Raw genomic sequence first — 144179 nt, forward strand, 5'->3', positions numbered from 1 at the left:
AGAAAAAAATAATCCGTCAGGCTTTCTCATCTCTATCCAATGATCCCTGTTGGAAAACATGGACAATGAATGAGGTCAAGATTGAGCTCACGTTTGAACTTGCGCAATGTACCAGAGGATGGATGATGCCAATGGAACCATGTCCCAGCAAGATTCAAGGCCTTCAGCACAGGAGAGGAGAAAAGGGAAGAAAATTGTGTTTTTCTATGCCAATTTTCTCCATCAAGGTTTCTCCTCTTCTCTTCTGCAGTTATTGACTCACTGCTGGGCTACAGTGCAGTGGGTGTGGAATCTGATCACCCTCTAGTACCTCACCCTCTAGTACCCCACGCTGTTCTTCAAAATGTGAGCATTAATAGTGAGTGTGTCAGTGACTATTAGTAGGATATTCAATAGTGAATGTATCATAGCAAAACCAGATTTTGTTCTAATTCAATGCCCACAACTGTGTACTTCTAGCAATAGATTCTTGGATAGCAATAAGGAATAAAAACCGTGGCCAATTTTTCCCTCCCAGGTGCGATCAGCTAGTGCAGCAGAGATCAGGAATCAATATTGGGCCGTTGCTGGTCTGTTTGGCTCAACTACCCAGTGTATAAACTCGCTGAGCTATCGACGAGCCTGTTTTGGATACGATTTGACACAAAATTACACTGTAAATTCTAGTAGGTTGTAGAGCCACTTCTAGTGACCAAGGTCTCCAAAACCGGAAACACATTAGCCGGTTTGAACTCAACAACCTTCGTATGTTTCCAGCACCAGAGCATGTCAGGATGATTTAATGAAATTAAATTTAATTAAATGAAATCACCACTGATTTCCATTTAATGCAGAAAAATGGATGGAATTGCAAAACACTGGTAAAAATCTTGGTATCCCATGCAATATAACACCATAAATCAATGGTCCTGGTTATAAATTCATCTCTACATATTAAAAATTGTACTGTTTTGGGGTAAAACAATAACTTTACTCAGGTGCTGAGAAGATTCTTTGCTCCCACAGTTTTCTCCTCTCAGTGCTCCTCTCTGAAGGAGGCGACGCATTCTGCGGTACGTTACCATAGCTGTCAGCAGCACTCCAGTACTTAACCCAAAAATGGTCATTCAGCGTGTGAGCCTAGTCAATGAACATCACTGAACTATGGGGGAATATCACAGCTAAACCCAATCCTGCCCTCAGCCATTGCCCATTGTATACAATGGGGTACTGGTTGGCACTCAGGAGTGGGAACACATTCCCTCGCCTTACAGGGGAGAGAGATACTGAGCAAACTGTAGTTGACTCACCAGTGTCCCAGCTGAGGAAAATGATTTTGATGCCTGAATGCAAGTTTTGCCAAGGTAATTGGTAAATGCATAGCTGTTTGATTTTTTGAAAACATTGTCCTTCGGATGTGGGTGATGCTGGCAAGGCCCTGAGACAGTAGCTGTGGTCCTTCTCCTTGAAGTCCTTGTGCTGATGGTGTTCCCATGATGGCGTTAGGTTGGATGAATGGCAGTATGTATCCAAGTCAGGATGATGAAACATCATATACTAATGTTATGAATGAAAGACAAACTTACAAAAAAAATACTACAATTGCTGGAAATTTGACACAACAGAAAATGCTGGTCCATCAACATCTGTAAAGATAAAAGACAGGTTAACATTTTGGGTATACATCTTTGACAGAACTGAAAACTGAAAGATAAGCAAGCCCCTTAGAAGACAATATGAACTTGCAATGTGGAATAAGACACTATGGAAAATAGCCAAATCTGCGAAAATCATGTACTTTCCAACGCTGAATCAGGAGTAGTTCTTCAAAATCTGGCCCCTGTTTCCAGTCTACTACCAGCAGCTTATGGGCACATCAAAAGCTGCCCCACATATGTCACTTGCCAAGCACCTGGACACACTCCATCTCTTCTGTAACAGGGTAACAGTCAGAACCCTGGTAGCATAACCCAAAACTACCAGGCCTGGTACAGTGTAACAGTGAGCGAGCACAATACACAATAACACCACACTGTCTCCACCTGGAGTCCCCAGAATCATCCACAACCCCAGCCACCCAGTAAAGCTCACTCGCTACCACCATGTATCACGATGTACATACGGTGTACACTATGAATGTAACTATGTCAACTTGTTGTAACCAAAGAACAATTGCAATAAAAAAAGACCATATATATTTATGTGAAATAAAACTTGAATGGGTTAAAAAAAATGCAGCAAGACCTTTATGTTCAACTGAGAACAGTAATGATGTTAAACTGATAACCCTTGTCACTGGCTCCCAACCAGAGAAAACTCTCTATTCACACTACCAAAAGCCTTCATAATCTTAAAAAAAGCTTTCATTAGATCCCCTCTTTGTGGAAGTGAAAATAGTCCCAGTATTTCAAATCTCAGTGCAGCATTTACTTTTTAATCCTTCCCCCCATCCCCATCAATATCTCAGTTGGCAACCTGCTGCCAAGGGGAGTCCGTGTTCCACATCTATGTAGAGTGTGAGAGGTTGCAGCCCCTCTTCCACTATTTGAAGGGGCTGCTCCTCGATTTCTGGCTGCACTTCAGCCCCACGCTCCTGATCGTTGGTCACCCGGTGCGGAGGGGAGTGGGCAGGTCGGGGGACCTCCTCGTAGGACTGCCAAAGTGGCCATTAACTGGTCCAGGCAGCGGGCGGTCGAGGGGGTTGTTCGGCCCGACTGCCTGCCTCTCTTCCGCAGCCGCGTTCGCGCCAGGGCGGCCCTGGAGACGGAGCACGCGGTGTCCGCCGGCACGCTCGAGGCCTTACGCGACCGGTGGGCACCGCAGGGACCGGAGTACATCATCACCATAAGGAACAGTACTTTAATTTAGAAAATGCTGGAAATACTCAGCAGGCCAGGCAGCATCTGTGGAGAGAGAAACAGAGTTAACGTTTCAGGTCGATGACCCTTCGTTCTGATGGAGGGTCATCGATCTGAAACGTTAATATAATAGCAAAATACTGCGGATGCTGGAAATCTGAAATAACAACAGAAAATGCTGGAAATACTCAGCAGGCCAGGCAGCATCCGTGGAGAGAGAAACAGAGTTAACGTTTCAGGTCTGGGACCCTTCATCAGATGATGAAGGGTCCCAGACCTGAAACGTTAACTCTGTTTCTCTCTCCACGAATGCTGCCTGGCCTGCTGAGTATTTCCAGCATTTTCTGTTGTTATTTTAGACCTGAAACGTTAACTCTGTTTCTCTCTCCACGGATGCTGCCTGACCTGCTGAGTATTTCCAGCATTTTCTGTTTTCATTTCAGATTTCCAGCATCCGCAGTATTTTGCTTTTGTACTTCGATCTAATTTGTTCCTCTTTTGATAGGACCAGTCAAAAATAAACAAATAGACTGTAACTAATAAAACTTTAAATAATCCTTCGCAAATCAAATTAAAATTTGGTTATCCAATCCAATTATGCGCTCCAGTCCCCGCGGCGCCATCCAATCCAATTATGCGCTCCAGTCCCCGCGGCGCCCACCGGTCACGGAAGTGCGATCTAATTTGTTAAGTTTCCTTTGAACCTTTTCTTTACATTACAGTCTTTATTGGTTGTGCCCCTTTAAAAGAGCGGGCACATGATCACACAATCATAAGAACCTGCTGCCAAGGGGAGTTTATTATTTTCAAAGACTCAGTTTAGTGCCACAAAGCTTGAGCCAGAAAAAAGAGGACAAAACTTTGGGAAAAAACCACGTGCTGCTGTTTGGCCTGCCCTTTAACCCGGAGGAAGTCGTCGGCTGTGTGGCGTGTTACCATAGAGAGACGCTCAGGTTGAAGGAAGTGAGTCAGTGGGGAGAAGAGCCATGGCTGCTGAGGAAGGGCATCCCCATTCACAGTGCGACTTCCACCGCTTCTACACCAAGCTGCTCACCATCGGGGTGGCCGACGACGAGAACTTCAAAACCGAGGTTAACCTGGTGTTCGATCAGCTCATCTCCGAAAATTATCTCAGCGATTCCAGCATCAGCCGTGAGGTAGGGGAAGCGGGCGTTGGGTGGGTGGGATCGAAAAGTCCTCCCCTTTGCTCTATCACAAGGCCACTTTGGAACAGTTGCTAAATATAGTCACACCGCACCGGCTGTCGGTCGCTTCCCTGCTGCAACTCGTTTAATCGGAGAAGCGACTGCTACATTAGAAACATAGCAGATAGGAGCAGGAGTCGGCCATTCGGCCCCTCGAGCCTGCTCCGCCATTCAATGAGATCATGGCTGATCATCCAAATTCATTACCCTGTCCCTGCCTTCTCCCCATATCCCTTGATCCCTTTAGACTTAAGAAATATATCCAACTCCTTCTTGAATATATTTAATGAATTGGCCTCAACTGCCTTCTGTGGTAGAGAATTCCACAGGTTCACCACTCTCTGGGTGAAGAAATTCCTCCTCATCTCAGTCCTAAATGTCTTACCCCTTATCCTTAGACTGTGACCCCTGGTTCTGGACTCCCCCGACCATCGGGAACATCCTTCCAGCATCTAGTCTGTCCAGTCCTGTTAGAATTTTATAAGTTTCAATGAGATCCCCTCTCATTCTTCTAAACTCCAGCGAGTATAAGCCCAATCGACCCAATCTCTCCTCGTATGTCATTCCTGCCATCCCAGGTATCAGTCTGGTGAATCTTTGCTGCACTCCCTCCATGGCAAGAACATCCTTCCTCAGATAAGGTGACCAAAACTGCACACAATACTCACGGTGTGGCCTCACCAAGGCCCTGTACAACTGCAGTAAGACATCCTTGCTCCTGTACTTGAATCCTCTTGCTATGAAGGCCAACATACCATTTGTCTTCTTAACCGCCTGCTGCACCTGCATGCTTACCTTCAGCGACTGGTGCACAAGGACACCCAGGTCTCGGTGCACTTCCCCTTCTCCCAATCTATTGCCGTTCAGATAATAATCTGCCTTCCTGTTTTTGCCACCAAAGTGGATAATCTCGCATTTATCCACATTGGGCAGATGCATGGCAGATGCAGTATAATCACCCAACCTGTCCAAATCATACTGGAGTTTCTCAGCATCCTCCTCACAGCACATTCACCCACCCAGCTTTGTGTCGTCTGCAAACTTAGAGATATTACATCTAGTTCCCTCGTCTAGATCATTAATATATATTGTGAATAGCTGGGGTCCTAGCACCGATCCCTGCGGTACCCCACTAGTCACTGTCTGCCACTTGGAAAAAGACCCATTTATTCCAACTCTTTGCTTCCTGTCTGCCAACCAGTTCTCTATCCAAGTCAGTACCTTACCCCCAATCCCATTGTTAAAATGTAGTTGTGTTAGGGATGGTAACAGTCATTTGCTAAAGCAAAATATATCTCTTATTGGCTGGTATATTTAAATGGGCACGGTCTTGTAATTCCTCCCCCCCAATCCTAACTCATCCTCTTGAAGGTGGGGTTTCTGACTGAGCTCATGTTCCAATAGCTGTGGCTGAATGGGTAGCACGCTGGCCTCTGAGTCAGAAGGTTGTGGGTTCAAAGTCCCACTCCAGACACTGGAGCACAAAAAACTACAAGGCTGACACTCCAGTGCAGTACTGAGGGAGTGCTGGACTGTCAGAGGTGCTGTCTTTCGGATGAGACGTTAAACCGAGGCCCCATCTGCGCTCTCAGGTGGACATAAACAATCCTATGGTACTATTTCGAAGAAGAGCAGGGGAGTTATCCCCGGTGTCCTGGCCAATATTTATCCCTCAATCAACATCTAAAACTGATTATCTGGCCATTATCACATTACTGTTTGTGGGAGCTTGCTGTGTGCAAATTGGCTGCCACGTTTCCTACACTACAACAGTGACTACTGTAAAGCGCTCTGGGACATCCAGTGGTCGTGAAAGGTGCTATATAAATGCAAGTCTTTTTTAGACAGCGAGTGTTGTCAGAATATTTAAATGTTGAGAGCATCAGCGCTACTTATCCTCATCCGCCGTCTGCAAACACACACATTTTCAAACAAGGACTACTATATGGCAATTAGGAGTGGGTTCCCTGCTAAATATTTTCATCCCCTCCTCCCTAGACCAGGTGTAGAGTCCGTACTATCAACCCAAACTTAGTATAAACTGGAGATTGAGCCTTGGATTTCCTAGGTTATGTGGTTTGGTACCTCACCACACAGAAGACTTACCGATTCAATAATTCATTGCCAATTATTTGTTTGTTCATTTTGGAAAACACATAATGCTACAATGAAGCTTCTGTGGATTTGTCAAAAAACGTCAACTGCTGGTGACTCAGTGGGTAAACGAAATGAAGAATGACAACTTCGGCAAGTTATTGGAGGGTAGCCAGCACCCAGGGAATTGTACCTTGGCACCTTAAGGGATACAGCTAGTGAATTGCGCATTCTCCATTTGAATTCTGGAGCTGGCCAGATGGATCAAAATGGTCTCTTCTAGTCCTGCGTGCCTATAGGCTGCTGCATTTGCCTACATAACAACAGTGACTCCTTCTTAGGCAGTCCCTCGGAACCGAGGATGACTTGCTTCCACATTAAAAATGAGTAAGCAGGTGACTGATGAGTCCAATGCGGCACCTAAAGTCTCTGTCACAGGTGGGGCAGACGGTGGTTGAAGGGGCGGGTGGGTGGGGTGCTTGGCTTGACGTGCGCTCCTTGTGCTGCCTGCGCTTGGCTTCCGGCGAAGAGACTCAAGGTGTTTGGCGCCTTCCCGGATGCTTCTCCTCCACTTTGTGCAGTCTTGGGCCAGGGATTCCCAGGTGTCAGTGGGGATGTTACACTTTTTCAAGGAGGCTTTGAGGGTGTCCTTGAAGTGTTTCTTCTGCCCACCTGGGGCTCTCTTGCCATGCCAGAGCGCCGAGTAGAGCGCTTGTTTTGAGAGTATCAGGTATGCGGACAATGTGACCCGTCCATCGGAGCTAATCGAGCGTGGTCAAAGCTTCGATGCTGGGGATGTTGGCCTGAGCAAGAACACCGACTACACTTAAATTCAACAACAACAATTATATAGCACCTTTAACATAGTAAAATGTTCCAGGGCGCTGTGATTCGTTGGGTGTGAAGTGGAGAACATGAGGGGCACTATGTCAATGCAAGTTAGTTCATTCTTTCTATGTCAGGAGAGATGGGGAGAGTCATTGTGACACACATGATGTGCAGCTGCCTTATTTTCCCCCCTCATTGACTTCCTTCAAAATTAGGGCCAAACTAATGAAGTCTTTTTAAAAAAAAAAAAAACAGGGGTTGTAGAATTATTTGTATAGAAATGGGCCTGAAGGTTCTAGGGATATATGTGAGTGAATAATTTACGGAGCACGAAGAGGCACGCACTCCAGGACAGTGATATTATCTGGAGCAAATTAAGACTTTTGTCTTCTTGACATTTTTGTTTTTGTTTAATCACTGCCCTCAGAAAATTTTAACAGGAGGTTATGACAGTGCAATTTGGAGGCAACAGTCTCGACAGGCCTGATGGGCTTGTCCTGTTCTACACTTCACATTCTTAATGGCAAAATAGACGGTGCCCATTTAAATATGTTTCTAGTTTTAACTTTCCAAGCAGATTCCGATCATAAGCATTCCAATGTTTTCATTGCTCTTTTAAAAGGAAGTTTCTTCGATCTAGCACAATGCAAAAACATTGCAGGAAATATCCAGTAGCTTCTAACACTTCAAGGCTATATTTACGCTATGATTGTACTGTGCCTTTGGTAGGATATGCGAAATGGGACTGTTGTACTTGTGTGCATTATGTGCGTCAGGCCACAGAAGAACTTGGAACAAAATGTGACTGGGAAAGAACAATTGATCTTTGCCTGACTGGATTGTCATATCTTTTAATGGCTGCAGTGCTCGCCACACTTGCATCACTCGATTGTGTATTTCTGTCTATCTCCCTCTTTTTAAAAAAAATTCTCTTTCCTTTCTGACTCGCTTGCACTCCTGAGTTCCAGTGTGTTATTTTGATGCTTTTTTGCTCCCAGCCCTCCATGACTCTCTGCTCTCCAGCTCTGCTGCAATCCATATTCTTTGCGTGGACACAAATCTAGGCTGACGCTCCAGTGCAGTGCTGAGGGAGTGCTGCACTGCCGGAGGCGCCGTCTTTCGAACGAGATGTTAAACCGAGGCCCTGTCTGCCCCCTCAGGTGGGCGTAAAAGATCCCATGGCACTATTTCGCAGAAGAGCAGGGGCGCTATCCCCAGTGTCCTGGCCAATATTTATCCCTCAATCAACATCACTTAGAAAAAAAATGATCTGGTCATTATCATATTGCTCTTTGTGGGAGCTTGCTGTGCGCAAATTGGCTGCTGCGTTTCCTACATTACAACAGTGACAACATTCCAAAAGTACTTCATTGAATGTTAAACGCTTTGGGACGTCCTGAGGTTGTTAAAGGCGCTATGTAAATGCAAGTTTGTTCTTTCCAATAGACCAGACAGTATTTGTTCATATACACAAGGCAGTGCATGCTCCTATAGAGGAGGAGCAATAATGACTGAAACCCTCGATACTCCCTTTTCAGAGGCGGCTTCACCCCTCAAAGCTCCTAACTGTAGTATGATTCTTCTGAGTGTTAGCCGTGGCTCAGTGGTAGCACCGTCGCCTCTGAATCAGAAGGTTGTGGGTTTGAGTCCCATTCTCCGGAGACTTGAGCACAAAAATCTAGGCTAACACTCCAGTGCAGTACTGAGGGAGTGCTGCACTGTTGGAGGTGCCGTCTTTTGGATGAGACATTAAACCGAGGCCCCTTCTACCCTCAGATGGAGGTAAAAGATCCCAGGGTACTATTTCGAAGAAGAGCAGGGGCACTATCGCTGGTGTCCTGACCAATATTTATCTCTCAATAAACATTACTTAAAAAAAACACATTATCTGGTCATTACCACATCTGTGGGAGCTTGCTGTGCGCAAATTGGCTGCTGCGTTTCCTACATTACAACAGTGACTGCATTCCAAAAGCTGTAAAACGCTTTGGGACATCCAGTGGTCGTGGAAGGCGCTATATAAATGCAAGTCTTTTTTTCATTAATACTCACTCCTCCAAGCGCTATTGCCACTATCCCCTGAGTTTGCTGAATAATTGAACTTTTTTTAAGTGACTGCCTCCCCCCCCCCCCCCACCCTGTGACCAAGATAAGCATTGAAAATCATCAACAACAAATTGCAAAAAAAAAACAGAAGCTCTAATCAGCATCACTCTATATTTTTAAAAAATTCTAAAATTCGTTGAATGCCACAGGCTTGCAGGAGACGCATGGAGGAACCTCAAAATGGTGGCAAGGAAGAAAATTGAATTGAATTCTCAAAGGTCTAAAGCAAACAGAAGAGGCACCTCTTTTTAAAAACAAAAACATTCATGTGGCCCGAGGAGATGACCGCTGAGCTGTTCAAAAGCCTCCATGAAGGAGCGAGAGAGTTCATCACTGGAGTTCCTGCTGCTTGGTAAGTGTAAAATGTAGCTTGTTTTCTGAATAATTTCTCTGTTGCAACAAAAATGATTGGAAAATACTGTGCATGCCTACCCAAATCAGTTTCCGAATACCATTCTGTTTTTTAAAAAAAATAACGAAATACTTTCGGGATGTGGTCTTCGCTGGCCTATCCCTGATTGCCTTGAGAAAGTTTGAGACAACTGGGTGGCTTTTTAGGCCACTTCAGAGGGCAGTTAAGAGTCAACCACATTGGCCAAGTCACATATAGGCCAGACCAGGTAAGGATGACAGGTTTCCTTCCCTAAAGGGCATTAGTGAACCAGTTGGGTTTTTATGACAATCCCACGGTTTTATGGTCACCTTTACTGACATCAGATTTTCATTTAGAGATTTTTCAAACTGAATTCAAATTCTTGAACTCGCTTTCTCTGAAATATTACTCCAAGCTTCATGATTACTAGCCCAGTAACATCATTACTACATCAACTTCTCCAAATATTGTAAATACAGGAAACTTTTTTTAATCCGGCACGGATGGGACCAACGTGGTGCCGGTTCATCAAAAATTCCGGATAACCGAAAGCTATAGTAAAAGATACGGAGCTGAGAGCTCCGTATAAAGCAACAAACCCTGTTGCTTAGCAACAGGTTCAGAACAATGGCCACAAGTTGCAAGCGTCTCTGTAGCTTAGCAACAGCTGCAGCCACACCCTTGCACAGCAACAGATGGAGGAAGGCAAGTAATAAAAGTTACCTGAACCTACTCCTGAATTTTGCCGGTTAACTGAGATTTCCGGTTATTTAGGTGCTGGTAAATCGAAAGTTTCCTGTACTGAATGCAGATGTAGGGAGTCCCTTTGTGAATATTCCACAACTTCATCTGACCTGCATATATTTTTCTCTGAATGGCATCTGCAGCAGCTTTCCTCCATGTGTGATCTCAAGGTCTACGTTGTATGTTTTTCTTCGCCCTGCGGATGAGTTGTCGCCATCCAGCTGCACTGCATTTCAGAGCCCGCAATCATCTCGAAGGAAAGTGATGAGACCCGGGAGTTCAAAATGGTCTCTGACACTTATCGTTGGGAAGGGTTAGCCATAGTGTGCTGCTGAGCAACAGGAAGACTCGCTGCCTGTCACTGGGTCCTTTGCAGGCCCTTCTGAACATGCACGAGGGTCTCCTGCAATCGGCTACTTGCAGATGTTGGCCCATCGCCCCCACTCGCCACCGTCTAGGGTCTTGCAGAGGAGTGTATTTATTTGCATAATCAGGCCACTGGGCAGTATCCATGCCGGTGTGCAATGCAGGAACACTTAGATACACACTGACATGGTCAGATTGGAATGGGCACAATTAACAGGGCTGGTTGGCGATCCAGTCAATTGGTGCTTCAGTCAACTGGCGCACCGCACTGTGGCGAAAAACTGACAACCCTGCCCCATGATCTCCTTCCCCAATCTTCCTCCAGCCTGGCCATGGGACGACCACCCATTTCATCTTGTGATTGAGGTGGCTCCGGCCCAGAATATCACCCAGTGCAACATTCCTTAAATGGACTGATTGTACCAGAGCTTGGCAGCCAGTTGTTAAACCTGTAAATAGAAATGTGTAACCAATACAGACCTATTCTAGATACTGTATGAAGTTATCACCGCTCGGAACTTTCATCACAGTTTTTTGTTTGTACAGATTGGCAAAGTATCACATTGTGTGGAGAAATTCAAATTAATTGTATTTACCATCAAGTCATTTCAGGTTGCTGCCTCAGATTGTAGTGAAGATAGCTACAGCCAAATATATATTTGCTTCAAAAGCTGTCGGTATTGAGTTTGCATGTAATATTTTCCTTTTTTTTAAGTAAAAGGTTGATGCCTGTGGAGCTGTCTATTACTTCCCCAATAGCATGACATTCACTTCATGTATACAATGGAAAGAAAGGTGGCTGTTCACCCTCCTGGGTGTACTCTTTTGAGCAACCCATAAACAAATAGATTGTAACTAAACTTAAAACATTAAATGAAACTTAACAAATTAAATTAAAATTTGGTTGGCCAGGGGTGATGATGCACTCCAGTCCCTGCGGTGCCCAGTGGTTGCGGAAGGCCTCGAGCGTGCCGGCGGACACCGCGTGCTCCATCTCCAGGGCCACCCGGGCGCGAAAGTGGCTGCGGAAGAGAGGCAGGCAGTCGGGCCGAACGACCCCCTCGACCGCCCGCTGCCTGGACCAGTTGATGGCCACTTTGGCCAGGCCCAGGAGCAGTCCTTCGAGGAGGTCCCCCGACCTGCCCGCTCCCCTTCGCCACCGGGTGACCAAAGATCAGGAGCGTGGGACTGAAGTGCAGCCAAAAAAATCGAGGAGCAGCCCCTTCAAATAGTGAAATAGGGGCTGCAACCTCTCGCATTCCATATATACACGGAACACGGACTCCTCCAGGCCACAAAAAAGGCAGGCGGCCCTCCTGAGTGTAAGTGGAAAGAGAACCCGAACTGAATGGCCATGGTCGAGACTGCAGATTGAAACGACTGGGAGAGAATTAGGAGGGCCATGGATTCGAGCTCAAAAGAGGGATGATAAACTACTTTACATTGCGAGTGGTGAATTTATCGAACAGAGTGTTTGGGGAGGGAGTGAAAACAAATAGTTGCAAGACAGAACTGGATGGATATTGGGAAGAGATTGAGGGAGATTGAATAATGTATTTTTTTCAAAGTTTGGGGATCAGTCAGATGCACTGTAATGGTCTCTGCCCCATTACATTCATAAATGAAGTAGTGTTTTAAGTGAAGCCAAGCTTGTGTTGTGAAAGCCTCTTGATTTTTAATTAAAAAAAATATTTGTTCTTGGGATGTGAGTGACACTTGGCCATTCCTAGTTGCCTTGAGAGCATTAAGATTCAACCGTGTAGTGTGGGACTGGAGTCGAGTGTAGGCTAAATCAGGTCGGGTGGCAGATTCCTTTCCCTGAAGGACATTTGTGAACCTGTCTGGTTTTTAACAACAACTATCTTTTTTTTACCAGGGTGGGGGGGCGAGGGGGAGGGGGGAGGTGGCAGAATATCCACAAATTTTCAGCTTTATTGAATTTAATTTCGCAACTTGCCATGGTAGGATTTGAACTCATAGCTTCTGGTTTGCTACTCCAGCACCATAAGGCCAGTGGACAATCTTACCGTAATTGCAGGAACTGTCCCCTTTTGTTCGGTTACGATTAATGTATTCATGCCAAGCATGCTTTGGCTTCCCCAGTTCCAACCGAAGACTTATTTTCCTCTGTCCATGCATCCATTGAGAATGGGTATGTTCATAACTGCACTAATATAAGAATCCAAAACACAGAAGGCTCGCTGCAAATGTACGCACCAACTTGGAGCAAATTCTAACTGCCCCCCCAGACCCACATGATATACACACTCCTCTTGGCTGACCGTTTTGTACTTGCTTTTCTCTGTCAGCCTTCTAGACCAAGTGTGAATTCTATCCTGGTCCAGTTGTGAGTTATAACTCCAATAGAGCATGGTAATATAACTATTTGGAATTGCCTATATGATGTTTTTATCGACCCAGATTTACTGCCAGGTCTAATCGCTGCTGGTTTTTATGAATGGGTGTAGCCCTTGCCCAAGTAACCACTACTTTCTGTATATGGCAATAAATCAGCCTTAAAGTTAGGTTACCACTGGGTAGAATATCATTACCCCGCAGTTATTGCGGTAAGAACTCTGTACTAATTCTTACTGTCCTCATAGATTACCAAGCATGACAGGAGGTCTTGTTTAAATTTCACTGAGTCAGTGCGGTGCCAGACCTTGTGTAGTTTATCATGTTGTCCCATACTTGCTGGCCTATAAGATTGATTCAGCTTACAGGTGCAAAAACGAGGTCTTGCTCCTCAGAGAATAGCATCTGGTATTTACGTAACATTAGTGCAGTACATTTGCAGCTTTGCAAACTTATCGTAAGGTTTTTGCAAAAGAAAGTGTTAAATATTCTTTCGAATAACCCCTGCATGTCAGTCTCCTCTAATTACAGCCAACTGAGGACTGATCTCCAAACTTGGGGTTATTTATTTTCCCGTCTCCCAATTTTCTCCCTCCCCCCTTTGCTTTCCTGAAGATGCTGACTCATGCCCTTGTGCATTCCATAGGTGACTCCCATTCTTCATATCTGACCCTCTAAATCGAGTGCCAGCTGGCTGTTCGACCATGAGCCAGCACACGCACATTGAGTGGCTATCGGGAGTGGGAATTCTGCATTTTATTCTTTTTCACCCCTCCAGTCTAGGGTGATGAGGGCAATTGTACTTCTTGGTGTCACTCCAGCTCCGATCAGTTAAATAGGCACAGACCAGGGCTCAATCATATGTCCTTCCTGTTCTGCAGGGCACAGCTCAACACTGGACAGTGAATTTACCAACTGAGCCATTGAGAGAGTTGGGCTGCTTTATGCAGGACTGTTAGAAAATGGGCCATTATATAATTTGGATTCTCGGGAGCAATAATGGTTCAGTGATCCATGACTCAATTATACAAAGATTCTTTGAAAAACGAATTTTAATCTCCTTTTCAAGAAATGTTCAAACCAGCCTGCACATCTAGAAAAGCCCCCTGTACCAGTTTTTGGTTCAGTTTTGTGCTTGTCAAGGTAAGGAAGGATACGTGGCTTTATAACAAAAGGCGTGCTGTCATTGCCAAAGCGAACGTAACAATTCTTCTACTTTTTGCATTCAGCGCCAGGCACTCGAGTATGGGTTAAGTGCAGAGTGAGGCATCCTCCACCTGTTGAGAGCAACTCGCTACGCTGTATAACATTGCAGCTTTTTGCAGCAGCCAGCCTCATCTTTTAACAATCGGCGATAATTAAAAGGAATAAGTCCAAGATACAATGGTTGATCTGGAACAACAGGCACCATAAGGTTAAGGCAACCTTCATATTAATCGTGCAGCCAAAGTAGCTTTACCACCTGGATATGTTTGGACTGATAGTCTGTTTTTTTGAGTGGGCTGTCTGTAAATGAATAAAGTGAATGTAGACACCAAAAGTTTGTTTTTAACATTTTTACCCTTCTGTGTCTTATGTTGTGGACAATTTAGTTTTTAAGGATTTCAGATAATTTTCAATATTGGCAAAACAAACGTCCCGTACTGAAGTCACAATTCCGCCCCCCACCCCTTCCCTCTCGTGCCCCCGGTGTCATCCCTGCACCTCCTGTCCTACCCCTTTAACTCCGGTCCTGCTTTTGATTTTAGGTGGTAATTTTAAGCCAGAGTTCTGATAAACAGATGGTGGCAAGCTGGGTAATTGCACAGAGGGAGACCTTCAGATCAGCATATGATTCAAGGCTTCTCATTATTTGCTCCAGTACACATCAGTACTGAGATTTTTACCATGCAGTCAGTGTGGTGCGATTTTTAGGCATCATATAAATGTCTGAGAAATTAAAAGAAAAAGAATTTTAGTTTGTTTCTGCCTGTCTTCCTTTTAAGGACTGCAACCGATACACAGTTGTATGATTTCACCATCCGTGACCTCCTAGCACGTTTTACATAACTGAGAGATAAAGACTACTATCGTGCGGGTAAAGCTATCTATCTCGGGTGTTGCTTGTATGTGTTTCTGTCTTTCGATGATTACTGGAATGGTCCAATTTTTTTCGGAGGGGGTGTTTAATTTTCACCGTGCCTGTTTTTGTTGGTATGTGGACGTTTTTTTTTCCCCCCTCCCCTTTTTTTTTTTTACATCCTGAGCTCCCCTCATGCCACACACCTTCCCCGTGGAGAGGGTGGGCTGGAGACCCACTTGCAGGCCTCGGCCAGAACCGCTATGTATCCAGCCAGGGACCTAGGCCAGGAGTACTGATCCCGATTGTCTTATTTACTTGTGTTCCCTTCTTGGTCTGTACTTCCCATAAACGTGTTGTTGACATCGAGAGCTACTGGGTGTAGATTCTCAACAGCAACTTGTATTTATATAGCGCCTTTAGCGTAGTAAAACACACAAACCTGAGCTTTATCACTCGGGTGTGCTGCATTGTTGCTTCAATTCACTGCCAGCTTGCCAATATTAATCTTTTGTATCCTAATATCTTGTTCTTTGGCTCAGCATTCACTTTTTGATTATGCTCTTGTGACAATTTTCTACATTTAAAGGCACAATATAAATAAAAAGAAAGACTTGCATTTCTATGGCACCTTTTATGACCACCGGATGTCCCAAAGCGCTTTTTGAAGTGTAGTCACTGTTGTAATGTGGGAAATGCGGCAGCTAATTTGCACACAGCAAGCTCCCACAAACAGCAATGTGATAATGACCAGATAATCTGTTTTAGTGATGTTGATTGAGGGATTGACCAGGACACCGGGGGTAACAGCCCTGCTCTTCTTCGAAATAGTGCCGTGGGATCTTTTACGTCCACCTGAGAGCAGATGGGGCCTCGGTTTAACATCTCATCCGAAAGACGGCACCTCCGACAGCGCAGCACTCCCTCAGCACTGTACTGGAGTGTCGACCTAGATTTTTGTGCTCAAGTCCCACTCCACAAAAAACCCACAGCCTTCTGACTCGGAGGCGAGGGTGCTACCAACTGAGCCTCGGCTGACACACAATGCAAGCAGTTGTTGTTATTGTTGAACATTGTTCCGCTGTAATGTGTTTACGATCTCCCATCACTGCAACCTTTGACAGGTCTCATCCGCTCGTTGTCTGTACCTGACCTGCAGTCTTGGTGCCACCAGTTCCATAGAGCCTGCTGAGATCTCACAAGGCATCCAATCACTGGTTGACTCATTGGAGAGTTGGGGTCCAGTTCCAGTGTTCTAGTAAGAGTGTGTGTGTATTTGCCCTGAGGAAGAGGGTGCACTGCAGGGAGCAGGCTTGCATCCAAGCATGCTTAGTTTTAGCTCTCACCTTTTCAAAAACCTGCATTATGGGCCTTCCTAAAGCCCAAACTAAAACGTGGATGCTTTCATTTCAGAGATTTTACGACATTATTAGGCTGGATGATTAGCTTGCATTTATATAATGCCTTTCATGTCAAAATATTTCAAAGCATTTGTGCAACAAATACATTTGGGCAAAGATGGAAGCCGTTTACACCAGCAACATCTTACGGACAGCAGTGAGATAAATGACCAGTTAATCTCTCTCTTTGGTGATGTTCACCAGGGCATGAATGATCTGTTTTTGGTGATAGTCATCAGCACTAACTCTGCTTCCCTCCAGTGTCGGATTAGGCCCTGACTCCAGACATGGGTTGCACTGGCATTTTATCTGCAGCATTAATGTGAAGCAAAAACCGTGACTAGGTACTTGCTCCACGGGGAATTGGTTGCAAACCTATACCCTACCACGCTGGCACAACACGTTGGTATGCTTGCATGCTGCCCGTCTCTTTTCCTTGTACCCAAGGAGCAGGTACTACATCACTAATAAATCAAGAATTATGAAAAATCAATTATAGGCTTACTGTAAGGTATAGGTTTTAAAACTGGGCTTTGGGATCCCCATGAGAGTTTCACGGGGTTACCAGGTCTGGTATTGGATATATCGCGAGCGGGCAGCACTGCATCTTGAGTATTCTGTACTTGCTAACTCACGAGCTATTTCTGTTAGTGTATGCTGATTTATATAATAAAACACTGCACTGAAAGCATCGTTTCCCTTTGGGTAGCTGACTTTTGAGAATGTGTCAAGACTCTCTGTGTAGGGGCTCTCACACAGTAAATCAGGTTTAAAGTGAAATCAGAATAACGTGCGCCGGGAGTCCCTTTTCTCCCTCGTTTCGACAAATAAAGAGTTCGATACGTACTGTGTGCGCTTATCGGTGTGGCAAAAAATGTCTGACCTGGTTGCATATCCTGTCTAAATCCTGCAAAGTTTTACTTTTCATTAATATAAGGTGCTAGAATCTAGTGCTAATGGATTACTAACTGTCTAGTTATTAAACTCAAGTGCCAGTGTCATAGTCAGCAGGGTATTCAATTAGAGTTACGCTGAGCAGAGGCCAACACCTTATTTATAAAAGTGGGGTTATTATTAGGACTTTTCAACCATATATAAGTGACACACAATGTACAGGTTTTGTACACAATGCTGGGAACATGAATGCTTTCACTAGGAATTCAGTAAAGTGGAATGGTGAGCAAGTGAACTCTTTATACTGCTTCTGGGGGACACACTCACTAGAAAGAGACGCACTATAAGGAGGACGGGGCCCAGGGGTGAGGACGGGGCCCAGGGGCGAGGACAAGCCCAGGGGCGAGGTCGAGGCCCAGGAGTGGCGCAGCATGGACCAGCAGCGGGGTCGGGAGGGCCACACTGCAGCCTATGAAACCCAGGCAGAGAGGACCTGCGGGAAGGAGGGAGGAGGACAGTAGGAATATGTTTGTGTGTGTGTGCTAGGCCGATGTAGCAGAGCCTGGTCTCCAATTGTCTTGGATCCTCTTGCCATTGGACCAAGACCTTGCTCTGTCAAGCCCGTGTGGTAGCTGGTGTGCAACGGCCACCCCCACGTTAAAAGAATTCACGCACCGGCATCAGAATAGGGATATACTGCTTCTCCATTCAACTGTGGAAAAAAATTCAACAGTACAGTTACAGATTTTGTACTTCTTGGGTTGTGCCTGGAGTGCACGGTTTGCGCTGTATAACACTAGGGTTCAGGACTGACGGTCTCGGGCCTGCCGCTGGAGATGCTGTAAAGGGAGCCAATTGAGGCGCAGTTGCAAAACAGCCCTGATTGTGTTAAACTAATTATTGATTTTACACTCTTACCGAGACAGAAAGAAGAGAGAATATTTTCACTCTTGGCTCACACACATTAAAACAATAGTGTAAAATCAAAACAGTAGATTAACAAAATCACGCCTGCTAGGAGCGCTGTTGTGATGAATTGAGAACATCACACACGAAAGGCATTGCGCAACATTAAATTCCACTGGCTTAGGTCTGGGTTTTTTTTCCTCCAGCGTTTTGACACGAGTACACTAACTAAGCCTGGCGACCTCACTGAATAACTTCCATTAAAAATACAAAAAAAAACTTCACATCTATTTCTGGTCTTCATTTATTATTAAGAGCACTTTTATATTTAACTGGGTTTGGAGCGGGTGATGCCAAACCTTCACCTGTGAGTCACTGTCCCTCCCTGTCTGGTACCAGTGTTCCACTGAAGCCTGGTCAGAGGTGGTCAATTTGGAAAATGTAAATCCAGTCTTCTACACACATACGGTCCAGTGTATAGGCGCATAATATGCTGCCTGGTGTACAGGAGCATATACTGTCTGGTCTACAGGAGCACATACTGTACAGAGCATATGAAAGAAAAGAAAGAAAGACAGACTTGCATTTCTATAGCGCCTTTCACGACCTCAGGATGTCCCAAAGTGTTTTACAGCCAATGAAATACTTCTGAAGTGTAGTCACTGTTGTAATATAGGAAACGGGGCAGCCAATCCACACACAAGATCCCACAAATAGCAATGTGATAATGACCAGATAAACTCTTTTTAGTGATGTTGATTGAGGGATAAATATTGGCCAGGACACTGGGGAGAACTCCTGAGCATATACTGTCTGGTGTCTTTGTTTTGCTGTAGACACATACGATGTCAATTTAGAAAACGGAGAGTCAACTTTCGATACACGTACGGGAGACTAGATCTCTGTTTTTCGAATTGACCTCCTCCAGTCGGCCCATATTGAAACATTGGAAGCACTGGCTGGGATGTTCCTCTTCTGCTGTAGAGGAAAGTGAACATTTCTTGCATTTCCAAAAAAAAAAAAAAAAATTCCTAGCCTGAGGAGGGAACATGCACTTGCGTGATGATGCAAACTTGCATCACAACATCAGAACACTGAGCGAACTCAGGGCATTTAGAAGGCCAAGGGGTATCAGTGGCAGATCTGGAGACTCAGCAGAATGTGGGTTGTCACTGCTGCTGGCTAAACGGAAGCCAGTAAATGTTACATTCTAAATGTCATTGCAGTACAAGAGCTGTGTGTCATGGGAGGTGATTAACTGGATGCCTTCTAGAAGTATATAAGATAGTACCTGATGTAGAAGTGTAAAATCAGAAAACTACAATTTAAATTTTGACATGTGGACATAGGTTCAAGCTGCTAAAAGGCAAATAATGTGAACTATCTCAAAATATACTGCCAACAAAAATGTAATCTGAAGGGGCAAGAAGCCCTTCATTGCACAGGACAGGTAGATTAATCAGGCCTTATCGCTATTGCAGTGGGTTTCTGAATCTGTATATGTGCAAATTATAAATGACCCATCAACCGTGAGAATGAATGAATTGAGTGTTCTGTCAGCTGAAGCCTGTCGTGGTCTCATCTTTCCCTGCTCTCCTTCCCAATTGCAGGATGTGTGTTCCTTACTCGTCCAAGCCTGTCGACTCGTCCAGTTGAACCAGGAGCACCTCGTAAGCAAAATGTGTCAACTAATCCACCATCTGCTCAACCGCTTGCAAGTATGAACTTCAATGAAACCTGTGGCTGCTATTTACAACCTAATCCGGAACCCCCTTTTTTGCGTTTAACTGTTTTGTAACTCCCTGCCAACCGCCCTCTTCTCAATTACCTATACTCAGATATATTGTTGAATTGACTGAAGACCGACTAAAAGATGTTTGTTTTGTTGGAGTCCGAGTAACTGCTAATATTGTTCAGTTGACAGGAATGAATGGAATGGATATAGATATATAAAATCCTGAAGGGTCTTGACAAGGTGGATGTGGAGAGGATGTTTCCTCTTGTGGGAGAATCTAGAACTAGGGGTCACTGTTTAAAAATAAGGGGCCGCCCATTTAAGACAGAGATGAGGAGAAATTTTTTCTCAGAGGGTCGTGAGTCTTTGGAACTCTCTTCCTCAGAGGGCAGTGGAAGCAGAGTCTTTGAATATTTTTAAGGCAGAGGTAGATAGATTCTTGGTGAGCAAGGGGGTGAAAGGTTATCGGGGGTAGGCGGGAATGTGGAGTAATCAGATCAGCCATGATCTTATTGAATGGCGGAGCAGGCTCGAGGGGCCGAGTGGCCTACTCCTGCTCCTAATTCGTATGTTCGTATGTATATCCAAGGGTATAAAGAAATATGGAGCCAAGGCAGGAGGATGGAGTTAGGGTACGAATTCGCCATGATCTCACTTAATGGCAGAACAGGCCCGAGGGGCTGAATGGCCTGCTCCTGTTCTTATGTTCCCACGATAGGAAATGGTGTTAGAGGGCTACCCTGATGGCTTAGTTGGTAAATACACAACGCAGTGGAACTGAACCATCCTGATATGCAAAGCCACAGATTCAATCCCCACCATGTGCTAAGTTGGCTGGTGGTGGTATGGGTTTTACGATTGGACCCCGGAGAAGGAAAAAATTCAGCCAGGCTTCTGCTCTTGTGAACCCTGCTGGAAAGTGTCTGTGCGTGGACATTGGGTAAGACATGATGGGGCCCTGCCGTGGTGCCTTTCGCCTATCCCCCCCACCCCAACCCCCCACCCCCCGCACCTCGCCAATAGCTTGTGCTTGAACGTGGCCACTTGGTGGAAGTACCTATGAGGAGGATATCTGTGGAACCATATTCCAGCACGAGTTAATGCTTTCAGGAGGGAGATGTTCAACTCTTGGAGGTGCTGCGGGAAGGAGTTATGAGGCTGCTTCTCAACTTCCAACAAAGGCTGGAGAAACTTGGGCTTTTCAATCTTACATAAAGGCCACTGGGAGGGAATCTCTCAGAATCGTATAAGATATAGCAAATGGCATAGAAAAATAAATGCAGAACACTACGTCAAAGGATTAGGTCAGTAATCCCGCACTTCCAGATTGGAGAATTGAGGCTACAGTGAATAAGATCTGTAACTGTAAGCAAGCTACTCGCCTTTATTGTACCTTTTAGAAAGTCTTTATGCTTCTGAGAGTTGTTGCATTTAAAAGCATTGTCTATTCTGTTCAAAATGATGAGGGGTTTTGATAAAGGAAATTGGGAAAAACCATTACAACTGGTCGGTGAGTCATAGGAACAGCAGTAGGCCATTCATCCCCTCGTGTCTGTTCCACCATTCAGTTAGATCATAGCTGATCTGTATCTCAATTCCATTTACCCACCTAGGTTTCATATCCTTTAATACCCTTGCCTAACAAAAAACTATCAATTTCAGTTTTGAAATTTTCACTTGACCACCCCCAACACATTAATTATATCACCCCTTAATCTTCTATACTCGAGGGAATACAGGCCTAGTCTGTGCAACCTGTCCTCAGAATTTAACCCCGTTAGGCCCAGTATCATTCTGGTGAATCTGCGCTCCAGGGCCAGTTTATCCTTCCTGAGGGGCGGTGCCCAGAACTGAACACTACTTCAGATGCTGTCTGATATACCTATCAATTCATCCAATGAAAAGCGACGAGTTAAGAAAGTAACTATAGGTTTTTATTGGCTAAATAACAGAGCCCACCCTCGTGGGTGATCGGATCCAACAAGGAGGAATACCAGCCAGTCGACCACCTTTATACCTGGGCAGGTAGGTGGAGCCATGGGCGGAGTCAGCAGTGGTCAGCCCAGGTATAACAGTGTGACAAGAGGCGACCTCATATAGTGATACAACAGTGTGAACAGTGATAACCATAGAGTAACGATATAACAGTGATAATTATAGTGTAACGATAGTGAACGATAAAAGTGGTTTACCACATTCACCCCTTGTTTAGATTTGAGTCCAGCGGGGTGAAGTGTACTACCAGTTCTGGTATGTCAGTCTGTCCGGAGGCCTCGTAAGCCTTTCTGATCGTCGCAGTGGCGGTGTTGCATTATCCGGTGTTAATGCTGGTGTCTGCGTGGTCGGCGGAGGCTCGTGGGGTTCCGGCATGCCGTCTACCTCGGGTGGCATTGGGGGGGTGGTGGGGTTAACGGTGGTGTCTCAGGAGTGCCCGAGGGTGCGAGGTCTCGTAAGGAGACTGTGTCCTCCCGCCCGTCTGTGTATGCCACATAGGCGTACTGGGGGTTGGCGTGCAGGAGGTCCACCCTCTCGACCAGGGGGTCCGTTTTATGGGCCCTCGCGTGCTTTCGCAGCAAGACTGGCCCCGGAGAGGTCAGCCAGGTTGGTAGAGTGGTTCCCATAGTCGACTTCCTGGGGAAAACAAACATTCGTTCATGGGGGGTGGCGTTAATGGCAGTGCAAAGTAGTGACCGGATGGAATGCAGCGCTGCCGGGAGGACTTCCTGCCAGCGGGAGGTTGGGAGGCCCTTAGACTTTAAGGCTAAGAGGACGGCCTTCCATACCGTCGCGTTCTCTCTTTCCACCTGGCCGTTCCCTCGGGGGTTGTAGCTGGTGGTCCTGCTTGCGGCAATACCTCTCGCTAGTAGGAACTGACGGAGTTCCTCGCTCATGAAGGAGGCGCCCCGGTCACTATGTATATAGTTTGGGAACCCGAACAAGGCGAAGAGGTCGTTCAGGCATTTAATGACCGTGGTACTGGTCATGTCTGGGCAGGGGAAGGCAAAAGGGAAACTGGAGTACTCATCAACAATGTTGAGGAAGTACACATTGCGGTCAGAGGACGGGAGGGGCCCCTTAAAGTCGATGCTCAGGCGCTCGAAGGGGCGGGTAGCCTTGATCAGGCTTGCTCTGTCCGGCCTAAAGAAGTGCGGTTTGCACTCAGCACAGGTCTGGCAGTTCCTGGTCATGGTCCTGACCTCCTCGATGGAGTAGGGCAGGTTGCGGGCCTTAATGAAGTGGTAAAGTCTGGTGACCCCGGGGTGGCAGAGGTCGTTGTGGAGGGTCTGAAGTCTATCACTTTGCGTGCTGGCGCATGTAATTCGTGACAGAGCATCAGGGGGTTCGTTCAGCTTACCTGGCCGGTACAAGATATCATAATCGTAGGTGGAGAGCTCGATTCTCCACCTCAAGATCTTGTCATTCTTGATTTTGCCCCTCAGCTTGTTATTAAACATAAAAGCGACCGAACGCTGGTCGGTGAGGAGGGTAAATCGTTTGCCTGCCAGGTAATGCCTCCAGCGTCGTACCGCCTCCACAATTGCCTGGGCCTCCTTCTCGACCGACGAGTGTCGGATCTCAGGGCCCTGTAGGGTCCTTGAGAAGAAGGCCACTGGTCTCCCCTCCTGGTTAAGGGTAGCGGCTAGGGCGAAGTCGGATGCATCGCTCTCCACTTGGAAGGGGATGGACTCATCCACTGCGTGCATTGTGGCCTTGGCAATGTCTCCCTTAATGAGGGAGAAGGCTGCGCACGCTTCCTCCGTAAGGGGGAAGGATGTGGACTTCATGAGGGGTCTGGCTTTGTCTGCATAATTGGGCACCCATTGGGCATAGTAGGCGAAGAGCCCCAGGGTTCTCTTCAGAGCCTTTGGACAGTGGGGGAGGGGTAGCTCCATGAGGGGACGCATTCTTTCGGGGTCGGGGCCGATGACTCCGTTCTCTACTACACAGCCGAGGATGGCAAGGCGCGAGGTGTTAAACACACATTTCTCCTTATTGTAGGTGAGGTTCAGCCGTTGGGCCGTACGGAGGAATCTCTCCAGATTAACGTCATGGTCCTGCCGGTCGCGGCCGCAGATGGTGACGTTATCTAGGTAGGGGAACGTGGCGTGCAGCCCGTTCTGGTCAACCATCCGGTCCATCTCCCTTTGGAAGACCGAAACCCCGTTGGTGACGCCGAAGGGAACCCTAAGGAAGTGGTAGAGGCGGCCATTCGCCTTGAAGGCGGTATACTGGCGGTCCTCAGGGCGGATAGGGAGTTGGTGGTAGGCCGACTTAAGGTCGATGGTAGAGAATACTCGGTATTGTGCGATCTGATTGACCATATCAGATATGCGGGGAAGGGGGTATGCGTCCAGCTGGGTGTACCTGTTTATGGTCTGGCTGTAGTCGATGACCAGGCAGTTTTTATTGCCGGTCTTAACGACCACGACCTGGGCACGCCAGGGGCTGGTGCTCCCTTCGATGATGCCCTCCTTCAGGAGACGCTGCACCTCCGAGCTAATGAAAGCTCTGTCCCCGGCACTGTACCGCCTGCTCTTGGTAGCGACGGGTTTGCAGTCGGGGGTGAGGTTAGCGAACAGGGAAGGTGGCGGGACCTTGAGGGTGGATAGGCCGCAGGTGTTACGCGGTGGGCGGTTTAAAATCTGCTGGTTGTCGACTGTGAGTGGGGGGAGGGGTCCGCCGTATGCTAGCGTGACGCTTTGGAGGTGGGATTGGAAGTCTAGCCCTAGTAGGACGGCAGCGCATAGCTGGGGCAGGACGAGGAGTTTAAAATTTTTATACTCCGTACCCTTAACCGACAGGGTCACAACACAGTAGCCGCTGATGTCTGTGGCGTGGGACCTCGATGCCATCGAGATCCGGTTGCGCGTTGGTTGGACAGGGAGGGAGTAGTGGCTCACCGTGTCTGGGTGGATGAAACTCTCCGTGCTTCCGCTGTCGAACAGGCAGGTCGTGGCGTGGCCGTTTACTTTGATGTCCATCATGGACTTGGACAGGTGATGCAGGCGGGCTTGGTCCAGTGTGACGGAGGCTAGTGTATAGCTGAGCGAGTTGCTGTAGTCTGCGGGTGAGGCGGTAGTCAGGTCTAGAGGCACGGTGGCGGTCGAGCGTGGTGGGTAAAATGGCGTCTCCCACGAGGTTGGACAAAATGGCGGAGAAGATGGCTGCCCCCGTAACTCACATGAGGCACTGCTGGTGTCGGTTGCCTGGATCAAAGATGGCCGCCCCATGACTCACATGTGGGGATGCTGGCCTCTGTTGCCTTGATGGAAGATGGCCGCCCCCACAGCTCGCATGAGGCACTGCTGGCCTCTGTTGATCCCCCTCTGCAGGCCTTTGCGAAGTGGCCTTTCTTCAAGCAGGTCGAGCAGGTCGCGTTTTTGGCAGGGCAGCGCGACCTCGGGTGTTTCGCCTGGCTGCAGAAGAAGCAGCCGGCGGCCCGATCGCGGGGGTCCGATGTCGGAGCCGGTACCGGGGGTGGCGGTCTCGATCGGGTCCGGGACGCCGACGCTGAGGTAGGTCCCAGGGGGGTTGCTGCGGGGGGTATTGCGGTCGGGGTCGGTCCCATGTCCCAGGGTCGCGAGTTACAGTACCTTGAGTATGCCTCGAGGTCCCGATGGGCCACTTCTAGAGAGCGAGCGAGGGCTGCAGCTTTGTCCAGGTCGAGGTCCTTTGCTTCCAGTAGTCTTTGCCGTGAGTAGTCGGACCGCAGGCCTTTCACGAAGGCATCGCGGACATTGTCTTCAGTATTTTCTGCCGCCGTTACCGCTTTAAAGTTACAGTCTCTGCCGAGTGCTTGTAGCACCCGTAGAAATTCATCCACGGGCTCTCCTGGCTGTTGCGGGCGGGACCTTAGGAGGTGTCTGGCATACATGGAATTTACCGGGCTCTGGTACTGTCTTTTCAGCCGGTTGATGGCGTCCTCGTATGTTTTAAGGTCCCGGATGAGTGCGAATACTTTAGGGCTCAGTTGGGCGGTCAGAACTCTTAGCTTGGATCTCTGAGGCACGCCGGATTCTCCCAGGTAGGACTCGAAACAGCTCAGCCAGTGTTCGAAGTCGAGGGCTGAGTTTGCTGCCTGTGGGTTTAGATCCAGGTACGGTGGTCGGAGGGCTCGCAGCCAAGCTGGCTGCTGTGGCTGTTGTAGCTCGGCGTCTGGCTGGTCGTTTTGCTGCTCGCTTTGCTGCTCAGGGAACGACATTTTAAAATTTAGCCAATAAAATTGATATACCTATCAATTCATCCAATGAAAAGCGACGAGTTAAGAAAGTAACTATAGGTTTTTATTGGCTAAATAACAGAGCCCACCCTCGTGGGTGATCGGATCCAACAAGGAGGAATACCAGCCAGTCGACCACCTTTATACCTGGGCAGGTAGGTGGAGCCATGGGCGGAGTCAGCAGTGGTCAGCCCAGGTATAACAGCGTGACAAGAGGCGACCTCATATAGTGATACAACAGTGTGAACAGTGATAACCATAGAGTAACGATATAACAGTGATAACTATAGTGTAACGATAGTGAACGATAAAAGAGGTTTACCACACTGTCTAACCAGAGCTTTATACAACTGCAGCATAACTTCCACCCCTTTGTGTTCCAGCCCCCGAGAGATGAAGGCCAACATTCCGTTAGCCTTTTAAATTATTTTTTGTACCTGTCCACTAACTTTTAGTGATTTCTATACATGGACCCCGAAATCTCTCTGCTCACTCCAAGTTCCTAGCTTCTCACCATTTAGAAAATACCTTGATCTATCTTTCTTGGGTCCAAAGTCGATGACTGCGCACTTCCCCACGTTGAACTCCATCTGCCACAGTTTTGCCCACTCACTTAATCTGTCAGTGTCCCTTTGCAACTTTCTGCTGCCATTTACACTATTTACTGTGCCACCTAACCGTGTCGTCAGCAAACTCCGATATACTGCTCTCTATTCCTTCATCTACGTTATTGATAAATACAATGAAAAGCTGAGGCCCTGGTATAGATCCCCTGGGGACACCGCCAGTGTTCCCTCTTTTATTTTTTTGGTGCGCGGTCCCTTTAAGTGGCTGCGCGGCTCATTTCACATTTTCGTGCACGCGCGGTTTCTCCCATATAAAAGCCGGCGAGCGGCCTGCGCGGAACTTCCAGACCGCTGCGCAGCTTAGCGGGAACTTTGGCCACCGCTAGTCACATCCTGCCAATTGGAGTACGTACCCATTATCCCTACTTCCTGCCTCCGAACGAATTCTCTACCCATGTCAGTAGGATGTCTCCTGTTCCATGCACTTTCATTTTTGCTAACGTCTCTTGTGTGGAACCTTGTCGAATGCCTTCTGGAAGTCCATATGAATAACATCCATGGATGCTCCCTTATCTACCATGTTAGTAACCTCCTCAAAAAATTCATCTAGGCTAGTTAGACATGACTTACCTTTACAACTCGATACTGGCTCTCTCTGATCAGTTCATATTTGTCCAAGTGATAACGGTAACTAGAGAACATCAATTTAAGATCTTCCCCAACAGAACAAGGGGAGAAGCCAGAAGATTTTTTCCTGTAGCGGGCTGTTAAGACAACGACAACAACAACAACTTGTATTTATATAGCGCCTTTAACGTAGTAAAACGTCCCAATGCTCTGCACAGGAGTATTTTAAAGGCAAAAAATTTGACACCGAGCCACATAAGGATAAATTGGGGCAGGTGACCAAAAGCTTGGTCAAAGAGGTAGGTTTTAAGGAGCGTCTTAAAGGAAGAAAGAGAGGTAGCAAGGCGGAGAGGTTTAGGCAGGGAATTCCAGACCTTAGGGTCTAGGCAACAGAAGGCACGGCCGCCAATGGTTGAGCGATTATAATCAGGGATGCGCAAGAGGGCAGAATTAGAGGAGCGCAGATATCTCGGCGGGGGGGGGAAGGGGGGCTGTGTGGCTGAAGGAGATTACATGGAATGTCCTACTCGAAACAATGCTGGAAGAATAACCCCTAATAGCTATTAAAAGGGAAGTGGATAAATACTTAACATTTTTTTTAAAGGGGATTAAGTGGCTCGCTCTTTGAGAGAGCTGTCGGGTGAGCAGCCAATCTGTTTTCAGTGCAGTTGGTTGAGGGAGGAATCTTGGCCAAGACACTTGGAGAACTCATTACTTTTTGCTGTGTCCCAAGGTGACGGTGGATGAGCAGAGCTTGGAGCTTCTTCTCTCCTACTGCATCCGAGCGCTGCAGCAGTGCAACTCCTGGACTCACGTGGAAATACTGCAGGCGGTGGCTGCTCTCGTCTATGGCAATGGGCCACGGTGTCAGAAGGTACGTTTGGGTTTTTTTTTTGTTTAAGAGGAAAGCTGTGTTGCAGGCCTCCTCTGCTGGCTAAGACGGTGTGGAGCAGAGCTATGCAGACCAGGGTGGGGGGGGTGGGGTTTGAATCCTGGTCTGTGCTCGGTTAAATGAGTAAACGAACCAGAGGGGGAGATGATCTTGCGCAGCGAGGTGTTGTAATCTGGGCTGCGCTGCCTGAAAGTGCGGTGGAAGCAGATTCACTAGTAACTTTCAAAAGGGAACTGGATATGTAATTGAAAAGGGGAAAAAAAATCGCAGGGGTATGGGGATCGAGCAGGGAGCGGGACTAATCGGATAACACTTTCTAAAGAGCCGGCGCAGGCACGATGGGCCGAATGGCCTCCTCCAGTGCTGTGTGGTTCTATGAACACGTTCGGGAGAAGAGGAGAGGGGAGAAATTCGACCCAAGTAAAAAAATAAAAAATAAATAAATAAATAAATAAAATTCAGATGCCGAGATTTTGGTTTACCTGTTCATATTAATAATGAATGCTATTGAACTCCTGTCGAACCAGTTTTATGTGTTGCCATGGAGATGGATTTTTTTTTTGAAAATCCGCAGCAGGTCTGTCAGCATCTGAAAAAAGAAGTCCGCTTACTGTTTCGGGCAGAGACCATTTATCTGAACTGGGCCTAATCAGACCAAGGTACCCAGAACTCTCGTGGCTCGGTCGTGCCGCCTGAAGTGCGGCCGGGTGGAACCTCCGTCCACCGCTACGTTCCCATGGTGACACCATCCCAAATCCTGGGGATGGTGTCAATTTAGCTAAAAGGGCAGGTTCCCGGGCCTCTTGCCCTGTGAAGGCAGCAGAAACTCAGACCCGACACACTGGTACTCCGAGAGGGGAAGCCATAGGATTGGATCGGTAGGAATTTTTTTTTCTTTTACATTTTCCCCCCCGAAGGAACAGAAGGACCCTTTGAGAAACGGTGCAATATTGGAGCCCTCGGCAGACATACTCCTGCTGGTGTGATTCTGGTAGCAGTCACAGGGAAGCCCAGCACACTCCCAAAACTGTTGCCGGCACATGAGGAGGGACAAGTGGAAGAAGAAAGCACATCCCTAATTTGGATTTTCTGTGCAATTTAAATAGGGCGGAAATGCTCCCCCAAATTCTTCCACAAGTCTGGCAGAGTTCGTTTGCCCCCCCCCCTGCTTTCAGGGCCAGATTTTCTACTTTGGGCCTCCAGCTAAAATGGCATCCTGCAAATTTCTCCTTGCAAATGCTGACAGGCCTGCTGCCTATTTCCTGCATTTCCCAGTTTTATGTCTGCATTACTGTGGTCCAAAGTAGATTTATTTTTTGTTGCCTTGCAGGCCTTTTGAACACGGTGCCGAGAGGCACACAGATCTGTAACTCGATTCAGTTAAGGTTGCTGACAGATCCCAGATGTGATTTTGTATTTTGTGTTTTTCTTCCAGTTCCTTCCAGACCTGCTTGGAAAAAATGGAATCTTGCTGCAGCTCAGCGCACCGACCCAGCCAGATGTGGACCTGCGGCGGGCCGCTGTGTACTGCATGGCCAATCTCTGTCTTGGGTAGACTTTCAAATCTTAAGTACTTTGACGGGGGTTAATTCAGAATTCAACAAACATCAAACCCTCAAATCCCTTATTTTCCTCACTGGCCTGTGCAATTTTAAGCAATGGAAGGGTAGAAGGAAGGAAGGGAGTGATAGAATTTAGGGAAGTTCTTCTCCAAAGACCACCATCAAAGGTTCTCCATGGTTGGCTGGCAAGAGATGAGTTTGCACAGAATGAAACAGCCTGTTTACCACAGAGAAGCACTGCGATGCTCCATCTAGTGGTCAAGCTGGAGAATTGTTTGAACTCACAGCCAATATTCCTCTAAATTGTTTTTGTGTGCGCGGTACCTTTATGTGCGGTATCTTAGAGGGAACAGCTCGTGTGTGACCTGCATGGTACCTTCCCGACTGCTGCGCATCTACACACGTGCGCAACTTAGAGGGAACATTGCCCACAGCCCTGTTACTGTGAATTTTGCATTAAATTTTCTGACTATGAAATCATGCCTGGTTTTGTAGTTACTGGGCATGGCAGTGCAGTTTTGTATTTTTTATTTTATTTATTCATTCACGGGATGTGGGTGTCGCTGGCGAGGCCAGCATTTATTGCCCATCCCTAGTTGCCCTTGAGAAGGTGGTGGTGAGCTGCCTTCTTGAACAGCTGCAGTCCGTGTGGTGAAGGTACTCCCACAGTGCTGTTAGGGAGGGAGTTCCAGGATTTTGACCCAGCGAAGATGAAGGAACGGTAATATATTTCCAAGTCAGGATGGTGTGTGACATGGAGGGGATCTTGGAGGTGGTGGTGTTCCCATGTGCCTGCTGCCCTTGTCCTTCTAGGTGGTAGAGGTCACGGGTTTGGGAGGTGCTGCCGAAGAAGCCTTGGTGAGTTGCTGCAGTGCATCTTGTAGCTGGTACACACTGCAGCCACGGTACGCCGGTGGTGGAGGGAGATTTCACTGGTATGCAACGGGGGGGGGGTTAGCGGATGCACTCGTAGCAAGCAATATTGATCATCATTCCTTCAAAATTCAGTTCAATTCTGCTTATGTAAAGGGATGCAGATCAGGTGGGACACGTACCTGTCCCATATTCCAACCCTACCCACCCCCCCCCCCCCCCCAACCTGACCCGCTATAGAAACAGCCTTCAAGCCCGAGGAACCTTGGGCCCTGTGTGTTCGTGGCAGCTGGCCATAGCAAATTTGGCAGGTTTATCTCGCCTGCCGTTGCCAGCTGCATGCACCTCGCACATAAGTTGTCAGCAACACGAGCATAATATAAAAGCATTTTAAACGATTCTCCTACTTTAGAAAGGGAGGAATAAATTCACACCTCATTGACTGCAGTAGGTTTATTATAAATTGAGAATCTATATCCGTGATATGTGCAGGCTGTTGGGGTGCACTAACAATCTTCATGAATTGCTTCATTTTCTTGCTGATAGTGTACCTGGACAGCCTTACCTGGAGGAACAGTACAAAGCTGTGTCTCTGCAGACCTTTCTCATTGTGATGAGGAACCCGAAGGCTCCTGAAGTTGATGATGTTACGGTTTGTAAGGTAAATCGCCAGTACGTATCTAGGGGCGCAGTTACACATTTATTTTTGAGTTGCTGCAATGCAGTTTGGCTTCTGCTGCTAAGTAGCTGATTGCTGAGAGGTGCATTTTAAACAGCCAGGATGACATGCCCTCTTGCCTTTCCCTCCTGTCCGGCAGGGAGGTACCTGGCCTCCACTTGATGCCTCACCATGACGGCAAGGTTGTGGGGTCAAGTCCCACTCCAGAGACTTGAGCACAAAACACTAGGCTGACACTCCAGTGCGGTGCTGCGGGAGTGCTGCACTGTCGGAGGTGCCGTCTTTCCGATGAGGCATCAAACCGAGGCCCCGTCTGCTCTCTCAGATGGACGTAAAAGATCCCATGGCATTATTCAAAGAAGAGCAGGGGAGTTCTCCCAGTGTCCTGGCCAACATTTATCCCTCAACCAACACCTAAAACAGATGATCTGTTCATTTATTTCATTGCTGTTTGTGGGAGTTTGCTTTGCACAAATTGGCTGTTTTGATTCCTACATTACAACAGTAAGTGTACTTCATTAGTTGTAAAGCGTTTTGGGAAATCCTGAGGTCAAGAAAGGCACTATATATCAATTTTTACGAGCTCTCCGTGTGAGGAATCACCGACACGAGCCAGCAATGGAAGCTCATGTCTGTGCTCTGAAGACATTCACAATTTAATGGTCAGAAGCACTGCTCTTGACGCCTAGATTATGATTCATAACCAGGGACAGCCTGCTTTATAACATGGGTGTTGCTAGCTGTGCATTGTATTCTGCAGCTGTCAGTCTCAGGCCAGTAGCACCACATAAATGGTTAAGCTTCTCGCCCCGCTTTCTTGCCTCTCTCCCTGCCCCTAGACCACTGACACAGACCAAGTGGCTGACTGCTGGGAGGTGCAGTTGACTGGCTGGACCTCTGATTATTCCCTCTGTTCCAGTGGGGATGTTACCTGACCTCCACTTGTTTCCTCGCTACGAGAACTTTGCTTTGATTGTGAGCTCACCCTGTGAGAAATCGTGGTTATTGAGCCGGCCATTGCAGTGCCTCCAATTTGCTCTCTCAACAGCCAGAACTTTTCTAAGTTAACTCCCTTGCTTTGTATTCACTTCCACTCAGCAAGCGGGTCACAATGTTTCCGTTCACATAGATTGAGGGAAGTGCCCGTGATGCGATGAAAAGCCTCTAATGTACAATAATGTTCCAAAGTGTATCATGTGGGATGCTGATATGCACAAGGACTCTAACTACAGAATTTGTTATTAAACAAAGTCATGCTCTATGGGTTGACGGAGAAAATAACTTTTCGAGGAGTGAGCAGTCATAGGGGGATAAATTGGGTGGCGCCCATTTTGAGGCGCTAACGTCACTGTGGCGCTAATTTTAGCACCCCGAAAAAGTTAGCGCCTCTCCGCCGTAAATTCAGTAGTAGCGCCCCAAGCAGGAGGTGGGGCACTACTGGAAAGCACGCCACCTCCTGCTTGCGAGCGCTACTACTGAATTTCACGGTGCTACGTGCAGTAGCGCCGCGATATTACAGGCCCCCTCCCCTGATGAGCGGGGTGCCGGCTTAGCGATCGCGGCCGGCACCCCGCATAAAAAAAGTGAAAGGGGGCAGGTGCTGGCAGTCGGCCAAAATAAAAATGGCCGCCCAACACCTACGCTTTAAGTAGCGCCGCTGCCGCTGCAAAACAACCCCCCCTGATCCTGTCCGACATATCGTCCGGCGATAGGTCAGGGGGGCGCAAGGGAAGTTTACTGCCGGGGCGCTGTGCGCGGCGATGAGATCAGCGGCGCCGGGCGCTACCGGCTGCCGCTAACCTTCCCGCTGAATTTCGCGGGAGGTGTTAGCGGCGCCGCGCCCGGGTGCTAGGGGATTTGCGCCCCGTTAGCGCCCTCCAGGGGCACTAACGAGAGGTGCAAACCAACCCAATTTTTCCCCCATAAAGTCACGACTGGGTTAAGTTGATCCTCACAGTTGACTGTGCACTCAACCTGTTGTGCATGAAGCAGTTTGAGAAAGAACACAGTTGTAATCGTGCCACCAATCTTTTTTGAGTGCACTTGCCAAATTTTCACTGCCTGTGAAGAGCAGCTTAGTTGAGCGCCACCAAAGGCTTAGCTGGTTAAGGTTTGGAATAACAAGAGGCACACAGATGGATAAAGTCCCAGTGCGTGTGTGTGTGTGTGTGTGTGTGTGTGTGTCTCTCACAGAGAACAGCAACTTGGGACAAGAAACTGGCAGGTATCTGGTACCAATTGAGCTGCATCCAGCAGGGAGTCGGTGCCTTCTGGAGAGGAACAGAGAAAGGGAAGCTTAGCAGAGTTAATGATGGCTGTTAGTAACCCAATATTCTCCACTAACTTTGCGATCTGAAGTTCCATGGACAACTACCGGAATTGAAAGAGATAAAAATGGAGTCTGAGTTTACACCATTTTACCTTCTGAAAAAGAGTAGCAGTTATCAAAGGTTGTGTGAGTCTGATCCTGATCCGTCTTTCGGATGAGCCTAAACTGAGGTCCCATCTGCCCTCTAAGGTGGACGTAAAAGATCCCATGGCACTATTTCGAAAAAGAGCAGGGGTGTTATCCCTGGTGTCCTGGGGCCAATACTTAACCCCAAACCAACACCACTAAAAAACAGATTATCTGGCCATTATCACATTGCTGTTTGTGGGAGCTTGCTGTGCGCAGATTGGCTGCCGCGTTCCCTACGTTACAACAGTGACTCCACTTCAGGAGTACTTCATTGGCGGTGAAGTGCTTTGGGACGTCCCGGGGTCGTGAAAGGCGCTATATAAATGCAAGTCTTTTTCTTTCGGTCCTCGCCCAACATCCGCAATATGTGCACTTTCCAAGAGGTGTCGCTGGATAGCGACCAGGAGCCGAAAGCATGGCGCTTTTTTTGTTGTTGTCCCTCCCTAGTCTGAGCTTATATGGACCAGTACCACAGCAGGTGATGCATCTACCCATTGAGGCACTAAAGGGAGCCTGAAAGCATTTCTATCGAGACTTTTTAAGCAGGGGATCTTTGTGCATTTGTTTTGCATTTTGGTTTTTTTCTGTCTGCAGTACTTGGGTCTCTGACATGGTCCCAGAGAGTGGTGGCCTGGGGCTGATTCTTGCTCTGATTTTTATGGTGAGGTTCCTGGCCTCCTTACAACAGTATAGCTAAGATTTGGCATGTAGTAATGTTGGCACTGACTGTTTCCCAGTGCCCTGGCACCATGTGTTAGTGCCCCAACTCACCATACCACTGTACTCCATAGTGTCAGCTGTGGCTCAGTGGGTAGCACCCTCGCCTCTGAGTCAGATGGTTGTGGGTTCAAGGCCCACTCCAGAGACTTGAGCACATAAAGCTAGGCTGACACTCCAGTGCAGTGCTGAGGGAGTGCTGCACTGTCTGAGGTGCCGTCTTTCGGATGAGACGTTAAACTGGCGCCCTGTCTGCTCTCAGTGGATGTAAAAGATCCCATGGCACTACAGGAAACTTTGGTTTATCCGGAGGTTGTATGTCTGGAATACTCGATCTAATGGCAAAAATCAGGAGCCGTTTTTTTAGATCTCGTTCTTTTTTTTTCCCAGTCAGCCACTGCAAGGTCTGTAGCTATAGCAACAGCTTCAGCTAGAGACGCTTGCAGCTGCAGCCGAGTCTATAGAAGCTGTTGCTAAGCAACAGTGTTTGTTGTCAGATACGGAGATGAAAACCTCCGTATGCTTCAACATTAACTTTGTATGTCCGGCAGTTTTGATAGATCGGCAACACGCCGGCCCCGTCGCTGCCGGATATCACAAAGTTTCCTGTATTTCGAAGAAGAGCAGGGGCATTATCCCTGGTGTCCTGGCCAATACTTATCCCTCAACCACCATCACTAAAAAACCAGATTATCTGGTCATTATCACATTGCTGTTTGTGGGAGCTTGCTGTGCGCAAATTGGCTGCTGCGTTTCCTACATTACAACAGTGACTGCACCTCAAAGTACTTCATTGGCTGTAAAGCGCTTTGGGCTGTCCGGTGGTCGTGAAAGGTGCTATATAAATGCAAGTCTTTCTTTCATTTTAACCTCTTATATCTTAATATCACCATGGAGATTCTGAATCCTATATATTCTTTGGTAGACAAATAATTTGGTTGCAATTCTTGTTTCAGTTGTTGCAAAATGCACTGAAGGGCATCCATTCCATTCTGAATGCAGGAAGAATGAATGTGGCACAAACTGACCTACTGGGGACTATCCTGGCAGTTTTAAAGGTAAATGGATGTAAATTAACAACAGATTAATATTGTATTCATGGCCTGACTCTGGTTGAGCAATTTCTTTGTTAATAGAGAAACTAGATCTATAGAGAAGAATCATTGCTGGCCAGTACTTAACCCACACAACACGTCCTTGGTTTAATTATATGATTTAAACAGGAGCCTTGTATCCACAATGGAACTGACACATTGGAGTGAACCAGGGTAAGATGAACCCCTGCAGTGTGCCCACTCTGAAGTGTTGCGGCTGGAGTTTGCAGTCTCCCGAGAGACTGTGATGATGGGGCGGTCTGTTTTACCTCCAACCTCCATTGCATGTTAGCCAAAGTGAGGGTTAGCTTGATGTGCAGACTACAGTTACTGTATCTCCTAACCAAGTGTCTTATTTTTTCTTCTGTCCGTTTCGTCCCAGACATACATGTTCTACGGTTTTCCAGGCGTGAACATTGAAGTCCCTGCGGTTCTTTACCCAGCCCCTCTGCCTCAGTATGAAGCCAGCTCGCCCACTAAGGATCAAGCAGGAGGGGCTACAAACTCTTCAAAGCAAGTGGGGGTAATGACATATTTTCAATAACACAAAGCTTGCTGTTGCGTGGATTTCGGGATGAAAGACATCACAAATCTCGAGATGCCTTTGTTAGTCTAACCAAGTGGCGCTTGCTGCACTGGAGCTCCGTGTTAGAAAGCAGTAACCCATCAAGAGGGGTAATTCTAACTACGGGCGATGGTGTAACATGGCCGCCTATTCTAAACCCAGCCCGATTTTTCTCTTCCGTTTCAATCCGGTTGGGATGTATAATGGGCAGCTAAGACGACATTGCCCATTTTTTAACACCGTCGCCCGTTTAGTTAAAATGACTCCCAAAGTGTTCAGCTGCTGTCTTAGACCATGAGGGTGAAGCCTGAAACATCCCACCAAAGAAAAAGATTAAGTGGTCCGTCATCTCGGTGCTGATTGTGAGATCTTGCTGTGTGCAAGATGGCTGCTGTGTGTGCCTACATAATAAGGCACAGCACTTTAAAGTTACGTGTTGTATGTGAAGCACTCATTTCTGAGAAACATGATCAGGTGCTCTATAAATATCAGTATTTATTTTCTCATTTCCTGGACCCCGGTTGCGTTATGTGGAATCGGTGGGGTGTTTTACAAGTTTATTTTCCATTGGTTTAACATAAGAACATAAGAAATAGGAGCAGGAGTAGGCCATTTGGCCCCTCGAGCCTGCTCCGCCATTCAATGAGATCATGGCCGATCTGATCTTGGCCTCAACTCCACTCTCCCCACAACCCTTGCCTCCCATGCTCAAAAATCTGTCTATCTCCACCTTGAATATATTCAATGACCCAGCCTCCACACTCTCTGGGGTAGAGAATTCCAAAGATTCACGACCCTCTGAGAAGAAATTCCTCCTCCTCTCCGTTCCAAATGGGCGGCCCCTTATTCCGAAACCATGGCCCCCAGTTCTAGATCTCCCCACGAGGGGAAACATCCTCCCTGCATCCACCCTGTCAAGTCCCCCCCCAGAATCCCATGTTTCAATAAGATCACCTCTCATTCCTCCAAACTCCAATGAGTATAGGCCCAACCGGCTCAACCCTTCCTCATAAGACAACCCCTTCATCTCAGGAATCAACCTAGTGAACCTTCTCTGAACTGCCTCCAAACTGCACGCAGTATTCTAGATGCGGTCCCACCAGCGCCCTGTACAGTTGTAGCAAGACCTCCCCTCTTTTATACTCCAGCCCCCTTGCAACAAAGGCCAACATTCCATCTGCCTTCCTAATTACTTGCTGTACCTGCATGCTAACTTTTTGTGTTTCATGTACGAGGACCCCCAGATCCCTCTGTACCGCAGCATTCTGTAGTCTCTCTCCATTTAAAAAATAATTTGCTTTTTTATTCTTCCTACCAAAGTGGATAACCTCACATTATACACCATCTGCCAGATCAGGTACATAGAAACATAGAAGATAGGAGCAGGAGTAGGCCATTCGGCCCTTCGAGCCTGCTCCGCCATTCAACGAGATCATGGCTGATCATCCAAACCCTAGCACCCGGTCCCTACACTGCCAGCCATCCCACCCAAGCCGTAACCCCGTAACCCCACGTATTTAATCCCCCCTAACCAGTCTGTTGCAGGACAATGGAGAGCAGGGTCCCGCAATTGAATCCTGTATTTTCAACCAATGTCGTGCCTGGTTTTACTTCGCTGGGGAGCTGCTTCCCCTATACCAGTGTTACTAAAAGGCCACTGGTGGCTGTAAAGGGCCATGTTTTGGACAGACGTCAGGAAATGTCTCTTTACACAGCGGGCGAACAGCTGGGCGAAGTTGTCAGGATGGTTGGTTGGACTCATTTAAGATACAGTGAGATGCTGTTGTAGGAAGATGGCAGGGTGAGCCGGAAGGATGAGATCAAATGGACCAAAGAACCTTTTTTAAAAAAAATCAAAACCTATCTTGAGGTGAAGCACAGGTGGGCTCCAAGTGGCCCTAGGCCATATTATGAGTATCAGTGCTGTCTACTTTTTGTTTTATTTCAACAGGAAGTGATCTTTCAGTTTCCTTACAGGCAGAAGTAAGTTGGCTTCCTTCACTTACCTCATCCATCAGTTTTCATTATGCAAATAACTGGAAGGATTGTAGGCTGTCGGCTTCGATTTTCTCCCTCAGTGATTTGATTTTCTGATTAGTGAAGTCTAACTGCACTGACAGCAACTGCGTCTACTATTTAAGATGTCTGTCGGAAGAATTATGGAGTGGAAATTGATTAAATTAGAACAGCATGTTCACACACACGCACACACATGAAATTGGAGCTGAAGTCGTTGTTACTGAATAATTCTGCTCCAAAGGTGATGATAGAGCTCCCCCAATGATTCAGTGGGTAAGTGCACCAGCAAGTGCTCAACTGAACAATACAGACGTGGAAGATCCCAGGTCTGTGTGACATTAACTGATCTCAACCCAAGGCTTGTTGATAAGGGCACTAGAAATTGGCTTTGAAAAGCCTGGGCGAGGGAGGAGGAAAGTCGGCCAGGGTTCTCGCTCAGGAGGCGGTCCAGCTATGAATCCCACAGAGTTGAAGAGGCCCCTGATACTTGCTGTCAGCTCTCATAAATGAAGAATGGCCACTTGGAGGGTTGCTTGCACCCACAAAACCATTCTCCAGCCTCCAAGGAAGGAGGGATGAGAGGTAGGAAAAAAAACACAAGTGGCCTATACATTCAAGCTGAAGTATAGATTAGGAAATATGTTGAAGGAAAGTAGGTCAATCAGAAACAGAAAGTGTTGCTGGTTTTTTTTTTTTTAAAGTATATATTTTTAATTTTCTGCTCTTAAAAAGCATAAGAAAAAGAAATCTCGATCCAAAAACAAGAAGGAACAATTGGAGGAACAAAAGGAAGACCAGAGAGACACCGCACAGCCAGAACTGCTCCATGGACCAGAGAGTGGGAGGCAGAGAGGAGGCGAGTCAACTCTCGGCCTCCTCCAGGGACCAAAGACCTATTCTAACAGGACAGTGCCTTCCTTGGGTGAAAAAGATCCTTCGAATTCCTTCTATCCTAACTGGAAAAAAATAAATAGTTCTGACTCTGAGTATTCAGATACTGAAGGAGGAATCCAGAGCAAACTGAGGTGAGTGTTCTATTGATCTGTTTGGTATTTATTAAAATCTAAAATGTTCTTGTATTGAACGTCCTACTTTGGTTTCAACATACAAATAAGTCAAATGCTGTCGCTTCTATATAAAACATCTGTAATGTTTCTGGGACTAAACATCAGACAGAATTAGAAGCGTACAAAGTGCTGTCACGCGCAAGCTCAAAGTGAAGGCAACCTTCTCATTATGAATATTTAGCATAAAAATGCATTGCATTGTTCTGCCCAATTAAAGTCAGTCACAGGCCATTACACTGGAACCTTTATTACTGAGTGCTAGTTGCTGAATTTGGAGTGCTCCCCACAGCTAATGATTAAGATCAATAGGACCATTTTTCATCTTTGCGTTCCTGACGAGGAGCCATGCCTGCTGAAAGCACATATCAAAAAGATTTAGTGCATTGTGCCCCTGAATTCCCAACATGTGCTCCACGGGGCTATCCAGCAGTCAGTATCTTTTTAGGAGAGGAGGAGGTGCAAGGGGAAATATTAGAAGGGAGACGGAAATAAAAGAAGTATATTCCTACAATTTTTCCTCCTGATTTATAGATCATTTCAAGGGAAAGTCCGCCAGGGGGCTTTAGCCTGCTTCCTTTCAACTATAAAATCAATAGAGAAGAAAGTTCTGTATGGCTACTGGTCATCATTCATTGCAGATGCTCCTGGCATTGGAAGCCCACAAGCGGTGTCCTTGATGACCATTGCTCTGAAAGATCCATCACCAAAGGTAAGGGATCTGCACGTCTTTCCGTTGGACAGCAACGTGATTTGTTTTGGAATTTATTTTCTTATTTTCTGCGTTGCCTTTACACCCTGTAGTTTGAATCCAGTCCCAAATTAGATCCCAAGCTATGAAGAAACAATGAGGGAGGAATTCACCTTGCTGTGCTGACCTGAGGCCCAAGCCAGGAGATCACTGGATAATGATCAGGAGTGGGAACCTGGACTGATCTTTCTCCTCTAGCCCAGGGCGTGCCACTACTGCCACACTGACCCGAGATCAGTTAGCTCAGAACAAACCAAGAATCGAGCCTGGGGCTTTCCTGACCTGCATGGTTTCTAGTTTGTGTCCCCCGAGCCCTGGCAATCTGGCCTTCAAAGGCCAGACAGCGTAGTCCCTCTTACTTGCTGGTTTGTCCTCTTTGAATTTTGTGGGTCTGCAAATTTGGGATCTGTTAACTTTAGCACTGTTGCTTCATTATTGGATAAATTCTAAATCAGAACGTCAAAACCTGTTCGTATCCGCAACTTGATGGGAATGTTGATTTAAACATTATATGTGGCCCGAGGGCATGTGTAACAATTCTATGTGGCTTGCAGGTAAAAGCTTGGACTCCGCAGAACTAAGTTTAAAGGGATGAGCTACTGAAGTGTAATTTTTATGTTTGTCAGGTCCGTGCTGGTGCCCTCCAAGTTTTATCGGCCATCTTGGAAGGATCGAAGCAGTTCCTGTCTGTCGCAGAAGACACCAACGATCACCGAAGAGCCTTCACACCTTTCTCTGCAATCTTGGCTTCCAGCATCCGGGAGCTTCATCGATGCCTGCTGCTTGCCCTAGTGGCGGAATCCTCCCCACAGACACTCACACAGATAATCAAGGTAAAGCAGAGCTATTCCTTCTACAACCAGGAGCACTTACTCTTTTTAGTCGTCTTCAGCACTTGACTTCACAAATGCCCAAGCTGGTTTTGACTGTAGTGAATAGTGGCAGATGTCTCATTTGCACCGTTTGGCTTTCCGAAACACTCCTGTGATTTAAGGATCGGTATTTTGCCTATTGATGTGTGCTGATGTTTGTGTTTTGGTCCAGTATACATTGGCGCTTTCATTATCTACCAGCATTTTCATATGACAGAGCCTTGTGAAGATGTTGGTAATTGCGCATCCTACCAACAGACACACACCTACTTGCCAGTATTTCATCCTATTTTTTGGTGAATAAGTGTCGGCTTAGCTCGTCAATATGCTCGCTTCCGAGTCAAAAGGTTGTGGGTTCAAGTCCGACTCTAGGACTTGAGCACATAATCTAGGGTTCAGTGTGGTAACGAGAGTGCTGCATTGTTGGAGGTGCCATCTTTCAGATGAAATGTGTAGCTGAGGCCTTATTATTCAGTTGAATGTTTTGATCTCCAAATTTTTTTCTGTTCTTTTTTGAATCAGTGCCTTGCTAATTTGGTAACCAATGTGCCATACAATCGCCTCAAACCAGGACTCCTTACCCGTGTTTGGAACCACATTAAACCGTACAACCGCCGCAGAGGTTTGTGTATCTGATTTATTTATTACTTTATTTATTGATTTATATGCTTACTAGTAGATCTCCACAGTGTTGCTCGTTGGCCAAGTAGTAGAAGCTTGGAGGCAAGTAGGAATGATGGACTGAGGCAGGAAGGAAAGAAAGAACTTGTATTTATGTAGTGCTTTTCAGGACATCACAAACTGCTTCACAGCCAATGAAGTACTTTTGAAGTGTAGTCACTGTTTTAATGTAGGAGAGGCAGGCAGGCGCTCCGACCCTTTCCGGGACAGGAGGCGCGTGGAGTGAAAGGTCGGTCGGGAAGGAGAGGTGGAAAATGAGAGAGCCGGCAGATCAGGTGTGGAATTAAGTTCGGATCTTTAACTTGTGTCTTGTCTTTTTCTACATTCCCCTGGGTGTAAGTGGGGAACTATTCTGGTGGCTGAAAGGGAGGTTTTTTTTTCAATCCTCGTAGTATCTGGTTGTTTTATCACAGTAGAAACAGTGAGACAGTCAGAAAACTGGGACATGAACCTACACTGAACCAATCAGGAAGTTCACTTCAGACACAGAAAAATATTACATAGACAGACAAAAGAAATTAATGTAGACTCCCCCTGCCCATCACCACCAACTACCATATGTATTTCTTGTTATTTTAGATTTTATCCTTATTATTTTTCTCACTCACTTAATGTTCTGCGTCGTTCCCTGGCTGAGATAGTGGGCGGGTGATCTACTCCCAGGCCTCTACCAGTCCAGCTCTCTAACTGACTGCTGGAACCTGAGAGCATCCATGAGTTGTTTTCATTTAAAAAAAAAAAAATCTCCCTCTGTATCCTTCATACAGTTTGCACCGGCTGTATTCAGGGCAGCCCAATTTTGAAAAGGGGTCTCAAACAGGCCCCCTATTTGCATATGCAAATCACCTAATGCCTGTTGCAGGCACGGACACTGGACGCCTCATGTTCTGCCTTTACCAATATGGCGGGTGGCGCACTTCCGCCACATAATCGTGCGCGCCCCACCGCCATATTGGATGCTTGGGTGCCCATTTTGCACCTGGAAAACCGTGAGCGGCACCGTCGAATTTCTAGGCCGCTGACTCTTGCCATGGTATGGTTCCATGGACACCAGGTGACCTAAGTGACCGTTCTTCATGTGAGTCTAGACATTAAGGGGGTAATTTTAACGTGGGGCAGTGGGTGGGATTGGGTGCGGGTGGGGGTTAAATGGGCAAAAAATGAAAGCGTGTCCGGAAGCCGGCTCCAACCCGTCGACTTGCGGCTTTTACTCAGGTGGGACAAGGGGCGGGCAGCCAACCCGTTTCCAGAAGGCGGGTTGGCATTTTAAACATGTTAATGAGGCTGGACGCCTCGAAATTAACCTGCTTTGTAGGTTTAATAGTGGACGGCCGGGTTTCCCGGGCCTCGGGGAAACCTGGCAGCTGCAGCGAGGCGAGGATAGCCTTGGGGAACGCTCCTTGTGGGCCAGGAGGAGTAGGAGTGTTTCCTCCCACCCGCCCAAGATCACCCACCACACCCTCAGGATCGGACCACCCCCAGGATCGGGGAACTGACTCCCACCCCCACCCCCCCCCCCCCCCCCCCAACCCGAGATCGGGGAACAGACCCGCCCCCCCCCCCCCCCCCCCACCCCCCTTGGGAGTAGACCTTTTCCCTCTTTCCCCCGGTGTCGGGGATCAGACCTACCTGGTCCTGCGGCCTCGTCGCCAGCGTTCCAAGCCTGACTGGAAGCCAAACCTGTCAATCAGACCGACTTCCGGGCGGGGAACCTATTGGCAACGAAAGACGCACGCTGTGGAGTTTAAATCCACAGATTTCCCGGTTTCCCACACGCTACTGAGACACCCTGCTTCCAGCCCGTTAAAATTTTCCCCTAAGGGTCAGCAGATGATTTGATCATGGGGCACTTCACAGATGCAGTTCCCGCTTTCGTGCACATTTCCAGCAGAAGTCTCTGGATAATGATCAGAATGGGAACCTTGACTTAATTTTCTTTTAGGTCCTCCCTAGTCCAGGTACAGGAAACTTTCGATTTACCGGCACCTAAATAACCGGAAATCTCGGTTAACCGGCAAAATTCAGGAGTAGGTTCATACTTCATATTACTTGCCTTCCTCCATCTGTTGCTGTGCAAGGGTGTGACTGCAGCTGTTGCTAAGCTACAGAGACGCTTGTAACTTGTGGCCATTGTTCTGAACCTGTTGCTAAGCAACAGGGTTTGTTGCTTTATACGGAGCTCTCAGCTCTCGTATCACAGATCACAGAATCCCCACAGTGCAGATAGAGGCCATTTCGGCCCATCGAGCCTGCACCGACACACATTCCACCCTATCCCCGTAACCCCACGTATTTAATCCCCTAACACTAAGGGTCAATTTATCATAGCCAAATCAACCTAACCCGCACATCTTTGGACTGTGGGAGGAAACCGGAGCACCCGGAGGAAACCCACGCAGACACAGGGAGAATGTGCAAACTCCACACAGACAGTCGCCCGAGGCCGGATTTGAACCCGGGTCCCTGGCGCTGTGAGGCAACAGTGCTAACCACTATGCCACTATAGCGCGGTGATCCGGATTATTTGATGAACCAGCACCACGTCGGTGCCGGATTAAAAAAAAGTTTCCTGTACACAGAAGCCAAATGTTGTTGTGTCCCTACCACCGGCTTGGTCTGGACTGCAGAGGCAAAACCCCCGCAAATCAGCCGGGGTTTCTGCTAATGCTCCCTATCTAATGGCTCCTACTGGGAAGTGCACGTGTGTATATGTTGGACACAGTCGGGCTCTGCTGTGATTTCTCTCTTGGCCAAATGGCCTGCCAGCACTCACTATCCAGGCTTGCACAATGTCAATGGTCACTTATGCGAGGTACCAGAAATTTGACTTGGAACCTGCCTGGTCTGGATGGGTCAGTACCACACTGGGTGGTGCATTTACCCACTGAATCATCAGAGAGCTGGCACTGCCCAAGTTATCATTTGTATATCAGACAATTTCAGTTGTACAATCAGTCACAAACTTTGATTCTGTCTCCAATTTTGGGAAAGCTGATTGATTGTCCGTGTTTTTAAATCTTCAGAACTATTGTGCTTTTTTTCCCCCCTTAAACTTCAGATGTCAATGTGCGTGTGTGCAGCCTGACTTTGCTTGGGGCTATCGTTTCTGTCCAGGCTCCTCTTCCCGAGGTATATCTGCTCTTGCAGCAGCCCAGCTCTTCAGGCCTCTCGAACAGCGGCTCAGGGACACCCCACCGCCTCAGCGACACCGAGTCCTGGCGAAAACCCCAACAAACTGGAAGCCGTGATGGAGATATGGAGAGCCCAGTGTTTGAGCTCTGCTGGCTGATTCAGTTGTGCATTTCCATCATTACCTTACCAAAGCAGGAACCGTATTCCGATAGTGACACCAATACAGGGGCAGCGAGTAGCTTGTATGAACCCTCTCCAGTGCGAGTCGAAGCACTGCAGGTGAGGCCTTACCTCTTGGTGCGTTGATTGCAGAACTGGCTTTTATTTTTAAATCTAAGCTCTTTATAATTTGTTTATTCCTTGCTCGCTCTTCTCCGATTTTCCTTTGCTCTAGTCTCCCTTTCCCAAACTTGAGTTCTGAATGGGGCTCCTGAGGCCTGATCCAAGCTGGAGTTTTGAGGTGGCTCCACTTCAGTCCCCTTTCAAGATTACCGCTTGGGCACTGCTCCATTTGAGAATTACAAGTGTTGGCAACACTGCGACCGGTCGGTTAAAGGTGCAAATGATGGGTCTGAGGGAGACGCTTCCTGCACCTATTTATTTAGCTTCTTCCCATCGGGCAGGGCCTACCTATATTCAATGCCTGCCCTGCCTGTACAGTACCAGAGCTGCGACTGGTTATTCACTCAGTGGGGGTGGGGATTGTGCCGTCCTGCCACTCCGTGACGCATTTAACTTACTAATTTTAAATATAAATGTACGCTTTATGGTATTGAATGAAGCTGCTCTGCTAATCTGTTCCACAATGAGTCCACTTTGTGACTGAAAATATAGGATTCCAGTCATTTTTTTTTTTTTAGAGAGAACAAATTTTTGACACAAGTTAAGTCCTCTTGTGGCTAAAAACGAGTAACAATTCGAAACCTTTTTGAGAACAGAAATAACAGTAGAGCCTAAAGTGCTATCCAGCAGAGGTAACGCAGTCTTTGTCGTTTCTGCAGTGTCACTCCGAGGCTCCATTTGTTAGGAATATGAATGGGATTTGACTGCTTTCTCCCTGCTGTTTGTCCTGCAGGTGTTGGCGCTGCTTGTCAAAGGGTACTTCACAATGGGCCAGACTAGCCTGCTGGAGCTGGGAGAAGTAGCTTGCAAATGTATGGAGGAACCGGATCCATCTATTCAACTACATGGAGCCAGGGTAAGGAGAACACACAGGCTAGTTTGGCTTATAAATGTGGTTTTTTTTTTATGCCTTTTGTTCGTAACAAGGTGAGGGATGATAGAGCCGGGAAATGAAGCACACAACTGGAATTTCTGTGGGGGGTTCTCCCGATCTACTACTGTAACTTTGAAGGAAACTCCCCGAGAAGTGGCTTATAAAAAAAAAAAAGGTAGTTTGCATTATTTCTCTGCGGGTTTTGCCGATCTGCCACAGAGGATCAGGGAACCCGTGCCCCCCCCCCAAGGAAATTCAGCACCACCTTTTTGGCACCAGGCTCCAGCATTAATTTTTGCTAGGTCAGATGTCCCAACGACATGCCGCTACTCCCAATTCGTCTTTCCAACACCAGACATCTTTGTGGCCTCTTTGCGTGTGATCGGTAGTTTTGAGCAGCGCCCTTGCCCACTAGGAACTGATTGAGAGTAGGTTATGTAAAAGTCGGATAGCCAGGTGGTGAAGGATAGAATACTAGAGCCTAGTCTTCAGTCGCTTACAAGCCTTTATTTAAATTACATACCGTGCACCCCCAAGATCAGCCCGAGCCTGCTCCCATATATATGAACACAAGACCCAGTTAATACCACCACCTGAAAACAATTAACACCCTTTTGACCTGAATACTATTACAGGAAACTCTTTTTTATCCGGCACCGACGGGACTGGCGTGGTGCCGGTTTATCAAAAAGTCCGGTTTACAGAGAGTTATAGTTAAAAGGTACGAGAGCGCCGTACACAGCCACAAATCCAGGCTTCCCCAGGTGCAAGAAGCCCGGCCACAGACCAAGCATCCCTGTTGCTTAGCAACAAGTGCAGGAACCCCCGACTACACAGCCAAGAATCAAGAAACGGCCACTAATATAAAGAAAAACTTAACTGAACCTACTCCTGCATTTTGCCAGTTAACCGAGATTTCCGGTTGTTTGGGTGCTGGTAAATCGAGAGTTTCCTGTAACAGGTTAAACTCTCATTTCAGGTGGGCCCCTTAATGACAGCAAACCACTTTCATCCCAGTAGTTTTCACTGACTTACTGCAGTTCAGCTCCATGTCTTATTTGTACCAAGACTCGGTGGCATAATCCAGACCCTGAACAGGAACCTGCGCATACAGCTTGAGTGGAGCTGTCCAGTTTTAAGTTTTTTTCTCCTCTCCCATTTTCTCCCACCTCTCCTGAGGGCACAGACTCATGGACGCCTGTTAGTTCCTCGCGTAATGGCCACTGCTTATGTGTGATCCCGAGAGGGTGACCGTTTTGACCATGAGGGAACCACCGATGAATCTGATCTTGTCTTCACCAGACACATTATCCAGCTGGAGTCAATGAGCAGTAAGGTCGCTGCCTGATTTATTTCATTGTCCTGTCCCTAGACCAGAGGTTGTGCTGCCAATTGTCGCCCTCCCATTGCTGTTCTGGGTGAGATCAGATTTAACAACGGAACTTGGTACAGGAAACTTTCTTTTATCCGGCACGGACGGGACCGACGTGCCGGTTCATCAAAAATTCCGGATAACCGAACGCTATGGTAAAAGATAGGGAGAGCTGACAGCTCCGTATAAAGCAATAAACCCTGTTGCTTAGCAACAACTGTAGAACAATGAACACACGTTTCAAGCGTCTCTGTAGCTTAGCAACAGCTGCAGCCACACCCTTGCACAGCACAGATGGAAGAAGGCAAATAAATATGAAGTAAAACCTACTCCTGAATTTTGCCGGTTAACCGACATTTCCGGTTATTTAGGTGCCGGTAAATCGAAAGTTTCCTGTATCTTCCTGGCATGTGTTGGCCAATTATTAACATCATTGGCTTTGAAGATGGTGCCCCCTCTCTTCTATAATCTGTGGACATAAAAGTCTTGCATCTGCCGTGTGTCCTTCATACTTCAGATGTCAAAGTGTCAGATGTATTTAATTTAAAAAAAAGGCAGTCTTTTCATGCTGGTTTCTTCTGACCTGGAGGCAGGAATTTAAGAGCAGCCGTCAATGTACAAAGTTCCCTTACCAACAGCATTTCACCTTTAATTGAATTCCAAATTGTGCCTATTTACTGCAGTTTAGAAAGTTTAACGTAATTCTACCCCCGGCGCAGAATAATGTGTGTTATGTGGTATGCTGTTCATTTTGCTACAAAACAGTCCACGAGCGACGCCAGAGCAGACTTGGCTGTGTTGTATCGAGTTTCTTTTCTGTTAGCAATACGCATACATTTGTGCACAAGGCGTTGCTGGAATTTAAAACAAACTTGAAGCAGATGCAGCATTGCAGTAGTGTGAGGGGGTGCAGAATGGGAGGAATTCAGTCTTGATTTGATCTTTAGCAGATGGGTCTGAATCAACAACAGCCTGAAACTTGCCCGTGCGATGTCGCCTGATTTAAAAATGGACTGGCAGGGAGTTTCCCAGGTGTAGCTCCTGGTCTGTGCTGCATTAGCTGGGGCAACGATTCTAAAATTGGTCACAGCACCCTGGATTAGGGAAGAGGAAATGGACCACAATTCCCACTCTTGATTGCTAAGCAGCGATCCCTCGCTTGGAAGTGTGCTCTGCTAAGGAAAGGACAGCGTCAGGCTCGGCTGTGATGTTCTCCTTAGTCAGATATCCCACCAACACTCGCTGTTGAGGCTCACAGATGAACAATGGCGAAGCACTAGAAAGTGACCACTTCCCATGAACTGTATCTCAGCGAGGGAATCAGCATCTTCAGGACCACAGAGCGAATACTAGAGAGTAAAAGGATCAAATTGGAGAGAAATAATGCACCTTTTCTTCAAAGTGTGTTCCCATCTATTTCTCTCTGATCCTGCCTCCTTCAGACCATGCACCCCCCCTCCTGCGGAGAGAGCCACATCCAACCCTGCTATCGGTTGGCTTATGGGAGCATGTAGTTTGGTGATAACTATGTTGTCTGTTTTCAGCTGGTGGAGGAGATCGGTTCAGGGATTGTCCAACAACATAAACTGGACTCCCCCACACCCCTCAGTCAAAGAGTACCCGTCAGCCAGGTATGTTCTCTTTCTCTCACTGGTCCTGTTTCTGTCATGGATAAGTCTGCTCATTTCATGATTGATCTCATTTGCTTTACTGCTTTTTAAATAGTTGTTGCCAGGTAACCATTTTGCCTTGATAACTTGCTGTGACACTTCAATAGAGAGTTAGAATAAATAGACACCAGTTAAAATGTATTTTTCCCCTATTGAATAATTTTTTTTCCTAATGGTATTGTTTCCCCCAACCCCAAGTTTTCTGGACTAATCGTCTCCCCACCGCCCCCTAACAGTTCTGACTCCCCTACATGGGGGAAAAAGTCCACAGGATCCAAGCCCTCCAGATCAGCACATCTGAAAATTATTTTTATGTGCACCTTGATAGTCGCAGGGCTATTTGACCGTGCAGGGCATCGCAGCCTTGCCTGATCCTGTTCACCTGACAACCCACACAAATGCCCACTTCCATTTGATTAATGAGCAGGATTGGGAATTCTGGCTGATTTTTCCTTTTTCTAAATTGCTCCCACAAATTACAGCATCTCTGCAGCTATCTCAGACCAACTAGCTCAGCATCGACCATGGACTGAACCGAATAGTATTTATCTCTGCACAGCTGCTACGAGAGGCGCGAAGTTAGCTTGGGATATGTCTGCCTCTGGCGCTGCCTCGCTCTGTTAAGGTGGGGCAGCGCCGAGCTGCTGCCCTAAAATGGCATGGCCGAGATCACAAAGTCACTGTGTGGGCAATGGTGGCTGAGAACCAGTTTAACAAAACAGAGACATTATTATTGTAGAACCTGTAAAGAAACGAGAGAGCGCACGCATCATTATCGGGCCCTGAACAGAATCTGAATAATACAACTTTTGATCAGAGATATGTGAGGACCAAAACTCTTCATTCACAGCTTTTACCGCAGGTCGTCTTCTTAGGCAGTCCCTCGGAACCGAGGATGACTTGCTTCCACATTAAAAACGAGTTCTCAGGTGACTGATGAGTCCAATGTGGGACCTACAGTCTCTGTCACAGGTGGGGCAGACGGTGGTTGAAGAGGCAGGTGGCAGGGGTGCTTGGGTTGACGGGCGCTCCTTCCGCTGCTTGCTCTTGGTTTCCGCTTGCTCCCGGCGAAGAGAGTCGAGGTGTTCAGCGCCTTCCCGGATGCTTCTCCTCCATTTTGTGCGGTCTTGGGCCAGGGATTCCCAGGTGTCGGTGGGGATGTTGCACTTTTTCAAGGAGGCTTTGAGTGTGTCCTTGAAGCGTTTCCTCTGGCCCACCTGGGGCGCTCTTGCCGTGTCGGAGCTCCGAGTAGAGCGCTTGTTTTGGGAGTCTTGTATCGGGCATGCGGACAATGTGACCCGTCCATCGGAGCTGATTGAGCAGGAAAGAAAGTGCCTGTTAACTGTAGGTTTCCCAACTCCGCTGTATTTGTCAGATCGTTCAGCGTAAGTACAAGATTTTCCTGGCTATTTTGTCGCACTGAGTTTAGATAATCTCTCCCAACGCAGGTCGTGACCTTTTGGTCCAGGATGTTGAACGGTCCTTTGCCACGGGCGTTACAGAATGACGAGCATTCTACGCTCCAGACCAGCACCTGTGATGCTGTTTCCTCGATTTTACCAGAGGCTTTTAACAGTCTGCCGGTAAGAATGGCTGAGAAATACAATCGGCTACATTCCCTTCCTTGCTGTATTTAGTCTTTACTGTGTTGGGGTAAGACGTGTTCGGTGGTAAAGGCTTGTTGTATCTCCTATTAAAGAAAAAAAAACACATGGTATTTATAATTGTGTCAACACATCTCTCGGAAATGTAACTTTCGATTAAGCTCTCTACAGCCCTCTGGACTCAACATAGAGTTCAACAATTTCAGATCATAACCTGGCCCCTATCACACATATACATATATATATAATTTTTCCCCCCCTCCCACACAGCAGCTGTCCTTCATTCTGCCAGCGCAATTCACACCCCATCTAGAGCCATCCTTTGTTCCTTGTCCTGTCCCATTACCACCTCCTCTCGCCTTGAATATCTCTTAACGTCTCTCAATGTCTCTTAATCTCTCCTGCTTTCTATCCTATCACTGACCTTCCCTTTTGTTCTTTCATCCCCTCCCCCTTTTTCCAGCCCCTAAGCCTGTTCCATTTCCTGCTTTTTTTCCAGTTCTGACGAAAGGTCATCGACCTGAAATGTTATCTCTGTTTCTCTCTCTCCACGGATGCTGCCTGGCCTGCTGAGTTTTTCCAGTGTTTTCTGTTGTTATCTCGGAAATGTGAATTGGTCTGAAGTGCAGTGACTACTGTTATGTAGGTAAATACAGTAGCCATTTTGCACACAGCAAGATTCCACAAACAGCAAGAGATGAATTAACATGTTAACCGTGTTTTTGGTGGTGTTTGTTGAGGGGAGGGTGTTGGCCAGGATATTGGGAGAACTGACTGCTCTTCTCCAACCTGAGCCAGCAGAACAGGCATTGATTTAATGTCTCCTCCAAGGGATTGATGTCTGGCACTCCCTCAGTCCTGCACATGGAGCACTAGCCCAGACTATGAGCTCAAGTCCGAGAGTGGCATATGAACTCACAACTTTGTGATCCAGAGCAGAGTGCTGCCAACTCTGCCCAACTGATGCTGCTACCCTCTCAAAGCAACAAACTTTGTTTCTTTTTTTAGTTCCAGTAGGAACAAGGCTGGGTGAGCTGTTTGTAGTTTAGATGATTGCTCAGTTCCCTTTCGCCTTCACCTGTTTAGCCAGGCTTCAAATGAAACTATTGTAAGAAGTCACACAACACCAGGTTATAGTCCAACAGCTTTATTTGAAATCACAAGCTTTCGGAGCACTGCTCCTTCGTCAGGTGAAGTGGAGAAATGCATAAAGACACAGCTTATATAGTCAGAGAATACTGTCGGATGTTTACAGGTAATCTTTCCAACTGCCATTTATCACACCTCGGCAGAGAGATAATCTCTGATAGGATCTGGAATGCAATGCCTGAGAGGGTGGTGGAGGTAGACTCAATGTGGCTTTCAAAAGAGAATCGGATAAGTACCTGAAGAGAGAAATTTGCAGGGCTACGGGGTGTGATAAATGGCAGTTGGAAAGATTACCTGTAAACATCTGACATTATTCTCTGACTATATAAGCTGTGGCTTTATGCATTTCTCCACTTCACCTGATGAAGGCGCAGCGCTCCGAAAGCTTGTGATTTCCACACCATCAAATGAAACTGGTGAAGTATGAAAAACTGAGTGCGCAGATATGAAATTTCCTATTTTGCTATTTTGGGAAAATTTACACACAAAGGGTATAAGGATAAACCCAGCAACTACAGGCAAGTCAGTTTAACCTTGGTAGTGGGGAAGCTTTTAGAAACGATAATCCGGGACAAAATTAACAGTCACTCGGCCCAGTGTGGATTAATTAAGGAAAGCCAGCAAGGATTTGTTAAAGGCAAATCATGTTTAACTAACTTGAGTTTTTTGATGAGGTAAGAGAGAGGGTTGATGAGGGCAATGAGGTTGATGTGGTGTACATGGACTTCCAAAAGGCATTTGATGAGGTGCCACATAATAGGCTTGCCAGCAAAGTTGAAGCCCATGGAATAAAAGGGTGCAGGGATAGCATGGATACGAAATTGGCTGAGTGACGGGAAAGAGAGAGTAGTGGTGAACGGTTTGTTTTTCGGATTGCAGGAAGGTACACAGTGGTGTTCCCCAGGGGTCGGTACTAGGACCACTGCTTTTCTTGATACATATTAATGACTTAGACTTGGGTGTACAGGGCACAATTTCAAAATTTGCAGATGACACAAAACTTGGAAGTATAGTGAACAGTGAGGAGGATAGTGATCGACTTCAAGAGGACATAGACAGGCTGGTGGAATGGGTGGACATGTGGCAGATGAAATTTAACGCAAAAAGTGCAAAGTGATACATTTTGGTAGGAAGAACAAGGAGAGGCAATATAAACTAAAGGGTACAATCCTAGAGGGAGTGCACGAACAGAGAGACCTGGGGGTATGTGTGCACAAATCGTTGAATGTGGCAGGGCAGGTTGAGAAAGCGGTTAAAAAAGCATACGGGATCCTGGGCTTCATAAATAGAGGCAGAGGAGAAAAACAAGGAAGTTATGGTGAGCCTTTATAAAATAATGGTTCAGGCTCAACTCAAGTATTGTATCCAATTCTAGGCACTACAGTTTAGGAAGGATGTGTGAGAGCCTTGGAGAGGGTGCAGAAAAGATTTACGAGAATGGTTCCAGGGATGAGGGACTTCAGTTACGTGGACAGACCGGTGAAGCTGGGGTTGTTCTCCTTGGAGCAGAGAAGGCTGAGAGGAGATTTGATAAAGGTGTTCAAAATCATGAGGGGTCTAGACAGAGTAGATAGAGAGAAGGGTCGAGAACCAGAGGACACAGATTGGCAGAAGAACCAAAGGCGACATGAGGAAAAACCTTTTTACGCAGCGAGTGGTTAGGATCTGGAATGCACTGCCCGAGAGGGTGGTGGAGGTAGACTCAATCGTGGCTTTCAAAAGGGAATCGGATAAGTACCTGAAGAGAAAAATTTGCAGGGCTACGGGGAAAGGGCGGGGGAGTGGGACTAGCTGGAGTGCTCTTGCAGAGAGCTGGCACGGGCTTGATGGGCCGAATGGTCTCCTGTGCTGTAACCATTCTATGATTCATTGCCCGGGGCTGTTCTTTTGCACCTCCGTCACCAGTGATCACACGGATGTTGTAGCGTCTGTTTCCGGAGTGACGTAGCAGAGATCTGGGAGTACTTCCCTGCCCTGGTGTGTGGCACAGAGGAACTTGAAGGATGAAGGAGGGGGAGGGACTATGACCACCATGGGCACTCCCAGGGCCAGCAACACCCACATGCAAAGGGCTCAACATGGCCACGTAGGTAGACAACAGAATTAAGCATAAATGATTACTGTTCCATTTGCCATTGTAGTGTGCGCTGGGGAGATAGCAGTTTTGCACTTGGACTGTTTACTGTCCAAATTTGCACCGCTATGTTGGCGACTCTACAGCTGGCCAATGTGCTCATGCACTAGGGAGGGTAAATAACAGCCCGCGTTCCTGGTCGCTGTCTAGTGACCCTGCTGTAACGTGCATGTTTGTTGATGTTGGGGGAAATGACCGGATTGTCTTCACTTGAGGAGTCCCCTGTGGTTGAATAGTCTTTCGACACTCACTGTCTAGGCTCACGCACGTAGAACGACCACTTGGGCAAGCTGTAAGAGGGCTGGCGGCCCCTATGGAGCTTTGCCCCAGCATAGCCCAATGCCTTTAGGGAAGAGAACATTGGAAGACTTGCACTGAAACAAGAGAAGAGAAAATTGAGGACTGGTGTTAGTGAAGAAACTCTGGGCTTACAGATAAGCGCGGGCGCGTGTAACTGAGCGCGCTGTTCTGCTGCAGGTTTTAACTTTGATGTAATGAAATGTTTTTGTTAGCATGAAAAGCAGATCCTGTGCATTACTGTGCTGCTCGGACTCAATCACAGCGAGCATCCCCTGGTCAAGGCAGCTGCCGTGCGAGCACTGGGCGTTTACATCCTCTTCCCTTCGCTCCGACAGGTCAGTACACCCTACACTTACACAGTTCATCCTGTCGAATGTTTGATGCACAATCTGCTGTACTCGCCGTGGAGAAGTCCTCTTTGTTCAGCAGGTTACAGGGTGATCGGCTGTGTGTCCACCTGACACCAAAAGGTGCAGAAATAAATCTGTCTCCTGATATTTGGTGCTCCAAATGAATCAGTATAGAGGCAAGAGCCTGAGCAGAGAAACGGCAAGTGCTGAAAATACAGCTGTTGAGATGCTCACGTTAATAATGGATGCATGGGTGAAGAACTGGGGAGAGACTGCTGCTCATGGAATTGTTCCCCTTCAGGAAAAGGGGTGGAAATTAGGGAGCGAGAGAGAGATTAAAAAAAAAATCCCAATGCCTGACAAGTAAAATGTAATATTATGGGCCAGGAGCATTACAGGGATTCTACATAAAATATCTGCTGGTGTACAGCCATTAGTGATCAGCTCCAAACATTGTACTAATAATAGATTTCTGCTGTGCGTTCCCTGCCAGTTATGCATTCCACAGCCCTTGCAGCACATGTTTGACTTTTCAATGTGTTTTTGTACAGTCAGGGATAAACTGTCGGTGTTTCTATGACACACACTTGCAGATATTGAAATGGGAATTAATGAGAGCCACAATTTGCCTTTTGAAAGTACAGATATTGTTTTATTATTTTTCTTTTTTACAATATATTGTTAAAATAAGTTTTGGTAAAATGTCAACACTTGATCTATTCCTTGCCTCCTGTATGATGCTGTATCTATTATGACCTGTTCTGCCAAGTGCAAAGCTGAAATTAAACCAATAATCTGTACACTAGACTGCAATGTCCTTGACCTCTGAATTGATCTTTGACCCATGTAAGCTTAAATGAGATTCTCACCTCCTTCTTTCCTTACATTGTAATTCCTCCTCCCTATTCTTGTTGAAGTCTTGCCTGTTGCCCCTTCTCTCCAGATTGACCTTTTCTGTGGGCACTCCCTGATCCACATGGCTGTCCTGTCGTCGGTGGGCGTGGCTGTGCTCTGTGCAGGGAAGATTGCAGTAAAATGTTTTGACTAACTCGAGCTGAAAGCTTGCCGTAAGAAGTGATTAGAGAGACCAAATGGGGCAGTAGGCTAGACATTGTCCTTTTACCTCTGAGATCTGGGTTTGGATGGGATGAAAGTCTCTCGCTAAAGGAAATGAGTTTGGACTCTCTCAACCCAATTCCTAGTGGATTTGAGTCGATAGCAAAGAAAGAATTTGCATTTACATAGCACCTTTCACAACCTCAGGGTGTCCCAAAGCCCTTTACAGCCAATTAAGTACTTTTTGAATTGTAGTCACTGTTGTAATGTAGGAAACGTGGCAGCCAATTTGCACACAGCAAGCTCCCACAAACAGCAATGTGATAACGACCAGATAATCTGTTTTTAGTGATGTTGGTTGAGGGATAAATATTGGCCAGGACACCGGGGATAACTCCCCTGCTGTTCTTCGAAATAGTGGCCGTGAGATCTTTCACATCTACCTGGGAGAGCAGACAGGGCCTCAGTTTAACATCTCATCCAAAAGACGACACCTCTGACAGCGCAGCACTCCCTCAGCACTGCACTGGAGTGTCGATCTAGATTTTGTGCTCGAGTCTCTGGAGTGGGACTTGAACCCACAACCTTCTGACTCGGAGGAGAGAGAGTGCTACTCACTGAGCCACGGCTAACAAATCGACCCATCATTTGGCACAAATTGAGATACAATGGCAGTCACACTGACAAAGGAAACAACGGTGGCTGATACTCGAGATAGAAAAATTCTTACAGGCATGCTTTTCTGAGTTTGGAATAGGGGGAGCTTCACTCTGCAAATTCAGAAAAGCAATGGATTCCTCATTAAAATGAAATGGTTGCATTTTTTAGTATATGGGCCTGTTGGCTGGAATTTCCTTCAGATTTGCTTTAAGAGGCACTGAACTTTTACTTTCTTCACGTAACAGGATGTGATGTTTGTGGCTGACACTGCGAATGCCATCCTGACTTCCTTGGATGACAAGTCCTTAAATGTCCGTACCAAGGCAGCCTGGTCACTGGGCAACCTCACCGACACCCTGATTGCTAACATGTACGTATCTGTTGTTCCCTTATGTTTGTATCCTGTAACTGCACTGAGCTGGCATGAGTGGCTGAGATTTGTTGATGGACAGAAATTAAGCCTTGACGCAGGACAGCACGGAGGCACAGTGTGTTGGAGCTGCCAGTAGGTACCATGCTACGGATGTGGGTTCACGCCAGCCATGCCCTACACAGTGAGTTTACTGAATTAAGCAATGGTGTCATGCGAAGGCAGAGGCCCAAGTGCTGGTCTGCCACTCGAGGAGGGAAATCAAATTGAAGGGCCTGCCACTAGTCACACTGCCACTACTGCTGTTCGCTTGCTGGTACCTGGTTGTGGTGTGTCCTGGACACTCGCCAGCAGGTTGCCCATGTTCTCAGAGCTCAGGCTGGTATCTGTTAAGGGAGACCAAAGAACCTAGAGAAAAGGGAGGGCAAAAGTTAAGAAAAACAGGAGAGCCTGGGATGATAGTGGAACCTTTATTTTCCTGCTGGTGGATAACGGAAATTGGTGGATAATCGGGAATCGCCAAAATTAGATAGAAACATAGAAAAAATAGGAGCAGGAGTCGGCCATTCGGCCCTTCGAGCCTCCTCCGCCATTCAATATGATCATCGCTGATCCTCTATCTCAATACCATATTCCCGCTCTCCCCCCCCCCCCCCCCCCCCCCCCATACCCCTTGAGGCCTTTTGTGTCTAGAAATCTATCTATCTCCTTCTTAAATATATTCAGTGACTTGGCCTCCACAGCCTTCTGTGGTAGAGAATTCCACAGGTTCACCACCCTCTGAGTGAAGAAATTTCTCCTCATCTCTGCCCTAAATGTCCTACCCCATACCCTGAGACTGTGACCCCTCGTTCTAGACCTCCCAGCCAGGGGAAACATCCTCCCTGCATCCAATCTGTCTAGCCCTGTCAACATTTTATACGTTTCAATGAGATCCCCTCTCATTCTTCGAAACTCTAGTGAATTGCCTGTAGGATACAGTAAGACCCAAGGTGTGGAAATTAAGACAAATATAATACAAAAAATATGTTGTTTTATTTGCTGAATAAAGGAGATTGAAATACAAATAGTAAAACAAACTGTGCAGTGAGGGTACAACTCCCGTGAGGCTTTGTCTTGTGAAAATTTTGGTGGATAATCAGGAAGGCAGATACTTAAGGTTCTACTGTGTTGGTCAGTGATTCACCTGTGTTATCTTTTGCCCCCTCAGGGAGTCCATGGGCCTAGGCTTCCAGGAGGAGTTCTCAGACGTTCTGCTACTCAAGATGTTGAAATCAGCAACTCATGCGTCCAGTGATAAAGACAAGGTGTGAGACTGAGGAACAATAGCCTTTCATTCTTTGTGTGTTTTCCATCTATCGATCCTTCCTTCCTTGTGCATAGTGTGCACTTCCTGTCTCACATTTACTTCCTCCATTGCACTCTTGATATCATTCCTATTGTTATGAACCAGCACTTGCTCCAGCTCACCATGCTCAATGCCATGGGAAATCTGCCAGTGGTGCATTAAAATTGATTGGTCAGCGAGCTCCGTGATTAAACTGCAGATGTCATCCCTTGTTACAGATGCAAAATAATCTTAAAGTGCTGTGTAATTCTCAGCTGCTGCCTGAAACTGACCAGCACGTTACACATTTGCAAAGTTCCCTGATCAAACATAGCTAAAGGCTGAATGAGCTGAGTTTCTGTTCACCTAACAATTAGACTTTGTTTCCGGAAAGGGATATCGTGCCTTCTTACCAGCAAGATTTACAATACATGGTATAGCACATCTGTCTTTATAATACAGCCCCACATCTGACTTGCTCTAAACAACGCCCCAGGAAATATGGTAGTCTATATACAGAAACATAGAAAAATAGGAGCAGGAGTAGGCCATTCAGCCCTTCGCGCCTGCTCCGCCATTCAATATGATCATGGCTGATCCTCTATCTCAATACCATATTCCTGCCCTCTCCCCATACCCCTTGATGCCTTTTGTGTCTAGAAATCTATCTGTCTCCTTCTTAAATATATTCAGTGACTTGGCCTCCACAGCCTTCTGCGGTAGAGAATTCCACAGGTTCACCACCCTCAGTAAAGAAATTTCTCCTCATCTCAGTCCTAAATGTCCTACCCCGTATCCTGAGACTGTGACCCCTCATTCTAGACCCCCCAGCCAGGGGAAACATCCTCCCTGCATCCAGTCTGTCTAGCCCTGTCAGAATTTTATACGTTTCAATGAGATCCCCTCTCATTTTTCTAAACTCTAGTGAATACAGGTATCTATCTTTAATATATTAATTTTTTTACCCTCCTGCCAGGGGCAGTGCTGTAGCTCATCACGTTTGCATCTAATGACAACGTTACAAATTTACAACGGCAGTTTCCATTATAAATGTGGACAAATAAATTTATATTGGAAATATATACAAATAAGGACAAAATGTATGACTTTAAAATGCATGCACTGATCCAAATATTCCCCGCCCTCTAAACCCCGCTTCATCTGAAGATTATACTTAATCTTGATTCACTGTATGCAATACTATAGGAGATTGACTAGTAGATATATATATAAATGTCTTGCATCCAAGTGTCAAAGTGCAAGAAAAAGAGAAAGTCAGAGATTTCCTGCTGTTTTTTTTTTGATCTTGGGAACCTGGCCTCACCCCAGAGCAGGAACCAGCGATTTACATGTGGCTGCCAACCTACAGACATTTCTCTCAACAATTAACCTTGAGTTGACCCTGGGAATGTGTCTCATCTGGGAGGTTGGTGGCCTTGAAGGGACAGGCCAGATTAAATAGAGCTAAACATCATATCTGTGCCCCAAGAACATAAGAATTAGGAGCAGGAGTCGGCCATATGGCCCCTCGAGCCTGCTCCGCCATTCAGTAAGATCATGGCTGATCTTCGACCTCAGCTCCACTTTGGTTGAAGTCATATGGAACATATGTATCACATTTTGTAACACTGACATTAATTATGTTGGACTGAACATTAATATATATTAATGATCTGCACGAGGGAATTGGATGTAATATCTCCAAATTTGCAGATGACACAAAGCTGGGTGGGAGGGTATGCTGTGAGGAGGATGTCGTGAAACTCCAGTACGATTTGGACAGGTTGGGTGATTGGGCAGAAACATGGCAAATGCACTATAATGTGGATAAATGTGAGGTTATCCACTTTAGTGACAAAAACAGGAAGGCAGATTATTATTTGAATGGCAATAGATTGGGAGAAGGGGAAGTGCAAAGAGACCTGGGTGTTCTTGTGCACCAGTCGCTGAAGGTAAGCATGCAGGTGCAGCAAGCAGGCGGTTAAGAAGGCAAATGGTATGTTGGCCTTCGTAGCAAGAGGGTTCGAGTACAGGAACAAGGATGTCTTGCTGCAGTTGTACAGGGCCTTGGTGAGACCGCACCTTGAGTATTGTGTGCAGTTTTGGTCGCCTTATCTGAGGCAGGACATTCTTGCCATGGAAGGAGTTCAGCGAAGATTCACCAGGCTGATACCTGGGATGGCAGGAATGACGTATGGGGAGAGATTGTGTCGATTGGGCTTATACTCACTGGAGTTTAGAAGATTGAGAGGGGATCTCATCGAAACCTATAAAATTCTGTCAGGCCTGGACAGACTAGATGCAGGAAGGATGTTCCCGATGGCCGGGAGTCCAGAACCAGGGGTCATAGTCTAAGGATAAGGGGTAAGCCATTTAGGACTGAGATGAGGAGGAATTTCTTCACCCAGAGAGTGGTGAACCTGTGGAATTCTCTACCACAGAAGGCAGTAGAGGCCAATACATTAAATATATTCAAGAAGGAGTTGGATATATTTCTTAAGGCTAAAGGGATCAAGGGATATGGGGAGAAGGCAGGAACAGGGTACAGAATTTTGATGATCAGCCATGATTTCATTGAATGGCGGAGCAGGCTCGAGGGGCCGAATGGCCTACTCCTGCTCCTATCTTCTATGTTTCTATGTTTACTACTGACTGTGGTGCAACCTAAAATAAATAAAGCCGATCCCCATATCCCTTGATTCCCCTAAAGTCCAAAAATCTATTGATATCAGCCTTGAATATACTCCGCCTCCACAGCCCTCTGGGGTAGAGAATTCCAAAGATTCACAACCCTCTGTGTGAAGAAATTCCTCTTCATCTCAGTCTTAAATGGCCGACCCCTTATCCTGAGACTGTGCCCCCTAGTTCTAGACAGTCCAGCCAGGGGAAACAACCTCTCAGCATCTACCCTGTCAATCTTCCTCAAAATCTTAAATGTTTCAATGAGATCACTCATTCTTCTAAATTCCAGAGAGTATCGGCCCAATCTACTCGATCTCTCCTCACAGGACAACCCTCTCATCCCAGGGATCAATCTAGTGAACCTTTGTTGCACCGCCTCTAAGGCATGTATGTCCCTTCTCCGATAAGGAGAACAACACTGTGCACAGTACTCCAGGTATGGTCTTACCAAAGCCCTGTACAATTGGAGCCCTATACTACCTGTAAACAATGGTTTTATTTGATGAACAAAATTTATTTTAGGTTGCACCGCAGTCAGTAGTGTAATCAAACTGGTGTCCACTCCAACATAATTAATGTCTGTCACAAAATGTGATCCATATGTTCCATATGACTTCAACCAAAGCCTTATATTCTCAGCCCAGCCATGCAACCCAGTTAGTAGATGAGTAGAAGACCCTGTTCATTCCTTCCCAGCAGTAGCTGCCACATGGGGATTAGCTGTTGAAACAACCGCACAAGAGGAAGTCTTTGCTCTTGGAAAAGTATTCCGTATCTCACTACAGATTTAGAAGAAAATTGAATTACATGTAGCCATCTGAACATCGCTGTTCAACGTGTTTCTCTAAAGTATTAGCTCATAAATGCAGACATGTTTTGAATATAGACAACTATAATGAGAACATAGTCTAGATACTCAGGGTATCTATTTATAACGAGATGAAAGAGGGGAAATTCCAACACTGCTTTATTTACAACCATAATTCTGAAATACTGCTATGCATTAAAATACTGAAAGCGGGTGTAGTGCGGTTCACATACACAAATCTTTGAAAGTGGCAGGACAAGTTGATAAGGCTGTTAAAGAAGCAATCTTGGTTCTGCGCTTTTTCAATAGAAGCATAGAGTACAAAAGCAAGGAGGCTATGGTAAACCTTTATAAATCACTGGTTAGGCCTCAGCTGGAGTATTGTGTCCAATTCTGGGCACCGCACTTTAGGAAGGATGTCAAGGCCTTGGAGGGGGTTCAGAGAGGATTTACTAGAATGGTACCAGGGATGAGGGACTTCAGTTAAGTGGAGACACTAGAGAAACTGGGATTGTTCTCCTTAGAGCAGAGAAGGTTAAGGGGAGATTTAATAAAGGTGTTCAAAATTATGAAGGGTTTTGATACAGTAGCTAGGGAGAATTGTTTCACTGGCAGGAGGGTTGATAACCAGAGGACACATATTTAAGATAATTGACAAATAAACCAGGGGGGAGATGAGAATTTGTTTTATGCAGCGAGTTATGATGATTTGGCATGCACTGCCTGAAACAGTGTTAGTACAAGTTTCAATAGTAACTTTCAAAAGGGAATTGGATACATACTTGAAAAGGAAAAATTTGCAGGGCTACGGGGAAAGAGCAGAGGACTGGGACTAATTGGTCAGCTCCTTCAAAGAGCCGGCACAGGCACGATGACCCGAATGGCCTCCTTCTGTGCTGTAATATTCTATGATTCTAAGAGATGGAGGGGGAAGGGAAAGACTAGGATGGGAAAAATTGGGTTGCTTTGTGCCCCTGGGGGGGCGGCGCTAACGGGGCGCAAAGCCCCTAGTGCCTGGGCGCGGTGCTGCTAACATCTCCCGCAAAATTCAGTGGGAGGTTGCGGCGGCGGTAGCCGGTAATGCCCCGCAGCGCTGCTCCGTCATCGCTGTGTGCAGCATCCCGGCCACAAACTTCAGTTGCGCCCCCTGACCTACTGCCAGACGCTATGTCCGACAGGGTCAGGGTGACGTTTTTGCAGCCGCGACGGCACAAATTAAAGGGTAGGTGCAGGTCGACCATCTTTTTTTTGGGCTGCCTGCCAGCACCCTGCCTCCTTTCGCTTTCTGATGCGGGGTGCCGGCTGCCATCGGTCAGCCCGGCACTCCACTTGAGCAGGGCCCCGGTGTGCTCTGTGCTAGGCCCCTCCCCTTTAATCAGGGGAGGGAGGGCTATAATACCGCGGCGCTACGTGCCGACGCTCGTGGCGCTGTTACACGTAGCGCCGCGATATTGAATGGTAGCTCCCCAGGAAGGAGGGGGAGCGCTTCCAGTAACACCCTGCTTCCTGCTTTGGGCGCTACCACTGAATTTATGGTACGGGGGCGCTAACTTTTTCGGGGCGCTAAAAGTAACGAAGTTAGCGCCCCAAAGGAGGCGCGACCGAAATTTTCCCCCTAGGATTCCAAAGCGAACAAAATTGAACCTCTGAAGTGACTGGAAGAAAATTCTGCTGCAGTTTAAAGTAAGTATCTCTGCACATTGACTCATACAGTGTGTCTCAAGAATATTCACAGAAAGAAAGGAATTGTGTTCTTTTGAAAAATATCTTCAAGTTTCCATATAGATTACTTTCACGAGATTAATTCTTAAGATTGTCATCGATGCAGCAGAAACTACTTGAATATTGAACTGACATCTGTCTCGTCAGTGCAGGTCACTTAGAATTGACACTACAGAAACTGAGTAGTGAGCCACCATTTAAATATATTTTCCACTGCTCCTCACTGTACAGCTCGTGCCCATCTAAGCAAGCTTTTTAACCAATTCAATATTTGGCATTTTTTCAGTGACCACGGGGACCCCTGATACGGCCGGTTTTATTTTCGGTGGCTGACTCAGCTTTGCACTCCAGAGCAGTCCCCAGTGGACTCCACAGCTTGCAGAGGCCTGTGTAGATTTTCTCTCCCTTCCTATAGCTCTTCCCTGCGTGAGGCACAGTAGGGAAAGTGTGATTTGCCATGAGGTGACATCCCATGAATTTCTACACTGACTGCATGTAGCGTGATTCTCTGCCCGAGTCCCACAATTCTACATAAAAAGCTTTGCGGTGTATCTGAGCGATTTTTAATAAATCAATTGCCCTCTGCTTGACTGTGGCTAATCTCTGCTCCAAGGTCTCCGTCAAGGCTGCTGTGACATTGGGTGCCAGGAAATGTGTGAGAATGGCCGGGAGGGGTGACTTTCCCTCCAATATTCTCCCCACCCCAATGTTCTCTGTGAAGGGCTTTGTTCGGTGTTTCCACAGCTGTGAACCTGCATCCGACCACTCGGGCACAGCACTCTGCCACTCTGTGCCCAGTTTGGTTTGGTTTGTTACGTCTGATCCCAATTGCGTTTTCGTTGTACTGAATATCATTTTGTCTCTATCATTCTGGTCAGCCGTGGATCAGTGGGTAGCACCTTCACCTCTGAGTCAGAAGGTTGTGGGTTCAAAGCCCACTCCAGAGACTTGAGCACAAAAATCTAGGCTGACACTCCAGTGCAGTACTGAGGGAGTGCTGCACTGACGGAGGTGACGTTAAAACCCAAGGCCCCGTCTGTCCTGTCAGGTGGATGTAAAAGAACCCATGGTGCTATTCCGAAGAAGAGCAGTGGAGTTATCCCCGGTGTCCTGGCCAATATTTATCCCTCAATTAACATCACTTAAAAAAAATTAAAAAAAACAGATTATCTGGTCATTATCACATTGCTGTATGTGGGAGCTTGCTGTGCGCAAATTGGCTGCTACGTTTCCTACATTACAACAGTGACGACACTTCGAATGTACTTCATTGGCTGTGAAGCGTTTTTGAGATGTGTGGTGGTTGTGAAAGGCGCTATATAAATGCAAGTCTTTCTTTCTCTGTCCCAGGTGAAGAGCAATGCAGTGCGAGCTTTAGGAAACCTCCTACACTTCCTGCAGCCTCACCACATCTCCAAGCCCCAGTTCAAGCCAGGAATTGAGGAGTCAATCCAAGCCTTAATCCGCACCGTTCAGAGCGAGGCGACCATGAAGGTGCGGTGGAATGCGTGCTACGCGCTGGGAAATATGTTCAAAAACCCGGCTATTCCACTCGGTATGTACTCTCACTGATCTGGGCCAGCTTCTGGGTCCATTAACTGACCCTTGGAGCTCTTCATCTGTTTTAACCCATTACACCTGAGAATTGCTTGACATTGTCTTCAGTGGGACGTGGCCGGCAGGCTTTGGTTTGTCTCTTGCAGCAAGGATATGTGTCAGTGGAGCAAACCGTATCATAGAATCATAGGTAGAATGATACAGCACAGAAGGAGACCATTCAGCCCATCGTGCCTGTGCCGGCTCCAGTTAGTCCCACTCCCCTGCATTTTCCCACAGCCCTGCAGTTGTTTTCCCTTCAAGTATTTATCCAATTCCCTTTTGAAAGTTACTATTGAATCTGCTTCCACCGCCCTACCAGGCAGTACATTCCAGATCATAAAAACTCGTTGCGAAGAGAAAACAAATTCGCAAGTGACATTCTTCACATGTAAGGTTGGGTAGTGGGCAATGTTCCATCTCATTTTTTGGGGGGCCGCGTGGCCCATTCAGAATTCCGCGCATGCGCGGTTTTTCCATTTAAAAGCAACCACGCAGCTTAAAGGGAATATAGGTAGTGAGTGTTTGCGGGCGATTTGACTGCAGAGGGGATGACACCTGAGTTTTATCCTGCCCTACCCTGCTGCCCACACTCTCACACCCGCTCTTTCCATCAGTGTGTCGCTGAATGGTGATCAGTGGCTAGTTTGTCCCCATCAAAACCCGGGAACACCTGAGAGGCCCATTGCCGTACTCCATCACTGCCTCGATTGAGATCAGCTAACTCGGCACAGACCTGGGATTAAATCTGGGCTCTTCCTAGTCTTTTCTTTATACGTTCTCGGGATCTGGGCCTCGCAAGCCCAGTATCTATTGCTCATCCCTAGAGTACCAGGCCATGCAGTACATTCACCTACTGAGCCATTGAAGGGAGCAGAAATAAATGTTTTATTTTAAAAATCATTATTTAGTCCTTTTAAATGGCTTTTCTCCTTTTATAATTTTTTTTTAAGATGAGGATGCAAACTTTGGGCCTTCAAATTCGAAGTGACCTTGAGGCATGCTTCATGCGGCCTGGCAGTTCTTGGACCGCAATATTCCACCTCACTCGAACTGATTTTATGTTTTACATGTCACATTTGTATTCCCCTTGCACCCGAGCGTCAGCCTTGGTTCGGTTGGTAGCACTCTTGCCTCTGAGTCAGAAAGTCGTAGGTTCAAGCCCCACTACCAGGATTTGAGTAAATAATGTAGGCTTGACTACATCAGAGCAGTACTGAGGCGTGCTGCACTATCAGAGGTGACGACCTTCAGATGAGACGTTAATCCAAGGCCACATCTGCCTCTCCTGCTGGTTCAGGTGGCCGTTGAGGATTCCATGACACTATTCAAAGAACAGGGGGTACTGCCCAATTTTCTTGCCACCATTCCTCCCTCAACCTGTACCATTAAATTTCATCTCATTGCTGTTTGTGGGACGTTGCCACGTGCAAAAATGCTGCATAGCAACAGTGACTTGATTTCAAGGAGATTCATTGTATGTGAAGGGATTTGGTAACTTTCTGAGAGATTTGAAAGGTGCTGTAGTGTCCGCCGTGGTCCAGTGGGCAGCACCCTCGCCTCTGAGTCAGAAGGTTGTAGGTTCAAGTCCCACTCCAGGCACTTGAGCACAAAAATCCAGGCTGACACGCCCAGTGCAGTGCTGAGGGAGTGCTGCACTGTCGGAGGTGCCGTCTCTCGGATGAAACGTTAAACCGAGGTCTGCCTTCTCAGGTGGACGTAAAAGATCCCGTGGCACTATTTATAAGAGATGGGGAAATATCCCCGGTGTCCTGGGCCAATATTTATCCCTCAACCAACATCACTAAAACCAATTCTCTGGTCATTATCACGTTGCCGTTTGTGGGAGCTTGCTGTGCACAAATTGGCTGCCGCATTGCCTATATTACAACAGTGACTACACTTCACAAAAAAAAAAGACTTCATTGGCTGTAAAGTGCTTTGGGACGTCCAGTGGTGGTGCAAGGCGCTATATAAATGCAAGTCTTTTTTCAAAAATGTGTTTTCTTTCCCTGTCGGGAGTTGACTACCATGTTCTGCGCCACCCAATGGTGTACTCAAAAGTTACCAAATTCCTTCGCATACAATGAATCTCCTTGAAATCAAGTCACTGTTGCTATGCAGCATTTTTGCACGTGGCAACGTCCCACAAACAGCAATGAGATGAAACTTAATGGTGCAGGTTGAGGGAGGAACGTTGGTAAGAAAATTGGGCAGTACCCCCTGTTCTTTGAATAGTGTCATGGAATCTTTAATGCCCATTTGAAGTGATAATTATAAATAATACTGTCTGTGGCCACTTGCAAGACATGCTGGTCAGTGGACCTCCAGCTAGGCCTTTATTCGCAGCTCACCCGGCTGTGGGACATTGGCCCCCACAGGATTCTCTATTCCTTGCTCTTCAGCTAATGTAGGCAATGGAATGCTAGTAGGAGGCAGGGCTATCCCAGAATCTGGAGAAAGCAAAAGCAGCCTGTTAAAAATAGGGGACTTGTAGTTTTCAGAGAACTACTGGGCTCATGTGTTTTTTCCCCTTCTTCCAAGTACTATGTTTGTATTCAGCAACTGCCCGTAGATGCATGATTGGAACCAAGAGTTCATTGTGTGCGGAATAGTGGACGAAGATTCACATGCCATCACTCTGTGGTGCAGCATGTTCGGACTTTGCTGAGAGTGTGCCTTGATATTGTGACCCTTAATAAAAGGTCAGGAGGCCCATGTTCGAACGCCACTTGAGGCTGGGGTTGAAGTCTGGGGTCCTGCAGTTTTGGAGTCCAGACTTTGGATTGCCCAAAGGCATTTTTTCCAAATGGTTCCCAGTGAAATAAAGATGTAATGTGTTGGTGTAGCTTTCCTGTGTCTTATTGCGACTGTTCTTTTCAGACTCTGCTCCTTGGGCGGCACAGGCTTTCAGTGCCTTGACTTCAGTGGTGAAAACCTGCAAGAACTTCAAAGTGCGCATCAAATCGGCCACGGCGCTTTCGATCCCGAACACCCGCGAGCGCTACGGGGACAGTAAACAGTTCTGCGAGATTTGGAGCGCGCTGGTGCTGGCCTTGGAAAAGAGCGAAGAGACGGAGGACTTCCTGGAGTTCAAATACTGCGCCAGTTTGCGGACTCAGATCTGTCGGACGCTGCTCCACCTCCTCCACCTCGTCACCGCCGAAGACCACTCCTGCATCAGCAAAACCGTTTCAGAGAAAGGCAACTTAATCCGAACCTTTGTCCAACGCTTTCTGACTTCGGGGGTGGAGGCCGATGAAACGGTGACTCGGACGGACCCACAGGATAGGATCAGGATGTTGCAGAAGGCCTTTCAGCATGTACACAGCCTTCAGGAGGTGCCAATAGATGAACGAGAGCTGGTTGTCAAATATCTGGATGAAATCTTGAAACATTGTGTGGAATCCACAGAACCACAGAGTGGCCTGAAAGATGCTCAGGAGTGAAGAGTTTTTTTTTTTGAAGGACCATACCCGCTTCTGCATGTCTTATGCTGGATGTCATTTGCAACTGAACATTTCAACAGCTACGTCTGTTTAAGGTTTTATCACCGCTTATTTTAAGATTGTGTGCTCCAACGGTTTAGACACTTCCCTTCCACCTCCTGAGACTTTGGGATCGTATTTGGCACAGGCCAATGGGTTGAAAGCCCCATCTGTCTGCGGGCGCTAAGGGTCCTACAGCAAAAGAATCTGCGCAGTTTCGATCCAGGTTCCAGTGGGCATGGGTTATCGAAAAACGTCACACTGCTGCAGTTATGGGGCTTTTCTGAAGTTATAAACCGAGTACAGGGAGCTTCACTTTGTCTAACCTGATGTGGGAGTGCATGATGGAGACACAGGGTGCCTGAGATGGAAAGGGCAATGTTCGTCAGCACTAACATCCTCTCTTGACAAATGTTTTTTTTTAAAGTGTGGGTGGAATACTGAATAAACTGAAATGCCATACACACCACAATATATTCAGTGCAAGTGGGTGGCAGTGCTGTGGAGTGGAATATTTTCCTTATGTATCTAATGACTGCACTGATTACCCTCAGGCTGTAGGTCAGTTAGCAATTCCATTTGTGTTTTGTTTTGATAAACCTTGTCACACCAACACAACACTTCCACTCCTTCAACACCATAATCTCCGTGCTGGAGAAAGCTGGAGAGTGTTGTGATGGCGATCGGATCCCCAGGGAGTTGGATTCAGGCCGCAGTAATGCTGCACAAAGGGAACCGAGAGTGATTCACTCTCAAGTTAAACATAGAAACATAGACGATAGGAGCAGGAGTAGGCCATTCGGCCCCTCAAGCCTGTTCTGCCATTTAATGAGATCATGGCTGATCATCCAAATTCAGTACCCTGTCCCTGCTTTCTCCCCATATCCCTTGATCCCTTTAGCCTTAAGAAATATATCCAACTCCTTCTTGAATATATTTAATAAGTTGGCCTCAACTGCCTTCTGTGGTAGAGAATTCCACAGGTTCACCACTCTCTGGGTGAAGAAATTCCTCCTCATCTCTGTCCTAAATGGCTTACCCCTTATCCTTAGACTGTGCCCCCTGGTTCTGGACTCCCCCGCCATCGGGAACAGCCTTCCTGCATCTAGTCTGTCTAGTCCTGTTAGAATTTTATAAGTTTCAATGAGATCCCCTCTCATTCTTCTAAACTCTAGCGAATATAAGCCTAATCGACCCAGTCTCTCTTCATACGTCATTCCTGGCATCCCAGGTATCAGTCTGGTGAATCTTTGCTGCACTCCCTCCATGGCAAGAACATCCTTCCTCAGATAAGGCGACCAAAACTGCACACAATACTCAAGGTGCGGTCTCACCAAGGCCCTGTACAACTGCAGCAAGACATCCTTGCTCCTGTACTCGAATCCTCTCGCTATGAAGGCCTTCTTAACCGCCTGCTGCACCTGCATGCTTACCTTCAGCGACTGGTGCACAAGGACACCCAGGTCTTGTTGCACTTCCCCTTTTCCCAATCTATTGCCGTTCAGATAATAATCTGCCTTCCTGTTTTTGCCACCAAAGTGGATAACCTTGCATTTATCCATATTATAATGCATCTGCCCAATCGCCCAACCTGTCCAAGTCATACTGGAGTTTCTCTGCATCCTCCTCACAGCACACACGCCCACCCAGCTTTGTGTCATCTGCAAACTTGGAGATATTACATCTAGTTCCCTCGTCTAGATCATTAATATATATTGTGAATACACACGTTACAGAGAGCGCATTTATCCTGGCATTCCACGTTTTTGCTCCTGGCCGTTATTCAGAAGCAGGTTTTCAGGTCCACTCGTGTTCCTGACGTCGGCAGGTTAAAATCACACATGCTGTGCATTTAAGCAGGTTTCAGCTGGAGATCTGATCTCCTAAAGACCTGATTGACACTCTGCAAAGTGATTTGCGCTCTCCACCGGGGCCCCCCGTAAGCTGCTGGAGGCTTCACTCTTTGATTTTGAACGTGCCGATGGTCGCTGATCCGATTTCCATGTTTGCATTCCAGCATTAGTGTTAGAAAGTTGGAGCGCAAAAGCACACTAAGACCACCGGCAGCTCCTTTCAGTGATTGGTCAGTCCCAATCTTGGACTCGTAGCAGCCACTCAAATCCATTCTTGGGGTTAACAGCCGCCGAGAGTTGAGGGACAGGACAGAGAGCGGGAAGCATTTTCACCGGTATACTGCTGCTGGACCTGTAAGAGACGAGACGAATAATTCCTTCTACCCACCTGTAGCAACCATCTGCTTGTCATTGCACTTGTGTTCCCGAGAGGAACAAGGTTTTTTTTTGGGGGGGGGGGGGTCACTTTCTCTGAGTTGACAGAGTAAAACTTTTGTAATTTTCCCTGCCCCCTGCTTCAAAACTGCTTGCTACTAGATAGTCTGGGCTGATGTTACTTCATCAGAAACTACAGGGTAGCTTTAAACGGTCCCCCGATGTCAAAACATCTGTTTGGTTGGGCTAAGCTGTGCACTATGGCAAGTGTTGGGTGATACTCTCACCCTGCTTGAGAGAGCAGGCAGGTTCTCAGTCCTCCACCAGTGCTGCTGTCTGATTGATTGGTCACCAGAAGGCACACTAGATCCCTTCATGCTTGTATTTACCTTCCCTCAGATAAGGCGCCCGGTCTTTGTTTCCTGTCTCCCCTGAGGAACCCTGCATTCTGCTATACAGAGACTCTGGGACAATGGTTACTTCATCAAAAAACGGTGCAACACCAATTTCAATCATTCTGAGCTGAATTTAGAATTATGGCTAGTTCCAAGTGATGCAGTGCTGTATCATTCAATGGTGTGCACCGCTGAGGTACCTGACCTAATACTCTGAGATTGCAACTTATAATTTTTTATTTGTTGCAGAATCTTCAAGAATTGCTGTGCAACTTACTGTAAGACCTGCAGTCATAGATTATTGTGGATAGGTGCAACAAGTTGCAGCAGAGAAGGGGGCCATTTGGCCCACTACACCTGTGCCAGCACTAGCTCCTCTCTTCGTTTTGGATTCTTTTTAAATACTTATCCGTTTCCCTTTTAAATGATGTGTTAAAGCATTCCATGGTCTAGTAACCCTGTGTGAAAATATTGTTCTAACACCGCTGTGATTTTTCTCGTGTTAACGCCGAGTTTAAGTCACCTTGTTACCAATTTGTCAACCAGTGAAACCAATTGTTTCACTTTACACTCTCAAACCCTTTCATAATTCTGAAAATCTCTATTAGATCCCGTACTTAACTTTCTCTGTGGAAAAAGCCCCACTTTTATATGCCACTAGCTGAAGTGCCCGGCGGTGCCGAGGCTTTTTCGAGGGAATGTTGTTGTTGGAAGAGAGAGAGAGAGCGACTGGGGGGAAGAGAGAGAGCGACTGGGGGGAAGAGAGAGAGCGACTGGGGGGAAGAGAGAGAGCGACTGGGGGGAAGAGAGAGAGCGACTGGGGGGAAGAGAGAGAGCGACTGGGGGGGAAGAGAGAGAGCGACTGGGGGGGAAGAGAGAGAGCGACTGGGGGGAAGAGAGAGAGCGACTGGGGGGAAGAGAGAGAGAGAGGGAGGGGAGGGGTGGGGGGAAGGGAGGGGTGGGGGGAAGGGAGGAGGGGAGGGGTGGGGGGAAGGGAGGAGGGGGGAAGGGAGGAGGGGGGAGGGAGGGCGGGCGCGGGAGGAGGGATGGAGGGCGGAGGGGAGGGAGGGCGGCGGGCGCCGAGGGTCGCGACCCCCCCCCCCCCCGGAGGTGAAGACCGCCGATTGCGCGCGCAGCAGGAGCTGAGACGCGGCGTCTCTCTCGGCCGGCGGGCCCGGTTGCCAGGGCACCCGTGACGCTGACCAAGCCAGAGAGAGAGACGCCGCGTCTCAGCTGCTCCTGCTGCGCGCGCGGCCCCCCCCCCCCCCCCGAGGGTCGCGGCCCCCCCCCCCCTTGAGGGTCGCGGCCGCCGCCCCCCCCGAGGTGAAGACCGCCGATTGCGCCCGTTGCCAGGGTAACGCTGGACGCTCAGCAAGCCCCGGCAGAGAGAGACGTCTCCGCTCCTGCTGCGTGCGCACCCTAGCGGCGCTGGGCTGAGGCTCGGCCCTCCAGCCTTAGAGTGGGGCCGGGAGGTGCCTAGCTCGGGCGTGGGTGCGGAGGAGACGCCGAGGCTTCTAGGCCTACCTGGAAAAACGGGGAAAGGTAGGAAAATTAATGAGATTAGATAAGTTAATTACTTTCTAAATCATTTTTTAAAAAAACAATATGTGTTTTAAAAGCAACGTTTTTTTTTAAGACGCAGAAAGCGGGAAAAAGAAAGGAAAAGTTTGGAATCAAGATGGCGGCGACTCACCTCGGTTCAGAACGATAAAGCCCGGCCACACGCGCACCGATTGGCCCGGCGGCACACGCCAGCAACCCGGCGTACGATTGGTCGAGCTCGAGGTCACTCTGTCGCTAATGAGCGGATAATGAGATGCTAATGAGCGGAATGTTGAAGGTTTTTGGGATACCGCGGGCGCAATTTTAGCCCGGCCGAAACGTAAATACGCTTAAAACCGTCTCAGAAGCGTAAGCTTTCTTTGGAGGTAACGCGCGCATAGGTACGCCCTGTAACTTTCGAGTGCATACCCGCAACGCACACGCGATGATAGACAGATAGACAAGATAGACAAGATAGACAGACAGACTGACAGAAGTACCGATTTATATATATATATAGATGATGATGGATGCAGGATTTCCTCCGGGCATCATCAAGCCATGACAGCAAGGGTCCTATGATGGCTGCAGTATGGGATAACATTACCATCATTTTGTAGTCACTCCTGGTGTTTAGAATAACACGAGTATTGCATGACACATGATTGTATCTCTGCTTCAGTGTTTGCAACATACATGTATAATTTGGGCTTGAGGCAGAGTCCCAAACTGTGTGGCTACTCTGCACAATTTATAATGTCACTTGTGATTTTTAGTAAGCTTTACAGGCCATTTTCCTGGCCAATATTTATCCCCCAAAGGTAAATTAATTAATTCTACCAAAGGATATACCAACTGGTTCACTGCTTTTTAAATAACGTCTCGGCCTATTGAAGATCAAACTATTTGCATAAAAATGTTGCATTCATCAGTTGGAACCAGTGAGGGTATAATAAGTCTGCTTTCTGGGACTATAACCAGATTCCTAATTCTGCCTGATTACTGGATATATGACCAAGTTTCGCTTGGTGTAGTCTGGATAGTGACCAGGAGAAGCAACCCAGACTGTTTGTCTTTCACCCTAATATACTTCGGCTAATTATAGTGCTCAGTTTCTGCCCTGGCAGAGATTATCCAACTCTGCGCAGGTCAGGGATCGGAAATGGGACTTTCCTGGTCTGTATGACCATAACACCTGGTGCACTTAAAACCACTGAGGCACAGGGGAGCCGCCTTTTAAGATTTTAGGGGTGATTGTGTGATTGGGGGCTCCCAGTGGGGAACAGCTCATGATTTACCTCCTGTTATTAGTGGGCAGAAAACCAAGGCTGTGCATTCACAGCTCTCTGCTGGAAAAGCCAGATCACAGAATCACCCCTTTTATTTCTTCACTGCTTCGAAAAATAGCGTAACAGCTTCCTTGTTTCCAAACTCCTCATGGTTCAATGATCAAGGACACACTGGAAAAATACAAGGGGCCGTATTTTCCGATCGGAGGCCTCGTGAGTCTGGAGGCCTCCGATCTGGAAAAATCTACGAACTTACCCGAGGCACCTATATTTCCAATCCTGGGCCTCCCCAAACTCCCAAGTGCGCAGGGCCCACGTATCCCAGAGGCGCAGGCAGTTCGCAAGTGTCCCTGAGATCACGTGGGCCATGGGGAACCAATAGGAGAAGGGAATCTCCCTTCATATACTTGATAAGATAGACCTGTCAAATATATGAATGGAGATCACCCCAAAAACATAGTAAAACTTTAAATAAATAAAAAATCACCTTTTTAAAATTAGTTGAAATTACAATAAATTAAATATTTTAAACAAAAATTTAATTTTTTGAAAAAAGTAGTAAGTTTTTTATGGGGCTAAAAATAAACTGCCCTTTTTTAAAAAGTATTTTTAAATGATAAATGAGTGGAAAAAATGTTTTAAAAAACTTTTTTCAACTCTTATGCAGGTAAAAGCAGGCCTTACTCCAGCTTTTACCAGGCGTAAGATTTCTAAGTGTTTTCAGCGGCGGAGGTTCTGCAGAAACCGGAACTCTCTGCCCGTGGAGGCCCTTCTCCAAGCGTTCTTGACAGATTAGAAATGCTGGTTTTCAGCGCATGCGCCGTACATGCCTGAAACCGGCATTTGCGAGGTTCCTCCAGGTGGGGACACAGCGCGTACACACCTGTAGGCATCGGAATATCTGCCCCAAGGTAAAAAGTACGGGAAAGCTTGTTTATGATCTGACAATTGTGGCGATGGTCGGGACACAAGTTTGAAGTTTGACTTTAAAGTTGCTTTTCCTCCTAACGCCACTGGGTGGACTATCAGACCACCTCTATCACAGAGCTGGTTTCTTCCGAGAGCATAGGGACAGGAGGAGGCTGTTTAGCCCCTCAAGCCGGTTCCGCCATTTAATGAGATCACAGAAACCCCACAGTGCAGATAGAGGCCATTTCGGCCCATCGAGCCTGCACCGACACATATCCCACCCGATCCCCGTAACCCCTACACCAACACATATCCCACCCTATCCCCGTAACCCCACGTACTTAATCCCCCTAACACTAAAGGTCAATTTATCATAGCCAATCATCCTAACCCGCACATCTTTGGACTGTGGGAGGAAACCGGAGCACCCGGAGGAAACCCATGCAAACACGGGGAGAATGTGCAAACTCCACACAGTCACCCGAGGCCGGATTCGAACCCGGGCCCCTGGCGCTGTGAGGCAACAGTGCTAACCACTATGCCACCGTGGCTGATCTGCGACCTAACTCCATATACCCGCGCTTGCCCCATATCCCTTAATACCTTTGGTTAACAAAAATCTATCAATCTCAGATTTAAAATTAACAGTTGCCCCAGCATCAACTGCTGTTTGCGAAAGGGAGTTCCAAACTTCTACCACCCTTTGCGTGTAAAAGAGTAACAGGGAAGAACTGAGCCATTACTCCATAGAGAGTACAGGTAGACTACCCTTTATCCGAACTTCTGAAAACCGAAACCCTCTAAAAACCGAAGGTTTTTTCGTTCAGCGTAAGTCCAGCGTAAGTCGTGCGCACGACCCCCCCGCGGACCCCCGCCGACTTATGGTCGGGGCCGGCGGGGGTCCGCGGGGGGGTCGGCGCCGGCGGGGGTCCGCGGGGGGGTCGGGGCCGGGGCCGGCGGGGGGGGTCGGCGGGGGGTCGTGCGCACGACTTACGCTGCGCGTTAGCGTAAGTCGTGCGCCTGACCCCCCCCCCCCCCCCCCCGCGGACCCCCGCCGACCCACCTTCCGAAATCCGAAATTCTCTGAAAACCGAAACACGGCTGGTCCTGAGGTTTTCGGATAAAGGATAGTCTACCTGTAGTACATTTCTTGTTTGTAGAGGTAAACTATTAATGGGTTTACTTTTTGAAGGTTCTCCCCTCTTCTGAAAGCCTGAACCACACGCTGCAGTGCGATTTCTATGGCTGCCAGTATGGAACCATATCGCAGTTACTTTCGCTACCTTGCTCCACCGACCATTTTTCATTTCTCTCAGTTGGTGGAGTGATGGGCGGCATAATCATCTTCCGTTTCCCCCGGGTAAGGGATGAGGGAAAAAAAAAAATCAATCCATGGTTCCCAGTCTTGTTCACTGTACGGTGTGTATGTATGAGTGTTGGTTGAGGAGAAGATCAAGCTTGATTGTGATACCCCACACGGGAGACACCAGCAGATCAGTCACCAGTCAACAATTTGCTGGTTCTCAGTTTATTCACACACACACACACACACAGAAACCCCACAGTGCAGATAGAGGCCATTTCGGCCCATCGAGCCTGCACCGACACATATCCCACCCAATCCCCGCAACCCCCACACCAACACATATCCCACCCTATCCCTGTAACCCCACGTATTTAATCCCCCTAACACTAAGGGTCAATTTATCATAGTCAATCAACCTAACCCGCACATCTTTGGACTGTGGGAGGAAACCGGAGCACCCGGAGAAAACCCACGCAAACATGGGGAGAATGTGCAAACTCCACACAGACAGTCGCCCGAGGCCAGATTTGAACCTGGGTCTCTGGCGCTGTGAGGCAACAGTGCTAACCACTATGCCACCATGCTGCTATTGTTTGATAAATTGAGTCTAATCTTCAGTTGTTAAGTGTATAAGACTTTCATTGGTACAATATTTTATGCTTAATTATGCTACAATTTTTACTCTTTTTTTCTAAGATTTTGTTGGTTTTGTTCCTAATTTTCTTCCCCCCCCTCTCTTGAAGGTGTTGAATCTTGCTGCAGCGCGACTCCGTGGGTACCAGGCACCCCTCCAGTGATTCACCAAGGTGACCAATCTTCATGTGGGAAAAGTAAAAATGTCAGCAGGCTATTAAACCATGAAGGGCATCACCGGAGAACCTAATCCTGCCCTTATCTGATGTTCACAAATGTAATTTTCAGCAGCAGTCACTGGATAGTGATCAGGAACAGGAATGTCTGTTTGATCTTCCCTCCTTACTCTAGAGATCCTGAGGCCAACTGCAGCACTGCAGCTGTCACCAGGCTGCCCAATACCACACCTGGCGGTGCATTTATTCATTTGGGGGGGGGGGGGAGGGGAAAGAGAGAGAGAGAGGAGCTAAAAGTAAACAAATAAGATATCTGCACATACCTTTTGATTGCTCAATATTTGGATGGTTCAGTAAGAGGAAAGCAAAATATCTTGTTTGTCCTTGTCTCAGGGATATTTTAGTCCTGTATGAACCAAGAGGGATCAATGACGTTGAAGTTTGAGTATTTATTGCTGTTTGTTCCATATTCTGCTTTGAGATCAGTGTGTTTACCGCAGTAAACACAGAGGCAAGACTTATCTCTGAAGAATGCTGTGCTTGTAGAAATGCATTTATAAACGGGGTGTTGTCTCTTTTCTTCAGTCTTGTGACTTGCTGCAGAATTGATTTTGTTTCGCAAATGTAATTCCAAACTGATTTCCTAACTGGTTCAAAATCCACTCGATGCTTAAAAAAAAATAATTCTGAGGTTGAGGCTGATTGGGGTGGAGTAGAGGAAGCCTTGCACTGCATTTAACTGCTGTATCTGGGCATGCTTGATGCCGGGGTCAGGAGCTTACTGTGTCGTGAATTGTGCCCCTAAACCTTTTGGCACACCACGCCAATATGCGGTGCCAGTACGGTGCTCTCTTGGGTACTTGCTCACTTGGCAGCAAACTCTTTTGAGGTTGCTGGACTCATCTGGTTACAACTGGACAATCCAGTGCTCAGTCCTGGGGATTGAGCTCACCGTGACTTTGGGTGCGAAGTGCGGGCCATGACCGCTGCAATTTAGTTTGGATGGCACTTGTTGCTTTTCCTCTTTAATTCGGTCCCTCTTCAGATCCCTGCAGGGCTAAAATTTAAAAAAAAATTGGCCAAAGATCAAATTGCTCATACTTTATATAAAAAATTTTTTTTTTTAAATGTTGATACAAAATTCAGCCATTGTTCTCTTGCCCCCCCCCCCCCCCCCCCAATGAAATTTCTCCTCTGTTGCTTTTTAAAATTGTTAAGCACATGTTTGGGGAATGAGTTAGGCACTGGATTTTTGTTACCTCTGGGACCCAGGTATAAATCCCCTGCAGACTAATGGAAAAATGTCCTCTGTGTGATGGTTGTAAGGATCTCCTCTGTCTCCTGGATGGTGTGGGATTAAAAACAATGTGACATTGGTGCAATAGGGTTCATCTGAGGTTGATGACTGGGAAGAGTAAGGGAGCTTAACTCTGCATTCAGCTGTGCTATATCTGACCTTTTTTTTCATTTGTGCGTCGCTGGCAAGGCCAGCATTTAATATTGCCCATCCCTAGTTGCCCTTGAGAAGGTGGTGGTGAGCTGCCTTCTTGAACCGCTGCAGTCCGTGTGGTGATGGTACTCCTACAGTGCTGTTATGGAGGGAGTTCCAGGATTTTGACCCAGCAACGATTAAGGAACGGCCGATATACTTCCAAGTCAGGATGGTGTGTGACTTGGAGGGGAACTTGGAGGTGGCGGTGTTCCCTTGCACCTGCTGCCCTTCTAGGTGGTAGAGGTCACGGGTTTGGGAGGTGCTGCCGAAGAAGCCTTGGCGAGTTGCTGCAGTGCATCTTGTAGATGGTACACACTGCAGCCGCGGTACGCCGGTGGTGGAGGGAGTGAATATTTAAGGTGGTGGATAGGGTGCCAATCAAGCGGGCTGCTTTGTCCTGGATGGGGTCAAGCTTCTTTGAGTGTTGTTGGAGCTGCACTCATCCAGGCAAATGGAGAGTATTCCATCACACTGGGACTGCTTGGTGCCAGAAATGGATAGTGTTCTATTCTCCAGTACGAACATACTTCACCTTGATCAGCTCAACAATTCACAAAAGAAAATGATGTAAGAAAGTTTAACCTTTTTATCCCTCTAAACTTGCTCATGTGGGCAACAGGTCCTGATTGCTAACCAGCGACTCTTACTGGAAAATGCACGTGTGCAGGTAAGGGTAAGAGCAGGCTTTACTACGATGCCCTCCACAGTCAAGCAGCCTGCCGACACTCGCCGTCTGGGCTCACACATGAAGAATGACTACTTGGGGTGAGGTACAATGTCTGTGGAACAACACTCATGAGGAGTCAGTGCCATGAGCAGACAGAGCGGGAAGAAAAGTGGGACAAATATTTAAAAAAATCTAGGGAAGAAGTCTACTGAGATGAAATGAGCTGATTGGCAATGAGGGTCTCACAGTAGAAATCCCTTTAATTGGCCTTAGAAACATGTCTTATCTAATCGATGCAACAAAGTAGAGTGAAGGCAATAAATTGAGATTTTTGCTTCTTTCACCAGCTTTGAGATTGTCCTTGTGTGAGGTATTATTTGTTGTTGCCCAATGTCTCTCAATAGGGTTAATGGAAAACTGAAATGATATGAAGTTGTGGGGGCTGTGCATTGTAGCTACAGCAGTGAGTGTGCGGTGCCCCTGCCATATAGCACACACAACACCAACAACATCGAATAACACCTGTACATTTATTAACAAAGTGGAATATAAAATGGAAACAGCTAGCTCAGATCGCAGCATAAAGCAAAAACCTGCATTTAATTAGCACCCGATCCCCTTTTGGGTCATCCCAAACCCCGTCAAACACAATGAATTACTTGGATGTACAGTCACAGTTGCTATGGCGATGAACATGGCAGTCATTTAGCACTCAGCAAGATCCCACAAACATCAATGAGATGAATGACAAGTTTGTTCACTATTTTGGCAGTGTTGGCTTGGAGACCAGGAGATTTCCCGGCTCTTCATCAAATAGTCATTTGGGGGGGGGGGAATTGGGTTGCTTTGCGCCTCCTGTTAGCGGGCGCTAAGGGGCGCAAAGCACCTCGTGCCCGGGCGCGGCGCCGCTAACGCCTCCCACGAAATTCAACGGGAGGTTAGCGGTAGCCAGTAGTGCCCTGCTGCATTGCGCCTCCGGCGATGACGTCATCACCGTGTGCAGCGCCCCTGCTGCAAACTTCGCTTGCGCCCCCTGACCTATCGCCGGATGCTATGTCTGATAGGGTCAGGGTGCTGTGTTTGTGGTTGCGGTAGCGCAAAATAAAGGGCAGGGGCTGGGTGGCCATTTTTTTTGAGCTGCCTGCCTCCACCTGCAGGGTGCCAGCCGCGATCGGTCAGCCCGGCACTCCTCGCTGGCACCCCGTTCCCTGGTGATCCAACAGGGCCCCTGGTGCGCGCTGCGCTAGTTTCCTCCCCTTCAATCAGGGGAGGGAGGCCTGTAATACTGCGGCACTTCGTGCTGACGCTCATGGCGCTGCTGTACATAACACCGCGATGTTGAATAGTAGCGCCCCAAGAGAGAAGGGGAATGCTTCCAGTAGCGCTAAAAGTAGCGCCCCGGCGAAGTTAGTGCCCCAAAGGGGGCGCGACCCAATTTTTCCCCCTAAATCTTTAACAACAGGCAGGTGAGGCTCTCATTTAGTGTCGCACCCGAAGGACAGTACCTCCAGCAATGCAGCACTCCTTCAGTCCTGCACTGGAGCGTGACTCCGTTATGAGCTTAAGTTCTGGAGTAGGACTTGAACACATCTCCATCTGACTCCGAGGTGACAGTACTACTGACTGAGCCAAGCTGATACAAACACTCGTATTATTCCCCTGTTTGAATCCCCTGATTGCTACTCAGCTACAGAACCCTCCTCTGCAGTAACCTCTTGACAATTCAGAAGGGCACAAGTTGCCTTTTTTTATCTCGTGGCTTCTAATATCCGCAGCAAGGATTATTTGCTCACGGGCCAACATGCGCCTTCCACGGGCAGGGACTGCCACCAGCTAGTCAGCATCAGCAGCTTTCGAACAAGGTCAGTTGTTTTGAATTGGAGCCAGGTGCTGTAGAAATCACTGCAATGCAAGTGGGATGTTTTTAACAGGATCTGAGAGCTGGGCTATTGCAGAACCATTTAGGAAGCTCTTCTGTGATCTAAACTGCTGTAAGTCTATCACTCTTCAGATGAGTAAAGGCACTTTTTAAGCTGTTTTCACTTTACACCAGACCCATGATAGTGCCCCAATTCTTGACATTCAGATCTTGCACAGCCAACAGCAATAGCCCAGCACTTAACGCAATGTAAAATGAGTTTTAGACTGAAGCTATGCACTTTATAATGTAAGGAACCCAACAGCATCAGAGACCCACAATTTAGTGGGTCTTGCAAGCTGTTGTTGGGTACTCCACTCAACAAACGTTCTGAGTAAGATTCCCTCTCTTATAGCCATGGGAATTGTGGGTATCTGGTCCCTAATGTGCTTTGATTGGAGCAGTAGCAGGAAATAAATAAGGCACAGGTGTGCAAGGAGGTCTCAAGTATCCATCTGAGCACCACTTTACTGCAATCCTTTTATGACAATGTAAAAGTGCCTTAAATGGAACACCAGCATCCTGGCATGTATCTGGGACCTGTTGATTCACCTTCTCAGTAAAACTTGCAGAGGCAACTGGTGTAGCACCAAGAAAGCTGAAAATGATGCAAAATGTGGTGGAACTAGGCTCCTGGCAATAGTTCCAACATTGAGATTGCTGACAACTGTAATATCCATAAATGTGAGTGAATAATTCATAGATCTCTCACATATAATTTGTTTTTTTTTTGGAGCTCATGAAAGTGAGGGTGGGAAATAGAACAGCCAGTGTCAGTATCGAGCACTCGGAGGCCATGTACAGGACAGCTAGATACAGAGTAAAAACTTTGCATTCTGCCGCTGTCTCAGAAGGGCATCCCCAACTGCACCAGCAGGAGTTCCTCTATTTCCCAAATAACTGTTGTTATTTCGGATTTCCAACATCTGCAGTATTTTGCTATCGTACTAGTGTTTGGTTCACTGCCACACCTCTTCTAGGAATGCCTACCTTGAAGAAGTTCTGCTCTTCTCTGCGACGGGATCTCCGTTTGGCTCTTCAACCTTGTTCATCTTCATTACTTTCAGTTTCCCTTCTCGTGTTTGATCAGGTATCTGCCAAGACTCGGTTTCACAGCCACATCATTTTCCTCAGCAACTGTCTCCGGTTCCGACTTACTCCACGTGGATTCCAACTAAACTTCCACCCTTCGTGCTTCGGATCCACCCAGGATTACAAATATCTCCAAGATATTCATCGTTCCTCGAACTACTGCTCTCGCCGCATCCTGAGATCCACGCTCAACGCCATGCGGCGCCACATGAACACACTCGACTTCTCTCTTCAGCAACACCGGCGCACTCTATCTCAAAGCTGTCCGGGTCCTCAGTTCCACCTCATCCTTCGACTCATCCGACGCTTCAACAAAAAACTTTTCTTCTTCCTTTCCGATGTCAAGGATCGCAAGCTTCATCAACTCTTGGACACCAACGCCCCTCCGGAACCTTCTTCCCCTTCACTTTCCTCTGACCCCCCCTTCTCCCAATCTCACCCCCTGCCGTGTGTTCACTATCCCCTCTGACCTTCCACTCTCTGACCCTGAACGATCAGTCCTCAGCAAAGGCCTGAGCTTCATCCCCTTACGCCCCCACCTCAATGAATTTCGAGCTCGGCACGATGCTGAGCTCTTTTTCCACCGCCTTCGTCTCCGTGCCCACTTCTTTGGCCAGGAGTCCTCCCCCCGCACAACTGACCCTTTCTCCCGCTTGCAGAATTCCCATTCTACCTGGACCCCTCCCCCTGGCCTCTTACCCTCTCTAGATCTTTTCATCGCTAACTGCCGCCGTGACATCGGCCGTCTCCATTTCTCTGCTCCCCTCACTCACTCCAACCTACCTCCCTCTGAACTTGCAGCACTCCATTCTCTTAGATCCAACCCTGACATTGTCATTAAACCCGCTGACAAGGGTGGTGCTGTTGTTGTTTGGCGTACTGACCTCTACCTAGCGGAAGCTGAACGCCAACTCTCCGACACCTGCTCCTACCTCCACCTGGACCATGACCCCACTACCGAACATCAAACCACCGTTTCCAAGACTGTCACTGACCTCATCTCCTCTGGAGATCTTCCCCCCGCTGCCACCAACCTCATAGTTCCCCAACCCCGCACAGCCCGCTTCTACCTCCTTCCCAAGATCCACAAACAGGACTGCCCTGGTAGACCCATCGTTTCAGCCTGTTCTTGCCCTACGGAACTTATCTCTTCCTATCTTGACTCTATCTTTTCTCCCCTTGTCCAGTCTCTTCCCACCTACATCCGCGACTCTTCGGACGCCCTCCGCCACTTTAACAGTTTCCAGTTTCCTGGCCCCAACCGCTTCCTTTTCACCATGGACGTACAATCCCTCTACACCTCCATCCCCCACCCGGATGGCCTGAGGGCACTCCGCTTCTTCCTCGAACAGAGGCCCGACCAGTCCCCATCCACCACGACCCTCCTCCGCCTGGCTGAACTTGTTCTCACATTGAACAACTTCTCCTTTAACTCCACTCATTTCCTCCAAATCAAAGGTGTTGCCATGGGTACCCGCATGGGTCCTAGCTATGCCTGCCTTTTCGTGGGCTATGTGGAACAATCTTTGTTCCAGTCCTACTCGGGTCCCCTCCCTCACCTCTTTTTCCGATACATTGATGACTGTATCGGTGCCGTTTCCTGCTCTCGCCCCGAACTTGACAATTTCATTCACTTTGCCTCCAATTTCCACCCTTCCCTCACCTTCACATGGTCCATCTCTGACTCTTCCCTTCCCTTCCTCGACTTCTCCGTCTCCATCTCTGGGGATAGGTTATCGACCAATATTTACTACAAGCCCACTGACTCCCACAGCTACCTGGACTACACTTCCTCCCACCCCGCTTCCTGTAAGGACTCTATTCCATTCTCCCAGTTTCTCCGCCTCCGCCGTGTCTGCTCCGACGATGCCACCTTCCACACCAGTGCTTCAGACATGTCTTCCTTTTTCCGCAACCGAGGATTCCCCTCTACCGTGGTTGACACTGCCCTCGACCGTGGTTGACACTGCCCTCGACCGTGTCAGTTCTATCTCCCGCACCTCTGCCCTCACCCCTGCCCCTCCCTCCCGGAACCACGATAGGGTTCCCCTTGTCCTCACCTTTCACCCCACCAGCCTCCACATTCAACGGATCATCCTCCGGCATTTCCGCTACCTCCAAAGTGATCCCACCACCAAACGTATCTTCCCCTCCCCTCCCCTTTCAGCATTCCGCAGGGACCGCTCTCTCCGAGACACCCTAGTCCACTCCTCTATCACCCCAAACAGCCCTTCCCCTTCGCCTGGCACCTTCCCGTGCAAGCGGAGGAGATGTAACACCTGCCCCTATACCTCCCCCCTCCCCACTGTCCAGGGCCCCAAACACCCCTTCCAGGTGAAACAGCGATTTACTTGTACTTCTCGCAATCTAGTATACTGTATTCGCTGCTCACGATGCGGTCTCCTCTACATTGGGGAGACCAAACGCAGACTGGGTGACCGCTTTGCGGAACACCTCCGTTCAGTCCGTAAGGGTGACCCCGAGCTTCCGGTCGCCTGTCATTTCAATTCACCGCTCCATTCCCACTCGGACCTCACCGTCCTTGGCCTCTTGTACTGTTCCACGGAAGCTCAACGTAAACTCGAGGAACAGCACCTCATCTTCCGATTAGGCACTCTGCAGCCTTCCGGTCTCAATATCGAGTTCAACAATTTCAGATCATAACCTCGGCCCCCATTTCATTTTCACTTATATTTTTCCACTCCTTTCCTTTTCCCCCCCCCCCCCCTCTTTCCTTTTGTTTCTCCCTCACACCTGGCAGCTATCTTTTGCCCTGCCAGTACACTTTACACCTAATCACAGCCTATTACCATCTCGTCTAGCTTCTAATCTCTTTTACTTCTGTTGGTTCTTTTATTCTTTTGTCCGATCGCAGCCCTGCCTTCGATCTAGTTCCTTTTCTCTCCAGTTTTGAAGAAGGGTCAAACCCGAAACGTCAACTCAAATTTCTCTCCACGGATGTTGCCTGACTTGCTGAGTTTTTCCAGCATTTCCTGTTGTTATTTCGGATTTCCAACATCTGCAGTATTTTGCTATCGTATTCCTCTATTTCCCATTAGCCATTTATGTGCTTTCTCTGAATGAGACTGACAATTAGTGCTGAATTGCAGGCAGTTTTGTATTATAGGGCTGTGCTGATTAGAAGAGTTGACACTGGCCTAAATTCATTTCACCTAGAACCCCTCTAGCCAGCAGAGAAGGAAAATTTGCATTTTAGCAATCTGGGCTGGATTCAAATCCAGGTCATGGAGGTCAAAAGACTGTGTGGTAATCTGTTCCCTGCATGTGAGATGAGTTGTATATAAATCATCCGAAATAGGTCAAAAGTACTTAATTTTATCATAGTCCCAGCTTGTAAAATGTTGAAATGGAGGTGACCTGTGATGGAAGGTTTGAACACGTGTGTCAGCCGTGGCCCAGTTGGTACCACCCTCGCCTCTGAGTCAGAAGGTTGTGGGTTCAAGACCCACTCCATCGACTCGAGCACAAAAGTCTAGACTGACACGCCAGTGCTGCACTGTCGGAGGTGCCGTCTTTCGGATGAGACGTTAAACCAAGGCCCCATCTGCGCTCTCAGGTGGACGTAAAAGATCCAATTTCAAAGAAGAGCAGGGAGTTATCCCTGGTGTCCTGGCCAATATTTATTCCTCAATTAACATCACTAAAAAAACAGACTATCTGGTCATTGCTGTTTGTGGGAGCTTGCTGTGTGCAAATTGGCTGCCGTGTTTCCTACATTATAACTGACTGCACTTCAAAAAGTACTTAATTGGCTTTGGGACGTCTGGTGGTCGTGAAAGGCGCTATATAAATGCAAGTCTTTTTTCTTTTTAGATCAGGTCTGGCTGGGATGTCCTATTTGAGCCTCACTGTCTGGGCTCACACCTGAAGAATGGCCACGGGTCAGGTATCAGAGGGCTCCTTCCATTGGTGGGTCAGCATGAATTCAGGGCAGGTGGGGAGACGACTGGGGAAATAAAACAAAAGAAAAATAGCAGTGCAGTACTTGCAAATCGTTACCTGATAATGGCTCTATCACAGCCTGGTAGGGGGCAGGCCACCAGCAGAAAGACTCCCTCCTAACAGCCATTTAAAAGGTGGCACTGCGTAGAAGTATGGTGTGTGGCGCAGGGTAAACCAATTGGGAGAGGAGGGAAATAAAATTGGAAAAATTAAAAATAAAACAAAGATGGCTCCAGCTTAATGCACCCCGGTCGGTAGCTGTGCAGACATGAAGGGAACCAGAAACCGGCAATTACAAATGATTAATATTGTGCTTGCATGAGGTAATGAGTAGATGTTGCTGTTATTTGTTAACCAGGTGATTACACCTTTAAACTTTTTTTATTGATTCTACACCGGCAAGGTCTTGAAATCTTTGTGACTGACGTGACAAGTTTAGAAGAAAGTGTCTGCCCTGGGCTTCACTCCACATAGCAACTGCTGGACACTGGCGTGCGAAAAGGTTCTGGATTTATAGGAGGTAAGGTATATGATCTGTGTCACCAAACCTGTGGAATGTAGAAAATCTAGGTCACTTTTACAATGTTTAAATAATATTTGGATGTTTAGATAGTTGGCAGATAAAATATATATATACATTTTCCAATGTACAGTATTAGCCATTGTGAATTATGTTGTTGGGACTGTGGAACTCAACTGGTCAGGGTTGACTAATGTTGGTTATCATGTTAGCCTGATGTATTGGAGTTCTGGAGGGGCAGGGAGAAATTTCAGAGCTTTATCTTCTTGGAATTTTTCCCCTGTGGTGAGTCACCTCCCTCAGGAGAGCAAGTGAGTTGGGTAGAAACCATGCTGGTGCCTGTGGCAGGAATGATATCGATGGGTTGAAAGGCCCCTTTCTGGTTGGGTGTTTTCTTATGTTGTGTAAATGTAGCACAATTCTCCGAGTCGCAGCTCTTCTGGTAGTTTTCCGTATCACGAGTTATTAGATTGCAGGGCTGGTTGGAAGTAAGATTATGGATAAATCGAATTTCTCTAAGGAGAAGGAATGGAAAAGTGTCAGACTTGGGTAGTTGATGGAGCTATCAACGGGTGTTTGTGATAGTGAAGTGACAATACTCAACTTTCAGTATTCATAATAAAAAGGAGGATGAGAATGGGAGAAGGGCAAAACAATTAGGTAAAACCAAACTGCTGAACAAGACTGTTGTGGGACCCCAGAATCCTTTCTCACCATCACTTTGTGAAAGGTTTTTTCACTTGTTTTTATTTCTTAACTTTGCATCAAAGTCTATTTAAAGAGAAAGAAATGATATCATCCCAGGAGTCACATCTGTAAAATTTGAAGCCCAAGAATCCTTGAATTGCTTCCCTTCCATCGCTCTGGTGTGTGGATTAACAACAAGCCCCGGACTAAACTTCAGTTCAAAATCCTGACAGTAGAGAAACCCTATCGGATTTTAAATATAGCGTCCAATTGAATGATTGGTGTCTTGCGTCTCTCCATTTGACTGGCTTTGTAGCCATTTAAACCTTTATTGGATGATCAGATCTGAATACTCCCACAGGGTGAGTCATCCCAGGAAGTACATTTATACACAGCTTGTTTTTAAAGATTTTTATTACAGTTTTTTTTAATGATACTTATGCTATTGTATTTGGGTGGCGGTGTACATCTTGTTTACTTGCGGGAGCATATACTGTTACAATGGATCTGTTGACAGTTGTGTGCACTTGATTGGTGTGGCAAACATCAGGGTGTTTGTTGATTTGGACCATGGGGGATACTGTGAGGAACATTCAAGGGCTGCCATATTTGGCTTGGGGAGGAGCTAGGCAGGATCATGTTCTTGCAATGCCTATTTATGTAGAGGAGATCATACTCCCACATTGCCTCTTGCACCAGCCTGTAGCTCCCTGCATCGGGATGTGCTGCAGTCCCCAATTACAGTGGAGGGACTAGTTAGCAGTGCAGAGCACAGACTCAGCAAGTACTCCCCCGAGTTTGGATTTGGGCTGAGTAGCGCACAAAAAATGTGGCATAGGGGCTAGCACTCTCCGTATAGCCAGGAACAAAAGACGCAAAGGTAAGCTCCAACCACCTCTCACCCAGCAACAAGAAGTGATCGGTTGACTTAGCACCAGCTATTCAAGAATAATGGAGGGAGCATTATTACCCCTGAAGGTTGTGGGCTCAAGCCCCACTGAAGGACTTAACCAGATTATCTAGGCTGAGACTTTAGTACAGTTTTGAGGGAGTGCCGTCCTTCAGGTGAGACGCTAAATCAAGGCCCTGTCTGCTGGTTCGGGTTGATGTTAAAGATCCCATTGCACTATTAGAAGAAGAGCAAGGAGCTCTCTTGGTGTTTTGGCCAACATTCCTCCCTCAACCAACACCACCGAAAAAAGATTGACTAGTCACGTCTCATTCAGTTTCCGGGACTTTGCTGTTTATAAAATGCTTGCTATGTCTACCTACACAATAGTAGTAATTGCACAATGCCACTCATTCTATGTGAAGCATTTGGATGTTTCTGAGAGATGTGATAAGTTCTTTCTTTCAAAGGTCTCTGTGAAGCTGAATGCAGGTTGTTTGGGTGGAAGTCCTTTTTTGACACTGCTTACTCACAAAGGAGCCCCACCAAGTAACTCATGGGGAGGGAGTGGCATCAATAGGTTGGCTAGGGACCATGCAGTTCATCGGACTTTGATCCACTCTTACTATTGTGAAAAGCTCAATCAGGATTCCTCTGTTATACAAAAAGATCAGCACGCAGAGTTAACTGCTCTTCAGTTTGATTGTGGACAGTGGGACAAGGCAGTAGACATGGTTCGATTAGCCCATCCTGAAAGAAACAAGAGTCAGTAGTGGGGGTAATTTTGACTTTTTTTTATTTGTTCATGGGATGTGGGCGTCGCTGGCAAGGCCAGCATTTATTGCCCATCCCTAGTTGCCCTTGAGAAGATGGTGGTGAGCCGCCTTCTTGAACCGCTGCAGTCCGTGTGGTGATGGTACTCCCACAGTGCTGTTAGGGAGCTAGTTCCAGGATTTTGACCCAGCGACGATGAAGGATCAGCGATATACTTCCAAGTCAGGATGGTGTGTGACTTGGAGGGGAAGTTGGAGGTGGCGGTGTTCCCATGCGCCTGCTGCCCTTGTCCTTCTAGGTGGAAGAGGTCGTGGGTTTGGGAGGCGCTGCCAAAGAAGCCTTGGCCGATCTCGATGGTGTAAAACAGGTGTAGCGAATTGGCAGCCCGTTTTACATCTCCCCCGACTATTCTTCCTATTGAAGTCAAAGAAAATAAAAACCAGGAGAGATGTAAAATGGGCTGCTGATTCGCTATTGCCCGTTTTACATTATCGTACAAAGCCAAAATTGCCCCCCCCCCCGTGTGCTTCCCCCTCTCTCACCACGTGATCTAAATGAGAGAAAGCAGTCAATTGCTACCCAGCAAAAACTACTGTGGCCTATCGTTCTGGTTCCACTGTTGTGCTCAACTAGCACAACTTGCGAGTGAGTAGGAGACTTATGACTGTGTTACCCAGCAACTTGGAAAATCCACAAGTGGGTCCTGGCCTCTGTAAAAAGGGGGGTGTTGGAAGCTTGGGTCTTAATGCTTGGAATCACCAATCGGTTTGTTTACAGGGAGCTGGGTTTGTATTTTGTAACATCTCCTGAACAGATTTTTAGTTGAAAGGCTTGATGGGCGGTCAATGTGACGGTAGGTCGTTCAAGAAAAAGAGACAACTTGCATTTATATAGTCACAGAAAATGCTGGAGATACTCAGCAGGTCAGGCAGCATCTGTGAAGAGAGAAACAGAGTTAACGTTTCAGTTCGATGACCTTCTGTCAGAACTGGAAAAAAGCAGGAAATGGAACAGATTTTTAAGGAAGTTTAGGGGCTGGGAAAGGGGGGAGGGGATGAAAGAACAAAAGGGAAGGTCTGTGATCGGATAGAAGGCGGGAGAGGTTAAGAGACATTAAGAGATATTCAAGGCAAAAGGAGATGGTAATGGGACAGGTTACGAAACAAAGGATGGCTCTAGATGAAGTGTGAATTGCACTGGCAGAATGAAAGACAGCTGCTGAAAGGTGAAACGACCTGAAACGTTAACTCTGTTTCTCTCTTCACAGATGCTGCCTGACTGGCTGAGTATCTCCAGCATTTTCTGTTTCTATTTCAGATTTCCAGCATCTGCAGTATTTTCTTTTTGTACATTTATATAGCGCCTTCTCTCTGAAACGTCCCAAAGTGTTTCACGTAGAACAAGTTGCATTGTAAGGTTATGTAAGCAGAGCGTTCGGCACTGTAGGAGTCTCAGACACTTTGTAAAGAGGAATAGGGGATTTTGACTGAGGAAATAACGCACGGAATGATTGCAGAGTATGTGTGAAAGTAAGGTGGGGGGGGGGGGGGGCGGGGGGGAGTCCATCATTGCTCCATTCAATACTGAAGGGTAAGTATTGCTAACTACTGGAGCCAGGCCTGACCATGTGTCCTCAACCTTACTTATGTAGGAGGAAGTTTTCCACTGTTCACTATTGATAGCTGAGTTGTAAACATTTTTTTATACACACGGTTATGATTTCCCTATCAATAGCATATAGTGACTTGCGGCCCTGACTAATATGTATAAGGTATTGCTCGTTAGCTCATTTGTCTCGATGCACATGCAATTAGAGAACCTTAAGGACCCCGCCTAAGCTTCAGACGAATGCTCGGTCTGTCTGCCTGGAAAGCTGACTGCAGCGTTAAGAAACTCCGCTTGATTCTAAAGGTTTGGACAGTAACGACAGTCTGAATCTTAAGCTCAGACTCACTCTAGTCTCCAACCCATGTCTCGGATGTGCTGGAGTTTGATTCTCCTCAGTACTCCTGATAAGTGAATGCATCAATTGGCAAACAGATCAATCAATTCCAGGAACTGACTATAACTTACACACCTCAAAGTTTATATCTGCCAATACAGTGTTTCCCAGTGACAGGCATTTACTTATTAACCAATTTATTTTTTACTGAATTTTGATGGATTTCCAATAGAAATTAACCTGTAACTAAGCATCCTGTGGGTAAAATCTCCTTAATTTGACATAATTGAGAGAGAAATGTCTTTCTCTACAGCAATGGAACTGTCTGCTTGAATCATTTTGCTTCTGTGGTGATAAATTTGTATAAATTAAAGGCTTTATTAATCTACCGGACTTGTATTTTATAGTAATAGGTGATATAGCCAAAACAGTAGCATATCAGTCAGCGCAGGTAATGATCACCGTTTATAGTGCTCGGGTCGGACTGCACCTTGAATACTGCACCCAATTCTGGTCTCCAAGAAATGAGAGAGACATTTAAGCACTGGAGGCAGTGCAGAGAAGAAGCCCAAGACTGATCCCAGTGCCAGGGGGCCGGAGTTATCAGGACAGACTGGAGAAACTCGGGCTTTTCAACCTAGAAAGGAGGTGCCTGAGAGGCGATCTTATGGAGGGTGCATAAAATAGTTAAGAGTATGGAAAACGCTAACCTGGAATATTACTTTCAATTAAACTGCGGGAGTAGAACTCGGGGGACATGGGCTCAAAGAAGCAAATGGTCATTTTAGGACTGATATCAGGAAATTCTTCTTCATACAAAGTGTGGAATAAATGTCCAGTGGAGGCCAAAACCCTGGAATCATTTAAGAAACAACTTGATGCTACAATGTGGAGGGAGAGGGTGGGGTGGCATTAGAATCTCTCTGGATTAAGAAGGGCCGAATGGCCACCCTCATCTGTAATTATCCTGTGATTTTGTGAAGCGAGGGAAGTGGGGTACTGGACCCACACCCCTTCCTCGTTGTGGTGGTGCGCACTGGTACTTTACGGACTGGTGGTTCAAATTGAGCTGTGACAGAGTGGGTGCAGAAGTGCTTCAACCTGACCCAGTGTCTATGAGGGTGCTCAATGTTGCTGGGTAGAGAAAGTTTTGGCACGGCCATCTCTCGCCCTGGTCATCGCACGCATGCAAAAATAAATCTTTCGGCGAGGAACTCTTTTAACGTACAGGTAGTTTGTGCTGTGGCCACTAGGAGTGCTGGTACTCCAGGGACGATTAAAAAGACATTTCTGTCACTCACTCATTCTTGGGATTGTACGCAAATCTGGCTTGGAGCACCGACTTTTCCAAGATCATGCAAAGGTTTAAATGCACTGCTCGGTGTGTGGGCCTATGCTATACAGATGGGACGGTACCAGGATTGATCTCCAGTCTCCCCTGACCAGATTTCCTGTGCCATTTTTTTTTTTGAGAAACATTATATAGATACACGGTCCAATATTGCTGAGTGTCACGTGATGCTTTGAGAAGGTTGATTGCCTCCAGAAAGTGCTTGCCTGTCGCACCACACCCAAAGGTGAACTTTTATAGTACAATCTTCTGTTCCTGTATAATGCAAGGCATTCCAAACAGCACTGTGTAGTAGCCGTGTTCAAGGAGAAGATAATTATCTTATCAAAAGGCTGATTTATTGCTGATAAACCGATAGGAGAGCCAGGGTACTCTTTAGTCTTAAGCTGCACTTTATAGCCTAGCTACACTCCTACACTCAGCTACTCAAGAATTTCTCCACTCTTTAACCCCCCCCCCCTTTTCCCCCTCACTTTTGTGTCTGAGATATTGGAGGAATTATTTCTTGATATTTTCAATGAACTTTCATTATTAACAAAAAAAAAGCATCAGCACTCAAGCCGCCTTCCACCCCTTGTTTGGTTTTTGGATCTGGAAATAGTGGCAACTTTAGGCCTGAAACAAGACCTAATACAAGTGGTATTGTGATATAGCACGTAGGTACTCTACCACACTGTGCCATGGATGTAGGCTCCTGCCTATAAATCACCTTATGGTGAGTTTCTAAGCTTACTAATTTGGGCTGCTGTTCTGTACCTCATAGCATGCTCAAGGGCTATTGGCCGAATGTCATGCCAAAGGCAACTGATTTAAGATGTACAATGCTGACAAACAGGTGGCAACCAGGGAATGGTGCACAGCCAGGAGAGGTTCATAAAAATGCACAAATGGGGATTTGAAGATAATTCTAATTTAATGCCTGTAGAAATATCAGACCTGTTTGAATGTTAAAAGCCAAATTGTGACAGTAATGAACCATCTGAATCAAAATTTAACATTTACAGTGTAATGCTCATAGCTGAACGCTGCATATTCCTCAGAGATCCACTTTATCAAAGCAAATGATGAAGGTCTTCTCAACGATAGGACGCTACAGTCATAAGGACATCACAAAGCACGGAACAAGAAAAGGCGATTTGGTCCATCAAAGCTATTCCTTCCACAGACCACGCGCAACCTGCTCTGTCATGGGCTCTTCTCAACGGCACGGTGGCATAGTGGTTAGCACTGTTGCCTCACAGCGCCAGGGACCCGGGTTCGAATCCGGCCTCGGGTGACTGTGTGGAGTTTGCACATTCTCCCCGTGTTTGCGTGGGTTTTCTCCGGGTGCTCCGGTTTCCTCCCACATTCCAAAGATGTGCAGGTTAGGTTGATTGGCTATAATAAATTGACCCTTAGTGTTAGGGGGATTAAATATATGGGGATAGGGTGGGATATGTGTTGGTGCAGGGGTTACGGGGATCGGGTGGAATATGTGTCGGTGCAGGCTCGATGGGCCAAAAATGGCCTTTATCTGCACTGTGGGGTTTCTGTGATTTCTGTGAATCTCCCGAGGAAAGCTCCTGCCCTAAAAGGGAAATCAAGATAAGGGTAAAACTCAGAAGGTTAGGAACCTTCTGTGTGCAGCATTATGCAGCCTGGCCAGTTGTCCTCATTAGCATGACACTTCCATGGTTCCAAAAAGTAAAGAAAGGATATGTTGTGTCAGCTGTGGCTCAGTGGCCTCTGAGTCAGAAGGTTGTGGGTTCAAATCCCACTCCAGGGACTTGAGCCCATAAAGCTAAGCTGACACTCCAGTGCAGTGCTGAGGGAGTGCTGCACTGTCGGAGGTGCCCTCTTTCGGATGAGACGTTAAACCGAGGCCCCGTCTGCCCTCTCAGGTGGATGTAAAAGATCCCATGGCGCTATTTTGAAGAAGAGCAGGGGAGTTATCCCCGGTGTCCTGGCCAATATCACTAAAACAGATTATCTGGTCATTATCACATTGCTGTTTGTGGGACCTTGCTGTGTGCAAATTGGCTGCCAAGTTTCCCACATTACAACAGTGACTACACTCCAAAAGTACTTCATTGGCTGTAAAGCGCTTTGAGACATCCGGTGATCATGAAAGGCGCTACATAAATGCAAGTCTTTTTTTCTATACTCTCTGGAGTTTAGAAGAATGAGAGGTGATCTCATTGAAACATATAAGATTCTGAGGGCGATTGACAGGGTAGATGCTGAGAGGTTGTTTCCCCTGGCTGGAGAGCCTAGAACTAGGGGGCATAGTCTCAGGATAAGGGGTCGGCCATTTGTGATTGAGATGAGGAGGAATTTCTTCACTCAGAGGGTTGTGAATCTTTGGAATTCTCTGCCACAGAGGGCTGTGGATGCTCAGTCGTTGAGTATATTCAAGGCTGAGATCGATAGATTTTTGGACTCCAGAGGAATTAAGGGATCTGGGGAATCGGACAGGAAAGTGGAGTTGAGGTCGATGATCAGCCATGATCTTATTGAATGGTGGAGCAGGCTTGAGGGGCCGTATGGTCTACTCCTGCTCCTAATTCTTATGTTCCATATCTATCTGCATCTTTTATCTGTCGCGACACCATTGGATTGGTATTCGGTCGGCATGGGCTCAGCGTTCACGCCTATGCCGCTGATGCTGAGCTCTGCCGCTCCACCCCTTCTCTCAACCCTTTGGCTGTCTCTGTGCGAGCAGACCATTTTACATTGTAATGGTCTTTTGCATTTTCCTCCGAGATCCACCTTATCAGAGCAAACGGTAAAGGCTTGCTCCGAGATAGGATCGTGGAATGAGAAAGGGCCATTCGGCCCATCAAATCTGTTCCTTCCACTGACCATGCATTATCTGCTTCCTCCATGGTTCTATCCAATTGACATGGGAGGAGATTTTCAACTCCCGACGGGCCCCTTTCTTGCCTGAGAAACATGTGACTGGAAGATAAAAATCTGGAGGGGACCTTATGCACCCGTTTGCCTGGCAGAATCAACTTTCAGGCAGGCCTTTAAATGAGCACTCCAGCCCAAAACAGACGGGAAACTGTTTAAATATGCAAATCAACATATTATGTAGGACCTCGATTGTAACTTTCAAGGAGAAATGGGTAAAGAATGCACGGCACATGCCAGTACCACCTTCTCCAGGCACCGAGAAGTCTAACCAATGGTCCTTAAAGAGACTACTGGAGGCCTGTCCTAAAGGGGACATGTGGGTGGTGGGGATATAAGCAAGTGGTTGGACAGCGCTTTATCAGTGATTTGGGATTATGGGCGGTCACAGGAGACGGTGAGTCGACGGGGTGGCCATGAATATGGGCGCAGCCATCAGCAGCCTCAGTCCCACTCTCTGGAACTCCCCTCCCTTGACTTTGCTGCATCGCCACCTTTTAGAAACCTTCTCAAAATGCATCTCCTCAACCAAGTTTTTGGTCCCCATTCCTAACCTCTCCCTTCCAAGGTTGTTGCCTGTATCCTTTTATGTCTATTTGTGAAGCGCCTTTGGGAGGTTTATTTACATTAAAGGAATAATATGCATGCGAGTTGTTGTTGTCGTCGAGGGACAGCGGGCCTGATTGCCTTTAATTCAGCATCTGGCCTTGTGATTTGCACAACACGTCTTGGCATGATGCCAAACTTGATGATGGATTTGAAAACCTGCTATCTTTGTATTACTTCAGAAATGATATGAGATAACATTGTAAAATGGAATATTACAGAATAAGACCTTATATTGTTTCAATGGAAGAACTACTGTTGTAATCTTTAGGGCTGGAGTAGACAGCTGTCAATAAGTCTGTGATTTGGTTATCTCTTTAGATAGCCCAGGTCTTGTGATAATGCAGTAGATAAAGGTTTCAAAGATGAAATACTTGGCCAACGAAGGTAGAAGATGTCACTTTTTTTGGTTTTGTGTAAAGCAAAATACCTGGCCCGCAAAGCAGCTTTAAGATTCAGGATTCTAATGTGTCATGGAGGATGCAGATGACGGGTACCATGTGGCTGAAAATCCACAGGTTGCGATCCAGGCCTAACCGCACCTCCAGCACTGATGCCATTGGAGTTTACGGGGTCAAGGGGAGGGCTTATAATTATTGTGGGACTGGCTAGTGCAAGCTCCACACTGGGCCTATCTCAGGCACCCACCTGCCCATGCCTAACTTCCAGAGAGAGAGGGGTTGACCAGGCCGCCCCAACCCTCGCCATGGTTGCCGTCGGTCCTTTACAAGGGGGCCGATCTGTTGTTTATATTTTTTTAAAATCCTCCTCTCTTTTTGGAGGTGCAGTCCACATACTTGCCCTGAACACCACCGGAGGGGCCCACATGAGCATTTGTTGAAACATAGAAACATATGTAATACCCACTGGAAATGTTATGTACGCTAAGTATGGTTATCAATCTTTAACTTAGACACTATTATCATTGTTATAAATCCCTGGGTTAAAGTTGCCCATGTGAAGGTACGGCAAGAACTTTTAAGGACACAATGTGACTAAGAGCAGACTTTCCATAATTCTGCACCAGTATCAACTGTTGCAGACAGTGAGGCTGCGCAGTCTCCAGGCAGAAACCCCAGGAGGAAGGGGTGGAGTCGGGGTTTTCGAGCGGGAAAAAGAGCGACTGGAAGAGAAGAGGGCAGGAGCTCTGAAAAGAGGGCTCAGGAGGCAAATGGCTGCCGCATCCCGTCCCGGGCTTCCAAACTCGGCCGCCGCCCTTCGTATTAGTAGCTCTGCATCCAGAACTCAAAGTGGGATTCAGTGATCGTGAAGAGAATTCAACGAAGGGGTTCGGAGTCGTAAGTCTTGCAGACATTATACATACCATGAGCTCCAACTTAAGCGCGCCAACGAAAGAGTGCACTCGAATTTGGACACGGACAGATTCTCCTTTGAATCCATATAAATGGAGAATGTATGTTTATTATGTCTAGATTCATTCTAATGTATGCAAATGTCTAATTTAGGTCATTGACCCGTAATCTTCTTATACTGTCTGATGTTAAAACTATAAAGTAAGATAATTAGAATTAAGCCATTGTAGTAGTGATCTCCTTACTGGACTATAGAATACTGTCTACAACAGAGACCACATCTCACATATATCTAGAGAACCGTGAAGGGGTTACACATAGAAGATAGGAGCAGGAGTAGGCCATTCGGCCCCTCGAGCCTGCTCCGCCGTTCAATGAGCTCATGGCTGACCATCCAAATTCAGTACCCAGTTCCTGCCTTCTCGCCATATCCCTTGATCCCTTTAGCCTTAAGAAATATATCCAACTCCTTCTTGAATATATTTAATGAATTGGCCTCTACTGCCTTCTTTGAAGCTCATGCAACTTAGCTCACTCATTGGACAGGCCAGGTCTTCAATCGAGCTTAAGGATTGGATCTCCTGGTGAAGGGAGACTCTGCCCATTGGCTTCCATTTGCCTTGTAAGGGGTGGAGGAGGCAGGTTTTGCCCCTCACAAGGCCGCCAGGAAACTCCTGGATTCGGCGGAGACCCTGTACAACTGGGTGTCTTGCTATTTTCCTGAGTGTTTCACCAGTCTCCTGCTGGAGATACAGCTCAACCTCTGAGGAATTGAGCCATGGTCAAACAGGAAGGTGCCAGGTGAAAGCTGGAGCGTCTCTGTGCAGGAGGAGCGGAGGAAGCAACATTGGATAAGGTTGTTGTTGCCTGGTTGCTATTGTGTGTGTCTCTAAGCAGCTGGTCAAATCGGACACTACCAGAGAGTTGGTTCTGTGCCGTTCACATTCCCTGTTAACACTGCTGAAGTAACCTGGAATAACCCTAAAAATACATTGTGAGAAAATTGAAGGTACTCTTGATTTGAGAGTAAATACCTTACAAAATGTGAAGGATACAGCAAAATGACTTTAATTCGACTTTGTTGGAAAATTATTGGCACAATCTTCGGGCCAGAAATTCTTGTGCCGGTTTTAGGGGGCGCAGGAAGGAATGGAGGTGGAGCAGAAATTCTGCCTGCCCACTGCCTACATCCTGACCATCGCCAAATTCACAGGATCAGGCTTATTTCAGTAATTTGGCTCCGTGTTGTTCCAGCACAACTGGGGCACCCATCCCAGTGGACGGGAGAGGGATCCCATCCCAGTGGACGGGAGAGGGATCCCATCCCAGTGGACGGGAGGTGGGGGGATCCCATCCCAGTGGACGGGAGGTGGGGGGGGATCCCATCCCAGTGGACGGGAGGGGGGGGGATCCCATCCCAGTGGACGGGAGGGGGGGGGGATCCCATCCCAGTGGACGGGAGGGGGGGGGATCCCATCCCAGTGGACGGGAGGGGGGGGGATCCCATCCCAGTGGACGGGAGGGGGGGGGATCCCATCCCAGTGGACGGGAGGGGGGGGGATCCCATCCCAGTGGACGGGAGGGGGGGGGATCCCATCCCAGTGGACGGGAGGGGGGGGGATCCCATCCCAGTGGACGGGAGGGGGGGGATCCCATCCCAGTGGACGGGAGGGGGGGGGATCCCATCCCAGTGTACGGGAAGGGGGGGGGGATCCCATCCCAGTGTACGGGAAGGGGGGGGATCCCATCCCAGTGTACGGGAAGGGGGGGGATCCCATCCCAGTGTACGGGAGGGGGGGGGGATCCCATCCCAGTGAGCGGGAGGGGGGGGGGATCCCATCCCAGTGAGCGGGAGGTGCGATGATCCCATCCCAGTGGGCGGGAGGGGGGGGGATCCCATCCCAGTGGGCGGGAGGGGGGGGGGATCCCATCCCAGTGAGCGGGAGAGGGGGATCCCATCCCAGTGAGCAGGAGAGGTGGATCCCATCCCAGTGGACGGGAGAGGGAGGAATTTTGCCTTCGGACAAAAGAAAAAGAAAAAGGGCGGGGAGCCCCTCAATCTTAATTTGCCGCTTTTCCAGTGGCACTCAATGAACCATAGTTTAGGAAACAGCTGGTGTTCTTCCACCAAGGTCTAGTGCTGGTGTGCACTGTACGCTTGCTTCATGGACGTGCAACCAGTGCCCACTCCCACGTCTAGCAGAATTTCAGAATGGCAAAAAAAAAGGGGGCAGAGGGCAGGCACACCTGGTCCTGTGCTAAATTCTGACCCGAATGCCTACTTTCAAATGCCCTGCCATCCTTTAATTCCCTCTCCCCCCCCCCCCCAATGCCCCCCCCTCCCCTCCCCCCCCCCCCCCCCCCCCCCAATGCCGCACCCTCCCCTCCCCCTCCCCCTCCCCCATCCCCCATCCCAGGAATTTTAGGCCCTTGGTGTTTAGAAACAACAGAAATGATTATTGCACCTATTGAGCACAATACCATTGAGTGACAAAAATGATACCCAGCTCTTCTGGGTTTTGTTCTAAACAAACAGTAATTACTACCCCCCCCACCACCCACCCCCAATTGAAACACCATCAGAGTTTTATATATTGATTCTAACCCAAGGTAGTGCATAACAACCCAGGTAGTGCAGAACCTAGGCATGTCGAGAACTTTGTGGACAGCCCTTGAAAGGTTAAAAGGTCACTGAATCCCTGCATTTGATCAGTTCAAAGGTCATATTTCAGATAGTAAAGTCTTCCATGTTATTAGTGAAGAGCAAACAGTGTTTTAACACTTCCTATTTAAGTAAAGATATGACAGAACCAATTACATTTTATTGCTTTTCTTAAGGTGATTAATTGTACACAAAGACGGAGGTGTTACAGATAATAAATACGTTCTTTCTCATAATATAGAATTCTTAAAATGGATTAGAAAGATAGGTTTGGGTTAGAAGCTAAGCCTTGTTGCATCATTAAAATTGTACAGCTTATCTGTTTACTGCCCATCCCCGGTCACCAGCCTTTTTTGAAAGGGTGTAGTTGGGGTTTGTATCCTTTCTACATCTACCATGACTTCAGGTATTTTTAATAAAACCTTTTACGTCATAGGGCCCTGATTTTGGTTTGTAGGGGGCACAGTGGATGGAGGGATGAAAACTGCAAGGAATAGAGCAACTTATCAAATCTTTCCCACTGAATTGGTGACTTTTATAGAGGATCAGATAGGTTACGTTCGATAGAGTCTACGGGGTATAAATCCGTCTCGGGCAGTAGTGCAAACGGGTGATAGTGAATCAGCAAAGCCAATGGAAGAAGAAAATTGGGCAGAGTGCAAAACGGGCAGCCGATTCACTACTGCCCAAGACAAGACACATTTATACCCCATCTCTACAAAGTGGCATTGCACCACTTTACTGCACAGGCCAGGCTCTAGAACTGCCCTGCTCACTAACACTGGGCCACAGAGGGAAGGACAAATCAAAGGGGCCACCACTCCTGGTCATTGCCATGCGTCAGAATCCTAAAGGCCCATTTTAACCCCTTTCGGATGGGCGGGGGATGGGCGGGCAGTTCAAATCGCCACAGCGACTTGCCTGCTGCGATCCCGTTGCCTTCCTGCGGGTTGCAAGTTTAATTTGCTCTTTTGAGCTGATGAGTGGGACACCTGCTGGAAGGCAGCGGGGCCCTGCTTTAAACATGTGGATTGTACCTCAATGATATGGTTTCACTGCCAGGCCAACCGGCCAGCAAATAGGAGCGGGGCCAGGAGAGGCCCAGAAAAGTAAGGACATGTATTTTCGTTCCTGGGATGTGGGCGTCGCTGGCAAGGCCAGCATTTATTGCCCATCCCTAGTTGCCCATGAGAAGGTGGTGGTGAGCCGCCTTCTTGAACCGCTGCTCCCACAGTGCTGTTAGGGAGGGAGTTCCAAGATTTTGGCCCAGCGAATATTTTATTTTATTTGGTTTCCTTGTGGGGCCAGGAGTGCTCCTTCAAGCCCCACGAGGAAACATTGAGGCCTCCCCTGCTCCGGGTTGCCTCCCCCTCCGCAGATTGGGCTGGCCGTTCTTTCCTAACCGCTGGTGACCGCTCCATCGGGTCCCCGGTGCTGGCCTCACGCCTCTCAAAATCCCACTGGAGTTGAGGTGCCGACAGATCAGCCATGATCTGATTGAATGGTGTAACAGGCTCAAGATGCTGAAAGGCCTACTGCTGTTCCTGTGTTCACATTAGTATGATGGGGGAGGGGCGCTGAGGTAGGGTCAGCATGATGTGACTTGCACATCTGCCAGACTTGATGTGACTTGCACATCTGCCAGACTGTAAAAATAACACCATTTTAAAAATGTGTTATATTTTGCCTGCCAGGCCACCGTAAGAATTAGTTTTGCGCAATTCACAATCTGCAATGGAGGTAACGCCCTTATGAAACCGTGGTTGCAGTGTGTACCATCTACAAGATGCACTGCAGCAACTCGTCAAGGCTTCTTCGGCAGCACCTCCCAAACCCGCGACCTCTTCCACCTAGAAGGACAAGGGCAGCAGGCGCATGGGAACACCGCCACCTCCAAGTTCCCCTCCAAGTCACACCATCCTGACTTGGAAATATATCGGCCGATCCTTCATCGTCGCTGGGTCAAAATCCTGGAACTCCCTCCCTAATAGCACTGTGGGAGTACCTTCACCACACGGACTGCAGCGGTTCAAGAAGACGGCTCACCACCAGCTTCTCGGGCAATTAGGGATGGGCAATAAATGCTGGCCTTGCCAACGACGCCCACATCCCATGAACGAATAAAAAAAAAAATCTAGGATCCAACTCTGAGTTAAGAGGACAGCCTGTTAACCCAGTATGCCACCCAGTTACCCTTGGATTTTTGGGTTTCAAAATGTAATTTATTTGAAGCTTTTGTTCAATTTTGTAGGCCAGAAAAGCAGCGCAATGCATTGTGAGCAGTGAGGTGTCATCACACAGCCACTATAACATAGCATCTGTGCAAGTACCGTGACGATAGTATACGAATGTGACTAGAAGAACCCATTCCTCACTTGCAGCACTGCACCATTGCTTGAACTGGAAATCGGGCCAGAGCTATTCGACGCAAAATGCCTGTTCACTGTTTAGTAGGAGTAACAATAGCAAAATCCCATAACGTTTGTTGGAAACAAACTGTCACGGAAACACTATTCAAAGACAGGCCAGCTGGCGTCTGAGGCTGTGTGACCCAGTGCGTAACGTGCTGAAGCTCCACTGAGTTTTTGCAAATTCATGTCCCTTGTCAAAAGGGCAGACAGATAACCTTCTCCAGGCCTCCTTCAGTGTTGCTCTTCAACCGTCGCAACAAGGCGGGGGGGGGGGCAGTGCCCGGGAGTAGCTGCTTGTCTGCATTTTCTTTCTGTTCTGTTCTGTGGGGAGCTGCTTACTTTGCCCTTGGAACCTGCCCTATTGGCTCCATTGAGATGGAAACACAAGTCTTCATGCTGCCAGTCTGTGATGCTCTGGCCTCAATTTTTAAAATGGCCTGTCGATTGACGAGCGTTAAATGCTTTTTATGTCATTGTCTTCTTTAATTTAAAAGGATATTTCACTGCAAACACAATGGAGCCTTTTTGCAAAAGCATTTAAATTTTTTAAATTAGTTTATGGGATGTGGGCGTTGCCGGCAAGGCCAGCATTTATTGCCCATCCCTAATTGCCCTTGAGAAGGTGGTGGTGAGCCACCGCCTTGAACGGCTGCAGTCCGTGTGGTGATGGTACTCCCATGTTTCGTAGTGGTTTGTTACAACTGAGTGACTTGCTAGGCCATTTCAGAGTCAACCACATTGCTGTGGGTCTGGAGTCACATATCGGCCAGACCGGGTAAGGGCGGCAGATTTCCTTCCCTAAAGGGCATTAATGAACCAGATGGGTTTTTACGACAATCCGATAGTTTCATGGTCACCATTACTGATACTAGCTTTTTAGGATGTTACCTGGGATGGAGCGCCTCAGCTATGAAGAGAGGCTGGACAGGCTGGGGTTGTTTTCCTTGGAGCAAAGAAGGCTGAGGGGGGACCTGATTGAGGTGTACAAAATGATGAGGGGCATAGATAGGGTAGATAAAGAGGAACTTTTCCCCTTAGTAGGGGGGTCAATAACAAGGGGGCATAGATTCAGGGTAAGGGGCAGGAGATTTAGAGGGGATTTGAGGAGGAACTTTTTCACCCAGAGGGTGGTTGGAATGTGGAACTCAATGCCTGAAAGGGTGGTAGAGGCAGGAACCCTCACAACATTCAAGAAGCATTTGGATGAGCACTTGAAATGCCATTGCATACAAGGCTATGGACCAAATGCTGGAAAATGGGATTAGACTGGACAGGGATGGATGGGCGGCGCAGACACGATGGGCCGAAGGGCCTCTTTCTGTGCTGTAAAACTCTATGACTATGACTATTGCAGATTTATTTAACTAACTGAATTTAACTTCCCCAGCTGCCGTGGGATTTGAACTCACGTCTCTGGATTATTAGCCCAGTGACATTACCACTACGCTACCAAGCAGTGTTGAAATGCTAATAGGCGCACAGTGGCCATATATAAAATAAAGACTTGCATTTATTTAGCGCCTTTAACAACCTCAGGATGTCTCAAAGTACTTTACTTTTGAAGTGCAGTCACTGTTGTAATGTGGGAAACGCAGCAGCCTATTTGCGCGCAGCAAGCTCCCACGAACAGCAACGTGATAATGACCAGATAATCTGTTTTTTTAGTGATGTTGGTTGAGGGATAAATATTGGGAAGGTCACCGGGGAGAACTCCCCTGCCCTTCTTCGAAATAGTGCCACTGGATCTTTTACATCCACCTGAGAGAGCAGACAGGACCTCAGTTTTAACGTCTCATCTGAAAGAGAGTGCAGCACTCCCTCAGTACTGCACTGGAGTGTCAGCCTAGATTTTGTGCTAAAGTCTCTGGAGTGGGACCTGAATTCACAACCTTCTGACTCCGAGGTGAGAGTGCTACCCACTGAGCTAATGTAGAACTCCGCCACCCAAAGCAGGGAAGTCCCAGGTTTGGTTAGTGATCTGAGTTAGCTCATCTCAACTAGGGTGCGCGGTACGGGTGCTGCAACTGACCTTGGTCTCGCTGTGCGTCAGTTATTTCTGTGGGAGTTCTCCTGATCATCTGCCGTAACTTCGGTGGAAATCCTGGAGAAACGAGTAATCAGTGGGAAATTGTGGAATCCCTCCCACCCCCCAGTAGAAATTCTACCCCAATATTCTTTAAGATGGGATTTCCGCTGCTGAACTCTACCTAGTGACCCCTGCTGGATGTGCACATTGAGCGAGGCCAGGGCCAGGTTCCACTGTGATGCCCTACCTTGTTATCGAATATCTTGCTGTTGATCACTGTTAATCAACGTTCGCACATAAAGAATGGCCCACTTACGGCGAGGCACTGGAAAGCTCTCGGCAAACAAAGGAAGCTTTAGAAAAAAAATGCTGGAACGTGACATTTTTATTGGTGCCGCAGATTTATGCTTTGGTTACTTTTTGCTGGGTTTCTTTGGTCCTGTTTATATTCCTGGGCTGTTGCAATGGTGCTGCTCAGACGTCTCCCGGTAACACTGCACCAGGGACTGATGGGGCACAGGTCCACACCCACCGTTCCCCACATGTTGAATTGGCGATCTCGGATGTACCTACTTGGTGGAGTGACCGAGTATAGGCCTACAGGGAGGGAGAGTCATGAACCTTCCAGTGGTTGGCTATAGAGTAACACTTTCAAGAGGCTTGGGAGCAGGTTGCTTGCTACCCTTTTAGTCTGACGTGTTGTTTGGTGCAAATGGGTTAAAAACTAATACCTTGAAATTGGAAATCTGACCACTAGTAAAGATATTCTATTATCTACACCCTGATTAAACAAGTTTTCAACTTAAATCATTGTATTGTTTTATTTCATGGAGCTCACACTATAGTTCATTTTATTTTGATGTGCCCTGAAGTTGTTTTGTATATCATTGTGCATAGGAACCTTAATATAGAAACATAGAAACATAGAAGATAGGAGCAGGAGTCGGCCATTCGGCCCCTCGAGCCTGTTCTGCCATTTAATGAGATCATGGCTGATCATCCAAATTCAGTACCCTGTCCCTGCCTTCTCCCCATATCCCTTGATCCCTTTAGCCTTAAGAAATATATCTAACTCCTTCTTGAATATATTTAATGAATTAGCCTCAACTGCCTTCTGTGGTAGAGAATTCCACAGGCTCACCACTCTCTGGGTGAAGAAATTCCTCCTCATCTCAGTCCTAAATGGCTTACCCCTTATCCTTAGACTGTGACCCCTGGTTCTGGACTCCCCCACCATCGGGAACATCCTTCCTGCATCTAGTCTGTCTAGTCCTGTTAGAATTTTATAAGTTTCAATGAGATCCCCTCTCATTCTTCTAAACTCTAGCGAATATAAGCCCAATTGGCCCAATCTCTCTTTATACGTCCTTATTGCCACCCCAGGTATCAGTCTGGTGAATCTTCGCTGTACTCCCTCTATGGCAAGAACATCCTTCCTCAGATAAGGTGACCAAAAACTGCACACAATACTCAAGGTGTGGTCTCACCAAGGCGCTGTACAACTGCAGCAAGACATCCTCCTTCCTGTACTCAAATCCTCTCGCTACGAAGGCCAACATACCATTTGCCTTCTTAATGACCTTTAATCCAAAGTGTCTGATGCTTTGACACCTGAAAGAGGAGAGTTAGATCATTGAAAGGGACAGTAGTTCACAGTCAGAATTTACAGAAAAAAAAGTGTGAAAATAGAAGATTGTATGGGACATTCATTATTTTAACGCTTGGATTTGCTTCAATCCTTTGCAGTTTATGGATTACCAAAACTAAATACGAAATCAGTGTTGTGTAGTATTTCCTGATTTAAAAAAAAAACAAGCCTTTTAAGACCTATTTAGTAGCACGCTGTCTCTTTAAATAAAACCTTATCATTTTTAGTTAATTATAAATGCGGTCGTAAAGATGAGCAGGAGAATGCATCATGTCTGGGTAATCATCAAGCATGAAATGTGTTTGTGCGGTTCAGAGTCCAAACACTGAGGGGGTCTGATGCGGATCTGCTGAGCTGCACACAGCTGAACCTCTCCAGCCATTCATCCTAAACCTAGGACCATAAACTGGGAGCTGCCTGGCACAGTGCGATTCTGCAGGGTAGACAGAGTCACTGAGCTGGAAAAGTCAAAAAGCCACGGCCTGGACAAATCCAGTTTAGTCCTGGCAGAATGGTTTTTTTTCTTCTTCTATTTTAGATAGGCTGGGAGTCATATAATCACTGTCCAAAAAGTTATCCGGAACGTGTGTTTTTTCCTGGAATAATAAGAAAGTATGCAGTTGAGTATGATCTCCCATTTACAGTCCGTGAAGTATTTATGTTGGCTTGTACAAAGTAGGATGTGGTTGGCGATGGGGTGGCGTAGCCTGTTTTGCCCTGATTGTTATGCCACGTTATGGTTAGAATATGGCCTTGTACCGACTATTCACCTGGTTTTAAAGTTCTTGCAAACCCTTTGCGACTGGTTACAGTGTGTTACTGGCTGAAGTCTGGGAACTGCTTTATAACTGTTAGCTGAACCCAGAAATAGGAGGGTGTGTGTTATTGCTAAGCATACAGACTGTTAATATTCAGCTTTGGACTTTTATCTTCTTCACAAGGTAGGTTTGACTGAGGCGCCTCTTTGGCCATTTGATCTCATCCTTCCAGAATGACAACTTGTATTCCCATTATAACACTGAGCAGTTTCTTCAACAAATCTGGCGTCTTGGCTTCAACCACTGGTTGATCACCCTCTTTACAAACATATACTGCCTGGCATATGTCCTAAACACGCCTTACACAATCATGACCTTATGGCCTCTTGTCTTGGGGCGTTGGTGTATTTGAAAGTATTACTCCAGGTTAATTTTCTTAATTCTGTTAAATATTGTATATAGTTTCATAAGGTCCCATCTTGGTGCATCTCTTTTCAAGATTGAAGAGTCCCACCTTATCTAATCTTTCATCGTAGTTCATCCCTCTATCACTGGGGCCCATCCCTCTATCACTGGGGCCCATCCCTCTATCACTGGGGCCCATCCCTCTATCACTGGGGCCCATCCCTCTATCACTGGGGCCCATCCCTCTATCACTGGGGCCCATCCCTCTATCACTGGGGCCCATCCCTCTATCACTGGGGCCCATCCCTCGAACATGAGGCTCAGCCTAGTTACTGTCCTCTGCTCTGCTTCTGCAGCTTGGATGCACTCTTATGTCACAGCGACAAGAATTGTATGCAGTTAACTGTATCTCTCATTGTGGACGCCTATGGCCAGTTTGTACTGCACTGCTGATGTACGATAATGTCCACACTGAGTGTTACTGATCTTGGTGTAATCACTTAGCGGTTGAATTTCCATGAGTAGAACCTCCACAGAAATTCAACCCCTGAGTGTTAAGCTTGCATGGACTGCACCAGCTATCAATGTCAGCCATGACATCTATAGCGGGGAACTAAAACCTGGAGTGAAAATGGATTAAAACTGTCAGTGAGTTGTCATAATCGTGGCTGGTGGTAGATGCCACAATCCCTCAACATTGCACTCTCCCCTCCTCCAGTTTCTGCAGCTATCTGCCTGTTTCTATTCAGCTCTTTCTTTGCAGAGTTCCACCATCTCAGCTTTGGCCTTGGTCTTTTTGCAGTAGCACTGACCTTCTGTGGTACGTGCCGGGTCCATCGGAACCTTCTCGCAGGTACGCAATATGTTAGCACACACAGACCACCCCTCGTTACTTCAGTCACAGTCTGGTCACTGTATCCAGCTGATAAAGAAAAGAAGAAAAGACTTGCATTTATATAGCGCCTTTCATGATCTCACGACGTCCCAAAATGCTTTACAGCCAACAAAGTACTTCTGAAGCGTAGTCACTGTTGTAATGCAGGCAATGATTTGCGCACAGCAAGCTCCCACAAACAGCAATGTGATAATGACAAAAGAATCTGTTTTTGTGATGTTGGTTGAGAGATAAATATTGGCCAGGACACCGGGGAGAACTCCCCCTGCTCCTCTTCGAAATAGTGCCATGGGAACTTCTACCTCCATCTGAGAGGTGCAAAATTCCGGGTGCATGTGGTTCTGAGGAGGATGAGACGTTAAACCACCCCAGTTTAACGTCTCATCCAAAAGACGGCACCTCTGACAGAGCAGCGCTCTGCACTGAAGTTTCAGCCTAGATTTTGTGCTCGGGGTCTCTGGAATGGGACTTGAACCCACGCAACCTTCTGCCTCAGAGGCAAGCGTGCTACCCACTGACAAACCTTCCTTTCACAGCATGTTCGAAAAACATTCAGTCTCTGCTTCTGTGCTTCATGGTCCGGTTGCCAGCACCACACGAATGTCTCCATTGGGTGCTGCTACTATTACAACAACAACTTAGAGACTCCAATGTAGAAAAACAAGGCGCTTCGCAGAGGTGCAATCTAAAAGAACCTGCTGCGTTTCACCTGATCTGAATCCCGAGGAGTCGTTTTCTGTTTTATAATTACAGGAAACTTTCGATTTACCGGCACCTAAATAACCGGAAATCTCGGTTAACCGGCAAGGTTGTACAAGGTATTGGTGAGACCGCACCTGGAATACTGCATACAGTTTTGGTGTCCATACTTAAGAAAAGACATACTTGCTCTCGAGTCAGTACAAAGAAGGTTCACTCGATTAATCCCGGGGATGAGGGGATGGACATATGAGGAGAGGTTGAGTAGATTGGGACTCTACTCATTGGAGTTCAGAAGAATGAGAGGCGATCTTATTGAAACATATAAGATTATGAAGGGGTTGGATCGGGTGGATGCAGGGAGGATGTTCCAGATGATGGGTGAAACTAGAACTAGGGGGCATAGTCTTAGAATAAGGGGCTGCTCTTTCAAAACTGAGATGAGGAGGAACTACTTCACTCAGAGGGTGGTAGGTCCATGGAATATGCTGCCCCAAAAAGCTGTCGAAGCTACATCATTACATAAATTTAAAACAGAAATAGACAGTTTCCTAGTAGAAAAGGGAATTAAGGGTTACGGGGAGCGGGCAGGAATTTGGACATGAGTCTAGGTTCGGATAGGTCATGGCCCTGTGGGTAGCGGAGCGGGCCCAGGGGCCGTGTAGCCTGATCCTGCTCCTGTTTTCGTGTGTCTAATGCTGTTAGATTCAGGAGATAGTCCTGTCATAGTGGATTGGCGGTTAGGATCAGATCAGCCATGATCTTATTGAATGGCGGAGCAGGCTCGAGGGGCCAATTGGCCTACTCCTGCTCCTATTTCTTATGTTCTTATGTTCTTAAAATTCAGGAGTAGGTTTTACTTCATATTGACTTGCGTTCCTCCATCTGTTGCTGTGCAAGGGTGTGGCTGCAGCTGTTGCTAAGCTACAGAGACGCTTGCAACTTGTGGCCATTCTGAACTTGTTGCTAAGCAACAGGGTTTGTTGCTTTATACGGAGCTCTCAGCTCTCCCTATCTTTTACTATAGCTTTCGGTTATCTGGAATTTTTGATGAACCGGCACCACGTCGGTCCCGTCCGTGCCGGATAAAAAAAAAGTTTCCTGTATGTACTGTAATTAAACATGAACATTGCTGGTGAGGAGGAGATGTGGGCGACATGTTTCTAGACCTGGGAAGTTGCCTGGGGATAGAGATATGGGAAGAGGTGAAAAAGTCACAGTACTTCAGCTGGAAGCATTGGCAGGGAGCTGGAAACAAGTTACCTGCGTGTTCATTTGCCCGGAGGTAACGTGTGTTTTAAAAAATTTATTCGCTTATGGGATGTTGCATCGCTGGCAAGGCCAGCATTTATTGCCCATCCCTAGTTGCCCTCGAGAAGGTGGTGGTGAGCCGCCGCCTTGAACCGCTGCAGTCCGTGTGGTGAAGGTACTCCCACAGTGCTCTTAGGGAGGGAGTTCCAGGATTTTGACCCAGCGACGATGAAGGATCGGCAATATACTTCCAAGTCAGGGTGGTGTGTGACTTGGAGGGGAACTTGGAGGTGGTGGTGTTCCCATGCGCCTGTTGCCCTTGTCCTTCTAGGTGGAAGAGGTCGCGGGTTTGGGAGGTGCTGCCGAAGAAGCCTTGGCAAGTTGCTGCAGTGCATCTTGTAGATGGTACACACTGCAGCCACGGTGCGCCGGTGGTGGAGGGAGTGAATGTTTAAGGTGGTGGATGGGGTGCCAATCAAGCGGGCTGCTTTGTCCTGGATGGTGTCGAGCTGTGTGAGACACAGGGTACATCAAGAAACTGGAAGAGGAGAATATACCTTATAAAGAGAGTGATTCTTATCCTGAACAAAAAGGAAAGCAAAACCCTACAAATCAATGCAGACTTGGACACCCATTGCCATTTTCCAACCTGTCACGTTCTTTTCCAATGCATGGATTTCTGGTTTGCAAGCCTGCAATTGATGCACCATTAGTTATCAGAACAGTGCAGTTTATCTGACAAAAAGTACTGTATCTATTCACAGAATCATAGAATGATACAGCACCGAAAGAGGCCATTCGGCCCATCGTGCCTGTGCCGGCTCTTTGAAAGAGCAATCCAATTAGTCCCACTTCCCCCTGCTCTTTTCCCACAGCCCTGCAAATGTTTCCCCTTCAAGTATTTATCCAATTCCCGTTTGAATGTTACTATTGAATCTGCTTCCACCGCCCTTTCAGACAGAGCGATCCAGATCACAACAACTTGCTGAGTAATTTTTATTTCTCCTCATGTCGTCTCTGGTTCTTTTACTTTAAATCTGTGCCCTTCCGCCACTGGAAACCATTTCTCCTTATTTACTCTAACAAATCCATTCATGATTTTGAACACCTCTAGCAAATCTCCCCTTAACCTCATTGTAAGAAACCGTCACAAAAACATCATAATTATGTGAAGGTGCATTTCTCGTGAAAAGTTCCTTTAACCAGATGAGTCTTAAAGTGGCAGCTTTTCCAATCAGTTTATCATTCCAGTTATCCATTAACAGTTTAAAATGCACATTCCTAGCAATAATTCAATTCCTATCAGTACGAGATTTCTGCTACTACTGTAGTTTATAACTGGGGCACTAGGTTCCCCACAGCACACTGTCATTACTCGAGTAAATCAATGCAGTAGTTTTTACGCATTTTATTAAGTTCCGCATATTAAGTTTAATATATTTGTTTTTGTGATCGACTCCATTTCTTAGTAACAAGTAAACATCGATGTGAGGCTTGTAGTAACGGACTCGTTGGTTCAATCAGGCTGGTGGATACATCCTTCGTGCCTTACAATATTAACCTTTTGAGGACTGCTGCAATGGCAAAGAGGGAGTACAACAGGGTTTCCTTATATCATGTACTGATGAACTTAACTGTGCGTCCAGTGATACGTTTAATGGACAATGCTAGCATTCAGAGGCATTTAGACCAATTAAGTAAATGAACTAAGGAATGGCAAATGGGTTTTAATGTGGATAGCTGAAGTGTTCTTGCAGAGAGCCGGCACGGGCTCGATGGGCCGAATGGCCTCCTTCTGTGCTGTAACCGTTCTATGATTCTATAAATGAAAGGCTCCGCGGAGGGTCAGAGAGAGAGAGAGAGCGCCAGTAGACACGATCCCAATGTTACCGCCAGGATCACAACCCAATGAATTTCAGCCCAAATATCTTTCCCATGGCCTTGCTGGATGGTTGGTCCAAGAAAATAGAATGTTTTTCAGCTGTGTCGTAAAATGATGGGTGGACATGAATGACCCACATCACACTGCCACAGGTAGTGGGAAGACTGCATTACAGTGTTACCTATTAAAAGTAATAGAAGTAGGCATTATCATTATATTTTAGGCATTACACAAAAGCATTATTAAATTGTGACAACAGGACACAGGTGTGACAGACAGGAAGTCTGAAGAATTTTTTTTTGTGTGTGTCCTGGCCAATATTTATCCCTCAAACAGTATCACTAAAAAAAACGCAGATTATCTGGTCATTTAACTCATTGCTGTTAGCGGGACCTTGCTGTGCACAAGTTGGCTGCCACATTTGCCTACATTACGCAATTGACAATACTTCAAGAGTATTTCATTGGCTGCCGAAGCGCTCTGGGGCGTCCCTAGGCTGTGCAAGGTTGCTTTAGGATACCTACAGACGCTGAAAGACGCCCTCATAAGAACGGGATATGACGCTTGACTCGTCGATTGACAGTTCCGACGGGCCACAGCAAAAAATCGCATAGACCTCCTCAGAAGACAAACACGGGACACAACCAACAGAGTACCCTTCGTCGTCCAGTACTTCCCCGGAGCGGAGAAACTATGCCATGTTCTTCGCAGCCTTCAACATGTCATCGATGATGACGAACACCTCGCTAAGGCCATCCCCACGCCTCCACTACTCGCCTTCAAACAGCCGCCTAACCTCAAACAGACCATCGTTCGCAGCAAATTACCCAGCTTTCAGGAGAACAGCGACCACGACACCACACAACCCTGCCACGGCAACCTCTGCAAGACATGCCAGATCATCAATACAGATACCATCATCACACGTGAGGACACCACCCACCAGGTACATGGTACATACTCATGTGACTCGGCCAACGTTGTCTACCTCATACATTGCAGGAAAGGATGCCCTGGAGCATGGTACATCGGTGAGACCATGCAGACACTGCGACAATGGATGAACGGACACCGCGCAACAATCGCCAGGCAGGAGTGTTCCCTCCCAGTCGGGGAACACTTCAGCAGTCAAGGACATTCAGCCTCCGATCTTCAGGAATGCATTCTCAAAGGCGGCCTTCGAGACACACGACAATGCAAAATCGTCGAGCAGAAACTGATCGCCAAGTTCCGCACTCATGAGGACGGCCTCAACCGCGATCTTGGGTTCATGTCACGCTACATGTAACCCCACCTGACGTAGGGTCACCCAGACTCGAGTCGTCGTTGGCTTGTTCTCTCTATACAGATGCGGCCGGACCTGCTGTGATTTCCAGCAAAAAAAAATGTTTTTTTTCTGTTTTTTGTTTTTCATACAGACCCCAGCATTTGCAACATTTGACCCCTTGTGAACCCACCTCATTGTTCTTTGATGTAATGTTTTCCTGACTAACCGGTTTGGACACCATTCACACCTTTGATCGCTGTGATTATCTCTCTGCCGAGGTGTGATAAAGGGCAGTTAGAAAGATTACCTGTAATCATCTGGCATTATTCTCTGACTATATAAGCTGTGTCTTTATGCATCTCTCCACTTCACCTGACGAAGGAGCAGCGCTCCGAAAGCTTGTGATTTCAAATAAAACTGTTGGACTATAACCTGGTGTGTGACTTCTTACATTTATAAATGCAGATTCTTTCTCTTTCTTATATCTGGGTTATCTGCATTATTTCTCAGTAATCAATAACGGATTCAATTCCAGCAAACTTGCAACTGATTGTGTGGGAATGGTGAGCCTTTCAGTGATGCCAGCCTGGCTGCCAGTGAATGAAAGTGACCCCTGGCACTGAGCGAACAAAAGGTTGAAAGGAACTAAAGAAAATAAATCTAGCCCCATACAGCTTGAAGTTCTATATTGTAAAAAGTGATGAGCACATGTGTGTAATCAACCAGACATTAGTCTTGTCTCGGGGTACAGATGACGGTTATCAAGGTCTATGGCAATATGTAAATCCTCTGATGGGATTACTGCCAGGTAATCATTTCCAGCTCTCCATTGTTCCCTATGTAATACAAAAAAAATATTAAAGGGATACTTCAAATATGCCTAGGCCAATCGAAAATTTCAAAACTGAGATTGCTAGATTTTTGCTAGGTAAGGGTTACGGAAACAAGCGGGTAGATGGAGTTAAGATACTGATCAGCCAAGATCTAATTGAATAGCAGAAGAGGCTCATTGGGCGGAATGGTCTGCTCCTGTTCCTAGCCTTCCCAGGGATGAGGAGACTGTATCTCCGCTGCAGCCTGACCTCATTGGCACAGTGCCCGACGTTACAACTGTCTGTCCCTTCAGTTGGTGTGAAGGAAGACAGGGTAAAGCTAGATTAGTTACATTACAAATGAAAGAAAATACGTGCTCAGTGGCTGAACGCCTCTCTCTCACATTTGCCTGGCAATGTTCAGCATTAAAAATGAGCAGAAAATCCCTGTTCACCATTGTTCGGGGCCACTATGGAAACTTCCAGAATCTTATTTTTCTGAACAGTATCAAAGGGGGGAATTTTCCGGCGGGGGGGGGGGGTCAACGGGCGTGATCAATGGCGGGTCGGATGGGAAAGTGTCTTTTTTTTGACAGCGGGTCGGTACCCCGCTGTCAACCCGCCGCCACGCGCCTTTACCAAATGTCGGGTCTGTCAACGCTGAGCAGACCCGACATGCAGTGGCGGGGGAGGCAATTCAGGTCATTATGACCTTGTTAACAGAGGATTAACAACAATTTTCAGCACACCTTTAGAATTTACCAGCTCTCCAACGGGGTCCACGCTGCTCGGGGATCACGTTTGTTAAGCTGGGTGGGAGTTAAGTGGCCATGGAATCATCTCATTACTTGACAGCTTGAAATGTGCTATAAAAGCTCCCATCTCACAGCTGTTCACTTTCCAAGCTCAAAAGCTATTGCTTACTGCATTTGGAAGACAGATTGAGCTTTATGCAGGTTGCAAGTGTTTGGAGCAAACTCTCTAGCCAGTGTCACCTCATTAGAACAACCTCTCTCACCATTTACAGATCGCTTCTGTCATCTCAAGTTCACCTGTCATCTATTCCATCAGCATGGGTACGATTTATACTCTCTCATCTTGGTCCTCAGAATTGGACTACGATCAGCCGCCGCACCAACAACCACACCAACCTCCTCCACAATCACCTGATGCTGCACCGGACAGAGGGCATCAGCACCCGAGCATATTGCTGCCCGGGAGGCCAAGGATGGCCTCACCATGGCCAGATTTACTTCACTTGATGCTGCACACCCTGGCTGCCCCATGATACACCAGGTTGGCACCACCCCACACCAGCACCATAAAGCATCCCGACAATGTCCAAGCCATTCCTTTCACACTCACAACGGTATCCCCACAATGGTGGTATCTCACCATTCACTGCAACTCACTAAGACACTTCCAAAGGTGCACACAAATCTGTCCAAGAACGCAAAGTGTTGAAAATAAAGATTTCAATGATTGAAACAATATTAACAGAAACTTTACATGAACATTGACTAAAATACACAAGTGCCTACCCTTGTGTGGTGTTAGTTGGTATGATTGGACTAGGATGAGGGTGAGTGTGAGGGGTGGCTAGTGAGATGGGGAAGTGATAATGTAGATGGAGAGGGATGGGTGGAGCTGCAAGGTAAGTTGGTGTGAGTGAAAATGTGCAGGAGTAGGGCAGGGAAGGCAGAGTGATGGGGATGTGATGAGTGGCACAGCAGGATGAGGTTCCTCTTTTGGTAAGTTGGTTCCTCTTTTGGTGCAGGATGAGGTTAAGTGTGGCTTTGCAGTAACGTTTCGTGATCTAATGAGATCATTGAAAGGTTTGCGGCACTGCAGCCTGGTCCTCCTGACGACATCCCTGCTTGTGCCCTCCTGTGCAATGTGCAACCAGGCTGTGTTGGTCTCCTGGGGAGGTCTCTTCCGCCCATTGGAAGGGAAGAGAACTTCCCTGCGTGCTGTGACTCCCTCCATAAGCATATGGAGGGAGTCATGGGAGAGCCTGTGTGCAGCTGTGCACCTCGTGCTTGTCAGTGTTTGCAGCACCTCATTGCTGCAAAATACTGACGGCACAACTGTCAAAGTAAATTTGCGCATGGTCCCTTTAAGGAAACTGGCTGATGACGCGTCATCAAATGACGTCATCAGACCCGCTTTCTCTAAATGGACCGGGAAACTCGCTGAGCGGGGCTTAACAGGCCCAATCAGGGGAAAGTCATGTCGGCGGCTGGGATGGAGTCAGCAGCGAGGCCGCGACCCGCCACAGACCCGCCGAGGTAGGGAAAATCGCGGCCAAAGGTACTACGCAGATGTTCAGGATGTTAAATTGATTCAAACTTTTTTTTTATTATTGTGAGGCCTCAGTGAAAAGAAAAAAAGACGCATTTATATAGCGCCTTTCACAACCTCAGGATGTCCCCAAAGCGCTTTACAGCCAATGAAGTACTTTTTTGAAGTGGAGTCACTTGTAATGAAGGGCCTGTGATACAAGACGGCACCGAGGCTCAAAAACACGAGTCTAAATCATGAGGTAATAATGAAGGTGTCGCCAGAGGGCTTTGCTGCCATAACTTCGACGCAAACCCCGTTTATGGGCGTAAATGGGATTTCTGCTGAGGTTAAGGGATGGAACGGGAGAAGTCCCGAGGAATTTCACCCACCGAGTCTTGTTTTCACAGGCTGAAGATTGTCGGAGGAAGGGAAGAATGAGGGAGGTAATGAGTGCCGTAGTTTTTTGAGAGTTTGGTAAAGAGTAGGAGTCAGTGCAACGAGTTTAGATTTCAGCATAGCGAGGCGTAGGGAGAAGGAGGTGCATAGCGAATGACATATTTATAACTTAGGAGCAAGGGAATAAAATTGAAGTACTGACCATAGTAGTATCAATGAAATAGAGAGAGAGAGACAAGGAGACTTACCTTAAAGGAAATGTATTTTTAAAAAAGGACTTTTGAATTTCAACATACTACAGGTCAACTATCCCTTATCCGCAATTCCGAAATTCGAAAAGCTCTGAAAACCGAAAGTTTTTTCGTGGAGCGTCTCTCGGTATTTCCAGTGTAAAAGCTTGAGCAGCTTGCACGGGAGTTTGCAGATTACTGCGTGGCCGTGTGCAACTTTGAGGAAACATTGCTGTTAACTATTTCTTTATAGTAATCTGGTTACCTAGCCAGGTTTGCATCCATCACTAGTGGTGTAGTTGTAGGGTAAACCCGACTGCTGCCTCTTGTCCATTTATAAGCATCATCCGTTCTGAATTCCGAATTCCAAAACACATCTGGCCCCAAGGGTTTCGGATAAGGGATAGTGCACCTCTATTTCATTTGCAACACAGAATTATCTGTGAGAATTTTTTTTAATTGTACAAGAAGGAATAGTTAACAGTATAATTCTATCCAGCCCAACATGTATAATATTGGTGCCATAAAGTGTGGTATTCGGATAAATTGCAACTAGCACCCAAATAATCTATTAAACAGAAACAAACATAAAAAGGCAGGTACACTTTGCTGTCTCCCATGACTGGTCCAGGAACACCCCCCACCCCCGCCCTCCCGTCCCATCCTCGCTCCCTTCTGTTCCCTGAGCCATGGAGTGGCTGGGTTCTAAATAACAATGAAGAAGTCTCCCACCCGCAGCATAGGAACTCCACGTCTCACTCCAAGGACCTTCCTTCTCAAGCCATGTCGCCACTAGGTGGCCCTGTGCATCAGGTTATAAAGCTGGTTATGACTTCTCACCTCCAGCGTTCATTCTCGATTGAAATGGATTTTAGAGGACTCATAACCGTGACGTTCACTTGTAAGCTTGTTTGAACAGTCTATATCCTCAGCCTCTTTTATTTTGTTTTATATCATATCTAAAATCTGTTTATTTTTGTGACACCTTAAACGGATGATCTGGTCATTTATTTCATTGCTATTTGTGGGACTTTTGACAGCCGGGTTTCCTACATTATAACAGTGACTAGACTTCAAAAGTACTTCATGGGCTGTAAAGCACTTTGCGACATCCTGAGGTCGTGAAAGGCGCTATGTAAATGCAAGTCTTTCTTTCGTATTCCCATACTCTCATCGGTTGCCACGACAAATAAGAAGCTTCTCTGTGCAGCTCACGTTGTTTGATGGGAAAGGGGGCATTTGACAAAATAAAATAAAATGTGTGATGAACAGTTTTTTTGGCATGTTACTTTGTATTTTCTCCCCCTCCCTTTTGCGAGGCCCCTCCTGCACTCTCGTGCTTCCTCAGAAGTTTTGCTTCATTACCTTTGGTGTCTGGGAGAAATTTGCAGAACTGTCCCTCAGGAGGTTAAGTATGTGGGATAGAGTCCGCGGTGGGACAGATTGTACTTGTTCTCTGGGAGAAGTGGGCTTAAAGGGCCTTTTCTCATTCCAGGCTCCTTATGTCACAATTCTCACACAACTCAGGTACTGAGGTTTATTTTTTGATGCTTATTACTGAATCGTTGAGAGCTTTTCAGAATCATATTCATCTTCGGGGAGGCCCAATCCTGTCTTCACCTGATAGCCACACGCATATTCCCACTTTCCCTCTGCTCCACTAGTGTTGGCTTCAACCAACACAGCCCTGCTCTCTGGAACTTCCTCCCTCAACCTCTTCACCTTCTCTCCCTGCCTTTATAAGCCTCAGAGCTACCCTTTTGACTGTTTTCAGTCACCTCATCCAACTCTTCCACCATTGCTTGGTATCTGCCTCCCCTCCGTGAAGCGCCTCGAGACTTTTACTATGTTAAGGCGCTGAAAAAAGTGTTGTTGCTGTTGATGATGGTGCCAATGAACTCCCCTATCTATCCACTCTATCAAAACCCCTCATAGTTTTGAACACCTCTATTAAATCTACCCTTAACCTTCTCTGCGCTAAGGAGAACAATCCCAGCTTCTTACATAACTGCACATGACTGAAGTCCCTCATCCCTGGTACCATTCTAGTAAATATCAGGGGAAATTCAGCATTTCTTTTATCATTCTACGTAATGGAACTGGATAGTGTAGTTCCAGTATGAGGATCTTAAGTGAAATGGTTGTGGCTAACATGGAGATTTGAGAGCCACATATAAAATTTTAATACACGTTGCCATTAATTTGCAGACATAACAACAACAACTTATATTGATATAGCTCCTTTAATGTAGTAAAACATCCCAAGGGCCTTCACAGAGTGTTATCAAACAAAATTTGATACCAGGCCATATAAGGAGATATTAGGGCAGGTGACCAAAAGCTTGGTCAGAGAGGTAGGTTTTAAGGAGCGTCTTAAAGGAGGAAAGAGAGGTGGGGAGGCGGGGAGGCGGGGAGGGAATTCCAGGGCTTGGGGCCCAGGCAGCTAAAGGCACGGCCACCAAAGGTGGAGCGATTAAAATCGAGGATGCACAGAGGCCAGAATAGGAGGAGCGCAGAGATCTCAAGTTGATGATGCTAACACATCTTGGTGTTCTGATTTAGGATTTATCCACCTCTGAGGCAACACTGTCATCAGCCCTTTCCGACCACTGGGCCTACAATTATGAAAAGGACAAGCCGGTGAATAAGCAATAATAAGTGCAAGAAGAACTGAGTTACCTTTGCTTCAAGGACTTGGAGCCACAGAAATGACCCCCTCGCCCTACCCATCCAGGTTTGATTCTTGATCTATGCTGAGTTGGCTGATCTCAGTCAAGGGGCAATACTTGGAAGGCTACAATTGGTCTAAGGAAAGGAAAAAGAATCAGGAAGGGATCCCGCCCTTGATCACCATCCACTAACCCCCCCCTCTCCCACCCCCCCCATTTGCTGGAAACCGTGAGGGCGCAGAATCAGGTCAGGAAAGCGTTGAGCTGGGCTGTGATGCCCTCCTTGGTCAAATAGTCTGAAGACGCACATGGTCTAGGGTCGAAGGAGAAAGAATGGGCACTTCGGAAAGGAACAGCTGGCCTTCCGGCAGCCGTGGAACGGTACTCCAGTTAGAGTCAGCACCTTCAATAGGGGAGATTAGATAAACGGAAAGGAGGGGGTAGGTTTCCCCAGTCCTCGCTAGTGTCCATTGGAAAATCGTGGGTGATGCGCCAAGACACGCTGATGACAGGTGAGGACCTCAGTGTATCCCAACAGGTGGGGGACCCATGCTGCTTTGCATGTGGAGAGAAGTCCTCAGGACAGAGAACACACGTCTGTAAATGACTCCTTGACCAGCCGGTACTCTAAGCAAAACCCCAGGGCTCGATTTCTGGCCTGGTAAGTGTGCGAGAAGTGCATCATCAGTTCTACGCCGTGATACTTTTACAAAGTTCTCTTTTTTGCAAAAATGGGAGTCAGTGTGTGCGTATAAAGAGATTTTTTTTTTGTGGTTTGTTTCCTTTCTTGCTCAGGGCGTTTTTTTTTGTAATTATCTGCTGCACTTTTCAACATTTAGCAACTTGAGGCTGCGTAAGGTTTTCAGATTGTCAGGGGGCAAAGTTCGGCCATTAAGACTGTAGAAGCTGAAGAGCCTGGAGTGTGTTTACTCAGGTATTATACCACCACAAAGAAAGCCTGATAAATCAGCGCTGTGGTATTCAGTGGGTTGTCATATTTAATGCCAGCGATATACACATCTTTTTATTGTAACATTTCCTTTACCTTACGAAATGCTTCAAAGGCTCGTTGATCAAAGAGCTGTTGTGGTGCAAAGGTGGTTTCAACAGCGTCAGAGAGAGAGAGAGAGAAAAAAAAACCACTTAAGTACTAACTGGTTTTAGGTTATTGAAGCACCAGTTCCCCGATTTCAATTTCCCGACTTGTCTTGGGTCAGGTGACTCTGGATTGGCAGTCATGCTGCTTTTTAACTGCTGTCGTCTGACTTTCCCAGCAGAGCCATTTCCTGCCATACCTGGAACCTATATCATCAGAAGGGTGGTATTGTGTGAGAGGGCACCCGTTAGGTTACCCGGGAGCTTGGAGGGTTAAATTGTGAGGACAGGTTAACAATAAACTCAGCTTGTATTCCCTTGAGTACAGAAAACTAAAGGGTGATCTGATTGAGGTGTTTAAAATGTTAAGAGGATTCGATAAGGATGGAAGAGCAAGGAAGTTATGCTAAATCTTTATAAATCACTGGTTAGGCCCCAGCTGGAGCATTGTGGCCAATTCTGGGCACCGCACTTTAGGAAGGATGTCATAGAAACATAGAAACATAGAAGATAGGAGCAGGAGTAGGCCATTCGGCCCCTCAAGCCTGCTCCGCCATTCAATGCGATCATAGCTGATCATCCAAATTCAGTACCCTGTCCCTGCTTTCCCACCATACCCCTTGATCCCTTTAGCCTTAAGAAATATATCCAACTCCTTCTTGAATATATTTAATGTATTGGCCTCTACTGCCTTCTGTGGTAGAGAATTCCACAGGTTCACCACTCTCTGGGTGAAGAAATTCCTCCTCATTTCTGTCCTAAATGGCCTACCCCTTATCCGTAGACTGTGACCCCTGGTTCTGGACTCCCCGACCATCGGGAACATCCTTCCTGCATCTAGTCTGTCCAGTCCTGTCAGAATTTTATAAGTTTCAATGAGATCCCCTCTCATTCTTCTAAACTCCAGCGAGTATAAGCCCCATCGACCCAATCTCTCCTCATACGTCATTCCTGCCATCCCAGGTATCAGCCTGGTGAATCTTCGCTGAACTCCTTCCATGGCAAGAACATCCTTCCTCAGATAAGGCGACCAAAACTGCACACAATACTCAAGATGTGGTCTCACCAAGGCCCTGTACAACTGCAGCAAGACATCCTTGTTCCTGTACTCAAACCCTCTCGCTACGAAGGCCAACATGCCATTTGCCTTCTTAACCGCCTGCTGCACCTGTCAAGGCCTTAGAGCGGGTGCAGAGGAGGTTTACTGGAATGGTACCAGAGATGAAAGACATCAGTTATCTTAAGAGACTGGAGAAGCTGGGGTTCTTCTCCTTAGAGCAGAGAAGGTTAAGGGGAGATTTGATAGAGGTGTTCAAAATCATGAATGGTTTTGATTGAGTAAATAAGGAGAAACTGTTTCCTGTGGCAGAAGGGTCAGTAACCAAAGGACACAGATTTAAAGTAATTGGCAGAGGCGACATGAGGAAAATATTTTTCACACAGCGAGTTGTTGTGATCTGGAATGCACGGCCTGAAAGGGCGGTGGAAGAAGATTCAATAGTAACACTCGAAAGGGAATTGGATAAATACTTGAAGGGGAAAAATTTGCAGGGCTACGGGGAAAGAGCAGGGGGAGTGGGAATAATTGGATAGTTCGACCAAAGAGCTGGCACAGGCACGATGGGCCGAATGGACATTCTATGATTCTGAAGTAGATACAGAGAAGCTACTTCCACTGATGGTGGAATCAAGAACGAGGGGACATAATTTTAAAATTAGAGCTAGGCTGATCAGGTGTGAATTCAGGAAGCACTTTTTCACACAAAGGGTAATAAAAATCTGGAATTCTCTCCCCCAAAAGGCTGTGGTTGCTGGGACAATTAGAGCTTTCAAGCCTGTGATTGAAAGATTTTTGTTAGGTAAGGGTATCGAGGGATATGGAGCTAAGGCATGTAAATGGAGATAAGCTACAGATCAGCCATGATCTCATTGAATGGCGGCGCAGGCTCGAGGGGCTGAGTGGCCCGCTCCTGCTCCTATGTTAGTAACAGACTGGCTCAGAAATACACCGAACCCTTCCTTACCCAGGGGCGTTGGAAGCCAGTTGTAGCAACCCCACTGCTGCCCCCATTGCAATGCAGGGATCGAATACACGAGCATCTTGAGCTATGTGACTCAGTACCATATTAGGTGGTGCACTTTACCCACTGAACACTGGGGGAGCTATTGAGCTTCGGCCATGCAAAAGGGAAGGTCACCAGGAGTCTTGCTGGAGGCTGCACTGAGTTTCCAGTGAGGACCTGAGCTACAATTTTAAGAACATCATAATATAAAAGGTTACAGTTTGGCTCATACAGTTTTGATATACATAGAAATAAAATCTTTTTGCTCTTCGGCTTTCTTGCCTTTGACCCCCCCCGCCCCCCTCATAAGGCACTGACCATTGCTGGGCTATGGTCCCTGCAGGGGCCACTGAATAGTGGGGCAGGTGCAGGAATTCTGGCTGATCTTGAACTTTCCTTCGCCGGAGGTACTGAAACTCCAGATGAATTTAGGTAATTAAGCAGAGGCGATGGATTGAACTGGGACCTTCCTGCTGTGTCTGTCTGTCTGTCAAACCACAAGGATGCCGCCCCTCCCCCTGCCAAAATCTAAACTATAACTTACTTTTCACTTCCAATTTCCCCATCCCAGATCCTTGGCCCAGCCGCGACATATCACCGCAGATGGTAACAACTGTTTTCTGGTTGCTCCTATAGACAGTCACCTCGCCCCCGCACCACGCACCCCCCCAACCCCTTCTTAACCCCTACTCCCCCACCACAAACTAACCATCCAGCCAAGTTCGGTGACTCTCACCTTCTTAGAGGATGTCGGCACCACCTTTGGGCTGCAATTGTGGAGGGACAACTACAACAACAACATGTATATAGCGCCTTTAACGTAGTAAAACGTCCCAAGGCGCTGCACAGGTGTATTATAAGACAAAAAATTTGACACCGAACCACATAAGGAGAAATTAGGGCAGGTGACCAAAAGCTTGGTCAAAGAGGTAAGTTTTAAGGAGCGTCTTCAAGGAGGAAGGCGGTGGGGAGGTTTAGGCAGGGAATTCCAGAGCTTAGGGCCCAGGCAACAGAAGGCACGGCCACCAAAAGTTGAGCGATTATAATCAGGGATGCTCATGAGGGCAGAATTAGAGGAGCGCAGATATCTCCGGGGGGGCGGGGTGGGGGGAGGCGGGGAGTTGTGGGGTTGAAGGAGATTACAGAGATAGGAAGGGGTGAGACCATGGAGGGAGTTGAAAACAAGGATGAGAGTTTTGAAATCGAGGCGCTGCTTAACCAGTCAACTCCGTGGACTCGCACATGAGGTAGTGCCATTTGGGTGAAGTACTGGAATACTGTTGGTGCCTGTACAAGTGTAGCCCACCAAGACTTAACGTGGAAAGAGATTTTGGGGTTGGAATTCATCGTGGGCGGTAGAGCAAACCAGGCTATATTGCATAAGCCACGTGCTATATTCCCCACCTGATAATCAGTTCCATCGAAGTCCATGGAACTGAATATCAGCCGGCACGTATAATGGCCGCCTAATGCGACACTGCCCGCTTTGCACTACCAACCAAGACGCATGTCTACCCCATAGTTTCTACAAAGTTTATTGACGCGCTATATATCACAAAGAAATCATTGTGGACTTCAGGAAGTCTAAAGGCGGAAGTCACACCCCCATCCACATCAATGGGGCTGTGGTGGAAAGGGTGGACAGCTTTAAGTTCCTCGGAGTCCACATCACGGAAGACCTCTCCTGGTCCCTCAATACCTCCTCTCTGGTGAAGAAGGCCCAGCAGCGCCTATATTTCCTAAGGAGGCTGAAGGGATGTAACCTGTCACCCCTGATCCCCTCTAACTTTTACCGCTGCACAATAGAGGGCATCCTGACGAACTGTATCACAGTATGGTATGGCAGCTGTAGCTACTATGACCGGAAAGCCCTGCAGCGGGTAGTCAAAACTGCCCAATGCATTACCGGCACCCGGCTACCGACCATAGAGCACATATACCAGAAACGCTGTTTACGGAGGTCACGGTCCATCATCAAAGACCCTACCCACCCCAGCCACAGTCTATTCGCCCTCCTGCCATCTGGGAGACGCTACAGATGCATTCGCACCCGTACGACCAGATTTAGGAACAGCTTCTTTCCCAGGGCTGTCATCCTACTGAACTCCACAAATAAACTCTAAAGCCTGCACATCTGCCAATGCACTTTATTATGGTTATGTTTATGTTAATGTATTACAAGCCAAATGTATGTGGAATGTTTAAATGTCTTAATCTAAATGTACACTCTCGGGAGCCGCAAGCCTACATTTCGTTGTACTGCACTTGTGCACTAACAATGACAATAAAGTTGATTTGATTTGATTTGCTAGATTTCCAGTCTGAAGTCCCTGGTTCAAATTCGGCCTGCAGTAGCCGTGTGGACTTCACCTGGTAGGAGAAAGGGAGGGGAAAGCAGGTAGGAATAGGCATTAGGATTTTGGGGATACCCAAGCCCTACCTGCTGTGCAGGATATCTACCCCGAGAGGTGCCGGGGGAAGGCCCTGAGAATCATCAAAGACGCGAGCCACCCCAGCCACAACCTCTTCGCCCTGCTCCCGTCCGGTAAGAGATACTGAAGCATGCGGTCTCGTACCAGCAGGTTTCGAAACAGCTTCTACCCCCAGGCCATAAGACTCATGAACGAATAATTTATTATTATTTATTACTATTTTATTTATTATTACTGTATTTCTATTAGTATTTTTATCATTGCTATGCCATATTTATTCCAATGTTGGGAGGACTCGTAAAAATCAACATTTCATTGTGCAGTACACATGTTTGCTGCATATATGACATAAAATTGAATTGAATTGATTTTGGGGACCCCTCTTCCCCCCCCCCCCCCACCACCGGTCACCTTGTGTAGAGTGACGCCCATCTCGGATCAGTCTCCGTGTGATGCCCTCCCTGGTACTCCCGCTGAAGGAGAGCAAGGTGGAGGCAGGAAGGTTAATGTGACTGGGGAGGGAGAAGGGAAATTCACAACGGCGGATATTTTTCTTTAATTATTCTGCGTGCTGGAAAAAGAACATCTCAGAGGTGACAAAGAATAGTGGTTCCGTGCAATTTATTTGTTTTGTTTATCGATCAAATTGGACGCAGCCATCAATCGCCACTGAGCAAAGTCCACTCGTGACAAGAGTTCTGCCCTTTTCATATACAATTACCAGCTTGGGCCTGGAAAACTCCAAAACAGTGTTAAATGCAACTCGCAAGAACTTCTTCTTCATGCGGAACTTTCTCAGTGAAACATTCCATTTCACAAGCTTTTTAATGGCTTGGGTTCTGTGCCTGTGCATTAATGAGGTTCCAGCCCGGCCTAATCAGGAGGAAGCCAAGCAGATAATTGTTTCAATTTTTAATTCAGAGTTATGATAGGGAATCAAAGTCACACTGCAGTTGCTGAGCCTGTCTAGTTCCAGGCCATTGAACTTTGAAATTTTCCTTTGAATTTTCTGGTGGCCTCTCTGAGACCTCACTGGTATTGGGGGCCTCAGGCCCAGACTGGGAAGTTTCACAGTGCAGCGTGCACCTGTTGCTCTAGGTTCTGGGAGAGTGGATCTGTCTGCAGCCTCCATTTTTTCTTCAATGTGCACCTTCTGAACGAAAATAGACGATTTATTTTGTTTCCATTTTTCGTGCCGACTTTCGCCGTTCTGTCCTCTCTCTCTCTGTTTAGCTCCTCCCCTTTCGGCTGTTGCCGTCCATGGGCGGAGCCAGGATTCAGTGGATCGGGAGGCACAGGGGCAGCGATTTAGTTAAAAGCCGGGTAAACAAATCAATTTAATGGATTGAGGGCGAATTAGTTTCAGCAGCTGGGATATTGTCTGTTCCCCCCCCGTCCCCCGCACCTCCTCTCCCTCTCCCCACTCTCGACGCATTGTCCCGTCCGAATATTCCCCAGATCATGCAGATAGCTCCGGAGCGTTGGTAGTAACCTTACTGCATGGACGAGCATACTTAAATGATACTGCGGATGCTGGAAATCCGAAATAACAACAGAAAATGCTGGAAAAACTCAGCAGGCCAGGCAACATCCGTGGAGAGAGAAATAGAGTCAACGTTTCAGGTCGAAACCCTTCGTCTTGACGAAGGGTTTTGACCTGAAACGTTGACTCTATTTCTCTCTCCACGGATGTTGCCTGGCCTGCTGAGTTTTTCCAGCATTTTCTGTTGTTATTTCGAGCATACTTAAAAGTCAATTCATCAGCTCTCTCTCTCCTAGCGGGATTTTTAAAAATTATATTTTTATTATGGGGGGGTAAGGCTTTAAAAACAGAACGATAGAGCCCCCCACCACATGAAAAGGGCTCAGGTGGAGCCCTGCAGACTAGGAAAGCTCCAGGTTCAAACACCAGGTTCAATCCAGGGCTCCTGCTCCCCATCGCAACCCAGGATTCCCTGCTGCAGTGTGGACGTTGGATGAGGACAGGATCAGGCTCAGTTGTGATGCCCCACAAAGTTGAACAGTCTCCCAACACTCGACGTCTATAGTCACACGTGATGAATGCCACTTGACCATGCACTGGTGGTCACCTGGAATGTGTGGACGGAAGCATATCCCGGCAAGATTCAACACCTTCGGGAGGGAGGGGGGGTGGTTAGAGACAGGGAGAATGGGGGAGGAAAGAGAGTGATTGGACCAGTGAAAGCCTGGTGATTAATTTGGTGATTTCCTAACTCGATCCTTGTTGGTTGAGTTTTGGGGCCCTGTCTCCCCAATCTGCCTCCTACTTTCTAGAATCATAGAAAGTTACAGCACGGAAGGAGACCATTTCGGCCCATCGTGTCCGCGCCGGCCAACAAAGAGCTATCCAGCCTAATTCCACTTCCCAGCTCTTGGTCCGTAGCCCTGCAGGTTAGAGCATCCTAAGTGCACATCCAAGTACTTTTTAAATGTGGTTAGGGTTCCTGCCTCTACCACCCTTTCAGGCAATGAGTTCCAGACCCCCACAACCCTCTAGGTGAAGAAATTTCCCCTCACATCCCCTCTAATGTCAGGCATTGGCCATATTGCGGCATTGAAATGCTCACAACAGCAGAATGTGTTTTGCTTTGAGGGAATGGAAAAATTGACACCGTTTCCACCTTACACCAATTAAGCAGGTAAGTATTATTGGCAAGACATACAGAGTCCTTTGGCACCTAATACCTTGCCCTGTGAAGGGAAAATGAACAAAAAAAACCACGTTAAATTTCAGTCAGGTCCATTGGAATCACAGTTCAAACACACCTTGTGCACTGCAGCAGCTGTGGGATCAAGTCCCAAGGATTCCTATCTGACTTTTGTATCTGAACGGGGTAATGGTGGTGAGCAATTAAGTAGGAAAGCTGAGCGACTGTGACTATTAAGACAGCAAGCGTACCACCTTTCAAACGAGCACAGGGCGCATTTACCTTGCAGTCGGGTCTTGTTAATTGCTTTTTCATTAAAAAAAAACTGTTATTGATAAAAGAGGCTTTTTAAAAAATTGAGAGGCTTAGATGAAGGATCCAAGATCCACATTGCACACGTTGCCAAGCTTGAACAGAGTAGGAGAGAAGGTGAAGTAAATCAGGGAGCAGTGATTAGGTTACACCAAGTTTGAGTTTGAGAAGCCTGTAGATTATAGGAAGAAGGAATGCTAAGGAACTGTGTGGCTCTGAAGGACTGGGGTGTTATATCTGGTGAATACACTGTCGCGGTGAATACTGAATGCACTGTCATAAGAACATAAGAAATAGGAGCAGGAGTTGGCCATTCGGCCCTTCGAGCCTCAACTCCACTCCACTTCTGCCTCAACTCCATTCACCGGCCCTATCGCCATATCCCTTGATGCCTTTACTAGTCAGAAATCTGTCGACTTGTGTTTTTAATATACCCAATGACTGAGCCTCCACAGCCCTCTGGGGTAGAGAATTCCAAAGATTCACCACCCTCTGTGTGAAGAAATTTCTTCTCATCTCCGTCCTGAATGGCTTACCCTTTATCCTGAGGCTGTGGCCCCTGGTTCGAGACTCCCCAGCCAAGGGAAACATTCTCCCAGCGTCCACCCTATCCAGCCCTGTCATTTCATCTCTGAATCCAAACAAATCATGTCTCTCAGTCCATTTTGATAGGGACCATACACACACACACCTTTCACACACACGTACCTTTATGGCACAGAACACTCACAAAAACTCTGCACCATCTGTTGTCAGTGAGATTTTAGGGTCCCTGACTGATGAGGGCTATTTTGTTTTTGCTACAGTGCCCAGTGCAGACCCTTTAATCACTCCACACGGGCTGCTATGTTCATCCAACATCAAACCGAGTTACAGCAGGATTATGAGATTGTTTTACAGGGGCAGTGAAGATGTGACAACTAATGTTGGCCTAATTTATTCCCGTGTACTTGAACGTACTCCACGAGAGATAAAAGTAGCAAATTGTAGGAGTCTCTGCACTCCTAGCAAAGAATCTATAAACTCACTAGTAGTTAACAAACTGAGTTTAATGTAGTAAAACTTTACAAAACAAGAAAATGCAGGAGAAGCTCTAAACAGGTCTATTCACTATCACTCCACACGAGGACTGGCTGGTAACGCCCTCTACCTCTGACGTCATGACGTCATCACGTTTCCCGCCGTTGGGACGTCACATGACCCACGTGATGACGTCATCGCGTCAGATCGCGATTTTGTCGATCTAGCTCTGTTTAACCAGAGCCAACATTAAAAGGTAATAAACATGATTAAAGGCAATTGTACAAGTCACTGTGAGAGTCTCTTAGTGGCTTTGCCACAAAATGGCTTTGGGGGAACCTCAACATTGTACAGTGTTGAGAAACCCCTGCAAAGGAACCTTTTAAACAAAAAATCTGTTCTGGGGATGTGGGCAACATTGGCAGGATTTATTGGCCATCCCCCTTTGCCTGGGGGCATTGAGAGCCAATCAGGTGGGGTGGGACTGGAGTCATATGTAAGCAAGGCCAGTTAGGAGTGGTAGGCTCCCATCCCTGAAGGGGATTAATGAATCAGTTGGGGTTTTTACGACAATCTGACAGCCCCAGAAATGAGCAGGTTTGTTGAATTAAATTTACATGGTGGGATTTGAACTTGTGACCTCTGGGTTGCTAGCCCAGTCCCATTATAACTAAGTTACTGTACCCTGTATTACCATGTTATAAAACACTAGCTAGGCAATCTTTCTTTCAATTTATCTATAAGAAGATGAGTATGCTGAATGATACACTAGTGTGTACTTATCATGGGGGAGGGATTCCTCATCTCCGGTTTGTGTTGAGGTGAATTGTCAGGGCATTGTTTAAGGAGTGCTACAGTGCAACTGAGCCTTGCCATAGTTGCTGCACCCATGAGTACAAAAACTAATTTTAAAGAAGCCCCATTTACCAGCATTATCATTTCTTATCTTGAGGACAACATTATCAGTTTTTAAGTATGTGATCGTTTAGATTTCTATCTATATGTTAAAAAAAATTGCATTAGTCGTGCACTTTCTGTGAGTGTAACACTTACTTCCTGTAACGCTTCCCTGTCACGCTTTTTCTGCCCAGCACTTTCCATCGCACTTGTCTGTCACACTTTGTTGATTGGCTCAAAGTAACACTTAGAAAATTAGAACTGAGGAGATAGCAACACACAAATCAAAAGCAAGGAACTCAGCCAGAAAGCTACCAATGAGAAACTATGAAGGATTTATAAAAACGAATCCTGAATGGCCAATTAGGAAAATCAACCAATCAAATAAAAAAGGGGGAAAACTGATCAAATTGCTCAAAACAATATTTACATTTTTTTTCCTGCTGTATTTTTTTTAGTTCTAAGTCTAGAAAGTATGGGCTAAAAATAAACACTAGGGCTTTCCTTGGAACTTCTCCCACTCCATCAGCGGAACCTTGGTGGAAACCTCATTTACGCGCATAAATGAACTGAAGCCATCATCTTCAGCCCCCGCCACAAACTCTGTACCCTGTCACTGATTCCATCCCCCCAACCCCCAGCCATTGTCTCAGGCCGAACCAGACTGCTCGCAATCTCCGTGTTCTATTTGAACCCGAACTGAACTTCCGGCCCCATATCCTCCCCATCAAAAAGACCGCCTAACTTCCACCTTCGTAACCTTGCCCCGGTTCCGCCCCTGCCTAAGCCCACCTGCTGCGGAAACCCTCATCCATGCGTTTGTCACCTCCAGACTTGACTATTCCAATGTCCTCCTGGCTGGCTTCCCATACTCCACCCTCCATAAACCTGAGCTGATGCCAAGCTCTGCTGCCCGTATCCTAACTTACGCGGATCCGCTGACCCATCACCCCTGTCCTCACTGTACTGCTTTGGCACCCAGTCCCACAATGCCTCTAATTCATCCTTGCATTTAAATGCCTTCATGGCCTTGCCTCTCCCCATCACTATAACCCCCTTCAACCCCCTCCTGAAGTCTCTGTTCCTCTGATTCTGGCCTTTTGTGCATCTCCCTCTTTGCCCTACCATTGGCAGCTGTGCCTTTCTCCATCGGACAGCACAGGCTAAAATCCATGATCAACATCGTGGGAGAGCCGCCACTTTGCAGATGTGTCAGTCATGGCTCAGGTGCGAACGCTTTAACACACTCAAATTTCCTGGTCGCATTTAAAAGTATGGGTTTTTTAAAAAAAAAGAAAGCCAGTAATTTCTTGCTGGTTTCAGAGAAACATCCCCAGTCTGTAAAAACCCTCTAATTGACCTCAAGATGTACTTGGGAGCAATTAGCTTTGTGACTTCAGGGAATCCCTGAATAAGACCTCAGGGGCAATTTTCAACTGTCGGCTGCCCGTTTCTCGCTTGAAAGACAAGCAGCCAACAATTGGAAATTGGGGGAGAGGCACCTCAACCACCCCATTGGCGCCCAATGCCCGCCTGATGCAATTTTCAGTGGGTGGGGGGATGGGGGAGCTGTAAATGGGTGTCCAGCCCACCCACCTGAAACTATACAAATCAGGGTCCTACACTGGTTTTGGGACCCCGATTGCAATTTTCAGGTACAAATGGGTGGAGTGTGTGCCCAGGTAGACTGCCGGTTTGTACGAGGTGTTGAACCGAAAGAGACCGCTGATGGTCGCACAAAAAGAAGGCCCAGGAAACGTCTCATTCTTCTGGGGTTGTCAGGTAGAGCAGTTGCTCTCCTCCTGGCCCCCCCCCCACACCCCCCAAAAAAACCCAGCGAGACGCTATTGGCCCGTCTGAGGCCCCCCCTCCCTCAGGATCGGAGTGGGAGCTGGCCGATTTCCCGCAACCGGCGAACTGCAGCGGTGGTGCCTGCTTGCTGACCATAGCTTGGCGGCGGCCTGTGAATGAGGTCTGGTTCTCAAAATGGCTTGAGCTGCACGCTGGCACCGATAGGTGGACGGCGCAGCTGCTCCGTCGACTTTGCACCCGTCTTGGGCGGAAATCTAGACATTGCGCCCCTTGTGTCCTGACGATAAGAGGCCAGATTATACAGCTCCCCTCGAGCAGCCGAATAATACATTGTACGTGACAAGGTATAATGCTCCTGTCATTAGGAATAGGTCATTGTCTGACTTGTCTGTGAGGAATGCCACAGGATATCCGCCTGTACGTTTTTCAATTTTAGAGAAACGATTCAGTCTGGACAAACCACATTGGATAAACATCCATGTTTGTGTCTGGTAGCCGAGTGGTTATGGAACTGGACTAGCAATTCAGAGGTTGCGAGTTCAAATCCCACCATGGCAAGTTGAGAAATTGAATCCATTAAATTTAACGACTTATGGGCTGGCACCAGTTAAAATGACCATGAAAGCTGCTGGATTGTCATTAAAAATCCAACTGGTTCACTAATGTCCTTCAGCGAAGGGAACCTGCCTCTACCTGACCTGACCTACACGTGACTCCAGTCCCACACTACATGGTTGACTCTTAATGCCCTCAGGACAACGAACGTTACCCCCGTCCTGAGAACAAATATAAAAAAAAACAGACTAAACATTAGTTTAGAATTATAGCCACACAAATTGTAACGCAAGGGCAGGGGGATTAAATAATGAGAGAATTTTCAGGCTTTTAAAATCCAAGCTTCTTGATTGTCCCCCTACTCTTTTCAAACTTGGTCCAGTACCATGGGCCTTGAGTCATCACCTGGCTTCAATTTAAAAAAATGTACCTCAGTTACGTGGGAATACTGAACCCGAGCAAGGTCAGAGCACCCCGGTCGTGGTTTAATATATGTGGAACTCTTGCGTGGTGCATTGATTAAACACTACCTGCATTTTGTTTTTCCAGTTTTGATCATTTTTTGCTATCGTCGGTTCAAGGCCACGTTCTCTCCCAAAGCGACATCAAAAGGTTCATCGACAAAAACGGCCAATCTGTACCATCCAGTCAAATGTATTACCTGTTTCCAACTTCTTTTGATTTCACACCAAAAAAAAGCATCAACAAAGTGTGCACTATAACTAACAAAAATAAAATTGTTCCGATTGAATAATTAGCAAACATGAAATATTTCCTGGAATAGAAGCGTCTGTCACTTCCGGTGCTGCAGGACAGAATAGGAAAGTACCACATATTTTGTGCTTGAATAGCTGGTGACAGAAAATGATGTAATGTAGGCTAAACAACATTAACTGCATGATTAATTAAATTCGACCTTCCCCCTTTTTTTCTGGGAATGGAATGCGCATTCACCTTGCAGAGATGTTGATGTAAGGCAACCTTGTTCCCCTTGGTCTATGACATAGAGCAACATTGAGGCGTGGGTGGACAAATCATATTCTGTGCAAGATTTTCCCCGTTGCTTTCATTAGCTGGGTTTGACCAGTGAAGGGTACAGACGGTGGTTGCAGTCAGAATGGCACTACATTATTAGTCACTTGCATATTAACTACTTGTATTTTAGCGACTGAGTGAGTCACTGCTATAGTAAGAGGTCACTGCTGCCTCCTAAGGTAACTGAGACAAATTTATGAGTCGTTCAATGGCCCACATGTGACTCCAGTCCCCCACACACTGCATGGTTGAACACTCAGAGTTCTGGGTCACACTTAAAGTTTCTAAAGAAAGAAAGACTTGCATTTCTATAGCACCTTTCACGACCACCAGACATACCTAAAGTGCTTTACAACCAATGAAGTACTTTTGAAGTGTAGTCACTGTTGTAATGTAGGAAACGCGGCAGCCAATTTGCGCACAGCAAGCTCCCACAAACAGCAATGTGACAATGACCAGATAAGCTGTTTTAGTGATGTTGATTGAGGGATAAATATTGGCCAGGACACCGGGGATAATTCCTCTGCTCGTTTTTGAAATAGTGTCGTGGGATCTTTTACGTCCACCTGAGAGGGCAGACGGGGCCTCGGTTTAACGTCTCATCCAAAAGATATAAAGAAAGCCAGTCATTTCTTGCCGGTTTCAGAGAAACCTCCCCAGCCATTGAAAATACCCTCTAATTGACCTCTAGCAGTACCTAGGAGCGATTAGCTTTGTGGCTTCAGGGTGTTCTTACCTGAGCATAGCTGTGAGACAGACTGTTGTTCATGGTGATGTAATTATGTCAGTCGGGATGCCATACATAATTGCATGGGCTAAAACCGCCATTGCACCAATCTGTGCATGTGGTGTCATAGCAACGCTGCTGTCATTTTGACAAGGCTGGGTTATTGCAGTAATGCTGCAGGAGAGACAGCCCCGCCCCTCGCCATCTCCCAACCAAGCAGCACCAATGCTCCTTTAACAGTTTCTTTTTCAGTCAGCCTAAGAGTTTCCATACCAAACTATTGAATTTTCCACATAAGTAGTACTGTATTTCTGCTTGCCTGATTATGGCTTGTGATGTAAAAAGACTACTGAGCACTTGGCTTGAGTATAAAACAAGGCTTTAATCAACTGTTTTACAACCATGAGATTCTAGTTACATCACTAGTTCCTGGTTACAGAAACATCCTGAGCAAGCTGGGCCCACGCCCGAGTATTTATACTCCTTGGACGGTGCCACCAGCTGGCCGCCCAGTGTTACTTCATGAGTCATTTCTTCATGAATGATAAGATTCATGACAGCTTGCACACTCTCTTACACTACTTATCTGGCCCCAAATATCCTTGGCTGTTCTGGTCTACGTCCGCCATAACTTCAGCATGAGTACGCTGGAAGGGCCAGGACGCAGATATGACAGGTCTTGTCCTTGTCCTGAACCTCCTTCAAGTGTCTGTGGGGAGGGAGCGCTTCTGCGCACCTCAACTATGTCCCTCAACGACGGGGCACAGTGGGGGAGTTCCCAAAGCCCGGGCTTTCAATGGGAACTGGCGTACAGTTGGCAGAAGTACACTTGATCAGGCTAGATGTACAGGAAGAGGTGGCACATTATATGATGTCCTAAACCTGATGCTCAAAAAATCACAAGTATGTGGGCAGAAATGGATTCTCTTAGGATGCAGTAATACTGCCACTGGGCATTGATACACAGCAGCTCTGATGTGAAACATTGCAGCATAACTCAGATGTCCTAATCCAGTCTGATGCCCAAGCACACTGAAGCCAAGCAGTGGGAGACCCTTTCCAAGAGGGTGTCTACATCACTTCGGATTTGTACCAGAAGAGTTATAACCCCAGGACGATGTGAAACTACATTTCAAAAGTACCTGGATCTGCTGCAAATGTTTAAAATTTTGGATTGATTGTTTGGGGACAACGTGACTGCTCCTCTCGCTCTCTTAACATTAAATATTTGCTGCCAGGGAAACAGAGATCTACACCTTTGCTGAAGTGCATGTGCTTAGAACTTTGTTGGTGCACTTAGGTGCAGACGAGGCTCAGGTCACTGTGTCTGGTTATAACAAGATACTGGTTTCAGATCATTGGGTGCAATCGAACTATAACCTTAGTCTACAGGGTGCTAGAGGGCTGAAGGAGACAGGGATTCTTTTGAGGTGATGAGGAAGCTGGGACATGCTGGAGGAGATTGGGGGATGAAGAATGCTAGTGGATGAGGGAGTTGAGCATGTTCCAGGCAAAAGGGCTTCTTGAAAGGACGAGAGAATAAAGAGTCATGAATGATGTGTTCCTTGAACACAATTCACCCTTCCTTGCTAGTTTGCTCCTGCCCTGAAGGTACTGGCTCATGTTGGGGTATTGTTCAACAGGAGACCTCTGATATCCTGTCCAGGAGTCTTCATGGGTGATCTTAGAAAGTGAGTGATTATTCCAATGCTCTCCTAGGCCGCTTCCCACCTTCCACCATCCGAAAATTTGAGCTCCTCCAAAACTCTGTTGCCCGTATCCTAACTCGTACCAAATCCCGTTCACCCACCACCGCTGACCTACATTGGCTCTCAGTCCAGCAACGCCTCGATTCTAAAATTCCCATCCCTGTGTTCAAATCCTTCCATGGCCTCGCCCCTCCCTATCCCAGTAATCTATCCAGCCCCACTACCCCCCTGAGAACGCAGCATTCCTCCAATTCTGGCCTCTTTGCATCCCTGACTTCCTTCACCGGGCCATTGGCAGCCGTGCCTTCAACTATCTAGGCCCTAAGTTGTGGAATTCCCTCACTAACATCTCCGCCTCTCTCTCCTCCTTTAAGGTGCTGCTTTAAAACCTACCTCTTTGACCAAGCTTTTGGTCACCTGTCCTAATATCTCCTTAAGTGTGGCTCGATGTCAATTTTTGTCTGATAACGCTCCTGTGCAGCGCCTTGGGACGTTTTACTAAGTTAAAGGCGCTAGATAAATGCAAATTGTTGTTGTTGGCAGGCTATTGGATCCAAGGTATTACAACCAAGGCTGATCCCGTGCTTATCAAATATCCATATACGTGCATTCTTCAACAGGGCTCACTGAGGCCAGTTGAAACGTCCCATCCACTGGCCTGGCTGAGAGCAGCTAACTCGGCGTAGACCCGCAATCTAACCGAGGACCTTCCTGATCCGTGTGCCGCTAACTCTGCTGAGTGGCTGACAGTGATAAAATTAGCATTTTAAAGTGCATTTTTGAAATGTTCATTTAGACTCTTGTCGCTAATCTGCAATCAGATTCCCATTGTACTTATTCATTCTGTTTGGGAACAATCACCGTCTTCGCTGCTCCCTTAACTCTGATGAAACGTTTTGGTCTTAGAGCTACAGTTTTCTTGTATGCAGATGGTTTGATCACTGATAAAAGAATAACAATGAAGCAATCCATTAAAATACTGAAAGGTTATTGTTAAAAATATGTCTGGCACAAGAGGGTGAGCAGTCCCCGGCCAAGATGTTTTGTTTTCACAGATTGTGATACTTTCCAGCGAGACCACTGACATTCCTGGTTTTGTAATGTCAATTGATTTTTTTTTCCCCCCGTGCGCCTTGCTAAACATTTTCATCTACGCTGAGACTTGGAGCTATGTGCCCTCTGTAGAATAGTGCGCTGCTTGAACATAGCACGGGTAAAACCATACCACCATTGGCCTGGTTGAGGCCTGAGGCATAATGCTAATCAGTTTGAGCGTGTCGTTATTCTTCTTGCCGTGTAACAGGGAGGGTTGCTTTTGTTTTGTACTTCCCCCCACCCCCCCTCCAATTACCTCGTCCCCTTCTCCTTGGAGGCGATGATTTCTGCTGGGGTGTGGTCCCTTGGGTGCTGGCCACCTTCCAATACAAGTTCAAGTCGCCATGGTTGACAGGCGAGCCGAGACGGTGAGCATCAGTAAACTGTTTGACCACAGGGGTCCTCACAACCAACCAAAAACCTGTCTCTTCATTGCTTTCTGTCTCCCTTCTCGTGTTTGATCTCTTAATGTCTCTTAACCTCTCCTGCCTTCTATCCTATCACAGACCTTTCCTTTTGTTCGTTCATCCCCTCCCCCCTTTCCCAGCCCCTGCACTTGCTTAAAAACCTGTTCCATTTCCTGCTTTTTTCCAGTTCTGACGAAAGGTCATCGACCTGAAACGTTAACTCTGTTTCTCTCTTCACAGATGCTGCCTGACCGGCTGAGTATCTCCAGCATTTTCTGTTTTTATTTCAGAAAAACCTGTCCTGTCTTGACATCCTATTCCTCCCGCTCAGTGATCAGTGGCAGCCAATCTAGATCGCAGAGTTACAGCCTCAAACAGATGTTATGTGGGGGCGGGCGGGGGAGAGGGGGGTGGGGGGCGGTGTAAGGGGAGAGACAGTACCTCACTTTCCAATACCAAACTGTCTGATTCCACAGGCATATTCTGCATTGTGCTTCCGCATCAGCTACAAGAATCTAAATGAACAATTCAGGAATGCACTTCAAAATTGCTTATTTTATCACTGTCAGCACTCAACGGAGTTAACAGCATAGAGATCAGGAAGGTCCTCGGTTAGATTGCGGGTCTACGCTGAGTTTGCTGCTCTCAGCCAGGCCAGTGGATGGGACGCTTCGATTGGCCTCAGTGAACCCTGTTGATGAATGAATGCCTATGGACCTCTGATAAACATGGGATCAGGGCTTGGCCGTTTTGCCCCAAGAACCAATAGCCTGCTCTTTTTTTTTAGTAGACAGGCATATCTTTTTCCTCTCTCTCTTTAACACAACTAGGCCTGTAAGTCAGGTGGGTTGGCCAAAACAGCTTTAATTCAGCCACAGAGGTGGTTTCATCGAGGCTAGACCAACACTTCCCCAATCACAAATAGCGAATCAGCAGAATATTTCATTGGGTTAGGGGATGGATTTTCATAATCAGGGCCAAAATTTATAAAACGTAAGAAAGGATTAACCTAAGTTGTATCCTTCCTTTTTTTTTTAAACCAAATGTCCCTCCAGGAATACTTAGTGATTCCAAAAGGGTTCTGCAATATATAACGTGTTTAAATTTCAGAGTTTTATTCAGAACGCTTCTTGAATAATGGCACGGGATTTCTCTCCTTTAGGTTAACCCTTTTTCTGCTGTTCTTGTTTGGGTTCTTCTTTTGCAACCTGCCCCAACCACACAGAAGACATTGCAAAATAGACAAACAGTGGCAACATTTCAGGTGCAAAGTTTCATTTGTCACCCATGCACAATTTCCAGCAGGGATCACTGGCTAGCGATCAGAGCGGGGAGCCCTGGCTGACATTTCCCTCCCTAACCCTGAGCATTAAAACCAAAATGATACCATTGGGCTGAGAGCAGGATCAAATCAATCTTCCTGGTTGGGACATTTTGCAAGAAAGACTTGCATTTATAAGAACATAAGAACATAAGAAATAGGAGCAGGAGCAGGCCAATCGGCCCCTCGAGCCTGCTCCGCCATTCAATAAGATCATGGCTGATCTGATCCTAACCGCCAATCCACTATCACAGAAGGTCGTGAAAGGCGCCATATTATATGGCGCCTTTCACGACCACCGGACGTCTCAAAGCGCCTTACAGCTAATGAAGTACTTTTTGAAGTGTAGTCACTGTTGTAATGTGGGAAACGCAGCAGCCAATTTGCGCACAGCAGGATCCCACAAACAGCAACGTGATAATGACCAGATAAACTGTTTTTGTTATGTTGATTCAGGGATAAATATTGGCCCAGGACACTGGGGATAACTCCCCTGCTCTTCTTCGAAATAGTGCCATGGGATCTTTTACGTCTACCCGAGAGAGCAGACGGGATCTCGGTTTAACGTCTCATCTGGACTGTCAGCCTAGCTTTATGTCCTCAAGTCCCTGGAGTGGGACTGTGAACCCACAACCTTCTGACTCTGAGACGAGTGTGCTACCCACTGAGCCACAGCTGACACTGGGGGGGAGAAAGTGTTTGTTTTGTTTTGTGTTTCCAAACCGGACTGTAACCTGGACCTGGGCTGTAACAGCACCAGCTGACAGGAAGGAGTGTTTCAGTTGAAGGAAAATACTTTCTCTCTTACTATGTTCTTTCTTGCAAGCTGCTCCTGTCTCAACAGCACTCAAAGTGGCTTGACACAAATGTGTGGCGCACGTATGTTGGTAAGTAAATATCTGACAATATTCGGGGATCATGGGCACCTCATCTCTCTGACTAAATGTTTACCAACCTCACACCGAGACTCAGCAGACTTCATTCACGTAAGATCCTTTTCCAGCCACAGTTTCCTTTGAGCTCCACTTTGAGATCAAACGCAGGTCATATTTAATAAAGGTGGTTGGTGACTATTACGTCACCTGAATCACATTTCACAGTCAGATGGTCAGGCTTGTTCAGGAGGGCAGCTAGAATGCAGCTTGTGAAATTGGTTTTTTTTGAGTCAGTTTCGGTCATCATAAGGTCAACATGTGACACAGCTACAGTGCCTGTCAGGCATTTATGCCACTAACTCATTAGATATTTGGGTAGTTTGCCCCGGAGGAGTGATTAGCAACATCATTATACACGTAGAGATGGTGATAGGTGTTACTGTTTGTTGATGGGGTAGATTACATAGGATATATAGCACAGAAACAGGCCATTCGGCCCAACCAGTCCATGCCGGCTTTTATGCTCCAACCAAGCCTCCTCCTGTCTTTCCTCAGCTAACACTAGCAGCATAACCCTCTATTCCTCCCTCATATGCATATCTAGCTTTCCCTTAAATGCATTGGTACTATTTTCTTAAACTACTCCCTGTGGTAGTGAGTTCCACATTCTCACCACTCTCTGGGTGTGGAAGTTGTCATGAATCTTATCATGACTCATGAAGTAACACTGGGCGGCCAGCTGGTGGCGCCGTCCAAGGAGTATAGATACTCTGGCGTGGGCCCAGCTTGCTCAGGATGTTTCTGTAACCAGGAACTAGTGATGTAACTAGAATCTCATGGTTTTGAAACAGTTGATTAAAGCCTTGTTTTATACTCAAACCAAGCACTCCGTAGTCTTTTTACATCAGAAGTTTCTTCTGAATTTCCTATCATAAGTATTACAAGTTACATGTGATGTGAATGTCATTAAGAAGAAAAATTACAAGGGACATTGAGTTGGGAAAGCCCCATGAGGTGTGGGCCCTTGCTCTGCGGACCCACCCACCCCTGACAATCCTCCTGACTTCCCCTTGGTATCGTCAGCTCACTAGGGAGAAACCAGCCCTTCACACTGCCCACATCAATGCTCCCTCACTTCTCCTCTTCTCCCAGACCCGTTGGTGCGTGGCCATTCTTAATGTGTTGGGCTGGGTAGTGAGAGTGGGGGCATCAAAGCTAAGGGCAGCAAGGGCTCTTCAATCTTTATAATGGTTCCTATTATAATTGATCATTTTCTTGTAACATTTTTAAAGATAATCATAAGCAGAAGTTATGAGAGAATGATTTAGCCAGCGGTGAAGCATGATTTCGATCCTACTCGTGAAGCTGAATATAACTTGACTGCTAAGTGCCAGCACTTGTGGCTTCAAGCCCCACTCCAGGGCTTGAGCCTATAACCTAGGCTGATGCTTCACTGCAGTACACAGGGAGTGCCGCATGTGTCAGAGGGGCCGTCTTTCAGATGAATCGTTAAACAGAGGGCCCCCTCTGCCTGTTCAGGTGGATGTAACGATCCCATGGCTCTGTTGGAACAGCAAGGGAGTCCTGCTGGAGCCCTGACCAACATTCATCCCTCAATCAACAACCGATCATTCACCTCACTGCTGTTTGTGGGACCTTTCTGTGAGCAAATGTATTAACTGATCATTCACCTCACTGCTGTTTGTAGGACCTTTCTGTGAGCGAATGGATTAACCGATCATTCATCTCACTGCTGCTTGTGGGACCTTTCTGTGAGCAAATGGATTAACTGATCATTCACCTCACTGCTGTTTGTGGGACCTTTCTGTGAGCGAATGGGCTGCTGCGTTAGCTTACAAAAGAACAGTGACTTCACTTCAAACGTAATTTACAGTTCTCATCCCCAGCCTTAAATCCCCTCCATGGCCTCGCCCCTCCCTATCTCTGCAATCTTCTCCAGCCCTTCAATCATCTGAGAACTCTGCGTTCCTCCAACACTGGCCTTTTGTGCATCCTCCACTCCCTCTGTCGCCAGATGTGCTGAGCGCATGCTCTTGTAAAAGGATCGCAAACTTATAACAGAGGTGGTGAATACAAGAAAAAGGGAACACAGTCAGTTGGGTCGAGAGATAGAGGGTCCTATGTGCAGATGGCTGCTGCACTGTACCAGTATTAGATTCTATAAACAAGAGGCAACCATTTTGAAATTAGCAGGAAAAGGGAGTCCAAATTGAATTGATTCAGTGGTTCACATTTTATTTTCCTCTAAACACTGAAAAGTCTGGTAGCCTTTGAATCATTATAATAACATTGAGAATGAATCTGTATCGCAACCTGCAGACTTAGCACAGCAGAGGGGTGGCCAACTTTTCAAAATTCCCTCCTCCCTCTTGCTTCCCATTCCTTCTTTCATTCCTTTTCTTGCTCTCATTTCCTCGTTCTCATAATCACCATTTCTCTCGTAATCTCAATCATTACCTGTCAAATATTTTTCATTTCATAGTTGTTTTAAACCTGTACTGATCTCTTTCATTCCCTTTGTTGTTGACTTTGTCATTCCTTCTCTGTGTCTATCTCTCCCTCTCTCATTTCCTCCCTCCTTGTCTCTCTCATTCCGTTTTTATCATTCCTCTCTCTGTTTCTTTCTCTCATTATCTCTTCTTTTACCTCATTCTTTCTCTCTCTCTCATTTATTTTATTTTCTCTCCTTCCTCTCATTTAATCTCTTTTTGCCTTTCTCTGCCATCGCTCAGTTGGTAGCACTCTTAGCCTCTGAGTCAGAAGGTTGTGGGTTCAAGTCCCTCTCCAGAGACTCGAATGCAAAAATCTAGGCTGATATTCCAGTGCAGTACCGAGGGAATGCTGCACTGTCGGAGGTGCCATCTTTCAGATTCGACGCCTTTCAGATGAAACGTTAAACCGAGGCCCCGTCTGCTCTCTCAGGTGGACGTAAAAGATCCCATGGCAGTATTTTGAAGAAGAGAAGGGAAATTACCCCCCATGTCCTGGCCAATATTTATCCCTCAATCAACCTCACAAAAAAACAGGTTATCTGGTCATTATCACATTGCTGTTTGTGGGAGCTTGCTGTGTGCAAATTGACTGCTGCGTCTCCTACATTACAACAGTGACTACACTTCAAAAAGTGCTTCATTGGCTGTAAAGTGCTTTGAGACGAACTGAGGTTGTGAAAGGCGCTATATAAATGCAAGTCTTTTTTTAATCTTTTGTTTCTTCTCTCAGTCCCTCTTTATCTCATCCCATCTCTTCTTGCCTCTCATTCACTTTCTCCCCTCTCACGTAATCCCTCCACTCTCATGCAGTTATCAGCAGCATCTCTTTGTCTCCTAAATCCAATTAACGTCGTCTAGTTTCTTTTCTTTGCAGAGGCCAGAAGCACTGAAGGTCTGTGCTTGTGGCAATGGCTAGAGTTGTAGTTCACCTACTTATTTGCCAGGTTCCAGATCCATTGACTGTTTAAGATCTGAATCTGCAGCCCACAGGATATGGTAGTACGTTTAGTCTAACCTTCTCCTTCTTTCTTCTTAGGCAGTCCCTCGGAACCGAGGAGGACTTGCTTCCACATTAAAAATGAGTTTGCAGATGACTGATGAGTCTAACTGTAGATGAATCAAATACAAACAGATAAACTAGTTAATCCAATGACAGGTCCACTGCAGAATCATTGCTAGTTAAAAAATAAAACCATGTGCATTTCTATCGGGAGCTTGTGGATTTTCAGCGCTGAGTGATGCTCCATTAATAAAAGTCCATTTATCTTCAACTGTTATCACAACATAAGCAGCCGAACAAGCCCTACGTCACATGAATGAACATTTGGGAGACTCCCATTTTTCCAAGGGAATCTCCAATTCTGCCAAAAGGTAGTCCTAATACACATTTTAGCCACACTTTCGAACTTCAGCCAATTCTATTTTCCCGCATTTCCCACATTACAACAGCGACTACACTTCAAAATTACTTCATTGGCTGTAAAGCTCTTTCGGTCGTCTGTGACAGGCGCTATAGAAATGCAAGTCTTTCTTTGTGGCTAATTTTCTTACATACTGATTTGTCCCATTTGGATTTTGAGGTTACAGAAGGGCTGTTTGTAATGCTATTGCCTCACTGGTGGATAAATCCGAAATCAGGACACTAACATCTGTTTGTGCCAGCAACTTAAAATGTATGCAATGAATGGATTTAAACTTAACACATGGTTCCCGAGACAACATAGTACGCTCCGATGCGGCACATAAAGACAAAAAGCTGGACATCGCCATAGTGCATGATAAGGGAGAATACGAAGAGATTAGGAGAGAAGTCAAAAAAACAATTAGGAAGGCAAAGAGGAACTCTGAAATTAAATTATCAAGGAACATAAAACAAAATAGTAAAATATTTTACAGGCACATCAATAAAAAAAAGGAAGGTTGGGATGGGAATAGGGTCATTAAGGGATAGACAGGACAATGCCACAGGTAACGATAGAGAGATGGCAGGAATATTAAATAATTATTTTGCTTCGGTATTTACCAGGGAGATAGAACAGGTGGACATGACATTGGATGATGAGATTAGTAATGAGATAAGTTCATTTAAAATAAAAAGAGGGGATATATTAAATAAACTAATCAAACTCAAAGAGGATAAAACCCCTGGTCCGGATGGATTGCATCCACGCATTTTAAAAGAATCTAGGGAAGAGATAGCAGAGGTATTATTACAAATATTTAATAATTCGTTAGAAAAAGGTGTGGTGCCAGAGGACTGGTGGATAGCTAACGTAATACCGATATTTAAGAAGGGGGATAGAACATGTCCAGGGAACTATAGATCAGTCAGCTTAACATCGGTGGTAGGAAAAATAATGGAATCCCTACTAAAGGAGAAAATAGAAGAACATCTAGAAACCAAAAATATAATAAGGAATCATCAGCGTGGATTTCAAAAGGGAAAGTTTTGCTTGACCAACCTCATTGAATTTTTTGAAGAGGTAACAGAGAGAGTAGACAAGGGTAATGCAGTAGATGTAATTTATCTAGATTTTCAAAAGGCCTTCGATAAGATACCCCATAATAGACTGATGAACAAGGTCA

The 144179-nt window shown here is 46.9% G+C and overlaps 1 protein-coding gene across 1 annotated transcript; it reads left to right on the forward strand.

Moving 5' to 3' along the window:
- Positions 1 to 3754: 3754 nt before the first annotated feature.
- Positions 3755 to 68642, forward strand: heatr6 (HEAT repeat containing 6). The gene is made up of 20 exons (XM_085964918.1): positions 3755 to 3994; positions 19778 to 19885; positions 28049 to 28189; positions 29643 to 29758; positions 31189 to 31303; positions 35453 to 35554; positions 35973 to 36113; positions 38907 to 39199; positions 39773 to 39950; positions 40616 to 40822; positions 41384 to 41483; positions 44601 to 44953; positions 45750 to 45872; positions 48807 to 48893; positions 50381 to 50515; positions 54332 to 54454; positions 56431 to 56555; positions 57766 to 57862; positions 64445 to 64649; positions 67574 to 68642. The coding sequence occupies exons 1-20, from the start codon at positions 3824 to 3826 to the stop codon at positions 68137 to 68139; spliced, it is 3486 nt and encodes a 1161-aa protein (XP_085821044.1). The 5' UTR covers positions 3755 to 3823; the 3' UTR covers positions 68140 to 68642.
- The last annotated feature ends 75537 nt before the right edge of the window (positions 68643 to 144179 follow it).

Source organism: Somniosus microcephalus, chromosome 22 (assembly GCF_052327205.1).
Source record: "Somniosus microcephalus isolate GS21.2 chromosome 22, FLI_Smic_1.0, whole genome shotgun sequence".
NCBI classification, from domain to species: domain Eukaryota; kingdom Metazoa; phylum Chordata; class Chondrichthyes; order Squaliformes; family Somniosidae; genus Somniosus; species Somniosus microcephalus.

What these genes read in the sequence shown, in the direction of transcription:
- heatr6 (XM_085964918.1), top strand. Translation starts at nt 3,824, where the DNA reads ATGGCTGCTGAGGAAGGGCATCCCCATTCACAGTGCGACTTCCACCGC. An exon ending in TCTTCCCTTCGCTCCGACAG is followed by an intron (nt 54,455 to 56,430) that starts GTCAGTACACCC and finishes TTCACGTAACAG; the next exon opens with GATGTGATGTTTGTGGCTGA. An exon ending in AAACCCGGCTATTCCACTCG is followed by an intron (nt 64,650 to 67,573) that starts GTATGTACTCTC and finishes TGTTCTTTTCAG; the next exon opens with ACTCTGCTCCTTGGGCGGCA.